Source organism: Amblyomma americanum, chromosome 3 (assembly GCF_052857255.1).
Source record: "Amblyomma americanum isolate KBUSLIRL-KWMA chromosome 3, ASM5285725v1, whole genome shotgun sequence".
NCBI classification, from domain to species: Eukaryota; Metazoa; Arthropoda; class Arachnida; order Ixodida; family Ixodidae; genus Amblyomma; species Amblyomma americanum.
The window spans coordinates 66,713,386-66,857,564 of record NC_135499.1 but is presented as its reverse complement, the minus strand read 5'-3'; the positions used below and the strand labels follow the sequence as shown (position 1 = coordinate 66,857,564).

The 144,179-nt window shown below is 48.1% G+C and overlaps 1 protein-coding gene and 4 non-coding genes across 5 annotated transcripts; 1 reads left to right on the top strand and 4 right to left on the bottom strand.

Annotated features, from left to right (window-relative positions):
- Positions 1-32,314: 32,314 nt before the first annotated feature.
- On the top strand, positions 32,315-119,527 carry LOC144124641 (gastric triacylglycerol lipase-like). Its single transcript, XM_077657440.1, has 9 exons — positions 32,315-32,580; positions 71,821-72,043; positions 74,959-75,073; positions 79,741-79,891; positions 81,541-81,636; positions 104,922-105,074; positions 109,250-109,321; positions 114,249-114,317; positions 117,707-119,527. Exons 1-9 carry the CDS (start codon positions 32,461-32,463, stop codon positions 117,974-117,976), a joined length of 1,269 nt encoding a protein of 422 aa, XP_077513566.1. The 5' UTR covers positions 32,315-32,460; the 3' UTR covers positions 117,977-119,527.
- Positions 119,528-142,795: 23,268 nt separating this feature from the next.
- TRNAS-CGA (transfer RNA serine (anticodon CGA)) lies at positions 142,796-142,877 on the bottom strand. The gene has a single exon. It is a non-coding gene; the product is annotated as a tRNA-Ser (tRNA).
- An 83-nt stretch (positions 142,878-142,960) lies between these two features.
- Positions 142,961-143,042, bottom strand: TRNAS-CGA (transfer RNA serine (anticodon CGA)). The gene has a single exon. It is a non-coding gene; the product is annotated as a tRNA-Ser (tRNA).
- An 89-nt stretch (positions 143,043-143,131) lies between these two features.
- TRNAS-CGA (transfer RNA serine (anticodon CGA)) lies at positions 143,132-143,213 on the bottom strand. The gene has a single exon. It is a non-coding gene; the product is annotated as a tRNA-Ser (tRNA).
- An 89-nt stretch (positions 143,214-143,302) lies between these two features.
- Positions 143,303-143,384, bottom strand: TRNAS-CGA (transfer RNA serine (anticodon CGA)). Its single transcript has one exon. It is a non-coding gene; the product is annotated as a tRNA-Ser (tRNA).
- Positions 143,385-144,179: the final 795 nt, after the last annotated feature.

Here is a 144,179-nt window from a genome sequence, read left to right as displayed (position 1 = left end):
GACCCGTGTTGTTCCTGAGGAATCTTGCGCGACTAATCATTAATTGAACTGCTATGGTGGGCAGTTTGCTCACAATACGGTGGGCGGCTTGTGATGACGTCAAAACGTCACGTGACAAAGGTGGCCTACGTGCTAGAAGCAGGCTTCGTGCAGGCAGACAGTCACTTTCCGGCGGACTGGAAGCAATAGAGCACTAAAATGGCAACCACAGGAATAATTTGCACCAGACTTGGGGAGTTAGTGATTACTATCATTCAGCCCAAATGCTGTATTTTAGTGACCCATTTGATTTTCAAATGGCCTGGATAATGTTTTATTTTAAGCGACAGCATAAGAGCCTCACTGTATCGGAAAGCCGGCATCGCACCGGGGGAAGACACTAAAGAAATGAAAAATTCATAGCTTGTGGAGCGGGATTTGAACTCGCGGCGGCACTAAAAAATCAGTTCCGCTGGACGCTGCTCAGGCCACTACGCCATCACCACAGCTTTTTTTAAGCATGGTATTTATTACATTGAAAATATATTCTATTTAAATTAACTAAAGTATTTACAAAGCATTTAGGAAACGCCACGAAACAAGCTGCAGAAAGACAGAGCAACAGAGCACTAGACGCGAAGTATAGGCTGAGCGCATCACCAAGAAGGATTGCCACTCCGGTTAAAATCGGTTGGTTCAAACACTTCCTTCAGATGAACAATCGGTTGGGAGAAATCTTAACATCCTGCCTGTACGGACTAGCAAGCTCTTGAGCTGTGCTTGCAACGTCGACATCTTCGTTACGTACCCGCGTTCACGCGTGTTAAACTGCCGGTCTCTCACGCTGTATTTTTAGAGCGTGGTCTTCATCATCTTCTGTCCGTGCGCATGAAAGCTTCATTAGACGAACATGCAGCAAACCGCACGAAATGGCGGGAGATTAGAAGCAGTGAAATTCGGAAGACCCAGTGCTATCGCAATGTCATCGCGTAATGGCTTCTGCGCTTAGCACTTATTGTAATTGTCGTGGTAAACGCTATGCATTGTTTTCCAAATATTCTTGGCGTTCATTAGTTTTTATGCACAGACACAACAATGCGCTGACTCATTCGAGCAGTGCATATAGATTACAAAGAAATGTTCTAAAAAATGAAATGGGCACATGCATGCATTCAGTGCGCGCCTGAAGTAAAGGCAGAGTGATATTTCGGGGCTCAACTCATAACTGACTCGGTTTTGTACACATACTAGCTCAAACAACACACATACACGCACAATAATGTAAGCATCTAGCCTCTCGGCCAATAGTGCCTAAAGGGCTTGTCTTATATGTTTATTACTCAGTATTGTCGTCAGAAGTTGCCAACTGCAATAAATAACTCGCGTTTTGAATCGACTATTAGTGGCTGCGAGGGGGAGGGAGGGCCGACGATATGAAGGCGAGGGGGAGGGAGGGCCAGCAAATTTTTCGAACTTAGGATGAGGTTGAGGGAGGGCCATAGATTCAAAATTGAGGGTGAGGGATAATAATAATAATAATTGGTTTTAGGGGAAAGGAAATGGCGCAGTATCTGTCTCATATATCGTTGGACACCTGAACCGCGCCGTAAGGGAAGGGATAAGGGAGGGAGTGAAAGAAGAAAGGAAGAGAGAGGTGCCGTAGTGGAGGGCTCCGGAATAATTTCGACCACCTGGGGATCTTTAACGTGCACTGACATCGCACAGCACACGGGCGCCTTAGCGTTTTTCCTCCATAAAAACGCAGCCGCCGCTGTCGGGTTCGAACCCGGGAACTCCGGATCAGTAGTCGAGCGCCCTAACCACTGAGCCACCGCGGCGGGGGAGGGTGAGAGAGGAAAACTAAAAATGAGGGCACTCGCCCGCCTCTGGTCCCGAGCAAATGATGTCAGAGCCGGCTTCGACAACTGAAAGGGGATTGCCGGGTGGTATGCTGCTTCTGATACCTACAAATGTCCTCCGCCTCGCCGTTACGTGTGCGTTCACGTAATAGGCGCGATTTTGCCGTGCCAGCCCACTTGGAGCGTGGCCTCCTGACTGCACGCACCCATTGGTACTGTGTTTGACGTAGCAATTTTCAAGGCCATTGTGGGTGCGCTTTCTGAAATAGCTTTTCGCTGTAATAGCAGATTCTTAACCTGCATAGAAAATAGGAAAGACAGGCCGTCATGGTTGAGCTCCCTGAAACATCTTGTCACTGTAGAAGCATACTCTCGAGTGTATAGAAAATAGGAAAGACAAATCAGGTCGCAGTTGTTGTACGGATCAATAATAAAACCACATTTCAGATTCATCCAGCTTGTGGGACCCCACCGGAGACGCCTCATCGATAAAATTTCTGGTATGCTGAACTGTGCGCAGATATTTAAATTAACATAATATTCCCGGGCAGCTAGTCTCACAAAAATTAAGACAAGTATTGAAATCAAACCATTTGACAGAAGGCGGAAGGAAAAGCGGCGAAACTAATGCATGCAATTCACAAAATAACTCAACCCGTGTAGCCAACTCTGTATATATCAGGACTCCCTACTACTCAAGTAGGAGGGATCACAGCAGTAAAATTGCAGAAATAAATGTCGTATAAATTGCATGAAATCCCCTTCCTCTGAAAAAAAAAATGGCTGTGGTTTAGCTCTGGATAACCCTAGTTGAATTGCGAAAGCTTCGTTTCCTCGGCACGTCGTCTACGCAGCGTCTCATTCCGACGCTCTCGAGAACTCAAAGCGATCTCTTCCGTGCTTGAAGAGTCACTCCGGGGCGTGGCACGACTTCTTCTAGCCGCATCTTCGTTGCGACGCCTCTCGAGTCGTGCGGCGCGTTCTTCTGGCGTCTGTTGAGCGCGTTCTCTCTTCATCGCTTCGTTCTGTCGTTGTTGTGTATCTTTAGCGCTCTCCATAACGACTACAATACACTGAGGCGAAGCGCATATATATATACCCCCGTGAGGCGACACCTCCTCTCCCTCTACACCAGCGGAGCCGGAGCACATCTGGTGGAGCGAGCGGCGACAGCAGCGGCGTCGACGGCGGCGCCATCTGTTGGAGCGCGGCTGCGGTGTTGCTAGGCAACGGCGGCTCAGTGTCGTTCGTCGGCCACGGGCATACGGCATACGTCTGAAGTGCGCGACGAGCCGAAATGGCTCGCTGGCTGGCGTAGTAAAGCTTTCGCTTAAAAAAAATCCTAATGGAATGCTTTACCAGAGGGTGAAGTCACAGCTGTGTGTGTGTCTGTTTCGCCCAACTGATCACTTATTGTTAATAATAGAGTTACTCTGCTTTGTGCTCTTGTTATTGCTTGTATAACACGTTCCGAACTTGTGACTGCTTCGTTTCATAGTCATCATTAATCGATTTTTGTCTGCCTTTTTATTTGTTATTATTGTTATCTTTACGCACTCTCCAGCTGTAATGCTACGGCCCTGCGGGATATGGTGCAAATAAATAAAATAAACAGTACAGCTAGCTCTCAAAAAAATGTTGCGCCTGGTGGCGTTCGTCACCGTCCCATTTAAAAAAAAAACGCTCTCTCGATTCAGCCATCTGTCCTTTCGTTCCTTCTCTCCATCTGACCATCCAATGCGGACTGGGTAGATGGTCCAGCACTGTCTCCTAAGACGCGCGCAGAATTTGCTCAAAACTTTATACGTACAGCGAGGTGCCTAACTAGTCATTTGAGGATGCTTTTCGCACATCATCCAGCGCTGTTGAGCATGTCGACATCAGTGTATCGAAAGTTAATCGGGAAATGCAACGTTTGTCTTACATCAGAAAGAGACGCCCGTGGAATCAGAAAAGCTCACAAGTTGCGTTCCTGCGTGGGGAGTGACTTTCGCTTCAATAAAGAAGGCGGTTTCACAGCCAGCACTGTTTATTGCTCCTCTCCGAGCAAGGCGGAGTGAGTCTAGGCCTCGCCAACGTCCGCGTGGTTGTCGACGCTGCGCTTTCCGTGCTTCCGGCACTGGCAGTAGTGGCCGACGCACCGGCCCGACGAGGCGCCATCGCGGAGGCACCTGCTGTGGCACTCGAACGAATTGCAGCCTTGGGCCTCGAGCGCGCAGAGCAGCGCTAGCGTCAGGAAGGCCAGAACGGCGACGCCGCAAGAGCTCGTCTTGCGAACCATGGCGGCGGCTGCGGAGGGCCCAGTTACTTGTTGGTACTGGTTGTGCATGCTAAGGAAGGGACCACGGAGTCCAAGCAGCAGATGAGATACGTTCAAGCATGTGCGCATGAATGTTATAAGCGAAGTTCCATACAGGACAAGCGGCATTCCAAAATGGGCCTCACGTATGTTTTATGCGCCGCCTCCCTAACATCTTTTTGCACATGCTTTAAATTACGCCCAAGAAAACTTAGCGATCTGCCTGATTATTAACATGCGCGACCAGGTACCATCCTCAGAAAAAAATTGCATCTGAATGGCGATATGAAGTTTGTGATTTAATTATTTGTCCGTTGAGGGAGTACTGGCACTGAACCTCGTGTTTACTTTTTCTGGTGAAGAATACGTGAACACATTTTTTTACTGTTTAGGAACATTCCATTGATGCACCACCAGTTCTCAATACGACAGATTTTAAACGAAGAAACAGCGCGATGAAACACGACACACGAGGAAACGACACAGACGAGCGCCGACTCCAACTGAAATTTTATTCTGATGAAAAGGCGCTTAAATAGAAGAAATGAGAGGGTGGGTAACAGGGCTGCTGCAGCGATAACCGGCAATCAGTGTGGTCGCGTCACAAGATGGCAAAAGACAGGAACAAAAGAAAAATAAGCGATGAAAAGACGTTGTAAAGAGCCGCGAAAAGGTGGTCAGGTAACAATAAAGAAAACAAAAACAGTGAAGAATTACCTGGATGCAGTGTTTGTCGTGCCAGTACAGAAAGATATACTTGAATTAATTTCAAGCTGAATCATATCTTAATTTTGGAAAATCGTCTCATTTTCGCTCGCGCACTGTCGTACTCTGCACCAGTGGGTCGGAAGAAATTCCCGGGTTCGAACCCGACCGAGGCGAAACGCTAAGGCGCCCGTGTGCTGTGCGATGTCAGTGCACGTTAAAGATCCCCAGGTGGCTGAAATTATTCCAGAGGCACCTCTTTCTTCCTTTCTTCTTTCACTCCCTCCCTTATCCCTGCCCTTACGGCGCGCTTCAAATTTCCGCCGATATACGAGACCGATACTGCGCCATTTCCTTTCCCCCCAAAACCAATTATTATTATTATTATTATTATTATTATTATTATTATTATTATTATTATTATTATTATTATCGTAGTGAAGTTTTCGCTTCAAAAACTGAGGCAGTTACGAAGGGTGTAATAATAATAATTAGTTTTATGGGGAAAATAAATGGCGCAGTATCTGTCTCATATATCATTGGACACCGGAACCGCGCCGTAAGGGAAGGGATAAAGGAAGGGAGTGAAAGAAGAATGGAAAAGAGGTGTGCCGTAGTGGAGGGCTCCGGAATAATTTCGACCACCTGGGGATCTTTAACGTGCACTGACATCGCACAGCACACGGGCGCCTTAGCGTTTTGCCTCCTTAAAAACGCAGCCGCCGCGGTCGGGTTCCAACCCGGGAACTCCGGATCGATAGCCGAGTGCCCTAGCCACTGAGTCACCGCGGCGGGGATTACGAAGGGTGTAGATTGTTGATTCTGAGGAATGGAAAGTCGGAGAACTTGCTCCCCGGGTTAGTGGACACCTCAACCGCGCTTTGAGGTAGGTGGTGGTGGTGGCGACCAAATGCGTTAAGCGTTTCAGATTCAAGCGAAAACGCTAGCATATCCTGCCGCCGCGGCGAAATGGAAGCCGAGTGTTCTAACCACTGAGCCACCGCGGAGGGTGAATTTGTGCACGCCAAATTTTTGGGTACTGTTCAGTTGAACCTATCAGGCGTCCTTAACTGACATGTTTATTTATTACAACTTGTTGTCGGGGTTATTTTATGCGAAGTTCAATAAAGTTTACGCATCATGTTCTCCATCATCATCATCATCATCATCATCATCATCATCATCATCATCATCATCATCAGCCTGACTACGCCCACTGCAGGGCAAATGCCTTTCCCATATCTCTCCAATTAACTCTGTCCTTTGTCAGCTGCGGCCACCGTATCCGCGCAATCTTTTTGATCTCCTCTGCCCACCTAGAACTTTTGGCCACCCCCTCCTACGCACGCCTTCTCTTGGAATCCACTCCGTTACCCTTAAGCACCAGCGGTTATCTTGCATTCACACTGCATGCCCTGCCCAAGCCCATTTCTTCCTCTTGATTTTGACTAGGATGTCATGCACCTGCATGTGTTCTCTTGACCACTCCACCGGCGGACTCACGTTACCATGGTGCTCTAGACGACATTTAGTACATAATGACTTTATTGCTTGCGCCAAAGCTATGCTCTTGCTTTGTCGGCCCCTGGATTACTCCGAACATACAAAGGAAAACACTAGCGCGCAGAAGACGCGAAGAAAATGTGGAGGCAGCAATTCGAGACGCTGCTGTCAAGCGTTTTGGTGTCCCCGAAGAGGCCTATACCTCATAGTAATAAGGAAAATGGGAGAATATGAGAGGCGGGAACTGCATTGAATTTCTTTGAAGGCGTACTCTTTCTGACGGGCGAGAATAGCTATACCTGCACAGGGCTCTCTGAGAGTGGAGCAAACTCCGTTTTGTCTGGCCTAAAATCACATACGACAGGGTTAGGGGAAACAGCTTTAGTGCTTAAAGACAGAAAAGTTTCAGAGGAGGCAGAAAAATAAAAAAATAATGGTGTAGCGACGGCCCACCAGAGCCCTGTTATAGAACTGCCCTGTCTCTACAGCGGGTCATGAAACTGTACTACAGTGCGGGGTTGTGTCTGTATATAGCGGTCATCGTACAGGTAGGCTTACAGCGGTTGTGTTGGGACCCATATAGCCAGCGTCGCGTCAGTTCATTGCAAGGATGACTAATACTTTACAGCGCGGCTCTTAGGTGCCCGTTCGTGGATTCCGCGTCGTCGTCGTGGTCGGCGTAGTCAGTGTAACACGCCGCCTGCCAGCCGTGGCAGGTGGCGTGTGATGAGTTGTGCTCGAACTTCGCATTACCGACTAATGTAATCGTCTGTCAATTTTTTTTCGCATTTCAAAATGCGACATTTTGAAACTTTTATCACAAAAATTTGTGTGCATCGATATTTATGCGGATGTGATTAAGACGTTTGCGGGGACGGTGTGTCTGGGACTGGAGCAGGGCAGGGTTAATTGTAGAGAGATGGGAGAGGACTTTGCCCTGATGGGGGCGTAGTCAGGCTGCTTTTGCTGCTGCTGATGACTAAAATGACCGTCTCTTATTTACTGGGCGTGTTGGCAGGACTGTAGTAAGCAACTCGGCAAAACTTTGTTGATATTTGTCAATAATGAAAATAAACTAATGAAGTGAAAATCTGCGTCGCACTTTGCCCCACTGTGGCGCAGGCCGGCGCGACGGATAAATTGTTGCGAAGTAAGCGTTCCTAAACCTACCCGCCCACCACATGCAGTTGCCCTTGAACAAAGCCGAAGCGCATATTTTCCGTGCTGACAGCTACGAATGAAAAAAAAAAAAGCTTCTAAGAATAGCATGAAAACATGGAATAGCACTTGAAATGGCTCGTTCGCATAAGAGTAAACATGGATTCTTTTTCTTTTGCGTGAAATATATTAATGTATTGGGGCTGTATTCACGAAGTTTTGTTAATAACTCAAAATTGCAGGTAATAAGCGGAGACCGTTGTGACAGAAGTGATTTTTGTGAACTCAATAGCCCACCACATTCTGCAGCTGCCTCTAATCAAAATGAAAGCTCACCATTTCTTCGCTAGCGGCCAACGAGGACCGCCTGGCTCGAGGACTAATTTTCCGAGCCGCGGACACATCGACCCGGGAGGAATACCTCACACCTACGCTGCCGCAAGATATCCTCGACAGCCAAAGACGCGCCAGGCAGACAATGGCGCCACCCCACCCTAAACTCACACGCTGGCAATCCAGGGACTGGAGACGCCGTAAGGGAAGGGATTTATTTGCTCCACCGAAAAATCAGAACTGCTCAGAGTCTGGAGAGGGAAACAAAACCGCACAGTCCCGAACAGCGACGAGCTTAGGCTCAACGTCTACCTAGAGGGAAAACCCATACCAGAGAAAACACTCATAAGAATCTTGGGCATGTGGATACAATCAAACCAACGGTGTACACATGCACTTGCTCTACTCAAAGCTTCCACCCTACAAGTTGCCTGCATGACAACGCACGTCTCCAATAAACGCTCGGGCATGCGAGAAGAAGACACGCTAAAGCTGGTCAGGAGCCTGGTGATCAGTCGAGTCACCTACAGTCTTCCATACTACAACCCAATCAAAAGCGAAATCAAACAGATTGATGCGATTATACGCAAAGCATACAAAACAGCACTCCATCTACCGCAATGCACATCCACAGAGAAGCTTTTAGCACTAGGACTTCATAACAACTTTGAAGAACTGAGAGAGGCACAACACGTCGCCTAGTTGCAGAGACTACAGCAGACTCCGTCTGGAAGGGAGCTTCTGCAGAAGTTGGGATGCAACGAGCAAATACAAGAAATCCCGCGCACCGCGACTATCCCGGACGGCATACGGGGCACAATTAGAGTGACCCCCATCCCCAACAACATGGACCCCAACCTACACGAAGAACGCAGAAAGGCGAGAGCCGAGTACATCCAAAAATCACTAGCCCGCCAGCCAACAACGGTGTATGTGGACGCAGCCACATACCCCAGAAGGACGGGACAAAACAACCCCAACGCGGTAGCGGCTGTGATAAACTCGGACATGCGGGAAATCATCAGCGCGTCGCTACGGGACTGCACGGTAGTCGAAGCTGCAGAAGTGGCCGTCGCTCTAGCGACAGCGGAGGGCTACCGGACTAAGCGATCGTTAACAATACTAAGCGACTCTCAAACGACATGCCGAAACTTCATGTTAGGCAGAATAGGTCACAGAGCGCTCCGTATACTCCGCTATGGGGACCGGCCCAAACAAAGCACAGAAGAAGAACCAATAAAACATACGATAGTATGGACTCCGGGACACGCTGGAGTGGAAGGCAACCAAGCGGTCGACAGGGTAGCTCGAGGGTACACTTTTTACCGAGCTCCCCCCACAAGCGACCTCGGGGAAGCCGAGCCTGTCCCTAGAGATTACTCGGCAATCTTAAACCACTACAAAGGCTGCAGGAAACGGTACCCCGCACCACATAAATCTCTCTCCAGGGAAGACGCCGTCGCCTGGAGGCTGCTACAGACGGGCTCATACCCGAATCTAAATACACTCAACAAAATACGACCCACACAATACACAGACAAATGCCCATGGTGCCATGAAACACCCACGCTCTATCACATAACGTGGGCCTGCCAGAAAATAGAGGTTGCACCAAAAATACCAAACCCGAGTGTGGAGCAATTGGAAGGAATGCTCTCCAGCGACCGTCAGGACGTCCATCTTGGGCTAATCCGGCGAGAACAGCTGGCAGCGGCATGCAGCGGAGCCCTTGACTAGGGGCAGACGACCATTGCTAAGACGGACGACACACCTGACTCCGCCAAATTGCTCATCTACTCTCTAGAGCTCAATAAACGTTTTCCTTCCTTCCTTAACGCGACAGTTAAGGATTGATTGACTGATGGATTGATGGATGGATTTATGGATTGATTGATTCATTGATGGATGGATGGATGGATGAATTTGATTGATCGATCGATTGATTGATCATTAATTGATTTATAGGTTGATCGCCGATCGATCGATCGATAGATAGATTGATTGCTTAATTGATTATTGATTGATCGATTGATTGTTTGATTGATTGATCTATCGATCGATCCATCGATCGAGGTTTTCTTCCCTTACGGCGCGATCCGGAAAAGCGAAAAAGGACGGGAGTATTCACGAGAAAACTTGTTACATAAAGAGGAGGTGTAGGGCGGGCCTGGAAAGGAAAGACATGGGTCACGGACACTGTACCTGTTTTGTGCAGATGTGGTTTGTAATGCCACACCTGGCTATTTATAAAAAGGGCTGATGCGTTGATATTAAAATGGAGTACCAAAAGCGTCATCAACGCGGCCGAATGACAGGAACTATAAGCCACAACACTCAAAGCAATGAGAATTTAGAGTTTGTCGTTTTATGGCGGGAACTCCATCTACTCTGACCGAGCATTCTTAGAAACTGCGAATTGTTAAGGCGAAAGCCCTATATGGCTCATCAGCCACGAAACCCGGTGTCCGGCGTCCACGAGAAGCGGACCGAGAACCCACGTGATCTCGTGACGTCATCGCCAGCGCTTACATTATCCGGAAAGAAAGAAAAAATTTCTCCCGAAGTGGATTTCGAACACAGGCCGGCGCGAACAGGTCAGCTTCGCTGGCGACTTCATTATATATAGCACTGCGCCATCACCGCAGAACAACACTCGACACCCTATACCGCCAGACTCACAGAAACGAAACCCGGAATTTGTGCTCAAAGGATGGCGCCAAAACCTCAGATTGGTTTAGGAGGACTGTGACATCGCCACCCGTCAAATTCAAGAGGGCTTCTGATGAAAGGTTTATTTCGTTTAATTACGGTGGATTAAGAGTGAATTGCTTTGGATTAATTTAGATTAGGGTAAATTATGATGTATTGAGGTGACTTAAAAGTAAATTAAGTTGGATTATGGTAGATAAAAGTGGATTCATTGGTGGATTAAACAGAATACTCAATGCTTTTTTAAAAGCCTTCACAGCAGGTAAGTGGTCCGAAGTGCTGTATTATTTGTCCTTTGTCACCGGTTTTCCTACTACAGCGGAATAAACGTCTCAGCTCTAGCCTTTCTTTTTTTCAACTCACCGAGTAGTTGGAGACAACCAGGGCGCGGAGTGTCCTTGAGCCAATCGCGTGACGGCTGCCGCTCTGACGTCGGAGGAGTAATACGCGGTGTGTGATCATGGAAAAAGTGAGTGTTGCGGTTCGGACTATGCTCAACCATTACTTTTAAGACGGAAGCATTTGATGGGTCATCGGTGTCCGTCCGTCCGTCCGCTAAATCTGTCACACCATAGCTGTCAATAAAATGTCAACACGATAGGCAAATAAATCCTTGTCCACGGCGGGATTCGAACCATCATCCTTCCATTCCGCAGCCGAGCGTGCTAACGACTATATGCTACTTACTGCTGACGCATATGTAGTTCTCCTCGTTGTGCCTTAGGCGGTGCGGGCTAGGCAACATTATTTTTCTTTATTTTCTTCTGCCCACATTAATATATGTCTAGCGTAAGGACGCTGGAGAGTGCGCAAAAACGTCCAATCAGACGGATGCCTCCTGAACGCCCTCCAGTGTTTACAGCGTCTACAATTCGCAAGAAATTGTGCACTTAACATATTAACCACACATCAGTGACACAAGCACTACCACCGCGCTAAAGGTTTTCGCCTGACCGCACTTTAGGTCAACAAAGTGCCCCACCCCCCTGAATTTTTTACAGCGAAAGCTGTAATAGCTTTGCATAAACCATTTAGAGAAGCTGTTCAGGGGGCACAACGGCAACCATGTAACGCGTTACACCTAACTTGTTACGCGTAACAGAATGCGTTAAGCAAAAAAGCATTGCGCGTAAAGGCTGGTTCACATGCAAGCGAATGAGCGATTGAACAGTGCGTCGCAGCGAAAAGTTCCAACTTGTTGGAACCTCGCCGCTCGCCGCCGTGACGACTAAATGATAATTGTTTTTTTTTTTGGGGGGGGAGGAAATGGCGCAGTTTCTGTCTCACATATCGGCGGACACCTAAACCGCGCCGTAAGGGGACTTAAAAGAAATGAAGAAGGAGGTGCCGCAGTGGAGGACTCCGGAATAGTTTCGACCACCTGGGGATCTTTAACGTGCACTGACATCGCACAGCACACGGGCGCCTCAGCGTTTCGCCTGCAACGAAACGCGACCGCCGCGGTCGGGTTCGACTCAAAAGCATGTTTTTGCGCCGCGGCGTCAGGATTCGGTAGCGTTTTCGCTTGTTCACTTAAGTGAAACAGGCTTAACACAATTATTTGGTTGCCACCACCGCCACGTACCTCAAAGCGCGATGGAGGTGTCTGCTGACCCAGGGCGCTAGTTACACGCGTTTCCATTCCTCAAAACCAACTACGCCAGACTTGTCGCCAGACTACGTCAGACTTGTCGTGGTTATCGGGCGCGCTAGACGTCTCCTGGAAAAGTGAAGAAGTGGACCTCGGGTCTGACCACAGCGTGATCGGCATCACGATCCGAGGCTCTCGATATCGGGCTGTGCTGGGGACGGCGCGGATCGCGGATTAGGACAAGATGAGAAAGTTTACCCAGAACAAGAAGAGGCGTCCGAGGAAGAATCGGATTAAGCTGAAACACAACAGACCTACACCGAATGGGCGAGGGACCACAAGAAGGCCCTCCAAAAATTTACCCAAGAAATCGCAACGACGTCGCAGACACCGTACGTGGACGCCAGACTGACCCACATGTGGGCGGCCCGGCACTCGTTAACGCGGCGGCGGAAACGAGAGGCACAACTGAAAGCTGGCCAAGCGTATAGCAGTCTTGAACAAACAGATCGGCGAGTATGCGGCTAAACTATGTAGGGAAAATTGGCTGAAGACCTGCGACTGCCTGCAAGGCAAGCTCTCGACGGGAAAGACGTGGTGTCTCTTGAGGCATCTGATCGACCCGCTGAGTTGCAAAACTGCGACCACTCGCAACCTCACCAAAGTATTGAACACGTACAAGGTAGACGGCCGCAGGCTCCTGGAGGACCTGAAGGTGAAGTACCTAAAGACAGAGAAAGGCCAGTACCGGGGTGCCCGAGAGGTGCGAAGGACCCGACAGCGAAGAGCTGGACCGGCCGTTTACCATGACGGAACTGTGGAAAGCGATAGATGACAGTAAAAAGAGAAGTGCACCCGGCAGGGACGCCATGACTTACAAACTACTCGGTAACATGAGTGGTACAGCGGCCCGCGGCCTCCTAGAGCACATCAACGAAACCTGGGAGAGCTCACGGTTGCCGAAGGAATGGAAGGACGTCGAGGCCCGCTTCATTCCAAAGCCCGGCAAGGCCCTCACGATAGACAACATGCGGCGCATCTCCATCACGTACTGCGTAGGGAAGGTGATGGAGCGCATGGTCCTTCGCCGGCTGCAGAAGCACCTCGAAGAAACGGATCAGATGCCGGAGACGATGTACGGCTTCAGGCAACATCTCAGCACCCAAGACGTATTGATCCAACTCCACGAACTGGTCAACAAGCCCGCAACGAGGCACGCGCCGCGCGGGATACTCACCCTCGACCTGAAGGGAGCGTTTGACAACGTGTCCCACGCGAGCCTGTTGCAGATTCTGAACAAGACCAGGTGTGGCCGAAAGACATTCGGCTACATAAAAGATTTTCTGTCAAACCGAACGGCGACCATCAGGATAGGGGAGAAGTCGGACCCTGTCGAGCTCGGCGATAGGGGCACCCCTCAGGGATCGGTCTTGTCGTCCCTGCTCTTCAATCTGGCCCTCCTGCCCCTGCCCGATCTACTTAAGCAAATAGAAGGCGTGGACCACGCGTTCTACGCCGACGATGTTACGGTGTGGATGACTCGAGCCGGGTCCGGTGCCTGGACAGAGGAAGCCTTGCAGCGGGCGGCAACGACCGTGCACGAGTGCGCAAAGTCGTGCGGACTGAGCTGCACTCCACAGAAATCAGAGCTGCTCATGTTCCAACCGGGATAATCCAAGAAGGAGCTGCCGCCGAACGTGATCATCACCGTCGACGGAACGGTCATCAAGCCAACACAGCAGATTAGGTTTCACGGCCTACTACTTCAGAGCGACGGTAAGGCATACGCCGCCGTCACAAAGATCAAGACTACAACTGAACACATACTTACCATGCTTCGAAGAGTATCTAACAGAAACCGAGGCCTTTAGAGGGCGCCTGGTACGCGCGTTCGTCGTGTCGCGGGTTACCTACTCCGCCCCGTATCTCCAGCTGGCGAAAGTGAATAGGGACACCCTAAACACGATGCTTTGTAAGGCAACGAAGCAAGCACTGGGCATGCCCATATACTCGTCCACGCAAAGACTGCTAGACATGGGCGCCCACAACACGGTGGAGGAGCTCATCGAAGCCCACCTCTCTAATCAGAGAATCCGGCACAGTCACACAGAACACGGACGAGCCGTCCTACGCAAGATATGATGGCAGATCGAGCCAGTACCCAGCAAGGCGGCCCTTCCGGAGGACTGGAAGACGACCATTCAGACCAAACCTTTTCCCAGGAACATGACGCCGGGCAAGGACGACGAGAGACGCACCGCCCGGGCTAAAGCCAGCCATAGCCCGGAAGCTGGAAGACAACCCCAGGGTCCCCTACGTGGCCGCCTTGCTTCGAAAACACAGTGAGCGTGCAGCGGTGGTGGTTACGTCAAATGGCAGGCTGATCGTCAGCGCGTCCCTGAAGACAACAGACCCCGCAGTTGACACCCCGCAGCACAGCCGAGCGTGGACACCGTGGTCACCGACTCAAAGACAGCCTACGGAAGCTTCCGCGGGGGGAAGGGGGGTAATCTCCTCCGCGGCCCGAGCCATTCTATCCAAGTGCAAGCCTCCGGGAAGAGTCATAGAGCTCATGTGGGTCCCGGCTCACTCGCAGGTAGCAGGCAACATCATCGCAGACTATCATGCCCGAGAAATATCAATCCGGGCCGAGCAAGAGCCGGAAGAGCTACCGCACCCGGTTACCAGCTTTCGGGACATTACACGGATGTACCGCGAGGAGAAGTGCGGACTGTTAGAACCGCACCCCAAATTCACCAGACAACAACAGACGATCCTGCGTCGAGCGCAGGCGGGATCGCTTGCGCATCCCGTACTAATGAACCGCGTCTACCCTGCGGAACACGATATGCTCTGTGCTTTTTGCAAACGAGAAAAGGGCACCCTGCCGCACGTCTTGGCAGAGTGCACAAACCTCAAGAGCCCCCTCCCACCATTCCCACCGACACCCCCAATCCCCAACTCCTTGAGCGATGGGAGACGTTGTTATCCAGCACCGCCCTGCCGATTCAGCTCGAATTGACGGACAGGAGCCAGGAGCTGCTGGAAACATATGGGTCCCGTAACTAGGGAACCACCCCGTCTGGTGCCTGCGTGAACCACCGATTTATTGCGGGCTTAATAAATGTTGATTCATCAAAACCAACGGTCTACACCCTCCGTTGGTTTTGAGAAAAGGAATGGCGCGAAACTGCCTCAGTTTGTAGAAGGTGTGCTCGCGTCCCTTCCTGCTGTTGAGTTCGGCGAATTTGGACATGAGGAGTATTCCCTGAAAACCACCGCGAAGGTTAATGAGCCCTCTGGAAGAAACGTGGCTGCAGGAAGGTCAAAAGCAGCGACTACAATGGCGTCCCCACGTGTTCGAACATGTCATCGGGTCGACGAACGGAGTGTTCTCTTCAGTCACGCTGGGGTTGAACAATTGCCCGAGAGCTGCGCCTTCAACAGAGGCTCCACATTCCGGTCATCAGACGACGAAGTACAAGATCTTTCAACCCCTGCTGGGAGACAGCCCGCATTCCTGTGTCACGCAGGCGCCTCCCTGTTTCACATGGGCGCAGTCCGGACCCACATGCGCGCCCACCTGGAGGCCGTGTGGACGACAACGTGACCGGGTCCTGTTTCCTTTCCATCGACCGAGCTGCGAGGAAACATCAGGATCGCCCTGCCGTGGATGGTACCATCAGTGCCATCGTTTGTTTGGACATCATTCTTCGAACTGTATTCCCCAGCTAGGGATCTGGGGAATACGAAGAGTGTTTAACGAGCTGCTGGTTTGGTACCAGAGGAGAGCCCCCTTTGCTGGGAGAGACTCCCGACCGCTAAGAAGCTCCCTTTACTGAGGAGCACTCTCAGTGGTCCTTACATTATGTAAATAGTCTTTGTATAAAGTTTTCCAAGTTTTCTTCCTCGTCACTTCTACGGCCCAGTCACGCTACCAGGATCCCAACAGTGGACAACCCGCCACCTCGCAGCTCGATTGAGGTGTCCATTAAGTCCAATAAGCCAGTTATGCGCCTCACCGTTCCTCGCTGCGTTGGCTCAGTGGTTATGGCGCTCGGCTACTGATCCGGAGTTCCCGGGTTCGAACCCGACCAAGCGGCTGCGTTTTTATGGAGGTAAAACGCTAAGGCGCCCGTGTGCTGTGCGATGTCAGTTCACGTTAAGGATCCCCAGATGGTCGAAATTATTCCGGAGCCCTCCACTACGGCACCTCTTTCTTTCTTCTTTCACTCCCTCCTTTAACCCTTCCCTTACGGCGCGGTTCAGGTGTCCGCCGATATATGAGACAGTTACTGCGCCATTTCCTTTCCTCAAAAAACCAATTATTATTATTATTACCGTTCCTTAAAACCAATGGAGGGTTTCTAGCGCGAATTGGAGAACACTAGAAAGTGGACAATATGCTTCTTACAAGTATATATCGTATCTGTCAACTCTCCTGCTTTCAGCTCGTGGCAGCGATTGTGGCTCAGCTTGAGTCATTGGGCAGGCCCGTGCACTTTTCTTTTCATTCTTCCTCACAGCAACAGCAACACGCGGGCCTCGGAATCCGTGAAGTGTGCCATGGGAACGCGATGGAACTGAAGACCGGAAGGCCGAGTATACACGTGAGCGTACAGACGCCAGAACAGGCCTGCTAAACCCCAAAATGGGCCTACCATTCCAGACCTCTCGGCCTCTAATGCCGATCAGCTTTTGCTGATTAATGCGCAAAGCCAGTAAGCTTAGATCTGATAATTGTTTTGCCTGCTATGCGATATTGATCTCGAAAACTTAAGTGCTATCGAACTCGAAATACTTCGGCGGCGGACAGCCAATCTTTGTGAAACATCATGACACCATACGGCCGACGGCAGTGACATTTAAAGAAGTTTCTCTGCTCAGCCCGTCCGCCCGCGAGTGCTAGCGTAGCGACGACAGCGCCATGTCCTTCGACTCCAAGAACACAACTGGCGGCAGACAACGGCTGGGCATCGTCGACTGGTGAATGATAGGAGCCATGTTATGTCGGTAGCACGCATCGCTGACGTCCGTTTTTCTGTGAAGGCGCCATTGCGGTGGCTGCGCCGTCAATCCGCCGTACCGCCGTGGAATGCGCTTCCTGTCATAACTATATGGCTGCATTGCAAAAGCAGCTGGGTTGCGTAACAGCGCACCGGGACTTGGAGACCCTGTAGCTGAACCCGGGGGCGCTTGAGCTCGCCTATTCAAACATGCGCTATTTCCGGCAGCCAGGCACAGGCGACTCCACCAGCGAGTATGTATAAAACAGGAAGCTTCACCGATCGTGTGAGTTCGTTTAGAAATGACGCTACCGGTGATATCCTTTGCTACTGCGTTTATCGTCCACAGTATAATCTATGCCCACAGTATGATGTTGCCATGTCGGCTACGTCAAGATGCAGTTGACCAACCGTTTCTTGTTCCTCGTTCAGGTACGGCTCGGGTTGTTGCTGGCAATGACATGATTGGCGCTGGCTCCTGACGCACCAACGGACCGGCTTCAACTTCTCTGCGGCGTCCACGGAAATCTGATGCCGCATCTAGCGTCACAGAATCAACGCTGCTACGGTGCCGTGGCGTCGCCGGTTCGCCGTCGGAGCCAGAAAATGCATCGCCAGCGGCACGGATATTTGGCCGTGTAAATCGAGGCACTGACCGTCTACTCGGCAGTGAGCAGGGCGGCTACGTCAATATGCGGCTTTTGTTTATTTTATTTATTTATTCTGATTCCTATAGTGCCCGTTTGGGGCATTACTGTAGGGGCTATACAGGGGATCAAATATTTTCTTACAGATAACACACTAAATAGAAAAGAAAAACAAACAAGTAAAAATAACAAAACAAACAAAAATACAATACAACGCATTCTAACACGAAAACAAGGGAGTACAAAGGAAGAGTAATAAACATAGGAAAGCATGGTAAAATAAGACGCTCTTACAGCCAGCACACTGTACTAAAACTCAAACACTGTGCATCCTCACCCGAAAACAGTCAAGCACTAACGGGAACACACAATGTCACTCGTAAGCCCAAACTGGGCTTAGGAATTTGACAGCAAGACAAAACGCACAGCGGGGACAGATATATTATTGCAATAAAAGACACGCCAAAGCATTTTCTCGAGAAGATGCCGGGGCTCAAACAAACTCCTCCAGCAATTTATTACAGCCATAGACAGTTTTGAGAAAGAATGAGTTTTTAAATATATTTTTATCGTACATAAATTCTTGAACTTTCTTAGTATGGTCTATACGGGAGGATACACAGCTGGGATCTTTATTGTGCGCCTCTTTTGTCAAACCTGTTGCACCTATAAAGATATTGTTGAACAGCTTTAATCGTCGATATTTACGCCTCTGTTATAAGAGAGGCCACCCAAGATTTCTGCATATCAGAGAGCTTTTGGTAAACACATAGTTTGCGAATACAGAACGCGCCGCACGTTTCTGAATCCGTTCAAGTTATCTGATCATTGCTTCTGTTTCAGGATCCTAAATCGCACAACCGTACTCTCAGATGGGACGCACATTTTTCAGAAATAGTGTCGGTTTCAATTTAGCGGGTGCCTGCAAAAAATTAATACACTTCTGTAGCTAGCGATATGGTTATCGTGGTCGTTGCAGGAAAAATTGTTAGTGAGGACTACACCTAAGTATTTGTAATTTTTAACAAATGAGATGTTTCTGCTATCTAGAAAGTATTGGGTAACCATAGGTTGCCTTTTACTTTGCAAATTGAAGTACATTGCATTTTGAAAAATTTACTGTCATGTGCCATTCATTTCACCATTCCAAAGCAGAGTTGAGGTCACATTGCAATTGACAAGAGTCGTTCACAAAAGTGGCACTACGGTAGATGCAACAGTCGTCAGCATACAGTCTCACACGGCTAGAAACCTGGTCAGTTATATTATTCAGAAATATTTAAAAAAGGAAGAGGGCCCAAAACTGATCCTGGGGGGCACCCGATAACACTGTGACGTCCGATGAATTCACACCCTCGATACTGACGCGTTGCTTGTTCTTTTCTTGTTCCTCGTTCAGGTGATGATGCTGCAACAGATCATTTCATGGTAACGTTTGCGTCATGTTGCTGCCGTGCCCACGGTCACTCATAGATGGGAGGTGATGTTGATTCAGACCCCGGCCCTAGGGACTCGGCGCTTACCGATCAGCTGAGCGCTATTGCGGATGATATTCGAGAAATCAAGATGAAAAAATAGGTAACTAGCAAGAAATTAGGTGCAATTGACAAGAAACTTCAAAAGTTAACTAGGTTCGAAACGCAAGTCGCGGCTTGCACAAAGTGAGCTCGATAAGAAGGTTGTAGCTATGACAAAAAACACTTTCGAACTTGAATACAGAAGACGCCGATGCAACGTCATTGTGTGTGGTATGCAAGAGGAAGCGAGCGAAACTGCGGCAAATTAAGTTTCTCCAATGTACTAAAGATAACGTCTTTGATTGAGGGCTTGCTATGGCTTAACATTTGAAGAATCGAGAGGATTGACCGGCTTTCAAAACGAGACAGAGATGATCCAACAACAAGCATACCTGCAATCGTGAAACTTTTCAATTACCGCGATAAGGTCATTATCTTCAAGCAGTGCTTCAAATTAAAAGGCTCTGGCTTTTCCATCAGCGAAGATTTTTCACCTGCTACTCGTCATATCAGAAAAATGTTCTGAAATCGAACAAATAAAAATTGCGACCGAAGAAAAAAGTATTCGTAACCTACAAAAAGCAGGGAAGAAATGGATAACTGTTTGCTTTGGCCGGCGACCGAAAGGACATTGTCGAAATAAAAACAAAAAATGCAGGGTTTCAACTAGGGTTGAACCGTGTTAGACATGCGAAAGCACGGTTTGGCGTGGCTGACCAAACTGCGAGGCACAGCCTTCAGCATCTCGCCAGTGTCCAAAGGAACGTTGACGATCAGTCCCTTTATTCCGAACTGTCCGTGGCTCGAGTACAGCAATCGACGTATCTGCATAGAAAGTATACAAGGGGATATCTTGCGTTCTGTAACGTCATTTAGCGGAGGCAAATCGGAAGACATCGGCAGATACTTGAAGCCATTGCTCACGCTATACAGCGGTATCTTCTGTTTACGTAGCGAAGCTTTAGGCGTTTTTCACGCCTTCAAATTGGCTATGTATACGTCTATCTTGGGGAAAGTAAGCAGCAATGCCGGATGCACGGCTTCGCTTACCGAGTCCAGATCTTTGAGGCGCCACAATCGATCACATACGTGGCAACTCTCGCTGCAGCTTGGTGGTAGCAACCGCATTTCACACTTAACCTGGCTTTCGTTCAGTTCCGCGGTGAGATGATGGTGGTATACTGTGGACGCAGTAACTCTTGTCCTGCCCGTTTTCGATTTCGCTGCTTCGGTGTTTCGGCCGCTTACACGGCCTGACGCTTCCGTTGCTTATATTTGCAAGCTTTTCACTGTTTTTAGCCTCGTCGTTGTTGTCGTTGCTCTCCTCAGTAAGTTAACGCCACGTACCCTCTGGGGATTGCTCAAGACAGAGGCGGCTACTGACAGATGCTAAAAAACGTTTTTCAAATAAAAAAAGAAATGCAGTTTCGATGGTTGAAATTGAGAGCAATTCAGAGACTGAGATTGGTGACTGAAAAGGAGGACGGGCCTATACGCGCAGTGTCTAGGATGTTTTGATTACAGACTAAATCTGAACATGAGTAGCCAGAAGACGGAATTCATAAAGATTTCAGGATGACAGCTGTTTCCTGTCTAAAAGGAAACTTTCATTGGCGGAGAGCACATTACGGTTGCTGTGCCGAAGCACCAAGAGACAGAACAACCCCAGCAGACGAACTTAGACCCAGCTGTCGTAGAGGGTCTTCTAGCAGGCACCTTCTTAAAGGGGAGAAGTGGCGGCTAGACAAGAAACGATTCGGGCTGAGCGCAAAGCGCGCGCACAATGGGGAGACCAAATATGTGGAGGCAGAAGTTTAACTGAGGCACGCGTCAACCTAGACGCATGAAAGAAACCTCAAGTTTGTGCGATCGCCATTCTTTACTGCACCACGGGAAGGGAACATAGCCGAGAGAGGAAGTAAGGGCTAGGCTGCAAATTCTTTCAATATATAGCAGATGCCCGAGAAACTTGGCCGCTGTAATAAGTGCACAGGGCGGAAGGAGAGCCGTGACTAAGCCTTGAAGAGATGCCTTCGCCAAGGTATCAGCAACCTCATTTAAATGAATTTCTCTCTGTGCCCAGGCACCAAAACTAACCGTAATGAACACACTTTAGGTGGTACCAAAAATTTGAGCAGGCGGAGTACGTGCGACTCCGTAGATGCGGTTAGAGAGTAAGTAGAGAGGAAGGCGGGGATGAACCCGTCATAATTACGGCAAAACAAAAATAGCTGTTCAACTTGCGCAAAGCTAGGACTACTGCTAAAAATTATCCCAAATGAATGGGGGTGAAGTCAGGAAGGCGGAGTGAGAATGACCAATTGAGGGAGAGAGAGAAAGTGCCGACACCTGCTTTTTCATCACACTGTGAGCTGTCTGTCGCAATAAGAACATGAGAGTGAAGGGGCATCAGGTAATCTTGCATTAAACTGTTGAGTAAACATAAAGGCAATAACTTTGTATTGCTTCGAAAGACATCATAAAAAACAATCTGAATAGATGTAGAGGGTGTGCACACCGGAAGGATGTCCGAAATCCGGCCAAGGAGAGGCATGCACAAGACAAATCTGTGGAGTATAGAGACGGGGCAAGCTTTCATTGAAAAATGTCCTAGGCTGACGAAGAAAGATGACGTTGGAGGCATGAACCGACGAATTGCACATTATTACAAAGGTTTGGCCAGTTAAGAACCTAAACCTTTAGGACAATGATGGGATCCGCGCCTCTAGGTGCAAAACGGAGTTAGCTACAAACTTTGGAAGACACACACAGAGGCGCAACGCTTCAACCTCCAAGAGAAGAAGGGGCCTAAGTTTATACGCAGGTGCTCCAGAGAACGCGGGACAGCCGAACTCTAATACTGGATGGGATACATTCTACAAATCGCCAAAAGCGAGTACCTTTCATGCCGGAACAGATGTTGCTCAGCCTGTGCCGCAAGTCTACCGCTCGCACTCCTTTCGCAGTGATATATGGGCCCGCCAGGAAAGAGAAGCGTCACAAATTACTCCCAAGTCTTTGAGTCTTTGATAGTCTGCTCTTGAGGAATTTCACGGTGTAGATGAACAAAAGCAATATAAACTGCTTTAGGGAGCGGGAAAACCAACAAAGCACGTTTTTTTACTTTAAGGGATAGGTTAATTTCGCCTAACGAATATTTATGTTGCCTTTATGTTTGCTCAACAGTTAAACACAAGATTACCTGATGTCCCTTCACTATCATTGTAAAGACTGTGCTCACATTGTAAAGACTAATGACTTGTACAGAGATTACATGTCATTCTCGGAAGCAAAAGAGGCGATGCCATCTGCACACACATAGGCTTTCACCTTATGACTTGCATGGAATAGCGCTGAATAAGATTTTGAAGAGAACAGGGGAGAGGATCGCACCTTGAGGCACCTCTCTCGCTTGTCGAAATTTTCCAGAAGAAACACCGTTTTGGAAACAATAAAATTCTCTGTCAGCCAGAAATTCGGAAATCCATGCCGCAATGTAGCTGGAAAGGCCTATAGGCAGTTGCCTTTTGAACAGCGTCCAGTGCTCAACGCTGTCATAAGCCTTATGCACATGTATAGGAACAAACGCGGTATATTGCCTTTGGCGATAAGATAATTTTATGCGGCTCTCGAGGTGGGTACGGGCGCACCGTACAGAGCACCTTGGCCTAAAACCCATTTGGCAAGGATTCAACAACCCATTGCCTGAAATGATTGACAAGATTCGGCCATGCAGCATTCTTTCAATCAACTTTTAGACAATCTAAGTTGGAGAAATCGGCCTTAAATTGTTTAACACGTAACCTTCACCCTGGTTTTTAAGCAGAGGGACAACCTTCGCTAGACACCATTTATTTGGAATTCGTTGGCCGTTAAGAGAGCGATTTATAAGCGCCAGTAAGTCATCGTGAGATTCCTCCAACGAAAGTTTAATCATGGAAGAAGTGACACCATCCGGGCCAGGGGCCACGGGGGGAAGGCAGGCCACGTTTTGGGAGAGCTCAGTGATGGCGACCTCCTCGAAATCGTCCAATGTGCTGACAGTTCTCGGACGAGAAGGAAGAAGAGCCGCAAAAGCGACGCTCAATACCTCTGCCTGCGATTCTTGGCCGATCCCCCAGTGTGGGTATGTGTCATCTCTTGATAGGCTAACAACAACAACAACCTCTGCCTGTCTCTTCTAAAGACTTAGCAGTTTCATCCGGTGTCTGAATTAGAGGCTGGGTTTATTCCGGTAGGGGTCGTTTTCCTTGTCTTTAGGTAATTAAATTAAGCTCACCGATTCCTGATTTAGAAAGAAATTCGCAGTGCTGAGTATCGTACACCTCCTTCGCACGAGATACGGCGCGCAAATGTAGCAGCAATGAACTTATAACCAAACCAGTTTTTTGGGCACCGATTAAGTAGAAGTTTGTTCCGCACAGCCTTCCGGCGCCTGTAATTCCTTGTGCACTCCGCATTCCCCCAATGACATGGCGTTGTGCCTTTATTTGCGTGCACCAAAAACTCAGATTTCTTTCGAGCTCCGCCCAAATTGAACAAATACAGAAGGCCTTGTCCCAGCTGCCTGAATTATACAATGCTTGAAGATCTTATTTTAGGGTGTTTCTAAACCTCTTGAAATTTATGAAGGTGCGCGCGGTGGCTGCTAGGAGTGATCAACTGGCACGCAACCTGCAAACTTATCGGAAGGTGATCATTATTGGAGGAAGCCAACTAGCGCCCAAGAGGATACATTTATTCCAGTGGAAGAAAATGTTAGGTCTAATGCAGAGCCAGACCGGCCTCGAAAAACTGTGGGTAGACCTGAATTTAGACAAGTTATTATCACAAGCCAAATCTCATGTACATCTTTGAGAAAATATACATTAGCTAGAGTGAGTGGTTGGTATCCAGGAAGATTGAATTTACAGACTGAATTTACAGTTTATGGTATTTAGTGCAGCGATGGCGTAGAGGTAGAGCGTCCGCCTCACGTGCAAGAGGACCGGGGCTCGAATCCCGGTGGCGCGCAATTCTTCACCGCGGGTTTGAAAAAAAAAATCCGCGTGTCGATGGAATTGCTTAACCAGGCCTGGGGTGCGGCCTGATTTCGGTAACCAGAACCGACAACGCACTTCCTCACCAGAACAGGATTTGGCCACCCTGGTGTAGTACTTGACCACAAACCTCTATGAACAAACCAAAAATTTGGCTACTTCTGCTGCTGCTCCGTTCGGTAGGGCTTTCGCCTCGGCGTAGCGGGTCAGATAGTCGGTCGCTATGATTATCCACTTATTTCCAGATTTTGAGGTTCAATGGGGCTCAGAAATCCTGCTGGTCGTGTGGGAGGGGTCTTTCGTCGCTGACAATCTCGGCAGGTTTTCACATCGGCAGACAGTCGGGACCAGTAATACTTGTACTCAACGCGGCCAAGGGTGCGAGTAAACCCGAGATGTCCAGCTGTCGGCTCGTCGTGTGAAGCCTGTAGAACTTCTTCGCGGAGACAAGCAGGTACAACAATGAGGTAGGCTGTTTTGCTCGCTGTAAAGTTCTCCACAGGGACGTCATTCTGCACACAGAAGGAAGACAGTCCTCGCTTGAATGAAGCGGGGGGTGAAGAAACCTTGCCTTCCAGGTACTCGGTGAGGCTTTTTAGGTCGGGGTCCGAGCGTTGCTGCTGAGCAAAAGGGCTGGGGCTGATGTGTCCCAGGAAGGCGTCCTCATCGTCGTCCGGCAGCGGTGTATATACAGTGGCTCGTGAGAGGCAATCGGCGCCACAGTGCTTGCGTCCGGACTTCTAAACGATGGTGACGTCAAACTCCTGGAGACGCCGACTCCATCGAGCGAGTCGACCAGAGGGGTCCTTCAAATTTGCAAGCCAGCATAGCGCGTGGTGGTCGCTGACCACCTTGAACAGTCGTCCGTAGAGGTAGGGGCGGAATTTCGACGTAGCCCAGATGATGGCAAGGCACTCCTTCTCATTTGTCGAATAGTTAGCCTCGGCCTTGGAAAGGGAACGGCTAGTGTATGCGATGACTTTCTCCAGCCTGTCGCTTTTTTGAACGAGGACGGTGCCTAGGCCCACGCTGCTTGCGTCGGTATGAACTTCAGTATCGGCGTTTTCCTCAAAATGCGCAAGGATCGATGGGGACTGTAAATGACGCTGAAGTTCCTTGAAGGCTTCTGCTTGCGGCGCTTCCCATCTAAACGGCACGTCTGCCTTCGTCAGTTGGGCCAGGGGCTGGGCGATGCGGGAAAAAGTTTTCACAAATCGTCGGTAATATGCGCACAGTCCGAGAAACCTGCGCGCTGCTTTCTTATCGGCCGGCGGTGGAAACTGTTCAATAGCAGCTGTTTTCTGCGGGTCTGGGCGTACTCCCTCCCTGCTAACGATGTGGCCAAGAAACAGCAGCTCTTCGTAGGCAAAGTGGCACTTCTCTGCTTTCAAGGTTAGACCAGACGACTTGATGGCGTCTAGTACTGTTCGAAGTCTTTTGAGGTGCTCTTCAAAGTTCGAGGCGAATACAACGACGTCGTCTGAATATACCAGAATAATTTGCCACTTCAGGCTTGCAAGCACTGTATCCATTTCTCGCTGAAACGTCGCTGGTGCGGAACAGGGACCAAATGGCATCACCTCGAACTCAAAGAGCCCATCCGGAGGGATGAATGCGGTCTTCTCGCGATCTCTTTCGTCGAGCTCAATTTGCCAGTAGCCGCTTTTGAGGTCCATCGATGAGAAATATTTGGCGTTGCAGAGGCGGTCCAGTGTGTCGTCGATGCGGGGGAGGGGGTAGACGTCCTTCTTTGTTATGTTGTTCAAGCGGCGGCAATCCACGCAGAATCGAAGTGCGCCGTCTTTTTTTCTCACTAGAACAACTGGTGCCGCCCATGGGCTGTTTGAAGGCTGGATGACGTCGGCAAAGCATTTCTTCGACTTGGTCCCGGATGGCTTGTCGTTCTCGCGGTGACTCACGGTAGGGGCTTTGACGGAGAGGTCGGACGTGTTGGTCCGTTATAATGCGATGCTTGGCAATTTGGCGTTTGTCGCACCTTCGGCGATGTCGAAAAACACTCACTGTATCTTAGAAGCAGATTCCGGATCTGGTCTTGTCTGTTCCGGGGCAGGGCTGAATTGATGTCGAAAGTGGGCGAGTTCTCTTGGCCAGGCGAATTTTCTGCGGAGGTGCCGGAGAGGGCGAAGGAGTCTCGTACGTCGGATATTTCGTCGAAGAAAGCAATCGTCGTTCCTCTGTTAATGCGCCGGTATTCTTCGCTTAAGTTAGTCAGCTGTACTTCGGCCTGGCCATTGCGGAAATGTGCGATGCCTCTTGCGGTGCTGAATCCTCGGTCTAAAAGCAACTGCATGTTCCCCTCGATGATGGCTTCAGCGTTAATGGCTTTCGTCGCGCCTACAGTTACGATAACGCTTGATCGGGGTGGGAAGCTCACTTCTTCCTGCAGGACACTCAGGGCAACGTGATTTTCCCGAGTTTTCATCGAAGCGATGGCTTCGTCCGTCGAAAGCGTGATCAGCTTGGATCGCAGGTCGATGATCTCCTGATGCTCATTAAGGAAATCCATACCCAAGATCACTTCGCGGGAGCATTGCGTAGCACAACAAAGGTCGCAGGATAGGTATGTCCCTTGACAGTCACTCGCGCTGTGCATCGTCCTGATGGCGTAATGAGGTGGCCCCCTGCGGTGCGAATTTGTGGGTCGTCCCAAGCTGTTGTGACATTTCTCAGCTGCGCAGCGAATGTTCCATTCATCACCGAGTAATCGGCTTCTGTGTCGACTAGAGCAGTAACTTTCCGGCCGTCGATAGTCACTTCTAAGTCAGAGGTCCTGGTTCTTGCATTGCATGTCGCTCTCGGCGTCGGGTCACGGCTTCGTCACGTATGCGAGTCGAGGGTGTGGCTTGTGGTCGAAGCTTTTCTGGGTGGCGTCGTCGTTTTGAAGGCAGTTTGCGTCGTGGTCAGGGTTGTCATTTTGTGCGGTGTCGGTGCAGCGAGTGTTGGTTCTTCATGCGGCGTCGCGGGTGCAGCCTCTTCATGAGGCGTGGTTGGTGGAGGATCTTCGGCGTTTCGCTCGTCAGCAACCTCACCTCCAGAGGTTGCTGCCTTTAGTTTCCCCTACGGGGGCTGGGAGACCTTCCTCGTACCGCGGCTGCGTAGCTGCGGCGTGGCGACGCAAAGCGCGAAATTGACGGCGATGGTGAGCGCGAAAAGCGGTTCGGCGTGTACCCCTCTCGACGCAGGTACTCGTCGATTTCCTGCGGACGTTGTCCGAAGCGTGGTCGTGGGGCGTTAACGGCAAATCCTTGAAGACCGATACGTCGGTACGGGCAGTGACGAAGAATATGGCCGGCCTCACCGCAATGAAAGCACAACGGCCGGTTGTCGGTAGTCCTCCAGGCGTCGCATTTCCTGGGACTTGAGCGTCGGTCATAGGCTGGGCGGGCAGGGGCATGGAGGCGGCGTTGTGGAACAAGTGGCTCATCTCGGGGAGGACGTAGGAGTTGTCGTTGGGGCTGAGGAGTGCGTACTTCAGCGGCGTAGGTCATGGCCTGGGGTTCTGTGGCCATCGGGGTGCCAAGTGCCTGTTGCACTTCTTCCCGTACCACATCCATCAGAGTCGCTGCTTGTGGCTGTGGGGAGGATGGCAGTAATCGGCGTGGCTCCTCTTGGACGATTTCGCGGATAACTTCCCGCAAGCTGTCGCTGGTGGTGGCCGGCGGGTCCGAAAGGATTGTACAGGCAGAGGAAAGGCGGTTGTACTGCCGAGCTTGGACGTCGAGGGTATTCTCAATCGTGCAGGCTTCTTGCATGAATTCCTCGACTGTTTTTGGTGGCTGTCAGACGAGGCTGCCAAAGAGTTGTTCTTTTATGCCGCGCATTAAAAACTGAACTTTCTTTTCCTCGGTCATCTCGGGGTCGGCGCGGCGAAATAGGCGCTTCATCTCCTCGACGTAACCGCGGACGGGCTCATTCGGAAGCTGGATCCTGGACTCGGGGAGTCGTTCGGCTCTTTCTTTTCTCACGACACTGGTGAATAGCTTCAATAGTTCTCTCTTGAATAGCTCCCATGTCGTAAGGGACGACTCGTAGTTTTCGTACCACGTGCGTTTGGAGCCCCCCAATGAGAAAAACACGTGTCCAATTTTTGCGGCATCATTCCACTTGTTGATGACGCCACGCGCTCAAATTGATCCAACCATTCTTCAGGGTCTTCGCCTAGCGATCCATTGAATGTTGGCGGCACCCGCGGTTGCTGCAGTATGATCGGTGTCGACATTTTCGGCGAGGTTGCGTTGCTCGTAGCAGCGTCTTTTCGCGTTCTGGTGCGGTCCGGCAGGGTCCCGAACTCAGGCTCCTCTTTCTGGAGACGTCGGCTGGCTCGCTCTCGGGGGCGAAGTGCTGAGGGCAAGCTTCACAACTTGAAGGGGGCGTCCGGAACATGAAAGGCTACCCCGCACCTCCAACAGATGTCACGTAGTGGTGACGGCAGTCGAAGCAGCGATGAAGACGGACAAAAGGTCTTCTAAAAGAAAACGGTTCATTGGGCTGACTTGCATCCAAAATAGACTGAATCACTCGGCGGCAGCGAAGTGAAAGCCTGCTCGGCGGTCGTCGAACAGAATGCCCGCCGTTGTCAGCCGTGCTCAATTTAAAGGTGATAGCGAACTTTCGAGATAAAGCGTGCGAAGTTACTAGAATATTCCGGAACAACGTAGAATCAGCTCTGCCTGGCTGCGATCAATCGAGATAAATCTAGTCGCGTCTTGCGCCGCAAACAAAGCGATAAAGTGGTGTGGCGGCAGGTTTGAAAAACGAACAAATACTGCAAATATTCGCGGCAATACTGAGCTAAGCCCGAGCGCGTGATGAGAAAGCAGAGAGGAATTTGGGAGAGAAAACGAAAGGGAGAAAAGCAGAAAAAATTTTTAGCACAAAAAGCCTTGAAAGAAGAAAAATAATAACAAACATACAAAAAAATTATTTATAGAATGTGGCGCCAAAAAATACGAAATTGTTTAATGTAAAAGGGGCAGAGGACATAATATAGAATACAAAAAATTATAACACAAAACTTAAAAAATAAAAAATAATAATAACACACATACAAAAAAATTATTTATAGAATGTGGCGCCAAAAAATACGAAATTGTTTAATGTAAAAGGGGCAGAAGACATAATATAGAATACAAAAAATTATAACACAAAACCTAAAAAATAGAAAATAATAATTATACATGTGTGCGGAAACCGCGACAGGTCTGCGGCCCGAGGGGCTGCCGCGTGGTCCCAGTGGGCTAGTTGATAGAGTTAGAATATAGCTGTTTATTCCAGAAAGAAGATGGATGCTGGCAGTAGGTTGGACAAAGAAGATTGCTGAGTAAATAAACAGCTAGATTTCCTGCCATTTCAGAGCATGGTTGATGTTGTCAAGAACAACATCCGGCGTATTCTGATTTATAATGCTGTCCAAAGCCTATGACGGGTGAAATTTCCTACGTTGTCTCCTTCAAGCAGGAGAGCCTACCGGGAGTAGCGTTTATGCCGTGGGAGAACGTGCCAGACTTGTGAATGAAGTATGACTCCCTTTGTTCCCTGTAATAGGTGCTAGGGAACATGGACTGGAGAAGGATGACGCGGATGTTTTCGAAACTGTGGAGTGGCAAACGCAGGTGCTTGGAAAGGGGTAAGCTGGGTAAGGATGACACGTGGGCTTTGCGGTTGTTAAAGCGGAAGTGAAATGATGTCTTGGTCTGACCAATATACTCTTGCTCACAAGGGCGTAGCAAGGGGGGCCTTATGGAGTTTCAGCAATTACCGGCAATTACGGGCATAAACGAGAATTACGAAAATGTATGACTGTTCATACCGCAGAAATTTGTGCCGTTCATTGGAACAGTTAGCATCATGATCAAAATTACCATGCGAATACGAAAATTTTAAGGACATCAATAACCGATTTTGATTGATCTTGCCCATTGAAAGCCCTGCCCACGCAGTGTCTCCCAACCTACCCACTCGCATATTGGTTATTTCAACTTGCGGCATCATTCGTGGCTTTAAGCCGCCGCGGTGGCTGAGTGGTTATGGCGCTCGGCTGCCGGCCCGAAAGACGCGGGTTCGATCCCGGCCGCGGCGGTCGAATTTCGATGGAGGCGAAATTCTAGAGGCCCGTGTGCTGTGCGATGTCAGTGCACGTAAAAGAACCGCAGGTGGTCGAAATTTCCGGAGCCCTTCACTACGGCGTCCCTCATAGCTTGAGTCGCTTTGGGACGTTAAATACTCCATAAACCATTCGTGGCTTTCGCTTATCGTTTTCTTTCCTTTTTATCTACCTGCTTTAACTTTTTCCTTGAATCACAGGAATACCCTTCTGTAATAATGGGTGCAATAATAATAATTGTCGCCGTGCATGCAGTTAAAATATACATACTTTCGTATTGATTTCTGCATTGTTCCTCTATTATTCTGACCATATGGTGCTGTATCGACTGCAGCATGGCCCAAATACATATCGCGACTTTGCTATCATAGTTTTGTTCTTGCCTGGAACGTCTGTCTTTCCGTGTGCAAAGTTTATTATCTGCGATAGTGCAAGATTTTTATTTGCCCTATTTGACGCATTGTATGCAGTGACTTTTGCTTAGATACGTAGATTTATTGGAGACATACGTGTATTTAAATATCTTGTTGCGAGGTTTTGTGCATACATACAGTGACTTTGTTTCTAGGGACACTTTCTTGTCCTTTATCAAGTTGTATCTTCGCATTTTTAATACTCCATTTTCACTTCGCACTTCTAATGTATAATTTTCAGAACTCCTCCTTTATACATGTGCTTGCTGTTGCGAATCAAATTTCGATGCAATTAGTCGCAATACATGACCGGAGACAGCTGCTGCTGCGCAGTACACAGGAACGAAGGACAGCGTAGTAAGGTGTGGGTGCGGGCTAGTTGGTAATGCATTGTAAGACAAAAAGCGCGAAAAAAAAAAAGCACACGGACGCAAGAAAGACGATGGATAAGCCCAGGGATGAGGCCCAGGTTGGCTTCTCGTCACCTTAGGGTGGCGGGCCCGTGACTACGGTGAAAAAGGCCAGGGCAGGAACCCGGCAAGTTCGGGTGCAAGATCCATAGTGGATGCGGCTGCGGGGGTGGGTCTGACCCATTGCGCCTGACAGGGTGACGCTTTAGTGGAAAGATATATAGGCACATGAAAGGGGAAGACAAAAACTAACAATGACAGCAGCGTACAACACAAAGTCATGTCACTCGATACCGGCTCAGATACATCATCTCCAGAATAACGGCCTGGGGGGCGAGTTGGTGCATGGTGCATTTGAAAGGCCGATTGATGGCGTGCTTACGCCGCCACTGCCCGTCCTATCAATCTCTACCGCCTCCAATATCTCAATTGTGATTTTCGAAGGATGCCGGACGACAAGGATGCGACGTTAATAGTAAAAGCGCGCTTGTCTTTCACTTTGACGGGATTTGTAAGACCGGTGATGCAGTTATCAGTACGCACTTTTAAATGCTCATATAAAACTCGTTTTTCTGGCTAATTCGCCCTGCACAGTAAATTTCTACCTTGTCAACCTAGTCATAAATCGATGCCGAAAAACCTTTCCGGTGTCTATTGGTTCTATATTTAGTTTCCTGAAGCCGAGCGTACTACGGAATTCCGCCTGGCCTGGGGGGCGCAAAAGAAAAAAATACGGAATCCGACTGGCTGAGTTAAAAAAAATGGAGCTGCAGATCCCTATAAAGGGATCTAAATCCATCATTTGCAAATTATGTTTCTAGTCCTCGGCGGTGCTAATTAACTCGTTGGCCCTTGCTATATAGGGTCAACTGATGCACTTCCAATTCGCAGTCCAGCTTTGAGGCTGATTTCTCGGCGCGCATCAGGTTTCTCGCACGCTGGCTACTGTATACCTCACGTACACACTTCTGGTGACAGTGGCTCCCAGCCGCAGTGAGGGAACGGTGAGCAGCCAGCAACGCGTAGTATAAACAGCTCCGCGCGCATAGCGGGTTCAGCGGAGCCTCTCGCGTGCAAGGACACTGCTTGCTGCGTCGCCCGTGCGACTCCGTGCATCAGTGCGAGCTGGAGGAGTCTGCCGGGCTGGAAAGCTAACTGCGGCAGCGAGATGGTGTCCGCGGCGCAGATTGTGCCTGGACTCATCGTCAGCAGCATTGGACTGGTCCTGAACATCACCTCGAAGCTTATCCAGAACAACGCCAACGACCCAGACGTGTGCACAACCATTGTGAGTGCCAAGGCGCCTTTGTTCCATCCTAAATGAAGCTGGGTAAAACCGAGGGCAGTGGCTGTAAGGCAGAGGCTGCACAAGCTGCGAGGCTATACTTATGAGGTACGTGTAGCGATCAACGACACTTTCGCACCACGAAATAGCCATTTCTAAACGGGGTTCGTCTGATAAAGACAGAAAAATTCTTGCATTAGAAGCCCTGTGTAGATGTCCAAATAGTCCGAGCAAGGTGGGGGCAGACGTCCGCTTTCTTTTTATACAGCCACATGGTCTGAAAAGCGGAATTTCTTTCAGTAATTGTCAACATAACCGATTGCTGCGCATAAACATTGGTTATAACATTTCGCATTTGTAATCCTTGCCCGTCAATGCATTTAACTATACAGTGACATTATTCTCATTTTACCCGTCTTGGCGGCCTACCGGCAATCGCATTCGGTTGCTCAGCCCTTCCTCAAAAGATTTCTTTAGGCAGTCTGTGTAGTGTCCATATGTTTTTGTTTCTAAATCTACTCTAGAGACTTTTTATAGACTAATCCCATAGACTAGCCTACACAGAATAGAAGTCATACGCCCAGTCTATAGACAACCTATACTTTTACGTCCATAGACTTTTAGTAGACTTTGGTCTAACGACTATGAACAGACGAAGGGGAATGTATGTAGGAAGGCAATATAGAGCCTATAAGAAGGCTATAGAAAGTCGATGGACCAATTTTACCTCATTTCCAAGCAGGCGAAGCAAGCAAGCATCGTTTTCGAGCAAGTGTTGTACGATGTCTGCGCGCATTCAGGAAACCTAGGTAGTCTAAACTTATCTGGAGTGCTTCTCTACAGTGTCTCTCAAAGCTCATGTGGTGCTTTGAGACGTGAAACCCTACATTGCACATGATTCTCATTTTGGCGAAACCGCCGGAAGCAGCGCTATGGCGCCCGTTTCAGAATACAGCGGCTGCGCAGGAACATTGTGATTTTCTTTTTCACCTCCTTCTTATCTAGAATAAAGAGACAGCGTTGCTTTGTTCGAAAGCAGTATTGAAAGAGCGGTTACAGAATCTGCGCCACCGCACGCTGTCTTTACTGCTTGTGCTATTTGTGGTGTAATTTTCCATTTGCTCTGGAAAAGCAGTTCACATTTGTGAAACTCAGGAAGCAGGCGCTCTACACTTAAGACAATGACAACTTATATGCCCTTCCCTGTTTCATTTTATTTCATTTCATTACCTTAAAGGCCCCAATAAAGGGTTTACATAAGCGTTTTATACACTCCCTTCGTGTACATCTTGCAAATGGTTTCTGATGCCTGATGTAGCAACCGACCTTCCTCTCGCTTCCTGAGATGCTTCGTCTACCTAGCGCGCTCAATTTAGTCACGGCAGTTAAGCTTTCCTGTTGCCAGTTTTCCTAATGTTGCGAATTCTTGCGCTTATGAGTATGACTATACAATTTTCCTTTTATCTGTGGTCTTTTCGGGCTTTTTCTGAGGCAACAGAGCTTAAGAAGTCTCCGGCTACTGCTGCCAGCTTGTGCAGCGCACAACCAGCGTCCTGCAAACATTTAGCGTGACAGCTGTTAAGCGTCCTTTCCTGGGGTTCGCGTCGTCGCCATAGTAGTAGTAGTAGTATTAGTAGTAGAAGCAGTATGTCGAGGTCGGCGGCGTAGCCGGTCGGTGCGTTAAATTGGGAACCACTTGGTCGAAGGTTACCGTGGAACGAGGAGGGTATGACGCGAGTGCAGGAATCCGTAACCGGAGGGTGCTTACTCTCTGGAACCATCCGGAGGTTTGTTATCATTAGCTGAGGAGGATTTGGCGAGAGCGGAGGGACAGCCAAACCGGAGGATGGTAAACTTTTTATTTATTTTTATTTGTTACTTCAAAGTCCCTTGGTATGGGGTTTTACATGAGCGATGGGCGTGACTGTCAAATAAGAATGGTCTTGATAGCATTCTTAAAAGGGATGGCGTTGATATGATGTGAGGCGTCCTGTGGTAGATCCTTCCTGTGCTGGGATAACAGGAGGAAACAAGATCGTGATTCGCCGGTAGTTCTTACGGCGGGGGCGTAGATGGCGTTATGGTGACTAATACGGCTGGAGAGGCGATGAGCTGGTGATATCACGAATGCTCCTAAAGATTAATTATGAAACATATGAAAGAGGCACAACAGAGAAATTTTTTCTTCGCTTGACAAGGTTGAGTAGTTTGATCTGGATTTTAAAGCAGACACACTAGCGTTATCATGAATAGTCAGAATAAATAAAGCGGATAGTAGGATCTTGTTTTGTTTCTAAGGCTGGGGAGAAGTTAAACTAGTGACGATTCCATATTGCTGAAGTGTATTCTTGTTCAGGACGGACAAAAGTTACGTATGCTAATGTTTGGATGGATGGGTTATCAAATCGCTGATTGCGACATATAAAACCAAGAGTACGGTTTGCCTCGTTAGTGATGTTCAGGGTATACGATTTTGCGTTCTACTAATACGCAAGTACTTACAGGAAGAAACGGACGACACTTCCGTACCAAAGCTAACGTATTTAGAAAAAAGTATGCATCTGCCTGCGACGGAACAAAATACAACGTGTTTTAGCAATACTGACACATGGCTGACACGTGGAAGAAGCAGAAGGGGATTCAGGGGACGCTTCACGGATGATGCTTTGGCCGCTACGCCGGTGGACTGGCGTGAGATACGTGCTGGTCCGTAGCCTATAGACGCAGGTCTGGAAGCACGCCCCGCACCTCCACCAGATTTTGCACGTATATTCCATGACACGCAATCGAGAACAGAGCTACTCTAGCCTGCCGAGCCGGCTTAAGCAATATGGCGAACCACTTCCGCATCCTCAAGTTCTCAGCTGCGTGTCAATATTGAGATACATTAGCCATTGTTTGCACTATGTTTGCATCATGGATTCGGTTAAGACCTTGTTGAACAATTTCAACGTCAGTACTGTTAGATTTTGGCGGTAAATTACGCAATCGTCGGCGAATAGCCAGATCGTAGATGAAATATTGGAAGGGAGCTCTTTAATGCATATTAAGAAAAGCAAGAGCCCGAGAAATGTAGGTTGCGGAACGCCTGAAATGACCGGGCTACAAGGGGAAAAATACTTGTTAGTATAGACAAATTGCTCTCTGTTAGTCAAGAAGTTCCCAATCCATTTCATTGTTAAAGGATAAAGTAGTCTTTAATGCGGTGCTTTATCGAAAGCTTTTTCGAAATCAAGGAAGAGAGTGTCAGCGGGAACATATCGGTCAAGGTTGAAGCTTAGGTCGTTGAAAAGGAGGGGTAATTGGGAGTCACATGAATGTCCCTTCAAGAAGTCGTGTTGGGTAGGATTGAAAAATTTGCGGAGACAAGGAATTTGACGAAGTGGTTATAAATAATGTGCTTCCAATGAGGGGGCTGAGTCGGGCTGGTTGGTTCATGTTGAACGGTACGACGAAACAGCGCTGACGGACGGGACGGAAGAAGAGACAGACACACGCGCTTGCAGCGCACGTGTCTGCCTCTTCGTCCGTCCCGTCCGTCAGCGCTGTTTCGTCGTACCATTCAAATAATATGTTCCACTAGTTTCAAACACGCTTGCGAGGGAAATGGGGCGGTAGTTTTCGCATGAATGAGGGGAACCTTTTTTTGTCGAATGGAATGATCTTACAAACTTTCCAATCTTTTGGAAAGACGCCTGCTGATATGGACTGCTGAAAGAGTGGCACAGTATTAGGCTTAAAATGTTTTAAATATTTTTTTAAGGATTTTCAAATTTATGCGGTCAATACGAGATGACTAAGTCTTAATTATTCAACGATCTTCACGAAGCCATTCGCATCAAATATAATCTGTGGCATAACTGGGTGGCCGAGAGCAGAGAATTCCGGTAATTCACCGTCGGGTGCTTCTGCACAAACCGTGGCTAGAATCGTGTTCCTGAATAGGTTGTGGTCGTCGTTATGTAATGTTATAAGCGTAAAACATAGGGGTTAATAGTGTTTCAGAACTTCCGAGGATTGGCGCATAACATTGAAGGTAGGAAGAACGTATAAAATGAATGTTTTATTATGCCTGATAAATATCAAAACGTTTTTTTTTTTTGCGGTATAATACCTTCCTGATGCGCATGCGGCGCTAACGCGTTTCGCAGATCGAAAGTCTTCTTTTTGTTTCTGAGGTGTTTCAACTTCTTGTTGAACTATGGTAACGATGGTTTTGGCGGTGACGGTGACAGCACGAAGGTGTTTGTCTACTTGTTGGTGGTTCGTGTTCTTGAAAAGAGACCAGTTAGCTTTGCTAGATGATTCTGAAAATCTCGATGAAACTGCATGCAGAAATCAGCCAGTTCCGAAATTATGGCTGTAGAGTTCCCTTGTCGTGCAGTGTGATCATTTTTCGTAATTTTGTGTGCGACAACTGGCATTAGTATGCGTATTTAATTATATATTGATCGCTGGTGGAGGGTGTGAGGAGAGCGTAAAAAGGTTCAACCGTTAAGTGGTTGCCGCGGGAGCCAGCAGGAGGGTAGTTACCCTGGAAGCAGGATGAGGCTGTGGCGTAGAAAGCCGTAACCGGAGGGCAGTTACCACGGGAACCGTCGGGAAGGTGGTCACCGTGGAAAGAGTAAGGTATAGTGAGAGCGTAGGAGAGCTTAACCGGCGGGTTGTTAGCCTGGGAAGAGGAAGGTATGGGGAAAGTGTAATGCGCAAGGGAGCCACCCAGAGGGTAGTTGCTCTGAAAGGAGGAGCAGGGTTGCAGTGTCTGCAGTGGGGTATGGCTAGACCGTAGGAATGCGTAAGCAGAGGCTGGAAGGAGGAGGGAGAGCACTGCGACAACAGGTGACTGTAGCGTGGTCGATCTCCTGCAGCTGCTTCGAAACGCGCCGCCGAAGGAGAGGGGGCCGTTGGTGGCGCCACGTGCCTTTAGAGGGGGACTGGGTGAAGAGCTAGTCGGCAATTGGAGTATGAGTGGAAAACTAAAAAAAAAGCGCTTTAAAGCTACTATGTTGTGAAATATAAACACGTTTCCAGTTCTCGCTGAATGTTGCTTTACAAAGTGGTAACCGTCCTGTCAATTTTTTTTATTGCAATGACAGGCTTTCTTTAGTAGCATGGGAGCATGTATCATCTTTATAGCATTTGTCATCAAATATGTTTCCTTTGATAAGCGTGGGATGCTCAGAAGTGAAGATTAAGCGCATTCTTTAATCCCTGGGATGGTAGATACAGCTCTAGTGATATTTTATGAATTTTCGCAACGATGACAATCGCGAACGTAGCGTGCTAGATGCCCCACGAAAGGGACGACAATAAAGCAATACAGTGAACACTAGCGGCGAAATTGAAGCTAACACCACCTGCGCCCTGACCGCGTTCAGTGTGGAGGACTGCGGGCGCCTTGCTTCGCTGTAGCCATATGCAGGCCAAAACAGAAAACTGCTTTCGTAGTCGTCTGGGCCGGCACTTTCGTCTGTCGAGCCGAGAAAAATCAGTTTCAGGAACAAACCAAAGCGTTGAAACGCAAATACTTCAGGCGCGAAACGTAAGGTGCAAGGTACTTTCAATTTTGACGCAAGCGCCCATGCGCGGCACCATCTAGCGTTGCTACGTTCGACTGCGAGCGACCTTTTAGAGCACTCCTGTCAGGGTGCACGACCGCGCGGTCACGTGAGACTTTCCCATATTTCACGGAATATCTTTTAAAAGTGAGAAAAACTAATCTATGGTAAAGAATAAAATGAAAACTCCTCAATTGGATCTCTTCTGGGACGCTCTACAATTTAGTAGAGTGGAGAGCTGGGCGAGTCGGTACATGATTGAAGAAGGAAACCAGCGCAAAAGACGAAGACACAGGAACAACCAGCGTTGTCCTGTGTTCCTTGTTCCTGTGTCTTCATCTTTTGCGCTGGTTTCCTTCTTCGCTCTACAATTTGTAACTAATTTTCGTTCCAACCGCAGTAGCTGAAACGTCAGCTTCGTCAAATTATTAATGCGATAGTGTTAAAGGTCCCGTTGTCCGAAAAATCCATTGTCGACGTTGTCGGCGTTGTGAGCGAAAAATCACGAGCATGAATCTGGCAGGCGGGGCCCAGAGAGCAACCTAGGAAGCAGGTGGGCCACCTAGGTCACGTGACCTTGCGACGCCATCACAACCTGCCCACCGGATAGGGAGAAAACTGCCCACCGTGGCAGGTGGCATATAAATTAATGATTGGTCGCTCGGGAAGAGCAACCTGGGTCGCACAAGCCCCACCAGTGGCAGCACCTGCTATAGCAGGGCAGTGGCACATCGCTTAACCACTCCACCACTGCGCCCGGTACGATGACTCCCAGAGATCTATTAATGTATATTAGAGAAGGACCTGCATAAATGGGTATATATGGGGCAGAAATGTTTTAAAAACAAAAATGTTGCGCATAATTTATCGAAAGGAGGATAGACCGGTTACTGCAATTGTCTCGCTTCGACGAAGAGGGCGGGAAATGGCAGAGAATAAGGTTCCTAGCAGCACGTCCACAGCACCGGATGGTATTGCAATTATGTTAATAAAGAAATTGTTGCCGAAATATAAGCAAACATTAAAAGAGGTAGTGAGCAAAACATAATGCATTGGAAAGCCCCTGATTGGTGGCGACTGAGCAGGATTTTGATTTATTTTTATTCAACATCAGGTGGCGTTGGGTGCAAAAGCAAAAAACCAGAAAGGCTTGACTAGGCAAATGCACCCACTCTTTCACAGCAGGGGTGGCAAATATTACGCTACAAAACATGAATACATACAGCGATAAAAATATAGACAGACAGAGGGCAATGGAAGATTACACAGTATATATAAGCCACTCGTAGACACAATTTATACATGAGCAAAAAAAATCAAAACATAAAACGCTTAATGTCGCACTTGCAAAAAAAGAAAAAAGATACAGAACAAGCATGACTAGTTAGTAAAATAAGTACAAGTGGAAAACACATGCGTTATCTAAGAAAAGATATCGCGCAACTTTTTCAAAGACAATCTCCTAACATCTATGTCATTTTGTAGTAGCTGATTTATGGTAGTGGGCAATGTGAACTTCAGCATCGGTTTTCCACATTTGGGCCTTTGCTTCTCGAAAAATAATTGCGTTATCGTCTGCATATAATATGTTTTTGTCATGTTCACCTATGCGCACCTATGTCGTTAATATATAACATAAAAAGAAACGGACCAAGAATGCTGCCTTGGAGAACGCCTGTAGTCACCGTTTTAGCATCTGAGAAGTGTCCATTTGTACCAACAAAATGTGTGGGATGCTGTAGATACGATGTTAATGGTGATAAAGCTTTACCACGAATCCCATAATAGTAAAGGTTCCGGAGCAATATTTGCTGGTTAACGAAATCAAAAGCTTTGCTGAAGTCAAGAAAAATACCTAATACAATACGTCGGTTCTCCAAGTTTTTCAATATGAATTCTTTTTGAGAGAGAAGGGCCAATTCTGTTGATCTGCTTTTTCGAAAGCCATATTGCAATGGGCTTATGATACTGTAACGGTCGGTGAAGGATGTGGGACGCTCAAGAATCGGTTTCTCAAAACCGTTTGAAAAGAATGGCAAAATTGAAATGGGACGATAATTTTATAAGTCGTTTCGGTCACCTTTCTTATGTACTACTGTCAATCTGGCAGATTTCATACTCCGAGAAAAAGTTCGTGGGATACAGATGTTGAAAACATAAGCTAAGCAATGGGCGATGACATCTAGAACATATTTAACGGGATTGATCTGATATCCAGATACGTCGGTAGATTTGCTATTTTTTAAGGATATAAATGTAGCTATCACTTCATTATGGGAGATTGGATTCAAGAAAATTGTGATTTACGGTGTCCATATCACAGCTTAGACCATTGTTGATATTTGATGTGGAGCCGATGGAGAGAAAGTAATTATAAAAGGTGTTAGCTAAAACTTTTCCTTTCAGTTCACTGCCATCTCTTGTGAGGGTTGTAATTGGTCGAGGGGCACAGTCAAACTCAAATTTCAATTTTTTTCCAGACAGATTCCGACCGATATTCAGTTCAACTGAATAGATTGACATAGTAATTGTTTTTAGCTACTCGCAGCTCTTTGGTGACGTAATTTCTGTAAATTTGAATGCACTCAGTGCGTCGGGACTTCTCGTTTCTAGAAATCGTTTGCACAGTGCATCTGGATTTTGTATGAGCTTTAAGAGTTCACGGTCTACCCACGGCTTCCGCGCCTCACGCTGGGAGACAAACTTTCTTTCTGGGAAGCAGCAAATATATATATTGATCAACTCTGCAAGAAACAGGTCATATGCAATATTGGGGTCAGACGCAGTTATCACCAGTTATGGGTTCACGAAATACCGATAACGTGCGCGAATTCACATTCCGATACGAGTGCTGTTGCAGACGTTTTTTGCTCGTGACTGTGAGAGCAACGGACATGAAGATGGGCAGGTGGTCACTAGGCGGAAAGTTAATTACACCAGTCCGCTGGCGGCTTGCTTCGACATCTGAAATGAAAAGATTCAAGAGCGTCTGGGAACATACTGAATGTCTTGTTGGCGATTTGATGAGATTATTACACAAATGCATATTGAGTAGGTTTTCAAATTCTGTTTTCGTGTTCGATGTAGCAAGCATATCAATATTAAAATCACCTCCAATGATTACACCCATCTATGATCATGGACGAATTCTAAGAACACATCCAAAAAAAGAAAAAAAAACTGGGTAACATCAGCACACGGGGGCGGTAGAAAACATTGAACACGCGGAATTCTGTGCGAGGCGTAAGTATTTCGGAATGTGGCGTCACAGAACAATATTCAGGCTGTAATTCGTATTCCAAGTTGTTAGATACGACTATAGAGAACCCTTCTCACCTCTCTTTTTTGCCGATTTTAATAGTACGACTTGCACCCCGGTAGTGTAAATACGTCTGCCTCGGTGACAAACCAGGTTTCGGTGAAAATGATGACGTCAAAATGAGTGTTCGGCGCACTGAAGAAGCATTCGAGCTGGTCATACTTATTTCAACCGGATCTTAGATTAAAGTGCACAAAGTTGCAGCGCTTCCCATTGTCGCAAGAAATGTATTTTCCATGATCTGGGAGGTCAACCATTTCATTAGAAAAACAAGTCATAAGGCAAGCGATAAAAGCGATGAAAAAGTGCCCGCAGAAGAACAAGTGGCAGTGCAGAAAGACACTGCGCACAACACCAAGGAACAGCACTTCAACATTGTCACGCCTGCGGGGATAAGGAGCAAAAGTTCTTGGCTATTCAGCATTTCACGCAAGCATCTAAAAACTACTTGCGTTTCAGGGCAAGCGCTGATTCTGTGCTCACAATATCCACTGGTGAAGCGCATGGCGAAAATTCCCATGTTATTATGATTTTTGAGAATGAGAAACAGCTTTCGTAGCGATAGCTACATTACGGTAGCATTTCGAGCCTTCAGCGTGGCGGCGCAGCCACCTGTGGCTGCGCCGCCTCTCTGTCACGTGGTTGGTCACGTGGTGCGGAGCAGCTGCCGGCGGCGCGGCGCCGTGGCTGATCACGTGGTTCGTCCCGTGGTTGGTTACATGACCAAGTTCCACTCGGCCAGCTGTAGCAGTCGCGTCACTCCAGATTTAACCAGAGCTAAACAACCGCTAACTTTTGTGCATCTGCTACCTTCACTAACTTGTCAAAGTTTTGGAAAATTTCGGGTAAGATGTTACGTGGGAATGGAAAAATCATAGCATTAGCACGCGTTTATGGAACAATTTTTATGCTAATTTCAAGTGCACAATATTGATGTCGCTGAACAATGCGTGCTCCTTTGTTTCCTACGCACGCTTGAAGATTCTGAAAGTTCCTAAGATCCCAGATGGTCTTAAAGGGAGCTTAGCTGACTGTTCTTTGAATTCGTTCGATGTCTCGTTTTTGCGTGATGACAATAACTTCAGAGTTATCTGAGTCCTTGGCATATACCATGCCATTTCGAGTCCAGGCGTGCTTCCAGCTATTGGATTTCTGGCTCACAACAGCGATTCCAAGAAGTCGCTTAAGAAAGGGGCATAGATGTCCATCCACAAACAGTGGGTTGCTCGAAGTTCGGTCAAAGTAAGTTATCGAGTCGCAGCTTTTTCGCCTTTTCAAGTAGTGCATCCCTCTTCTGGCGCCTGTCAAACTGTACAACTATGTTGCTAGGCTGGCTCTTACCTGCCGCTCGATGGCAAGCTCCTATATCACCAGGAGTAACATCCACGGCAGCAAGAGTGCCAAGTTTGCACACAATTTCTACTGCATCGTAATTAGGTACCTCGTCGAGCACTTTAATTTCTATATTCCTGTTTCGAGAATATTGCTCAGTGCTGTCGTGGATCGGGTAGCATGCCGTCGCTCAGCAGGTGTTGTCGGGCAGAACAGGAACGAAGCGGTCCGGAGACGGATTTAAGGTGACCAAAAGGGAGAACTTTATGTACACTATTTACATTGTCATGGTAGCGTAAAAACTTGGTCGGAGAGAGACCGACCGGCGGAGCGGCCACTCTACTCGAGAGTCAGAACACACACACTGCACTCCCCTCTTCTCGGAGTTTCTGTCGACGAGCCGGGTATCCTCCTCGCAGCCGGGACACCTAGGTCCTCTCCCATTCCGCTGCTCGGTAGCAGCATGTGCCAGCGCGCCCCGCAGCAATTCTGGGAAGGCGGGTTTGGCCTGGAAGTGTCCCCAAAGTGTTCCCGCACCGCAGGCCCGCAGGAAGGCCGAACGAGGCAATCACGACAACAAAGGGAAGATCCGGCGTATTGACTTCCGCGAACGACGGCGCCTCCCAGTCTCCGCCGGTGGGTCCGTCACGGCCACATCTGCCGTTGATTAGGTCGTCCCAGCCCAAGGATCACAACAGTGCTGAGCAAACGAGACTCGGCGTCAACAAGGCGCCTGACGATAGCGTCAAACTCGATTCGAAGAACACTGTTCTTCTCTTTCAAAGCAGCATTCTCACAATTGAGATCGTCGTAGTTCTGTTTCATTTCTTCGAAAACTGAATACATGTGCTCCATACTTCGATTCGCCTCGGCAGCATCTGTTCTCAGCGACCGTATCTCAGCACGTAAATCCTGCTCAACAGCTTCTCGTGTATTCTTCATTTCAAAGCGGACCTCTTCTCTCAGATCGGCAATTTGTTTGTGTACATTGGGAGTCGTGGTAAATCACAGGAAAAAGAGCAACGAAAGAAAACTCTTGCGGCAGCAGTGACGAGAAAAGGGGTAAAAAGTGTGAAAACGGCGAAAGCCTTCAGAAAGAAACAATAAATCAACCTGGAAGATACGAAGGTACGATGTAAGCTTCTGTTCACAATGCCATCACTGCTGCCGGAAGACGGCTGTGTCTGCAGTGATAGGTCCTTTTAAGGGGCTGGCGGCTGAGGTGGTGCGGCAGTCAGTCATGCGTGAATCCTGTGCGCAGAGTCGACGATGATAGTTTGTTACGCAGTCACGAGGCAGCCACGACCCCAGTTGGAGGCCGCAAGCGTCAGATACCAGGGCAGTATTCAAAGTAGCTGCCGTCTATGATGCAGAAAAAGCCTGGAAGATACGAAGGTACGATGTAAGCTTCTATTCACAATGCCGTCACTGCTGCCAAGAAAGGATGGGCATGATATATAAGGAAATGGGGGATAAAGCTGACATTAGCAACTACCGTCTCATAAAAGTGACGTCAGTGGTTTACAGGGCGGTGATGCTGCCACCTCTTCGCGCACTTTTGCGTGCACTCCCAGACACCTTAGAGCGTGTGGGGGTAGCGATATCGGTCACAGAGGAGATGCCCTCGACTCAGCGTGGCAAGCTCAGCCGGAGACCAGCTACCAAGTGAAAAGGGGGTTGGTCGTTTGGTGCCCAGCTTTCGCCGGTCGCACGCCAGAGAATGGGTCGGAGCCAAAGGTTCACAAAACAAAACAAAGTTTATGCAGCGAAGAGAATATACAGCGGATTTCACAATCACGCGTACGAGCACATACAAAGTGATTTACAAAACAATGCAACTCGTGCAAAGTAACACTTGAGAGAGATAACAATACAACAAAACCTTTGCACCTAAAGTGTACTAACACATAGAGAGGGAAACAAACAAAACACAATTTGTTCACCGGGCTCTGCGACAGTCGGACGACCTGAGGAGCACAACGGGACCGATCCGCAGACTGGCGCACGTTGCCTCGCTGGTCTGTGGCTGGTCGAGTGGTGTTCTCCCGGGAGTCGAGCGGGCGCGCTTCTCAGAAGCTTTAACGGCGGCTCGGGCTGACAGACAGCGGTCAACGCCCTTCATTTATAGGCGCGGTACGCGTCTGTTCGTTCTTCGCACCAAGGCAGGCGCGCACATACACGCAGTATCAACTGCACAAATTCCTTCTCCTTCTTGCGCCGGGCGCGCGATCCCATTGGTCGAGCGCGGAAACTGCCTTCCAGAAGATTCTCGGTCCTTCTCGCGATGCGAAGCCGCCGGCGCAAGAGCGAAGGGGAGAGGTCACCGCTTAGCACGGTGAACGCTACATCGGTCGACAATCAGTAGAAACTACTCCGACGTTCTCGAAAAATCGACGGCTCGCGCGGCCTTGTTTCCCTTGCCACCGCGCCGGCGAGAGAGTGAAAAGGGCAGCAGCACACACAAGGTTACGCTCTCCGGGGTTCCTTTTCTACTGTTTTAGTGCTCTCTACGGTGCGGGCGGGCGCGATTGCTTCTGCGCAGCGCGGGAGTTTTGCCTTTCGAATGAGCGCCGAATTTTGTGACAGATGCAGGTTATAAAGGACAGGCTGCAGGCGTGAGTGGAGGACGAGCGGGGCTAGGAAAGCTACAAAATGGTTTCCAAAAAAAAAAAACGAGTTTAGAGGACAATCTGTTTTGACCGACGCAGAGTATCGAGGTTGCTGAATAAAAAACGCAAGCCCCTATGGCTATCATGTCTGGATATCAAGGGAGCCTACGACAGTGTTATTCAAGAGGATTTGTGGCGCATACTGAGTACATTGGATATGGAAGACTGTGTAACTAATTCTCAACAGTAGCGCAACAAGACAAGGAACCGGTAAACGAGTAGACACACACAGTGCTGTCTGTGTCTACTCGTTCACCGGTCCCTTGTCTTTTTGCGGTACCGGTAAGAAGTATGAACCAACAAGTCCAAGTTTCAACGTTACTCGAGTAACTAATCTTTTAAAATATATCTATCAAAGTAACAATGCTTATTTAATGGGGAGAACGTATCAGAGCATATAGAGATGCTGCGGGGGCTTAGGAAAGGGTGTCCTCTGTCACCTTTTTTGCTCATGTTGTTCGTGATGCTTTTCTGTAAGAGCTTCACCCTTCAGTTGAAAGCAACGGGGCTGATTTATTCGAAGCATTGTGGTAAAAGGTCAGTGGAGGAAAAATAGGTTTAAAATGGGTAGAAATAACCAAGCGAAGGTTATCTGAATATGTGCATAGATGGTGACTTCTGGAGTGGACTGTGATGTGAACTGTGTGGATTGATTGTGTGCATAGATGGTGACTGCGGGAGAGAATGTGTGCTATTATAAGAGACTGTGCGCTTAGCGGGGTAGATGCGGCATTGTTAATATCGAAGGGACGCTGCGGTGGAGCAATTGCCGGCAGATAAAGCAAGGCTAACCCCACCTGTAGCATTCAACACCTCAACCTCAACCTCAACCTCTGATTGGCGTCTAAATTCCAGACAATGGTGAAATTTTTGGAGTCACGGCTAGGCGGCGTGAGCCGCCGCCCAATTTAAAGGGTTCATACTTATCCATCCTTCCTTCGCTGAAGCTATTTAACCTTCCCCATCGCTCGCCAGCCGTGGATCCCGTATGCATAGAAGTGAGTCAAATCGCAGGGTGCGTTTTTGTGCGCTCCACACTTGCGCTAACAACGAGAAGACAAGGGGCGGGCATAGAAAAATAGAGTGAAGGCGGCGGTTACGGCGTGTTCCAGATGCGCGCTCTCTCGTGTCCTTTCTGACCTGCCGCAGGAGCTGTCGCAACCTCCTCCTCGCAACCTATTCGCAAGCGGATAGCAAACTTACAATGTAAGAACGGCTGGCGTTTTGGTCACAGTGGGAACTCTTGCGAGTCGGAAACGCGCTGCCGTGTTTGCGGCGGTGATCATGCTTCAGACGTCTGCACTTGTGAGTCGTTTAGCTGTAGCCTTTGCCACTCTGATCACACATCTGACGATCCCACCTGCCCGAAGCGTGCCGTTGAACAGTCTGTCTTGGACATTATTCAGCGCGAAAGGTGTTCACCCGCGAATGCTTATGCCCTTCTTGACAGACGAAAGAGCTCGTACGCAAATGTGGTCCACACGACCGCTGCCGATGTGGAGACAAGCTTAACTAAGTCGGTCGTCGCTGCGGTGTAGAACGCTGTTGCTGGTGTTCTTGACCGCATGATCAGTGTGGGGGCTTGGTAACATTGATTTCAACAAACCTGTTCCATCGTGCTAAAGTGTCTCATAAATTAATGCAACCTTATTGTGAGATTATTGCAGTTGACATCCTTGTGCCGCAGTCTGCCTCTGTTACAGTAGCGAATATCTACTGCCCCGCCAGTGTCCGTAGGACGGATGGGCTAGATGCTTTACTGCGCAACCGCAAAAATGTAGTTCTGGCTGGGGACTTCAATTCGCATCATGTTGTATGGGGTGTCAGGACAGACTGCAGCGGGCAGTTACTTTGGTACTTTGGCCTTGGATGTCAGCAAATGGTGTATGTTGTTACAACAGTCGCGCCATAACTTACATGAGGGCAAATTCTCGGTCAGCTATTGATTTAACGTTAGCTGCCAATGGTATGGGTATCTTCGTGGTTTACAATTGACCACGGTACGTCAAGTGACCACATCCCAATCACTTTCACTATTGCATGCATCACCTTAGGGCGACTGGTTAAGCACAAAAATTAGTCAGTAATACACTCTTCAAGAGACTTCTAGATCAGGCATTCTCGTCGGTTGTTCCCTCCAATAAATCTGACCAGGGTCTTCAAATTTTAACTTCCGTGTTAGACGCCACTCGACGATCAGTCTTTACGGTTCAGTCAACCGTTAAAAATAAGATTCCTTTGAGCTGGTGGAATGAAGCCTGCGAAAAAGCCTATCGTCAGAGGAAAGCCGCACGGAAGAGCCTAGCGCATAACCAGTACCCTAAGAACTGGATAAATTACAATTTCTTTGCAAAATATTTTAAAAGAACCATATCTAAGGGTAAGGATGAATACAATGCAAATCTGAAAACATATTTGTTCAACACAGTCAACCGAAAATCTCTCTATACATACATGGAGCATACTAACGTGCTGTCCTCTTCTCATATCATTCAGTCCACAGTGCTGACGCCACGGGAAGAAAAAGATCAATTGGAGTCCATAGCTCAAGGCCTTGCTGCGCGTTTTCGTGCTCGCACTGCCTTTCCTTCGAGCCCATTTCATTTGAGTGCAGACTTCACTGAGGTCTCTGTATCTGATATAGCGTATGTAGTAAATTGTCTGCAGTCTGCTGCCTCTGGGGTTGACGGAGCAACTGTTGGCTTGCTGAAGATACTAATGCAAGACTTTGCACCGGACCTCTTGCAGATTGTCAAATTTTCTTTGGAAAAAGCCTGGATTCCACAAAATTGGAAAACAGGGAAAATACTTTTATTGCTAAAAGACCAGAAACAGGATTTTGATCTCGACAATATTCGGCCGATTGCTCTCACATCGAATTTGGTTAAGCTTGTAGAACGGGTAGTCTTCAGCCGCCTCACGAATCATGTTCTGTCTGTTCAAGGCTTCATCGAGGCTCAGATTTGTTTCCGCAGTGGGTGTTCAATTTGGACTGCGCACATGGACTTGGAGAGGCGTATTAGGGTTGCTATGAAGCAAAAATTAAGAAGTATCTGCTCTTTTTACCTTAGATATTGCTAAGGCGTATGACAGCGTTGAACAGAGCATTTTGCTTCAAAAGCTACCTGGTGTACAACCTCCTTCGTACCTCTTCGTGTGGATAAGGAAGTTCTTAAGGACCAGGTCTTTCTTTGGCACTAAGGGTGCGTTAAATTCTAACACATATGCGCAGTCTAGAGGTGTCCCACAAGGCTCCGTTCTTTCGCCGTTGTTGTTTAATGTACTAATGCGTGATATCCCTCTTCACCCGGTCGTCAAAGTTTATGTGTGTGCGGACGATATTGCTTTTTTCCCTTTTGCCAAAAATATTCATTACCTGCAGAAATTATTGCAGGAGTATTTAAATGCTCTAGAAGTTTGGCTCGACAGCCTGATGTTAACTTCAAATGTCAACAAGTGCGCCGTCCTTCTTAATCCACAGTCATCCCTTATTTACATTTCTTTGTCCTATCACTCTATCCTAATCCCGGAAGTTGATTCGGTTAAATACTTGGGTATGCTATATGACCCGCAGTTAGACTGGCGGCCCCATATTAAAAACACAGTGCTTAAAGGTGAGCGTGCCCTTGGCCGGTTGGTTAGGATCAGCAACAAAAAATTTTGTTTGCGTCGGGACACTTTGCTCTTTCTTTATAAGGCCTATGTGCGGCCAATACTTCAATTCGGCTCTATTCTATTTTCTGGGTGCCCAAGGCACAAGCTTGAACCCCTGTTTGTTATGAAGCGACGCGCTCTGTCCTTTTGCTTTGGTCTGCCTAAATCAGTGGCGAAAGCTCTGCTGTACTTGGAGGCGCGGATACCTGATCTAAAATTGCGGTTTCAGCTTCTTACTGTGCGGCCGTTTTTAGGTTCTTTGGAGCGTGTTCCTGGATTGGCTAACCCCATATTTACAACGAACCTATCGCTATTCTTTTGTACTTTTCAGTCTAGGTATAAGATTCGTCTGGTTGTGTTCACTAATTCTCTGCTGTCAAAAATTTCTGTACAAATAAATTCGGTACTACCAGTTATCCACCGCCGCGCTGATACTGTAGTCTCCTTTGATGACACTCTCCCTGGGAATGCTAAAATCTGCCTCTCAGTGTATTAAGTGGGCTTATTGAGGAGTATCTGAAGAATATTCCTTACCATATTGCCATTTTTACAGACGCCTCCCAGCAAAATGAAAAGGCAGCCATTGGCATTTACTCAATGGCTCTTGATTGGAGTTATTTATTTCGGGCCCCAGACTATACCCCTATTTTTTTCGCCGAGTTTCTGGCCATTGAGTTGGCCTTAATAAGGAATCCCTGCAGTATCTCTCAGGCTATTATACTTTCAGACAGCCTTTCCGTCTTGACAGCGCTCGAAAAATCGAGGGATACCCCTACGAGCCGTTCCTTTCGATTTTACCTTCCACCACATAATACAGAAGTACGTTTTCACTCGGTCTCTGGGCACTCTGGCATGTTTCTAATGAGAGGGCTGATTTCTCCGCCCTTAGGGGACCTATTGTTCCGTTCGTCCCTAATGCTGTCTTCTTGACTGCAGCACGCTTCCAACGGTTCCAGTGCCTCCACCACTTGAGCCATGAGCCTCTCGTTGCTGTAGCGGATTTTCAACACCTGGCATTTCCTTGGAGTGTGCGGATGTGCAGTTCAAGGAAATGTGAGGTGTCCATGACCCTCCTGCGCTGCAGAATACCGCGACTGAATCTCTATTTATATCGATCAGGTTTATCGCTTACCCACCTTTGCGAGTCTTGTGGCGGAATTGAGTTAATAGATAACTTTTTCCTCTTTTGCCGGTGGTTCGGTTCTCTCCGTAGAACGTAATTAGAGTTCCCTTTCTCGCGACTGGGGCTACCTCTTTCTATTCCGATCCTACTTCCTTTGGGGCAAGCGCCAAGGGATATGCCTTTAAACCGGTGTGCGATTTTATTCACGGATATATAATTGCATCAGGTAGATTCTAATGCTAGAATGTGAATTCACAGCTTTCATTTCCGTTATTTTATCACCTTTTTAATCCGAATTCGAGTCTTCTTCACAAAATTATCCAATTACTCCATTCCTTACCCTTGTGTGCGTTTGTATCAGCAATGCACCGTGTCCAATCCCCCGCCATGGGTACCTGTCATTCAGCCTGAGGACATCATCATCATCATGTTTCCATCGATCTCTCGTGCGCAAACGGCGCTGCGGATGGTGTTACGTTTCAGGCCTTACGGCAGTGACTCGTGATTGCGTGCGTGTCTGGTTCGTTCTGCGCTTCAGTGATGTTGGCAGCAGAAGTGCTTCGTAGTGGGGTGTGGTGAGCCATGGCATGGACGCCACTCATCTCAAGAATGCGGCTAGTATCATTTACAACCCGTCCTAGGCAGTTCTGCGCTGGTACTGCAAAGCATTTTACGCTTACATCTGCTCTCGACGATAAAATATATTATATTTTTTGTTCATCACTCTACTGCGCAAAGAATCTTCTATTAATGATTTAATGACAATATATTTGTCTGCCTAAACGAGCAGGAGTGTGTGCATCATTGTTCGAACTCCTTAAGAAACCATATTCTCTCAATTTATTGTGCCTTATTTGTCTTGAATAGGACCGGTAAGTGTTTCCCGCAGGTTGTACTGCCGTAAGGCAGCAGGCTTTGAACAAGTAAAACAATTCTTTTTTTTTTATTTACGAATTCTCAGCCTTTTGTGGGCTTTTACATGATGGGGAAGAAAATAAACAGAAAGTTGCCTTAAACAGAATGAAGACACATGGTACAGAAGAAATGCACGTTAGGACAAGGACAATTCCAGTTTTTCTCGAAATTCTCGGCTGTATTGATATATCGGGCAGAAAGGGCCGATCCAGCCTTTTGAATTCTACAAGGGTTTCGGAGAGGAACGAGCACTTGAAGATGTAAATTCTAGATGTGTACGGCAAAATGGCGAATGCGTGGTTAGTATGAGGGGATATTCTGCATGGTGGTCGGACATACATATTCGTGTCTAAATTAGATTTATTTCCACAAAGCATGTCAAGAAACTTTAGGCGGGCTAGTTTTGTACGTGTGGCTATTTCGGGAAGTTGAGCTTGTATGCGTAGACCTGGTGGTGGTGGTAGTGTTTTTATTAAAAATAATAGTAAAAAGGAAGGAAAAGATTTTTGCTAGCCCCGGCATCTGCCATCGATACTGAAGCACCTGAGCTGGGGCAGCGAAAATAAACCACTGACTGCGTTTTGCGGAAATATTGAAGCTAACCTTTCCACTTTTTCAAGTTTATTGACCTGGTATTGGCAACGATTGTTCCATATTAAGCTTGCATTCTATAACTTTAATCTCACTATATTCTTTATATAAGCTTCAAGCTTGAAGCTTTACATGTGGTGTTGCATTTTTAAGTTGCGTTTTAGAAAGAAAGCCGAGTTTTCGTTATGCTAAACCATATATATGATCGATGCGTTCACCCCAGTGTAAAAGTTTTGTATTTGTGGCGCCTAACTATTTTAGTTTACTACACTCTTGGATCGGAACGCTGTTAATATTGCATGGAAAGTCTATCGGAAATTTTTTATTAGTTACAGACAGATTTACTTGGATTAATTTGCATGTCCCATTTCATACACCAGTTGAAGACATTTTTCAAACTCTGATTTAGCAACACTTGATCGTCAACGTTTCTTACATGGCAGTGCAAGAGACAATCGTCTGCAATCTGCAAACAATCGCACTTCCGCTGCCCCAGCTCAGGTGCTTCAGTACCGATGGCAGATGCCGGGGCTAGCAAAAATCTTTTCCTTCCTTTTTACTATTATTTTTATTAAAACCACTACCACCACCACAACTTCCACAAGGTTCTCTATATCTTCTGAAATACAATTAATATACAGCAAGAATAGTACCGCACTCAGAGCAGAACCCTGGGGAACTCCGGGCGGGACATGCGATCTGGATGAGCATTCACGGACTATTTGAAAAAATTGTTCCCTATTAGAAAGGTAATTGCGAACCCAGCCAATTATCTACAAGCCGATATTTTACGTAAAATTTTTTTCAGAAGTTTATCATGAGACACTTTGTTGAAAACAGAATGCAATTGCATCAAGTGTATTACTGGAATAACGTAGAACATGCGTATTATTAGAACAGTAACATGATTTCTTCAACAAAAAGCAAGCTCTCCTTCACTTTTACAAAGAAAGGCAATGTACGGCTTCTAGTAGTAGGCATTACACGATATTTCTCTATGATAACGGACGTTTCAAAAGCTTTTATAGAATCGCCTCAAAACCTGAAGTGCCAGCTGGACAAATAGAAAATTTTTTTGAGCTTTTAAACGTAGTATATTAGGTCCACTTTTGTCCAAAATGAGCATCAACCGTCATCTGTTGGCCAAGAAGTACTTTGGTTTGGGATAGTTGGTGCATAGCTTTTTTGAAGATGTCAGGACGGCGCGAAAACAACAAGGACCAGAGAGGCACATGTTGTGTTCGTGTGCCTCTTTGGTCCTTGTTGTTTTCGCGCCGTCCTGACATCTTCAAAAAAATCTGTTGGCCGCCAGCAGCAAGCACCACGTAACCCAATGCAGATAGAATGAACTTGTAATTTGTAGAAACCTATAAAAGCCCCTTATAATTTACGCTAGAACGGTGAATAGCACCAACGATGCTAGCTGCAAAATCTGAGCTATAAATTGCTTGCTTCGCTCAAATCAACAATTTTTGACGGCCATAGAAAGTGAGGTGTACCGAACATTCCAAATTTCAGCGGGGATTATTAGTGCTCAGCGCCCCGTGGCACGTTGTGGCAGATTTACAAATTAGAAGCTTTTTTCCAGATTTTCTGTACATGTTTTGTCGGCGTCAGTTACATGTTTGCTGCAAAAAGCTGGTTTATAAACGCCTCTTTCTCCAGATAGTGTATGTAAACTGTTGGGAATAATTTAGTAGTGTCAGCTTTGCGCAGAGAAACAAAAAGTGCATGATTAATTAGAGGTAATTTATTACGTACAGAAAGAAATGAGAACAAAGGCTTCACCACTGTTTTTTTCTTGAAATAAACTGGTTTGTTGCAGTGCATTTTGTGCTCGAAACCTTGCTATACATTGCCCCGATCGGAACTGCCTTCACAAATTAGAGAGCAAAAAAGAAAAAAAAAGATTCTAGCCATAGCAAAAATAAAAAAATTGTTTTAGGAAAGCAAATGGCGCAATATTGGTCTCACATCTCGGCGGACACCTGAACCGCGCCGTAAGGGAAGGGATGAAGTAGGGAATGAAAGAAGAAAGGAAGAAAGTGGTGCCGTAGTGGAGGGCGCCGGAATAATTTCGACCACTTGGGGATCTTTAACGTGCACTGACATCGCACAGCACACGGGCACCTTTGCGTTTCGCCTCCATCGAAACGCTGCCGCCGCGGTCAGGTTCGAACCCGGCTATTCCGGATCAGAAGCCACTGAGCCACCACGGCGAATAAATAGGCAGGTTAGAAAAATTGGCGCTTTCATAAAATAACAACAAAATAGAAAGAAGACGTGCTAGCATGACTTCGGCTGTCACGAAAAGAACTTGCCCTTTCTGAATTAAATGAAAATTGTTTTTGAGGAAAGAAAATGGAGCAGTAATTGTCTCGGATATCTCAGTGGACACCCGAACCGCGCTGTAAGGAAAGGGAGGAAGGTGGGAGTGAAAGAAGAAAGGGAGAAAGAGGTGCCGTAGTGCAGGGCTCCGAAATAATTTTCGACCACTTGGAGATATTTAACATGCACTGGCATCGCACTGCTGAATAGTCAGATCTCGAATCTCATCCATGCATTTCTTATTGTGTAAATAGTTTGTGTATATTACCTCTCCCTCTATCCTCTCTTCCTGTCCCCTCATCTTTTTCATTTCATTCCTGCATTCTGCTTGCTGTCCTTTATTTCCGCTGCCCCAGCTCAGGTGCTTCATTATCGATGGCAGATGCCAGCGCTAGCAAAAATCTTATCCTTCCTTTTGTGTTGCCCCGCCGTGGTGGCTCAGTGATTAGGGCGCTCGACTACTGATCCGGTGTTCCAGGGTTCGAACCCGACCGCGGCGGCTGTGTTTTTATGGAGGAAAAACGCTAAGGCGCCCGTGTGCTGTGTGATGTCAGTGCACGTTAAAGATCCCCAGGTGGTCGAAATTATTCCGGAGCCCTCCACTACGGCACCTCTCTCTTCCTTTCTTCTTTCGCTTCCTCCTTTACCCTTCCCTTACGGCGCGGTTCAGGTGCCCAACGATATATGAGACAGATACTGCGCCATTTCCTTTCCCCCAAAACCAATTATTATTATAATTATTTTTGTTGCTGTTTTAATAAACTACTACTACTAATCTTATCCTTCCTATTAGTTAATGTTTTAATAAACTACTACTACTACTAATCTTATCCTTCTTCGCGATGAATGGATGGAAACAACTTTATTAGACGAAAAACAAAGAAATCTTCCAGGGCTGTCCTCTACTGGTCCAGCAGTCTACGAGCTTGAGCTTCAAATGAAGCCCGATCCACCAGCCATTTCTGGCCGGCGGGCTGAACGGCCAGTAAAGCAGCCTCCCATGAAGAATGAGTCGGATTGGGGATGGAGGGGCACTGCCTGTGGGCCCGAGCTGCCCGAGCTTTGTGCCCGAACTGCCACAAAAGCCACAGGGGTCCCGGATTAGGGACCTCTCTTAGAATTTGTAAGAGGCTGGCTCTTAAGGCCAGTCCCCACTCTCTACTGTAAATAAACTTGAAGAAATGTCTTCCACCACCACCACGATTCCCACAGGTAGTGAAAAAGTGTGGATTTGGGCACGCCACAGGTGTTTCAATGAGGGGAGAAATTGGGGTGAAAGCATGAGAGAAGATAGGGCGAAATAAAGCAACCTGTCTGTTGTTGTCGCTGTGTTGCGCTCGATATTGGCGACAATGTACTGTGGGGTGGTGGTAATGTTATGCGGCTTAGTTTGTAGAATGTGGTGATTTGATGACGTGTATAAAGGGCCGATGGGGCCACTTGCGCAGGGTTGGGTGCCTGATCGAACGGGGTCCTGGATGAGAGTTCTCGTGACAGCGCATGAACGTACTCATTACCGGGGATTGAAGCATGCCCAGGAATCCACGACAGAGTAACCGTTCGGTTGAGAGAGGTGGCTGTGGCAAGATAATGATGTGTGGCCGGCGTCGCCATGCTCTTTAGGTAGTGGAGGCATGCGGCCTGGGAATCTTTGCAATTTTCTGTTATGTTTTATTCAATGGTGGAGTGGGCCAGCGCAAGTGCGATGACGGCTCCTTCCGCCTCTGCAGGTGAAATAGTTCGGATAGTGGCGGCGGCCCCCACTGTGCCGTCTTCATAGGCAGCGACTGCCGTAAAAAATCCTACTTTAAAATTTTCTGTCGCATCGAAATAAAGGATATCGGAGTGGTTGCTGTATGTTTTGACGTAATAGCTCGCTCGAGCCTGCCGCCTATACTGATGGAGGCTAGCGCTCATATTGCGCGGTAGGGGCTTCTGGTATATCTGATCCTGCGTGCGCAGAGAAATCATGAAAGGTGCAGGATTTTTTGGGGTATGAATGGGTGGACTGAGACAGAGCTGTCGAAGTAAGCGTTGTCCTCTTTCCGCGCGAGTCAGTGGGACTAATTGGCGGCTGCGTTGAGCCTCTATTAATTCGATCACGGTATTGTGGGTACCAGTGGTCAGGAGGCGTTTCGTGCTAACCGTCCGTGGAAGACGTAGGGTGGAGGTGACAGCCGGGCGTATTAGGATGTCCGCCTGCTGCATTTGGAGCTGAGTGAGTACGTGAAGTACGTGGTACGGAGGTGGTATGTAATGCGGCTAATGATTAATGCATTGGTCATATTGATCGCCTCGCGTTCAAACGACGTGATTGCGTGCTACCACGCGCCTGATTAGTGCAGCGACCTGTTTGGTCTGTGTCTGGAACAGCTAAAGGGTGGCGGTTGCATCGAGTGTGTTGTTAAAGAGAAGGCCGAGAATCTTCACCTGAGACACAATGGCACTGGATTCTCTTCTTCGCGAGATTGCTCTACAGGGAAATATAGCTCCTTCGAACGTTGTCAATGCCAACGCCAATGAACAGTTCATTGGCGTTGGCGTTGACGTTCCAGACGGCATACATGGCAAAATTACTTTCGAAAAGTAATTGCATTACTAATTACTTCTCTAAAAGGCGCGTTATTGTAATACAATCACATTACCAACTGCTGTTCGCAAAAAGTAATGTCATTGCATTACAATTACTTCCGAACAGTAATGCAATTATTTTTAAATTCTTTGGTTTTCATGCATAAAAAATGTGAATGAGCTCAGCTAACCGAGGATATACAAAGCGAAAGCTATCGGCCTTTATTGCAAGACACGGCGATGATTTTGAGGAATGGAAGGGCGATTAACTGGCTCCCTGGGTCAGTGGACGCCTCCTTCGCGTTTTGATCGACGTGGCGATGGTCAGAGAGAGAGATGTGGGCTGCATGCATTAGCGCTGACAACGTGGATCTAGGGACTTTCGCACATGCGGCGAGGGCTCCTTGTCACCAGGGGTATCTGTTGCCAGACCGTCGTCATCGCTTCAGATGGCGCGGTTGTTGCGATGCGCGTCATTTCTTTTAATCTTTCCTCTCACATATCTTTGAAGTCTCCTACTGTCTGAACGTGGCAGCGATTGTGACTCAGCTTGAGACAATGGTCAGGCCCGTGTACTTTCCTTTTCATTCTTATTTCAGTCGCAACAACAACAACGTTGTGGCTGACACGCGGCACTCAGCAACACAAATGTATATATATTATAAATCCACTTTTACGGAACTGGGGATCTTTAACGTGCACTGACATCGCACAGCACACGGGCGCCTTAGCGTTTAAAACGCTAAGGCGCCCGTGTGCTGTGCGATGTCAGTGCACGTTAAAGATCCCCAGGTGGTCGAAATTATTCCGGAGCCCTCCACTACGGCACCTCTTCTTCCTTTCTTCTTTCACTCCCTCCTTTATCCCTTCCCTTACGGCGCGGTTCAGGTGTCCAACGATATATGAGACAGATACTGCGCCATTTCCTTTCCCCCAAAACCAATTATTATTATTACGGAAAGCAAATGGCGCAGTATCTGTCTCATACCTCGGCGGACACCTGAACTGTGCCGTAAGGGAAGGGATAAAGGAGGGATTGAGAGAAGAAGGAAAGAAAGAGATGCCGTTGTGATCGTCTCCAGAATAATTTCGACCACCTGGAGATCTTTAACGTGTACTGACATTGCACAGCACACAGGCGACTATGCGCTTCACCTACATTGAAACGCGGCGGTCGCGGTAGCCGCAGCGTTGTTTTGATGACCAACCTCTGGCGATTAACCAGTAACTGGCACCTGGCAGGGTGGACGCGCTGCCTATCTAGTGTGCGGAACGCTATCAACGTTACAGACGCCAAGCAAGCCGCGTCTGCAATTGCCCGATACACCCCAGCTTTCGCTCCCTATCGAGGTTCAGCAGTAGTTAAGCCGCCGCTCATTTTAAGAGCGTTAGCTCTTATTCATCGCGTGTCTGGATTTCTTGGGGTGTGCTACCACCTCCCTTTAATTGGTTTTTGGTTTTTGGGGAAAGGAAATGGCACAGTTTCTGTCTCACATATTGGCGGACACCGGAACCGCGTCGTAAGGAAGGCATAAAGGAGGGATTAAGAGCAGAAAGGAAGAAAGAGGTGCCGTAGTGGAGGGCTCCGGAATAATTTCGACCACCTGGGGATCGTTAACGTGCTCTGACATCGCACAGCACACGGGCGCCTTAACGTTTCATCTCCGTCTAAGCGCAGCCGGCGTGGTCGGTTTCGAACCCGACCGCGGCGGCCGGGTTTCGATGGAGGCGAAGCGCTAAGGCGCCCGTGTCGACGTGAGATTTTGTCCAAGGAAACCAAGATGGCGGCCCCCATAATAAATCGTTAGCAACCCAATTGGTGATTGAGTGGTGATGTCATTAGTATATCAAAACAGGGATTGATCGGTGATGTCACTAATTTTTTGACGTCATAGTTAACTAGTCACGTGGCTATATTTAATCGCCTATTGCTCAGCAATTAATGAGGTCATCATAAAACGAATTAGATATTTGGAAGCTTCAAATATTTACTTTTCAGCATGCCTGCCGAGCTGTTTCAGCTTCGAGTGCGATCTAAACAGGGGTGTATTTTTTCTCGCCTTTCTTAATGCGACAGCGTTAAGCGCACCGCTGAGCGAAGAAAGCGCTGTAGTTGCTAGCGTCACGTGTCGAGAAAATCGGGATAAGGTCGTGACGTCCTAACCGCATGACCTCGCATGGGAAATCTAAACAACCCACAAAGATCACACAGTAAACAGTGATGACATTACTGCACAATTTCACATCGGACTACAGAGTCCTGCCGTAATTCAACCACCATTACGTGGTGAACCTGAAGGAAGAGAAGCAATTACACTCAAAAGAAATGAAACAACTTCAGCAGAGACACGTAAGATTTCTTACGTGTGCGAATGCGAATGCATTACTGCGCCTGGGCGCATTGACACGCTACGAAACACACACACGCTGAACACATATACGCGCGCGTATGATGATACCACCGGGAAATCTGTACGACGACCGCTTACATAGGTTTGGTACGGGAGTCCGGGAACATATACAATTGAAGGTGCACATTTCATCTGCTCGAATCCCTATCGAAGCTAGTATTTAGCTTAACTGGCACATATAAGTTATATCATCATCGTCGTCATCATCATCATCATTATCATCATCCTTTGTTGTTGACAGTGCTTAAAAAACACAGACAGAAGACAGAAATCATGGAAGACGACGTCACAGGCGCTGATCAGCGCCTCTGACGTCTTCGTTTATTCGCTCACACACTTTTTCCGCTTCCTGTCTCTAAACGTTAAACCTATAATTTTTCTTTCCGTAGCTCGCTGCGTGGTCCTTAACTTATGCTGAACCCTTTTCGTTAGTCTCCACGTTTCTGCCCCATGGTTTGGTACCAGTAAGATACAGCTATTATATACTGTTCTATGGAGGGGCATTGGTAAACTGCCATTCACGATCGGCAATAACCACCCAACTGCGCTCCACTGGGTTCTTATTTTTATAGTTATTTCGCACTCATGATCCGGATCTTCGGTCACTGCCTGCCGTAAGTAGACGTATCCCCTTATCCCGTAATGAAGTTTCCACCACCACCACCACCTTATCCCGTCCAGCAACTCGCTACCAATTGTGAACTTCTGTTCCCTTGCGAGACTGTCGAACATTAAATTTTTTTTCGGCATGTTAATTTTTAGATCCATCGTTCTTCTTTGCCTGTCTGATTCACTCATTATGCTGCGTAGTTCATCTCCTGAGTGACTTAGCAAGTCAATGTCATCAGCGAATCGCAGGCTACTTAGATACTCTCCATTAACACTTATCCCCAACTTTTCCCACTCCAGACCTCCCGACACCTCCTGCAAACAGGCGGTGAATAGCATTGGCGAGATCGTGTCCCCTTGCTTGACACCCTTCCTTATTGAAATTTTATTGCTGACTTTACGGAGGACTATGGTAGCTGTGCAGTCGTGGGTGTCTTCCAGTATTTTTCACACAAGACTCTTCTACACCCTGATTTCGCATTGCGTGCAGGACTGTTGAGGTTTCCACTGAGTCAAATGCTTTCTCGTAATTAATGAAAGCTATATGCAGAGGTTGGTTATATTCTCCGCATTTCTCTACCCCCTGATTGACAGTGTGAATATGGTCTATTGTCGAGTACCCTTTACGAAAGCTTGCCCGATCATTTGGTTGATTGAAGTCTAAGGTTGTCCTGATTCTATTTGCTATTACCTTAGTAAATACCTTGTAGGCAACGGACTGTAAGCTGATTGGTCTGTAATTTCCCGAGTCCTTGACGTCTTCTTTGTTACGAATTAAAATAATGTTAGCGTTATTCCAAGCTTCTGGTACGCTCAAGGTCATAAGCCATTGCGTGGCTACATTTTCTAACACAAAAGGCCGTAAGGCATTGCGTGGCTACTTTTTCTAGTACAGTCTCCCCTTCATCCTTCATCAGATCTGCTGTTACCTGATCCTCATCTGCTTTCCCCCTTTCCATTGCTACCGACGCTAAATATGTAAGCTACATGTTATTTGGTTGTGTAGACGGAAATGATAGATCATAATTTGCAATGTCGCCGTCTTGTCAGATAAGGAAGAATTTAATCTTGTTGACACGGTCAGAGTTCGTCTGGGTTTCCATCTTAAAATATACGAGTTTCGTTTCTTTCTTCTGTTTTTGCGCCTCTCATAGCCCAAGTCGCTTTGGGACGTTAAACTCCATTAACCATAAATCAAACTTACTTCCCTTCTTTATTTCTTTATTCCTTTCTTTCACCATTTCCAGTTAATGTTTCTTGCTTCCCTTTCACCTTGCTCTATGTCTCTTTCTCTCTTCCTAAACCTAAACGTCTTCCTTGCTTCATTTATATGCGTATGTTTCTCGTTCTGAAGTTTTTCGTTTCTCCTTTTCTCCGTTTTGTTTTCTCTTTTCTTTACATTCTTTTATGTTTTGCAGACGGTCGCTTATGAAATAACTTACATGGAGACGTCTATATTAACTATTACCATCGCGCTTGCTCTGCCATCTGTGCACTATGTTAGCAAGTGTTCACATATCGCGTCCAACTTGGTATGTTGACAAAACTTTAGTATCAATTTTGCTGGCAAAGCATTCCCATCGTCGACTAGCGGTGCCTTTTGTTGAATAACTCCACTGAGAGTAGAATATCAACGCTGCGTCAACACAAAAACGACGTTATATGAAGACTCGAAAATGTAGACGCCGCGGTGGCTCAGTGGTTAGGGCGCTCGACTACTGAGCCGGAGTTCCCGGGTTCGAACCCGACCGATGCGGCTGCGTTTTTATGGAGGAAAAACGTTAAGGCGCCCGTGTGCTCTGCGATGTCAGTGCACGTTAAAGATCCCCAGGTGGTCGAAATTATTCCAGAGCCCTCCACTACGGCACCTCTTCTTCCTTTCTTCTTTCACTCCCTCCTTTATCCCTTCCCTTACGGCGCGGTTCAGGTATCCAATAATATATGAGACATACTGCGCCATTTCCTTTCCCCAAAAACCAATTATTATTATTATTATTAGACGCCCACCGTAAGTGATAGGAAACAAAGCCAAGAGATTTCAGTTCCCATGCGGGAACCTTGTTCACAATTCGTGAATAAGGCTTCGCACAGAGAGGCGTTCCACTTTTCTTGCACAGTACTACTTAAGGTAAGTAAAACGTCTTTCAAGCGCACGCATGCAGTGCGTAAGTTCAAAACAATAATGACAGAAATAAAAGAGCCGCAAAAAATACTGATGATTGGTGTATTGCACTGGGGCGAGAATGGCCTATAACTGTCATGAACTCCTGCATTATCCGTCTGCTTTCCTATGTTTAATAACATGACGTATTTGAAGAATCCGTGATTTCACTGCGAACTCGATGAATGTGCCTGCGGAACTGACGGAATGACATAAAATACCTATATTTAAAGTTTGACTTCTAGATTCTGCGGAACTGAACCAGCTTTCGGTCGAACAGGCTTAAATTTATGGGGCTTTCTTCAGGAACTTCTACACGTGTTACCTTTCGATGCCTTGCAGCCTCAAAGTACACCGTGAACGCGTCAAAGCGGGTCAGAGAGGTGCTGAGCTTAAATCGCAGTTTCGAACGAAAAATGATGGCAGGAAATTACTGGCTTCAGTCCACGAAAACGTGCATGCCGCGTAGTGTGCTCCCAGCGCTGGAGTACACTGCGTTCACTAAGCGTGACTACGTAAACAAACCCTTAGTTCGGCCTGGTGCAAAATGTTAATAAGTTGCTCGCACGAAGAGGAGCGTGCAGGCGTGCGCTGGATGACTTTCGCTACGCCGGGAGGGAACTGCTGCCCCATTGTGTGTCCCTCCTCCTCCGCTGGCTGCGGCTGAGTGCTTGGTGAGCGCCAGCGAGCCGAGCGGGGAGGTTGCGCATGAGCGGCGCCTCACATGCGCATGCAAATGGCAGGGACTGCGTCAAGTCGGAGGAAGCCTGGATTCCGTTCCGTCATCGTTGGCCTTACTAGTCAGCTGGGAGGCTCCAATAATGTACCGAAGAAATATTTGCAACGCATCACTTAATCAAAGTTCAGTACCTGCCGACTGGCGAACTGGTCGAATAATTCCAATATTCAAATCAGGACATAAATGCCTCTAATTACAGACCCGTCCCTTTGACCTGGACTGTAAGTTACTGTAACACATACTAGCGTATTACGTGAGGCATCACCTTAAAATAAAGGCTTTTTAGTCGCTTATCAGCATGGCTTTTGCAAAAAGTTTGAACCGTTACACAGCTTTTATCTGTATCCTCTGCAAACTGTATCTGTAAACTAGCTGCATCCTCTATTTTTGTTTTATTTGTTTATATTTTTGTTTCCTCAGCGCTAATGTATGAAGAATACTGCGGTACACCCCCTACTGTAATGCCCCTGCGGGCGAATGTAGGTACATGTGTAAATAAATAAAAATAAAAAAGTCCTCCATGAATTTGATTCGGCCGTTTATAGTGCTGCGTTTTTATGTAGGAAAAACGCTAAGGCGCCCGTGTGCTCTGCGATGTCAGTGCACGTTAAAGATCCCCAGGTGCTCGAAATTATTCCGGAGCCCTCCACTACGGCACCTCTTCTTTCTTTCTTCTTTCACTCCCTCCCTTATCCCTTCCCTTACGGCGCGGTTCAGGTGACCAAAGATATATGAGACAGATACTGCGCCATTTCCTTTCCCCAAAAACCAATTATTATTATTATTATTATTATTATTATTATTATTATTATTATTATTATTTATACTGACGTACAAAATGTAACAATATCGCGTGATCTATCTGAGCTGTCTGACACGTCTAGTCGGTCGTTCATTATCACATAGGTAACTGCGTGGACACAAACGAGCTCGTGAAGGGCATACAATGACAAAGTAGTCTGCTGGGCTAGTTAGTATATAGCACACCGAGCTTTGAAAGCGCGGCTAAAGGAAAAGTCGCAAGTCCTCGAGAAGAAAGTTTTTCGCGTCATATTCAATACGCCTCGTGACATTCGTTTTGTTCCCCTGTTCCGTGAGCTTAGAGCCTTAAAATTCCCTGCTTGAATGAGCCGCGGCCTGGTTTCAACTTGCCGCAAAGATGAAAAAAATAACCTTCGATTTCTTTGCTGTATCGCTAATCCCACAAATCGTGCAGTCCCTATGCATCTCGAGCTTCACAGACTTGCTGCGTTTCCTCACCTACGACCTAATTATGCTCAACAAATGCTATGCCACCGGCTCCCAAAGTTACTGAATGATCCTAGCCAATGTAGTATCGATGAGGTCGGTTGTTCTGCTAGAAATTTGTGTTAAGTGTATTTGCGCTTATGACTGTGCGCTGTTGAACTTTTTTTCATGCATTCCGCACTAAGTTTCTATACCTGGGAATATGCGCAGCCCTATAACTGTCGCTGTGCTTCATGGCTGATGTGCACTTGGGAGAGAATTCATAATCAATGACATCGACGTTGGAGACTTGCACAGATGGCGAATCACAGAGTTAGATGCTCAACTTTTTTTGGATTTGGCCGTAGAGGCAAGAAGGACTCAGGGACTGTCATGCGGCTTGCACAGAAAGTTTTCACTGTCTCATGACTTTTAACTGCTTGCCTCCGTTTCGAGTTTTGAAGCGAAAAGCTTCACTACGCTAGTCAACACCGCGCTTCGCGCCTGCTGGCGTATGTCGGAGCACGAGTGACGTCACGCGCTGCGCAGGTGGCCACTGCCGCGCGCTATGCGTCATCGTTTGACGCTCGCCGCAAACGCGCATTTATCGCGGAGTCCGACTATATAACCGCTTGCCGGAGAATAGGCGTGCGCATTCAACATGAAGGAGAAGAGAGTGGTACTACCGATACAGAAGTGCTACCACGGGAGTTGGCTGAAAAGGAGCGAAGAGATGAAAGGCTTAAAGCTCAACGAGCGTCCGAGACACCCGAACAACGAGAAGAACGTCTCGCAAAACGACGCAGCAAAGCTGAGTCTGAAACGCCAGAAGTACGACAGGCACGTCTCGCTATACGGCGTGAAAAGAAAGCTGAACAGCGACGTTCGGCCATGTCAGCTGAGAGTAGCCAGGATGGTGAAAGCTAAACCGTAAGCTTATCCATAAGTTAAACCATAAGCATATCCATAAGTGAAACCGTAAGCATAACCATAGGTTAAATCATAAAGCATAAACATAAGCTTAACCGTAAGCATATCCATAAGTTAAACCATAAGCATATCCATAAGTTAAACCGTAAGCATATCCATAGGCTAAGTCATAAAGCATAAGCATAAGCTAAACCGTAAGCATAACCATAGGCTAAATCATAAAGCACAATCATAAGTTAAACCATAAGCATCACCGAACCTTTTCGCTTCGAGATATCCACACTTAACCTTAGCTAAGCCCCAGCCATTTTTTTCATAGGCATGAATTTTGATGACCTCGTGTTACATACGTTTATATATTTTTAATCGTACATACAGGTGGAAAGAGAGAGAGAGAGAGAAACAGAAGAACGGAAAGGCAGGGAGGTTAACCAGGTGGTGCCCAGTAGGCTACCCTACACGTGAGGAGGGGAACACAGGGATAAAAATGAGATAGTCTTCCCCGCGAAGTATTTCTCGAATCAACCACACCTTCTACTCTGTTCGTAAGCAGTAGATGAAAGGCACTTAATGAATGAAAGGCCATTATGATACAGTTTTTTCCACAAAATCTGTTTGGTTCTCACCATCCGCCTGTCGGGGTGCATGTTTTCAGCCACACTGAAGGCATGGGGCAATACGGGGCAGCCATTATCATCATCAGCCTGATTATGCCCAGTGCAGGTGAAATGCCTCTCACATGCTCAGCCAATTAACCCTGTCTTCTGCTAGCTGCGGCCACCATATTGGTGCAAACTTCCTAATCTCATCCGCCCACCTAACTTTCTGCCGCCCTCTGCTAAAATGACTTTCTCTTGGAATCCACTCCCTTACCCTTAAGGACCAGCGGTCATCTTGCTTCCGCATCACATGCCCTGCCCAAGCCCACTTCTTCCTCTTGATTTCGACAAGGGTGTCATTAACAAGCGTTTGTTCCCTCAACCACTCTGCCCGCTTCCGGTCTCTTAACGTTACATCTATCATTCTTCTTTCCACAGCTCGCTGCATTGTCGTTCACTTAAGCTGAACCTTTTTCGTTAGCCTCTACGTTTCTGCCGCATAGGTGACTACCGGTAAGATACAGCTGTTGTACGCTTTTATCTTAAGAGATATTGGTAAACTGCCATTCATCATTTGAGAGAGCCTTGCCATATGCGCTCCACCCCATTCTTATTATTCTAGTTATTTCCCGCTCGTGATCCGGATCTGCTGTCACTGCCTGCCCTAAGTAGACGTACTCCCTACCACTTCCAGCAACTCGCTACCAATTGTGAACTGCTGTTTCATTGCGAGGCTGATGAACATTACTTTGGTTTCCTGCATGTTAACTTTAGACCCACCGATCGGCTCTGCCTGTCTTATTGATCACGCTTTGCAGTTCATCTCCAGAGTGACTTAGCAAGACAATGTCATTAGCGAATGGCAGAATACTTAGGCATTCTCCATTAAATTTTGTCTCGAACTGATTGAATTCAAGCCTCGGAATACCTCCTGCAAACACGCTGTGAATAGCTTTGGCGAGATCATATCTCCATGCGTGATACCCTTCCTTACTGGAATTTCATTGCTGACTTCATGGGGGACTATGGTAGCTTTGTAGTTGTTATAGATATCTTCCAGTATTTTCACTTAAGTATGTTCTACACCCTGACACCGCAATGCCTGCCTGACTGCTGAGGTTTACACTATGCCTCTATAGTATATACAGGGAGGGTGTTTCACTTAAGTTTTTACACAATTGTTAAAAATAGGCTTTTTTGAGATAGAGGAGCCATTTTTCGGCAGAGCACTGTAAGCAGTGAAGAACATCAGAATACAGCTAAAACGCGCTAACTAGCAGGCTGGTTAACTAATATTGAATAGTTAACTTTTTAACTATTACTGTTAGGTTGCCATATTATTGAGAGGCGCATAGCCCACCGTAAGTAATATCCATATCAGTTTTTAGAATGTGGAAAATGTGGTGACCCTCGGCTGTGTGGTCCAACAAATTAAGGCGATTTCGATTTTCTTCATCCACTGGAGTGGTTGCTTTGCCTGCAAGCTTGTCGAAAGGGCATGTATTCTGTATTCTGATGTTATGTAGCTAAAATTTGTTTGGCCACAGCGCAGATGGTAACTGCATATTCACGATATTAAAAATTGATGTGGGTATTACTTACGGCGGGCTACACGCCTATATATATATATATATATATACACGCCGTTATATGTACACGAAACATAAACGTATTTGGTTGCTAGAGGTAAAATGCAAAATTGAGAAAGCTTCATTTAGCCATAGATTTATTTTGAGTCGACGTTTCAGACCGAGCCTGTCCTTTCTCAAGACTGAAGTTACAGCGATCTTCCTCCAGTTCTTAGGGAGTTGGTATTGGCACACATGTGCGACACATGAACGAAACAACAAGCAAACGGATGCTGGGAAGGAGATGGGCACAAAAGAAAAAATACTAGAAAAGAGAGAAACAGAGGGAAAAAACAGGGGAAAAAAACGCGCTGTCCCCCGCCGCCCACCAAGCATCCGCGGGGATCCAGCCCGGGAAAAAAAAAGAAAAACGAGGAGCGGGAGGGGATAATCGCCACCCCTCAAGGCAACAGCAGAGCGGGGACCCGTAAGGTGCACGGAAATAGACAGTGGCGGAATCGTCCAACAGATAAAAATTAGTGGCGTGCACTCGCATGCCCCGGCTTAAAGAGTAAACAAATAAACAGGATAAAATGCCGATAGGGCCGGAGACTTCCCTCACCTCGAACCTCTTCGGCACCCAGAGCCAAGGCCGAATCAGCGGCGCCGTGAGCTTAACTAGACACACGTGCACTGTGCATGAAAACACCCAGACATGCACAAAAGACAACGAAAAAAGGCGGCAAAACATCCGAGTTTGTTAAAGTGTCGTGTGGGGGGTAAATGTGAATGGCGGGAGCATTTAAGCGAGGGTTCTTCAATTGCACCCCGCTCAGCAAGGTGGTTCAACTGTGAAGATAGGGGTTGGATGGGGTGAGGGATGAAGAAATTTGTGTAAGCTGATGGACGAAGCTTGAAAACGATGCGCTGGCAAGAATCGACCGAGGTATGTCAAGCTGGCATTCGTAATTTCAACACTGGATCTGCAAGGGGCGGATGGAGGACAACACACCTGGACTTTCATTAATGCCGTGAGGAATTGTTCCAAATTTGTAAATAAAGTACGACTCGCGTTGCTCTCTTTTCCGGGGTGTTGTGGAACCCACCCTGTAGGACTGTTAACTTAATTGCATCAAATGGGTGGTTTTCCTCATTAATGTGTTTGGACAAGAGGAGGTAGGGTAGGGATAACTATTCGCGCGGTTTTTATTAAAGCCATTTCGTAGACGTTTGACGGTCTAACCAATTTACTGCATACTGCACACACTGCATTCTAGGAGGTATATTTCGTTTCAGGAGTCACAATCAAAGTTGCTCTTAATTTTCCATTTGAAGCCTGAAGCTGTGCTTACTGCACAGTTTGATGTTTGTATGTGTTTGCAGACCTGTCATCTACTTTTTCCACAGTGCCGGCACCCCAAAACCGGCTGGTAATTTGTTATTGAGTGTATTGGTATGTTTTGAATGTTTTTCGGTCGTCTGTAGACTGCGTGAGGGGGAGCAGTGAAAATTTTGGCGAGGCGCTTGATTTGTTCGAGGATTATGAAATGTTTTTTGAGGATTTTGTTTACTTTAGGCAGGTTACTAGTGAAGGTAAGTACGAGATTTGCGCAGTGATCTGTTTGCTCGCTGTATCGACGTCCATCCAGTATTTTCTCTCGGTTGAGTTTAGATGCCCTTTCAATGGCATCGTCGACAATGGCGGGGGGGAGGGAGGGGGAGGTATCGTTGCGTAATGAGGACTCCTCACATGCGTTTGGAGTTTTTTACGAAGTCTTGATCCTGGGAACATATTCTTTTAAATCGATGTGCCCGAGGGTATGGTATGCTTGTTTTAGAGTGACGAGGATGCCAGCTTTGGAAGTGTAGGTATTGTTGACGGTCCGTCGGTTTTCTACATACACCGGTGGTAAGTGAGCCTTCGTTTACTGAAATTTCAACATCTAGGAAGTTAATTGTGGTGTTGTAGCACGTGTAAGTGAAATATATGTTGGGGTGGACGAGGTTGAAGTTTTCAATAAAACGTATGAGTTCTTGCTCTTCGTCTGTTCATATTAAAATGATGTCATCCAAGTAGCGTTTGTTTACGGTGGGCTTAATGGGGCAATCTTTCAAAAATTTAGATTCAGTACTATGCATAAATATGTTGGCGTAGGTGGGGGCCATCTCTGTAGCCATGGCTGTGCCGTTAATTTGCAAATAGTGTTGATTGTTGAATTCCAAGCTGTTATATTCGAGTACGGTTCTCGCCAGTATTTATAAAACACGTGGAGCAGGGTATTACTCCTTTCCGTTTTGTTCATACGCTTCGACCAGAGATCTGATTGCATCGGAGTGAGGAATCTTTGTGTAGAGAGAGACTACATCTAATGTGGCCGGGAAGGCTCCTTCCGGGAGTTTGAGACCTGCTATTGAGCGAAGGAAATGGTTTGTGTCACGTATGTAGGATGAGTGTGTTGTTGGAATATGTCTAATTAGTGTGTCAATGTAACCAGAAATTGGTTCCCTAATCGTGCCAATGCCGGATACTATAGGGCGGCCAGGATTATTCTCTTTGTGGATTTTCGGTAACATATAGACTCGGCCTGGCGACGAGTGTGGTGCGGTGAGGGCTTTAGATAACCGTAGGCATATGTCCCCCTCCTTCGCCAGTTGATCCAGAGTCTCTGCTATAAAATGTTGGTATTGTGGAGTTGGGTCTGCTTCAAGACATTGATAGAAACAAATGTTAGAGAGTTGACTCAAGCCTTCTTCAATGTATTTTTCGCTGTCCATGACAACTATACCACCTCCCTTATCCGCTGGCTTTATGATTATATCGGTCCTTCTGCTCAGAGCCTCCAATGCACCCCGTTCGCTTTTTGACAAGTTCTGCCTCCCTGGAGTGTGGTTCTTGTAGGCGTAAATTATGTCCTTCTGGACGGCGTTAATGTACATGCCGAAATGTTTGTCCCTTCCTATATTAGGAGGCTAGTGGTGGTTAGTAACAAAGAATTCTCTGCTATCCGCGACAGCCTGTGCCCGATCAAAAAAGTATTCCCGGAGTCGCAACATTCGTGCAAAGTTGTCCAAATCTTTAATACCGAGAATTCGTTGTATTTACCGGTGGTAGGGCAAAATGTAAGGCCTCGAGAGAAGACGGATCTTTCCTGCGTCGTTAGGACTCTTGTTAATAATGTTTTTCTTGAGAGTAAAGTCGGTGCGTGTAACCGCAAGATTATTATTAGAAGCTGCTTCCGTTCCAGATCGTTCTACGCGTGTTTTTTGGACTGTTGATGTTTGTGCCGTTCTATTAGATTTGTTGTAGGAGCTTACTTTAATATCGGGGTTATTATTAGTAGCTGCCACCGTTCTTGATTTTTTTTCGCTTGTTATTGAATTTGACCACGCGAGGTGCGGAACCCCGTCTCGAATGAATTTTTTTGCGTTTGGTCTCGCGTACCTCAAACGCTCTTTTTTCTTCAAAGAGCATAAGCTCGGTGGCCTCCGGCGCGGTAAGGAGGATTTGTTGACGAACACGACTCTCTTCCATTCTCAGAGCCACCGACGCCTTCTCAAAGTGGGCAGTGGTAACTAAAAGCAAATCTAAAGAGGCAGATTGCAGTATACGATTCAAATTGTCCTTCTCCTCTTCACACAGGTCACCCATTGATAGTGTTAACGACACTTGTAAACCTTTTGGTACGATTTTTTTTTTAAGATAGGCATTTAGGATATGAATATGGAGTTCATGCCTAATTCGTTTATCCACAATTTTTCTTAATTTTAAAAATTTGGTGTTATTTGAGGAACGCTGTCGGTAGGATTAGCAAGAGAGAGTTGGCGTACTCACGCGGCCTGAATGTCATTGTTGACGAACCCGTTGTGCCGAACTGCAGCGCTTGCGGAGATCGTAGCGTGACAGAGGTGTGCTGGGAAGTTCTGCTTTCCGGCTGGATATCGTATCAACGTGGTCCTCCACAGTGGCAGGCAGCTGACGCTGTGCTGCACTAGAAGGGCCTGATGCTCCCTGAGCCGGGGCTTGCTAGAGTGCTGGCGCCGCTCGCTTCGGATTTCGGTGTTGTGCTGGGAGTGGTGGGGGTACACACATGGTTGGCCTTAGATGGAGGTTGCTGCCGGTCGGTTCCAGCGGATAAGCCTGTTGCTGAAGTGGGTGTCTCGGCGGCGCTGTCTCGTGCGGCGTTCCTGGGCGACTTCGGGCCATGTTGAAAATTTGCATAATTCATCTTAGTTACTTAAGTAATTAAGAGGAAGATAAAAATATTCTGAGGAGCGCCACATGATGACAAACAAAGTATCGTTGGTTTCAGGGGGTGGTGGTTTACCGTTTTTTTAACACACACACACACACACACACACACACACACACACACACACACACACACACACACACACACACACACACACACACACACACACACACACACACACACACACACACACACACACACACACACACACACACACACACACACACACACACACACACACACACACACACACACACACACACACACACACACACACACACACACACACACACACACACACACACACACACACACACACACACACACACACACACACACACACACACACACACACACACACACACACACTCTAGTTGGGAAAAGTCCTAGTCGAAAGAGCACCAAAAACCTAATGACAGTGCAAATGACTTTTACTGTGACAAGTAATTATGACTTCTGTCTCTCTGGTTCCATTTCAGCACCGTCCTAAGATCCTCCCCGTTCTGACGCAGAAAAGGCCGTGCTTTGTAACTGCACGCCGTGGTGACAGCCGCCATGCGACAGATATCGCCTGTGAATCTTTGGCTCATTGCAAATTAATTGCACAAGTTTGATCACTTCAAGTACTTCGTTCAAATGGGTCTTCGAGTGCAGAGAAGTCATGTTAGTGGCTACTGCCTCTCATGCAGGAGATTCTGGTGCGCAGCAAGGGATACCCGTTCGAGATGCACGAAGTGGAGACGGAGGACGGCTACCTCCTGCAGATGCACCGAATCCCTCACGGCAGGGCGGGCCACTGCGGTGCCGACGAAGTGAGCAGCGCCTGCTGCCAGCGTGGACCCATCTTCCTGATGTCGGGCTTACTGGCAGACTCGGCCTCCATGGTACTCGACTTCCCAAAGCAGTCGCTGGGTGAGTATTCTTCTCAGAAGGCGCTCTTAGCTTTCAATCTTTCGGGTACAGGAATTCAAGGGATATAGTTTCGTTTTTCCTTTCGAGGCTGGCTTTGCAGAAAGTAGACATACTGGTAGTCGTTCTTTGCACTTGGTCATACCATTTGCTTACCTGCACACTCTAAATTCATACGCTCAAGGGTGAACTCTAATAAGCACGGGTCAGTTCAAGATCGTTGGCTATTCCTTAAGTTAGGAAAGGCGCTGTGAGGAGATAGCTTGACGCGCGGTGATGATATTCAACGTGCCGTCGACATTCGGAGGCCTGCTAGCACGCGCAGTGGTAGGTGCGCTTCCCAGCTAGCCGTAAAACTACCACTGCACATGCGGAGCATGCGCGCGGTAAACCGGGAGACAGTTGCGGTAGCATGTCTCCGCTACAGTACAACTCTAATACCATCCGACCTGCTTGCGAGGCAGCGATACAGTGATCTTTTGGAGCGCAGCTCATCAGCGCCTTCTGCGGGACGAGCCGCGTCGCGCCCTCTGTGTAACCGAGAGAAACCATAAATAAATAAAAGTAAACATTGCCGGGATTGGGATTCCATCCCGCGGCGCCGCAAATAGATCAGCTTCGCTGCCCCCTGCACGAGAACACTACGCTATCACCTCAGCCATTCACACCTCGTGTTAAACTGCGACAGGCTCTCGCGCTGTGTAGTGTACATCTTCGTATTCTACTAATTAATACTGCTGGCGAATTAATATACAGATTCTCGGGCGCTCTGCATTGCACATCGTCGTATTCATCAACTAATACTACTAGGAACTAATATCGTCACCAGACGTGCCGACGACCAATTAAAGCAAAACAATTAGCCTACAGAGCCTGAGACACCTATATAGCTGTGCTTAAACTTCGCAATAGCGATTATGATGGTGATGATGATGATGATGATCATACATTTTTATGGCGCAAGGGCATCAGTGGCCAAAGAACGCCATGGCACAACGTATTTTCTTCTACTGTAGGTGTGGTGAAAGACCCATTTCCCAAGCATTTCACCATATATCAGCCAAGCACCAGGCCAGGGGAAAGCTTGTACCCACTGGTGATACAACGGGCACGATATTTCCCCTGGCCTGATGCTCGGCGTATTTAGGGTGAAATGTGATCGTCCTTGGAATTTTTCTTTTCTGGAAGCACACATCTCGTATTGTTTTGCGCCAAATCCAACATGAAAGAATGTAGTCCGGTTATGGATCAACGCAAGTTCGCCAAAACAAAGTGTGAAACACTTTTAATGCGGTAGGATTTAGGTTGTTGCCATCCAAGATATTTCCGGTTTCTCCGTAACGAAATTTCCTGATTGGTCGAGAAGGTCGCGACGTGATCAGCACCGCCAAACTTCAAAATCTTAGGACTAGAACTTTCTATTACCTTCCATTAGATTATCATATGGGTGTACAGGAATTAGACCCTCTAATCCTCCTTGATCCCTTTATAGGGAAGGTCTACATTCAAAATTTCTGGGGCCCTTTCGGATTTCGGGGTGGCCAACCTTCAACTGCTATCGCGTTTGCTTCTTTAAGAATGTATTTAAGAAGGCCCCCAGCTTTTTAAGAAAAGTACATGAATAAGTTTGCAGCATTTGCTTTAACATTGGAACGCGAAAGCAAAGACAACTTGAGAGAAAAGTTATCAACTTCATGTCTTTTATCATTAAGAGGTTCTTAAAATTCAAATGCGAAAACGGTCATTTATTTCTAAGATTATCTTTTCTGAACAATTGAAATTCACATCATTTTTTTATGCGCAATATTACTCTGCACAAATATTCAGGCGCATACAATATTTTACCAGTAACCAAGCAAAATTCTTGCATCACGCGCAAACAGAGTAGTACGCCACCTGCAAAATTACTGGGCTCTCTTTTCCTGCCCTTAGGGCTAGCTTTTGCGGTGACTGATCTTGCAGCAGGCCTCCGGTCTCTGGCGGCTTGCACTTGAACCTTGCTGTGAAAAATACGCCAGAAAAGGCTATTTCTGCAAAGTTTTGGGGAATCGAAATATCGTGTTTACCGAATTCTAAAGGAAATAAACCTTTTCCCATCAAAATAGCCTCTCGAAACCCCATGCGCCTTAACGTCGAATGCGAAACCTGCATCAAGCTATGAACAGCATATCCTCTTGATACGCTGGTTAACCATCTTTACGCTCGTAGTTGGCATAGCTAGAATCTGGGCGACGTCTGACCTAAGTATGTATATTGGAGCGTATACGCGTACCTGTTTTCTACAAAAATTACCCGGAAATTGCGGAGCCGAGCCGCTGCTTTTACGCACTCCGTGTTGGTGCCTTTCAGCAAACAGCTCTAGTTAAAAAAATAACAATAAACTTTTCGGCAGATTCGTTCCTCTTATAATAATTGAAATTGCGCGTTCAGATCTCTAAAAACTGTTGCGCTTATAAGTTACTCTTCTGTTTGGCGTTTCGTTTAGTTAACAAGGAAAGCTTCGACTACGGGGAATTTGCTTGTCCCGGAAGAATAGGTTGTGACGGTCATGAATGTAGGCGTAGCTTCACCTGAGCCTTAAACTGTATTCGCCCACATTGTCATCATCTCGAATCCAGTGGTAAACGCTCTATGACACTCTAGTTAGTACACGCGCCACGTTCGGGTATTCGTGCTAATATCGCGTACTGTAGTATATACTTCGCCATTAGCAATGACACACCATACTTTCTCCATGGCCTTATATTTCTGCCGATGATTGGAAGCTGCTTACGACGAAGCAACCAAACTAGCGTATTTTGCGCATATTCCAGTAGCTGGCAGGGTTCATTACCAGCCGACAACGATGCGGAGGTTCCTGCCTATGAAAACGCAATGAGAAATATGTCCAGAATGTAATTTCTGACTCTACACCGCAGGTTACGTGCTTGCAGACAACGGTTACGATGTGTGGCTCGGAAACGTCCGCGGTAACACCTACGGAAAGAAGCACAAGACTTTGGATGTCAAGTCCAAGGCGTTCTGGAATTTTTCGTAAGCACCAACATTCCTAACAAAACAAAGCACAGTTTGAGAATCTGTATCCACGCGCACAAAGCCTTCCTCAGCGAAGAGGGTTCTCCGGGTTGCTGACCAGTACGCCAGGAAACAGGAAGCGTGGTTCTGTTGCAAAATGTTGGCGAAGCTTTTTCCCCATGTGGTTGCCACACCGTCATCGAACTCCACCACAGGAGTTGCAGGTGCAGCATTGAGTACGACGTAATCAATGACATGACATGATCCGGCTGCGCCAGGTGAATTGCCGCAGTCCCATCTTTTCTCTATTTGCTTCTGCTATTTACTATGATAACATGCATATAGTATGCAGTAAAGTTCTCTTTACTGTCCGCATTCTGAGCGGGACAAGACTGGTTGTTTGGTTGATCCTGCTGTTGGCTCTAATGTAGGCGTCCAGTAAATTACATGAAAATGAGCAGCCTAGCTTGGTAACACAGGAGGCTTCGCCGTGTGCGCAAGGTCACATAGAAGGTCGTAAGTGAATGCTCCGCAGGCAGCGAGAACTGGAGGTGCACATTTCACATCGGCAACGCTGTGACAAACAACGTGACAAAGACACACACTTTGTCACGCAAGTGCGCATTTATAAGAAATCTCTCATGCTCACTTGACTTGCGGACGAACGGGAGAGCCTTCAGATTCGCGGCTGTAGCTTCCATTTAAGTGGCAGCAAATTGTGTGTTGCAGCAGGCTTAGTATAGCAACCTAACGCCGGGACTGCTTAAGAGATGTTAACGCCCGCAGCAGATGTCCTTGGCCTATTATTTGCAGGTGTTAGAGAGGGACAGCTTGCCTTTCTGGACTCAATTTTAAACATGAAAAGCTTTTAGCTGGCATTCTCGGCGAACTCAGTCGAATATCATACAGAAAGCACGGCCGTACAAACGTCCGTGAGAGCTCTGCTTTGCTCCCGCCTAGCGGGGGGGAGGGGGAGGGGGGGATACCCCAGCACACCAAGCGCTATTACAGTCAACGCCGGCACAAATAGCATATCTTTGTTGTCAGACACCTAAGGCGCCTGCGGCAACTCACGCTGTGTTGCGACTGATAGAGTACATTACATAATGCACTATAGGCCATTTATAGCGCGCGGGTCTTCCGTTTGAAATATCGCGGAAACTTTCGAAACACACGTAGCTCGTGAAGACTACTTTTTGCATGGTACTGCTACCATGATAGTTAACATTTGTGTGTCTATTTTGGTCGCCTATCTGTGTTTAACAAACCAGCAGAAAATATTCTAGGTTTCCTAAGCACCGTCAACATGTTTAAACAAATGCGTACGACGTGCATGTGAGCGCTTTAGAGCGGTGTCTGCTTGCATGTACACAGCACGACAACGACCTGCGGTGCCGCAGGAGCATTAAACCTAGCCGTTTTAGATATAAGCAATAAAAAAATACAGCAGAGCCTTCAGTGGATGCAAGGACATGAATCCAGGCGATCCATCCCTTGGCTCGAAGAGGGAGAGCAAGGTGCTGCGTCAAAACCAGAATTGTACAAGACGCCCAGAAAAAATACTCAAGAACAGCAATAGTTAAACAAAACTTGTAGTGGTGCCTTGCTTTGTTTGGAAGAAATAGTAGCGCAGAAAGAAACACTCTTGAAAACGCCGAGAAAGACAATCGACGCGCGCTAAGTCTAATCTGTCTTTATTTGCAGCTAGGCCAGCAAATACATACGGAAAAACAAGAAAGCCAACACATGCACAGTGCTCAATAACGTACAATGACAAGCCAAGTAAACATAAAAAAGCACAAAAGGAACGTTCAAAATACTTCATTTCTGCCTTCAAGAGTTTGGCAAACGTATCGGTGACCTTCTTCCTAATGTGAAAAGCTTCAAACAGTACACGTGCCGTCTTATCGTGACCTCTGCCCAGGACCCTTACCTCTTTCAGACGCGGCTCACACACACTGCAGTTAGCACAATGTTCTGTCAAATTTGTGACTCCACCCCTTAACGCCCGTTAAGGATCCCCTACATGGTGATTTACACAGCGCCCAGTCTGACCTATGCTGGCCTTCCCGCCGGTCAACGGAATCTGGTAAACGACCCCGGTACAGCTGTTGGAAAACCGCGTAGTATGCTTCGTCATGCATGCGTTATTTCTTTTTCCAGCTTAAGAAACGCGCGGGCAAAGTTGGGCGAGTTTCTTCGGAGCGGAAAACACAACTTGAGTTTTATCTTAGTGTTACTTTTATCGCTTTTGAGAACAAACTTTATCGTCAGAAAGAAAGGATGCCTCCTCCTTGTTTCTAGTGCCGTACTCAAGGTAGGCGCATAGCCCCTGCGCTGCAAAACCTTCAACTTTATGCGTATGTGACTTCTCAAAGGAAAAAAATGAATGAGGATTAGCTCAGCTAATTCAGGATATACAAAGCGAAAGATGTCGGCGGTCATGTGCTCATTGGCGCTTCCGTTGACCACGTTCTAGACGCTGATGATTTTGAGGAAACGAAGGGCGCATAACTGGCTCCCTGGGTCAGCGGGCGCCTCAATCGCGCTTTTGGGTACGTGGCGGTGGTGAGCGAGAGGTGTGGGCTGCATGCATTAGGACTAGCAGTAGGCCGCAGCGTTCATTGGGTGACGAACATCTCGCGATCAACCATTAACTACCACCTGGCAGGGTGGGCGCTTTGCCTATCCAGTGTGCGGAACGCACTCAACGTTACAGACACCAAGCCGCGTCTGCTCGGATAGATCACGTGGCCAGGCAGCAGCCGCCCCGCGGCTGTGGAGCCCTGGCGCCGCGACGGCGAAGACTTGGCTCAGCGGCGCGGCGAAGTCAAGTGATGCGTTGCTATGGCAGCGGCGTAGCAAGGACTTTTAAGGTCAAACTGCAGCCTCGGTGAAATCGGCGCCGCTGAGACGGTAGAGCTTTTACTTTAAAAGAAATGCTCATTTTATGACGGCTTCAAGACTATGAAAGAAGAAATGACAAATGCTATCCTGTGTACTCCTGGCGATCCCGTCGGTTCGCAGGTACAAATATGTTCGATTCGCACCAACTGGCCTGCTGGTCACCTTGTTAAAGTATGTTATCACAGACGAGTGGCAAACGACTCCCAATTGACAGAAATACTGGCTTGTTGGTGCTGCAAGCAGCGCGCATACCTCTGCAGTATGTTAAAAGCTTTTCACATGTTCGCATTAAGGCTCCCGCTCTGCAGAACATCTGGCATAGTCGGTGTCTTCGACAGCGGTACTGGTAGCTATAAAGCAGGTTTCTGCCATCAAGGTTACGTGTCATGGTGACGTCGTCACAACCTGCCTATTACATTGTGAGCAAACTGGCCACCCCTGGTAGGTGGGAGTTAAATTAATGACTGATCGCGAAAGGTTGCTCGGTAAGAGCGGCCTGGCTCTCAAGCCTAATCGGTGGCTGCGTCTGAAGCCGCCATCTGCCGTAGCAGAGACGGATCACTTAACCGCCGCACCACTGCGCCAGGAGTGGCATGACGACTGCCACCGATCTATGAATGCATAGTAGTGAGTGTCCAATTCCATATATATGGGCATTCACACATTAACACTATCGCATCGTTCTCCTAAGGCGGATCCTAAGTGCGCCCTCCAGTTTTTTCTTCGTCTCAAGTGAAAAACGCTTCTTCACCAAAATCAAACAAGAAAGGGACGTTCCTCGAACGGCAACCAGAGTCTTCAGCCAACTTTACCATACACGCTAAACCGACATTGTATAAACAACCCAGTCATGCTTAAGGCACACATGAATTACTTTAAACTGCTTTTCTTTCATGCAGCTCCGTTGTTATATCCTTAGGGGAGCCTTACCTTGAGCACTTAATTTCTTAAGGTTTAAGCCAAGGAGAGTAGCATACTGGTCGGCGGTGTTTGGTAATTTACTGGTTTACTTTTTATTTTGATTTCCCTGATTGATGAGGAAAACTTTTCTGTTCTGTGCTAATTCAGGGCATGCTTCATGTGTATGTTGTCTGTGAGTATGCACATTCTCCGTGGCTCTGCCTTTTTATTTTTAACTTGCACATCTGGGCGTCGGGCCCCTCTTCAGCTAAACTCGTAGCTTTTGGTCCTAGACACATTCCGTGTATTTCAGTACAAAAAATAAACATCCAATTAAAAAACAAGAGCTAGATATGACTGCTCATGATGATCTACCTTACTTTCTGCAAAGGGGACGGCATCCCTTTTTTAGTGTGAGAGCACCACTTCACATGGTCTAACCGGCTCACAGAGTTTGTGTGAAGCTTGACCTTGAGGGTGGTCTTCACGAAACCTAGCATAGCAACAGCCAATGCAGAAATAAATTAAATATTGCCGCGACAGGGTTTAGAACCCACGGCGGCACGAAGAAATAAGCATCGCTGGGCATGCACTGTACGTGAGCACTATGCTATCGTCGCAGCAAAGCACGCCTTGTGTTAAACTGCAATACACGGTCGCTCTGTGCATTGCACGTCGTCGTCTTCATCAATTTCCATCTGAGGCGCGAAAAAATCAGATCAGCTTAATCTCGATTAGACCTTAACCAGAGTCTAATATCGTCACCAGGCGTGCCGACGATCTAGCAAAACCATGTGCCAACCAGGCTGAACACATCCTTCCGCACGTGTAATCGGTTTACTACGTTAAAACCCTACCACTTTTTTTCTTTGTCACAGCTTCCACGAGCATGCTGTGTACGACATCCCCGATGAGATTGACTACATTCTCAAAAAGACCCAAAACGAGGACCTACTGTACATTGGCATGTCCCAAGGTACCCTTACGTTCTTCACGATGCTGGCCGAGAAGCCCTGGTACAACGACAAAGTAAGTCGGCGAGAATCTTTACACACCGCAAGAGTCAGCAATTTCCCAATGCTAGCCGTCTGTGAAATAAGGAGTATCTCAGCGAAGCCCGCCAGATGCTTTCTGGGGTATAAGGATCGCTTTTGTAGCATTGTAATAGCTACCGTGGTGGATGTCAGAAAACAGCTCAATCCTGGTCAGTGTTAAGTTGGTAATCTAAATTCTAATAGATTTTTAAAGCATTTCTAACTGGTTGGAAATATGTTTATAGATTTTGATAACAATTTAATTATGAAAAGTGACTCTAAAGGCTCCCGAAGGAGGATATTACAAACATGAAAAGGGGAAGGGCAGTATATAATACATAAAATACTCTCAAATGCGTTGTGTAGCTGCAGATTTTATGCCAGTATGCTAGCTCCCCCTACCCAGCACTGATTAATCAAATTGTTTGGCGCCACAGGAAGAAATTTGTGTGAAGAAAAAGCATAAAAGAGCATAGCGGGAAACATAGCATAATAATAGCGAGAACAAAAAGATAAAAAATGATTTACTGTCCGTGAGCAGTGAAGACTGCTGAATCAAAACTACGATGGAAGCGGGCAGTTTTCTGTGCAGCATTTATATATTTTTTTTGTGACAAGAATTCATTACATAAGCCATTCGAGCCACTTTGCGTCTGCTATAGAAAAATCATTGAGACTCATTCTAATGGAGAATCGCTTGACTGCGACAATGGTTGTTCAGGCTCACTGCACGTTTTAGAAGCGAATAATTTGCTGAGCACGGCAGTGGTGATGAGAGTGAGGACAGCGACAAAAGGCAATAACAGTCTGAGTTCGATGTTTCCAGCAATATAAAATAATATGCGGAACAAACCAGACTACACACTGCCCCGAAAACAGGCCGTTGCCAGGCAAAATGAATGATGACGATGACGCTTATGAATTGCAAGCAAGCAAGGGGAGGTTGCCAAAGAGTACCATGGCGCAGGGTCCTTCGCTTTACACGAGGCGATGTCAAAGACCTCCTTTAGAAACATTTCATCTCAAAGAAGCCGGACACCACTCCGGTGGAAGCGTTCTGCATTCAGACAAAACTGGTGGGTATACCCTACGGGCGAAGTAACAGAGAAAGCAACTGCACTGCAATTGCCAGATAGATTCCTGTTTACAGAAATGCAGTTTTCACTCCCGTTTGGAAAAAAACTGCTTGTATGGTACTCATTACGAAGACAGATGTCAGAATTGGGCTTCTGCACAACTCGTACTATTTCCACAATACGGCCCAAATTCTAACTGCCACATTTGTGCGATATGGGATTTCTGAAATTTCAGCAGCGATAACAAATTTTAAACTTTGGCTTTTCATGTGAGCACATTAGTTGCCATAATAAGAAGTTTAGATTGTTTGTTTCCTACGTAATTTAGGAGTTAAATGCTTAATATTGTAATTTTATCGAGCGCCTATTTATACCGGTTGCATACTAGTGGCCTTTAGCGGCAACCATAATCGGGTAAAGGGCTTCTTTCGACGCAATGAGGGGAAAGCCCAGAGCAGAACGACGATGTCTTCGCGCCTTCTTGGAGGTCACAGGCGTTGTTCTGTCATGAAAAAGCAGCATCGCGGGGCAGGGCTTTTCGCGCTTTCGCTCACTCCTGCTGTTTCAGATCAAGGCTTTCGCTGGGCTGGCACCGTTCTTTAAGCTGGCGCATCTCAAGGTGCCACCATTGACGGTCTTCGCCCCCTACGCGGAGACGCCTCTGGTGAGTGCAAATCAGAAACAGGCTGTTATGCTTGTTATGATTCATTCTCTCATTAGCAAACTTCGAAACCCTGGCTCATAGTACGCGTGCGATTAGTATTTCTGGATTCTTGCTGCTTTTAACATAAGTGAATATACGAAACTGGCTGACTGCATGCCACGGACCGCAGTTCTGCCAAGTTTATTTGAGACGGCAGAAAGCAGCAGTAGGGTTGCAGCGTGCGAGACGCTTCTCACGTTCACGAGGAAGCTCCTTTATATTGAGGTTAGGAGGCAAAAATGCCTTACGGTCCGGACGCAAGGTATCAAGAGCTTGTGCGCATAGGACAATTAAAGTAATGATGCCTTTGTTGTGAAAAATAAAACTGCAAACATTTCGGGAGCTCAGCATCAGTAAATCCGGTTTATAAGGCGTACATGGTAGCCAGAGAGCACGACGTGTGCTGGGGAAGTACAGAAAACCAAGCCTACAAAGCAGGAGCGCCTGAAAAGTGTTCAATCTCAAGACATAACTTCTCTTAAGCATTATGTCAGTATGATATTATTAAAAATTGCTGAAGCAATGATTTCAAACATAACCGCTTGCTCCAGCAGCTAGGAACCAAATGTCAAGTCTAGTGGAGGAATTCGGCACATGCACATGAAAAAGTGAAAAATCATTTTCCTAAAGATAAGCATGCACAAAAGATTAAAAAGAGTGCCGAAAGACATGACTGTAGAAAGGAAGGTAATACAGCTTCCGGGAAAACGTATCGATCGAGGCTAGTCAAGCTACTTACATGTAGCTTTTTCCCACCTTCCCTTCCTAATCTCATGCATCATTTTGCTTTGTGGTAAAAAATTATCTTCAAACTAAATTATGATCATACGCTACATGTGAAATCATCTGTTTCAGAAATGAGCGTACGTTTGGCTGGCATGTAAAGAAGAAAGAAAAAATACACTGATGGCATATCTAAGCACGCCATGAGAAAGTAAATTTTCGATCAGCCCACGAGTTCAGGAGGGCAATGAAAATGTAGAATTATGCACTATAATGCGCTCTGGGACGAGTGTGTCGATTATCAAAGTTGTTTTTAGCGCAAACAAAGACGATAACAGTAAAGGACGAAGAAGACAGGAAGGAAGGAAGGAAGGAAGGAAGGAAGGAAGGAAGGAAGGAAGGAAGGAAGGAAGGAAGGAAGGAAGGAAGGAAGGAAGGAAAAAAGGAAGGAAGGAAGGAAGGAAGGAAGGAAGGAAGGAAGGAAGGAAGGAAGGAAGGAAGGAAGGAAGGAAGGAAGGAAGGAAGGCCTCAGACGTTGCTGGCACATACCCACTACGGGGGAGTGGCCAAGACACAGGCGGTTAATTACTGGATACAGGAAAGTTTTGACGGGAAAAGGAGTGGAAATAGTATGTAGTCTGATAGATTTGAAGATGGAAGGAAAGGGGGACTGTTAACTTGGACATCGAGGACGAGACAATGGCTTAATGTGCATAATAGTATACAATGCCTGTAATGTTTCAATGTCGTACTCACTGAGAGCGGGAAAAGAAATGAGGATGGGAGTCGCTGCGTTTCTTGAAGAAAATTTTGCACAGCAGAGCGCACACTCCTGTCTCTTCGTCCAAGCAAAGAAGCGCCAATGGAAAGAACAACCGCGGAGGACATAGGCAAGCCCAGTTGATGAAATGGAATTTGCAAAAGACGCTTCCTCAAATGAGAGAAGCGGTGGCAGAACAGCAGGTAGTGATCTATTGTCTCAGGTTCGGCACAAAAAGAGCACAGTGGGGAAGCAGCCAGGCCAGATCTGTGAAGGTAGAAATTTAGAAAGGGAACCCGGCAACGCAAGCGCTTGAAAGAGACCTCTAGTCTGCGTGAGCGCCAGTCTTTGCTACTCCAAGGATGCAGAAGATGGCGATATTCGGGAGATGATGTAAGAGCCGAGGCAGCAAATTCCTGAAGTATTGTGTAGCTGCGAAACTTCAACGCAGCTGTATATGCACACGTTGGCAGGACAGCAACAAGTGGGCCGCAGAGAGAGGCTCTTCCCTCTCTCTGCGGGAGAGGGCAGAATAGCGCCCTGCCCTGCCTTCTTCGTCTTTTATTGTGTCGTCTTTGTGTGCGCTAAAAACAACTCTAGAATTATAAAGGGAAAACGCTAAGGCGCCCGTGTGCTGTGCGATGTCAGTGCACGTTAAAGATCCTCAGGTGGTCAAAATTATTCCGAAGCCCTCCACTACGGTACCTCTTTCTTCCTTTCCTCTATCACTCCCTCGTTTATCCCTTCCCTCACGGCGCGGCTCAGGTGTCCAACGATATACGAGATAGATACTGGGCCATTTCCTTTCCCCAAAACCAACTATTATTATTATTAATTATGCATTAGAAGGAAAAAAAACGTTTATTTATATTAAGCTCTAGTGGTTCTTCTATAGTGCATCATTGTTCATTACCTTAAACCTTCGACATTTTTGGAAAGCAGAATATGAATGCTACAATGCGAATACAGTAAGTATAGTAGCTCCACGGCAGCAAGGCTTTGCGCGGATTATTTCATTTTATTTACTTGAAGACCTTTGGAAGGGGAGGGGTATTTCTCAAGGAATAGAGTCAGAAAAAAATAAAAAATAACAATGCCAGATGAGGAGGAGGAAGGCGAGGTCTGATACGTTGGAGGTCAGTAAAATTTTCAGAGAACGATGACGGGAGTCAAGTCGGCGATATGCTGGGGAAGGCCGTTCCATTCTTCAGCTGCACGTGGAAAGGAGAAGGCTTAAAAAGTTGGGCTGAGGCTTAGCTAAAGTGTTAAGCCTGAATATCTCGTAGCGAAAAGCTTCGTGGCGATGCTCGTGGTTTAGCATAAGGTTTCATACTAAGGTTACAATTTGGGTATACCTCTCCTGATTCTGGCGTTTCAGCCGCTTGTCTAGCCTTGCACTTTTCATATCTTCGCTGCTTTTGAGCCAACTCCCACGCTACTACTTCTGGGTCTTCTCCACCTTCCATGGCGAAAGGTCAGACGACGGAGGCAGCGCGCGGCGGCGACGGCGGCTGCGGTAGCAGCGGCCACCTGCGCTCCGCGTGACGTCACTCGGTTTCGCGCATGCGCAGCTGTGGCAAATCTGTAGTGTGGCTCACGCGAAGCTGGGTGTTGACGAGCCTAATGAAGCTTTTCGCTTCAAAATTAACCGTTTGGACGCGTGGACGGAAAACTTGAAGCGAGTGGCTACTGCGGCGAGATACGTAGGATGCTGGCATAATGTAAGGTAATAGGGTGGCAATGTGGCGACGAAGAGGAAGAGGCGATATTGCGGATTTAGATTTTAGAGTCTAAAAACTCATGAAATATAAATTTGAAGAATGGTTGAATCTTGCAGTGCGATTTTGTACTCCTTCTAGATCGTTGCGGTGACACGAGGGACTTATAAGCGAGCAATTCGACGTGATGTGGGAAGGGTGAAATTGACATCTTATAAATCCCAGTGTTTTATTAGCTGAAGATGTCGCGTTAGCAGCATGCGCATTCCGTGTTGAGTCATTATATAACGTGGTGGCTAAGAATTTGGAAGATGATACGGATTCTACGGACTGATAGCGATTTTTTACTGAAATGCATGACTTTTGTGTCGATGGGAAATGGAAAGAAGCTTGCATTTGCTTAGGTGAAGGGCCATGACCCAACTTTGACACCATTCTTTTATGCGGGTAGTCCTTCGTGGAGGGCTTTTGGGTTAGTTACTGGAAGTTTCATTACGCAGTCATCAGCAAGTATTGGAATTTTGCAAGAGACATGCTGTGGAAGGTCGTTAATATAGATCAAAAACAAGAGAGGGTCAAGAACTGAGCATTGTGAAATGCCTGACTATACAGGAAGAGGGTTGGAAGACCGGTTATTTACAGTGACTTCTGGAGAGCTGTTTGCTTATATCGTTTTGAGCTAAATTAGTGCATTAGATGTCGGTGATGGTGATGACTTTATGGCGCAAAGGCATCTGTGGTGAAAGAGCGCCATGGCACAGGGTGTTTTCTTCTACTCAAGGTGGGGTCAAAGCAACCGATTTCCCAAATAGTACACCCTAAAGAAGCCGAGAACCAGGCCAGGGGAAAGCTTGTACCCATTGTACGTACCACCGTTGGGTACCCGGCGTTGCTGGGGATGGAACCCTGCACCTCCCGCATGCGAGGCGGGTGCTCATACCACTAAACCACCGCTGTGGTACATTGTATGTATGTTTTACCGACATAGTTTTGTAGCGATAGCTACACTACACAAGCCACTTCGCGAAGTCAGCGTGGCTGCGCGCTGAGCCTTGGCACCACCGCTCCGACAGCTGTGCGCATGCGCGGAGTGACGTCATAGCCCGCAGCTGGTGTGCGCGCCGCACCGCTGTGCCGACGGGGCAGACGCCGCCCGCATCGTGAGTTGTGCGCATGCGCGGAGTGATGTCAGAGCGCGCAGCTGGTGCGCTTACGCTAACATTTCGAACCTTCAGCGCGGTGGCGCCGTGGCCACTGTGGCAGCTGCCGGTGCCCCGGCGCGCCGGCGAAACCGAGTGAGGGAGGAGTGGAGAGAAGAGAGTGAATCCACGTCCAGGAACGAAGATGAAGGAACGCCCAGCAAAACGCAGCGGCGAAAGACTGAGTTTGCAATTCGACTGAGCGATCGAGTTCCACTCGGCCAGCTGTAGCTATCGCGTCACTCCAGGTTTAACCAGAGCTACACCACGTGCAGCCATTTTTACTAATAACTATTTGTGAGGTGCTTTGTCAAATGTCTTAGCGTAAACCAGAAAAATAGCGCCAGTCTGAATGATAATCTGCAGGTTAGCATGTAAATCATTGAGGAACATGGCCAACTGTGTTTCGCAAGAGTACAATTTGGGTTAACAGTATCTGATTTATTATCTGAAACGGGTCCCACTTGGACCCAAGATATTAAACTTATTTTTGAGGATATGGCGGAGTGCTTGAAGCACTCTGGCATGGGTTGGCCCGGTTGGCCCGGAAAGTTTCGTTTTTTACATTTAAAGACTAGACACGATTTGAAGGAAAGGTTACCGCGTACATCGGTGGCATGTTATTAATGGGTGGCATCCATGAAGGTGTCACGCTATTGCGTGAAAAGTGAAGAAAATTCGGCATTGAAGATGTTAGCGCTCTCTGTGTCGGGGGCTAGTTCACTTGATGTATGAGCTAGAGCGATTGAGTGCATTCGTGCAGGGTTGGTGACTTGCCTAATTGTCTTTGGGTTACCGCGTAGCATGCGTGGCAGGTTGCTGTTAAAAATGACTTTTTTACATGGGTGATGACAACCAAGTATGCCTTTTCGGTTCTGTAGTATTTTCCCACGCTTCAAAGGTTGCTTCTTGCTTAGCAGCGCGAAAAATTCGTGGCGCTGAACCCCAGCCGCCACTTCACGATCGCAGACGCCCGCCAACTAGGCCGCACCAAGTCCATCTTGGTCACCTTTATTGACACCACGGAAGTTCCAAGACAGCTCGTCTTCTACGGCACCCTCTACTCGTGTTATCCCTTCAAGGCGAAAGTTGAAGCATGCTTCAACTGCCGCAAGCCAGGCCATCGTGCTGACGTGTGTCCGAAAGAGCGCACCGACCTTTGTCCTCGCTGCGGTGCGTTTCATCCCATCAAAGAAACGCCGGATTGCACTCCCAAATGTATCCTGTGTAATGGAACGCACTTCACAGGGACGCGCAAGTGCAAAGTACGCTTCGAACGCTCCGGCAACACCACGCCGGTCTCCACTATACGGACAACGCCCACGGCGAGTCCACCACCGTTTTCGCCACCCAAGAGTCCCAGGGCGTCGCGAAGCCGCCAATGCTCCGCCTCCCGCCCAAGAACTGGTCGCAGTCGCAGCCGTTCCGTGTCCTTCCCACCACTTCCATGCCAAAGGGTCCAGGACTCTTCGAAACAGGTGAGCTGGGGGCCGCAGTCTTCCTCGCTCGAGAAGGAAGACGCGGAACTAAAAGCACAATTGTCCTCCCAGAGTCGCGAAATTGCTGCTCTAAAAGAGCAACTGCACAACCTTTTAAGGCGTGAACACTCTCCACCGACATTGCCTCCAGTGGTGCAAACCCCGACACATCCAAACGTGCCCCGTTCCTCCTCCGTCTCTTCCCTCTCCGCCTCCTCGTGCGCCACGTCACCGGCACGTGGGCTCCCCGCTAAACGCAAGTCCGCCGATGACGCCTATTCTCCCTCCCAACCAGTCACTGACAACCTTGTACACCAGGTGACGTCTTTCATGCAAGATTTTGAGAAACGCATGATGGCGACGCTAAACACGTTCCGCTCCGAAACTCAAACGTGGATGAAGAACATTTCTGACCGCGTGGCGACGCTCGAAACCCGCCAGAGCAATCTGCAGGCCAATGTCGCGCAACTCCAAACTAAGATTCACGAGCCTCTCCCCAGAGGTCATACGCCACCCGCTGCATCTTCCGCTCTCTCCGTCATTGCCCAACATGGCTGCGACACCCCAACGCATTAAGGTGTGGCAGTGGAACTGCAGGGGTTTTCGCTCAAAGCGAGATAACCTGCAGCTTTACTTACAAACCCTCTCTAGCCGCGACTCCCCAGCGGTCATTGCGCTTCAGGAAACTCTGACGTCAGTCAAGCTCCGAAACTACACCGCACACGAACCTTCTACCCAGCCACAGACCAGGGTCGCCACGCTCGTACATCGCAATCTCACTGCGATAGAGCACCCATTAGAGGTAGACGACATAGACGGTCTCCTGTTGGAGCTTCTCCCTCCCACACGCAAGTCACTTAGCCTCTTCATCCTCAATCTCTATAGCCTCCCAAAAGGTCCTCCTGCCCCTCTTCTTGCGGCTTTCCGCTAGACGCTCTCAATCAGTTCGAACAACTCCCATTTGTAGCGGGCGACTTTAACGCCAATTACATCAGTTGGGGGTACCGCAAGAACTGTCGCAAAGGCACCTCGCTGTGGTCATTCATTCAGGACGAAGGCCTCTCCCTTTTGAAAGACACTACGATCCCCACCCGTATTGGTTCCAGTGTTCAGCACAACACCAGCCCAGACCTCACAATTCGCAAACACATTCGCGACATCCGATGGATCTACACGACACACTCCTTTGGCACCGACCACAGAGGTCAATATCTCTTCCATTACCTCGCTAAAACGACGAGGGACACAGGCGGTGGATTGGGACAAATTCCGCCAACTTCGGCGCCTAACCCCGAACACCATCACGGACCTCTCTGAATGGACCGCCAGTCTCAACCGCGATGTCGCCCGCGCTACCTCCACCATTCCCGAACCTGAGGACACGTCGGCTGCTTACAGCCGGCTCCTCCACATGTGGGAAGCACATGCCAGCCTGCAAAGGCGCTGGCTCAATCAAAAGCACAATCGGCCCCTCAAACGCCGTATCGCTCATCTCGTACGCGAGATTGAAACACATGCACGCGACCTGGCCCATCAACAATGGTGACAGGTCTGCGATCGCATGAGTGGCAATTTAGGCCTCAAAGACACCTGGTCCCTCCTCAGATATCTCCTGGACCCGGGTCACACGAAGGCCACCCAACGCAAGCATGTCACACGCATCTTGCACCAGCTCCCCCTCTCAGACGATGCACTTCTCCAAGCCCTCAAAGATCAATATCTCACCACCACCCCTCCCACCCCCCTCCCCCCGTACACGGGAGACCCCAACCCGGAACTCGACGCGGACATCTCTCCGGCGGAGGTTCGGGCGACCATGCACAAACTTCGGACCACGACCGACCCCGGCGCTGACAGAGTCACCAACAAGGCGCTCCGCAATCTCGACGGCCAGTCCGTGGAGGCTGTTGCAGACTTGTTCAATCACTGCTGGCGAACGGGAACACTCCCTTCGCAGTGGACTCATGCCCGCATAACTTTCATCCCCAAGCCAGGAAAGCCTCTTGAGATAAGGAATCTCCGACCCATTTTCCTTACGTCTTGCATCGGCAAGCTCTTTGAGCACGTCGTCCTTGGTCGCCCCCAGGAACACATGGACGACAACCTCCTCTTCCACCCAACGATGGTTGGTTTCCGTCCCCACCTCTCCATCCAAGATATCATGCTTCAGCTCTCAGAAGACGTCCTCCACCCCCGAAACACGAGGCGCACGCGCGCGGTCCTGACCCTGGATCTAAAACAGGCATTCGACAATGTATATCATTCGGCCATCTTGGACGCCCTGTCGTCCCTACACGTCTGCACTCGTACCCATCATTACATCTCAGCCTTCCTCCGCCACCGCACAGCTGAAATCACTTTTGGCTCACTCTCCTCCCCTGTTTTCACCCTCGGTAGCCGAGGTACCCCTCAGGGATCGGTACTCTCCCCGCTTCTATTTAATATAACTATCATCCCCATGGCAAAGGCTCTTTCAGCCATTCCCGCCCTCTCGCACTCTTTATATGCCGACGACATCACCCTGTGGACCTCCACGGGTAATGCCGGCAACATTGAAGAGACACTACAAGCGGGGGCAGATGTGGTGACCTCCTATGCCCATCAGGTCGGCCTTGCATGCTCTCCTACAAAATCGGAACTTCTGGTCCTTCGCCCCCCTCGGGGAAGACTGGACAAAACTCCCCCACCTGGCATCGATGTCACCATTGATGCCACCCGCATACCAGAGGTAGACAAAGTTCGCATCCTGGGGATGGTTCTCCAGAAAAATGGCAAGAACACTGCCACAATCACCAAGCTCACTGCTACCGTTGAACAAACCGTTCGCCTCATCAGACGAATCGCTAACAAACACCGAGGCATGCGGGAACACGACCTCCGCCGCCTGATCCAGGCTTTCGTCCTTAGCCGGGTAGTATACTCCCTGCCCTATCTCTTCCTCTCCCGAGTAGAGAAGAACAAAGTCAACTGCCTCATCCGTCAGGCGTACAAGACGGCCCTCAACCTCCCCCAGCACACGTCGAATGAACGCCTTCTTAAGATGGGCGTACACAACACCCTCGCCGAGCTCACCGAGGCCCATCGATCTGCCCAACTTGATCGGCTCTCCTCCACCCTTGCCGGCCGTCACATTCTTGACGCCATTGGCCTACACCTCCCTGGCTATTATACCCACACCTTCTCCCTCCCACACCGCACACGGGACCTCATCACCATTCACCCCCTCCCCAAGAACATGCATCCCGAGCATCACGCGGCTCGTCGTGCTGCTCGGGCTGCAGCCCTACACAAACACTATGGCGCACAGCCGGAGAGCGTCTACGTCGACGCAGCCTCTTACACCTTCTCTTCCGCCTTTGCACTGGCGGTAGTGTCCAATTCGTACACCCCTATTACGGCAGGCACTGTCATTGCCTCCACTCCTGCGGAAGCGGAGGAGGCAGCCGTAGCCTTAGCCATCGCTACTACATCGGCGACCCACATTTTCAGCGACTCAAAGACCGCGGTCCGTAACTTTGCGAAAGGCCGCATCTCCGAACCCGCTTTCCGGCTTCTAAGCCGGTCTCCCGCCCCTACCCGACCTATTCAGCTTCTCTGGGTACCGGCCCACGCCGGCCACCCAGGTAACGAGGCGGCTCATTCTTTAGCTCGAGGTTTCGTCAGCCGAGCAGGAGCCGCCGACGCCTGGGGAGACGCTCGAGATCGAATGGTCGCGTATCACGAGATCACTCTACACTACCGTGAGCAACGGCTAACGTATCCCCCTCCGCACAAGTCTCTCACTAAATTGCAGCAGGTGACGTGGCGACAGCTACAATCCCGCACCTTCCTCTCCCCTGCCCACTTATCCCTGGTTCACCCGGGACTGTTCACGTCAGTATGCACACTCTGCGGCGCTCCGAAAGCGGGTTTTGCACACATTCTTTATTCTTCCTCTGCGCTCCTTCCACCAGCCGATTGGCAACTCACAGACCTCGAGCGATGGGAGGCTGCGGTGTCCAGTTCTGACCCGGCTGCCCAACGGCAGCTAGTGGACTGGGCTTTGGAAGTCGCTGAGAAGCATCACCTTCCGGCCACGACACGCATCCAAGAGCAATCCCATCACTAGGATGTAACAATTAAGGCTTGCTCTACTTTATAAAGTTTTTCACCACCACCACCCCTATTCATTTTCGAGTCTTTTTGTGTCTTAAAAAACCACATATAGAGCGATTTTCAGGAAATGTTGCTCTGCGTATAAGTCTCTGTTGGTTCTTGTCGTTTATGTTTTAATGCCAACCAGTTCTCGTCAATAGATCTCTGGTTAGAACTAACTTCAGAGAATGAGAAGATGCACACAGTTTGCGATGAATGACACTGTAATTATCTTTCTCATTTAAAGTGATTGTTTTCATTCGTTTTTAATGGCGTTCAGGACAAAATGAAAAATCTGCTTGAATAACTTCATGATCGCTGATCGACTGTACGTATGCAATATTGAACGCCCTGTAAAAATGCGTACTGAGCATTAAATATAGAATGATGCTGGAGCGCTTTGAGTGCATGTTCTCGAGTTCGTCCATTCTATTGTTCAGATCTGAAGCAGTCACTCATTATTTGCTGGTTTTTTAGCTCTCCAACCTCGGTAATGAGCTGACCGTGACCGTTGTAAGTCTTCTGAAGTACGGCGAGATTGGCGTCAGAGTCAGGGCCACGGTTATTCTCGACGTAGCCCAATAACAGCAGCAGAAAGGAGCATATGGTGTGGCACATTAAGTACTGATAGCACTGGGCCAATGTGTTCCTGGGAACTGCACTGAAAAGTAGTCGGTCGTTTTCTTTGAAAAGAGAGTGTACTGTTTACTAATCTGCATTGTCAGGAAAAGTAGATAGTGGCATTTTCCGTCGCACAGCCACCAAGCCCACAAAGTATCGCTGCTGCTGCTGCTGCTGCTGTTGCTGATAGGAAGAAAAGGAAAGTGCACGGGCCTGCCTACTGGCTCAAGCCGAGGCACTCTCGCTGCCGCGTGCTGAATGTAGGAGAGTTAAAGGATATGAGAGTACAGATAGGAAGAAAAGGCGTGCGCTTATATGCCCCGGTCCAATCCCGGAGGCAGTGCAATACCGGGCCGACCCGTCAGGATCCGGTCAAAGTATCGCTGATGGTTCTTGAGATTTTATACTTGATGCCAATGGCTATGTCGACTGCGATGGGGCAGTCTAGGTGGCAGCGAGGGTTGGCGAGGTTTGTGGTGGCCTGTCTAGGGCAGCGCTAACGATGCCGCTGACACAGCGAGTTCCAACCTCACCGCAGACGTGTTCAGTCCGAGGAAGTAAAGGCGAACCGAGCGGCGCAGTCGTCCCGCCAGGCAGAAATGCGACGATGATCGTGACAAGCACCTGCATTGTCAGGAAGAGTGCAGTAGCGGTCTTTGCTGAGGCATAGCCGTAAAATCAGACACGTGACAATTTTTTATTAAGCCATGCAAACGGAGCCGTTCAGTGCATAGCTTGAACTCTGAAAAGCCTCCATAGGTCATAAAAAGGTGCATTAGTAGACATAAGAATGGCTTCATTTGCGTGCTGAAATACAGGTTGATCAGAACTAAGCTTTATAGATTTCTTAAAACTATAGCACTGAGTAGCGCTTGAAATCCACGTCTGCACGCAAGTTATGCGACTAAGATTATAATTGTCCCGGCCAGTGACTTAATAAACAAGGTATTTTAGTAAACTCTTTAGCCACGGCGGATGGCGTGAATGTTATTTTAGAAACCTAGAGGCGGTCGCATTTAGAGTCCACTCGTAGAATTCTTGTAGGATAAGCGTGTTCCGAGATATTCGCCCCCAAAGTTTACACTGATTTCCTGCTAACTGTGCCGGCAAGGCCGTTCCAGACGTCAGAAAATTTCTTCCTGAGGTTACGCAACTGTTACATCGGGTGTTTCTTGCATTTTAGATAGCAGGAAGTGAAAGGGAAACAGCCGACAACATGGTCACTAAACGCAAAGGCGCCCGTGTGCTGTTCAACGACGTTCAACGAACTTACACAGTTTCACCGCCTGGCTCGAAGGACTTTCCCACCCCCGCACCCGGGGCTGAGCCGAGTGGAAGTGGTGCTGTTCAGTTCCTTGGTTCCTTACCGACCCCAGTGTTTATGAATCATCTGTACCTGAAGGTATATGTGAGTGATGTGTGCCGCGTGCGCGAGCGACAGAGGGCCACCGTGACGCGCAACGTAGGGTATTGCACCAAGTTCCCCGACGAAGTTTCGACAAGTACAACGATTCCACCGTGACTTGCGGCTGCGGCGCAATGCTCTTACCTCGAAATCCAAACCTGGGCCGTCCAGCAGGTCTCGGCGGCTCTTAAAAGACAAAGGCCGAGCGAAACCGACGGAACGTTGTCCCTCAGGGCGACCGACCGCGGGAGTAACACGCGCTGGAGTTGAGTAGAGACCACCCGCTGAGAAGACTTCAGGACCCGCGTTGCGGCGCCATTTAGTCATGGTGTCGTTGTGCAGGCGACTAAACAAAGCTGTTTCCTCCTCCTCCTCCTCCTCCTCAGACCTCCACCATGGCACCTCTTTCTTCCTTTCTTCTTTCGCTCCCTCCTTTATCTCTTCCCTTACGGGGCGGTTCAGATGTCCACCGAGATATGTGAGACAGATACTGCACCATTTCCTTTCAAAAAAACAAAAATAAAATTGAAAATTGGTTTTTGTGGAAACGAAATGGTGCAGTATCTGTCTCGCATATCAGCCGACACCTGAACCGCGCCGTAAGAGAAGGGATAAAGGAGGGACTGAGAGAAGAAAGGAAGAAAGAAGTGCCGTAGTGGAGGGCTCCGGAATAATTCCGACCACCTGGGGATCGTTAACGTGCACTGACATCGCACAACACACGTGCGCCTTTGTGTTTCGCCTTCATCGAAACGCGGCCGCCGCGGTCGAGTTCGATAGATAGATAGATAGATTAAACTTCATTTTCCAACGGATAAGGCGATCTACCCACCCCTGACACGCAGGTCAGGAGGCGGGCGCCGCCGCCTCAGATGCAGACTGTGAGGTCTTGGGTCCCAGCAGCCTCTTGAGCTAGTTGGACGAGCAGGAGCTGGAGCTCAGGGCCCGAGCTGCGCAGCAGGGTCTCCCAGGTGTCTCTACTGTCTATATTGTGCGTCCCCTCGGGAGAGTACGGGCGTTCCCTTATTATGTGTTCAAGGGTCCCTCTCGCGCCACAAAGATTACATCTATCGCTACTGGCTTCGGGGAACATGTTGTTTGCCATAATCGGGTGCGGGTACTTTGCAGTCACCTCCACGCGACTGCCTGTCTGTTGTATAATTTGGGATCTGGCGAGGGCACAAGTCTACGCTCCAATCTATAATGCTGCGTGATCTCCTCATATTTTAGCATGTCCTCTCCGCTCCCTCGGTCATCTAGGGGCCCTGTAGCGGCTCGGCAGTAGAGATCTCGAGCCAGCTCGTGGGCCGCCTCGTTGCCGGAGACGGCTTCATGGGCCGGAGTCGAAATTATTTGAAATTTCCTATCCAACTTTCACTGGCCGAGAATTCTGGCCGCTAAGGGTAAGATCCTTCTCTTGCTAAAATTTTGTATGGCAGTTTTGCTGTCACTAATGACGAACTTCGCTTCAATTCCAACTCAAGCTAGCGCGATCGCAGTTTCCTCGGCAACTTCTATGTTCCGCCCGCGGAAAGTGGGAGCTGTCACGGGGTTGCCTTAGCCGCTGACGACCGTTGCCACCGTAAAACCGTCACCACCTCCAGCCGCGTCTACATAGGCGACCTCATGTTCCGAAATTTTAATAATTAATAATTGGTTTTTTGGGGAAAGGAAATGGCGCAGTATCTGTCTCATATATATTGTTGGACACCTGAACTGCGCCGTAAAAGAAGGGATAAAGGAGGGAGTGAAAGAAGAAAGGAAGAAGGGGGCGCAGTAGTGGAGGGCTCCGGAATAATTTCGACCACCTGTGGTGGGACCCCTAGCCGGTTTTATTCTAACTTTGATCAGAATGGCTCTCCCTGTCCTCGTGCTGCTAAGTCTCTCAATTTGAGGAAGAAGACGACGAAGTGCATCCTTGTGGAACGCTTTCAGTCAGTCTCCAGCTTTTTTCTGTGTTTTTGCGTGTATACTGCGGGGACGCCGTCCCCCATCATACAGCGATAGATCTGAACCCTCCGGGGCATCCGACTGGCCTGGCGGCCTCCTCTTCGAGCTCGTCGAGGAAGCGGTGCAACCGTCCGAGCGACCCCGACAGCGATGACACCATCGAGTACCTCAGCGAGGCCAGCAGTGAGGACGGCTTTGAGACTTACCACAAGCGGAGGACCAAGAGAAGACTGCTAAGAGCCGGATCGTCATCCAGTGAGTCCACTACAAAAATAAGTGGAAACACACCGGCACACACCATCCTCGTCCTTCCTGTGCAGCCAACCGACAACATGAGGTGGCTTAACAGGCAAGTCATCTCTGTAGAACTCGAGGCCCTCGTGCCTAACGAAATCAAAGACGTTCGAGTGAATGTGCGGAAGAACATTGTAGCCGTTGATGTCCACCATGCGGCTGCGCTGGAACCACTGCGGGCCATAACTCAGCTCGGCGGGTTATCAGTCTCTGCAGCCGGTGTGACGTCATCACGTGACGTCACATCATGTGATCTCACTTCAGGGTCAATGGTGGCCACCGCCGGGAGGCGACCGACGGCGCGATATGAGGCCCCATCTGCAGCCGGTGTGACGTCATTACGTGACGTCATGTCACGTGACCTACTTGAAGGTCACTTGAAGGTCAATGGTGGCCACCGCCGGGAGGCGACCGACGGCGCGATATGAGGCCCCATTTGCAGCCTGTGTGACGTCATCACGTGACGTCATGTCACGTGACCGTACTTCGGGGTCAATGGTGGCCACCGCCGGGCGTCGCGCGAAGGCCCGATACCTACGTTAATATGCTTCGCATAATAACTTGACATATGAGGTAAACCTTGATGCGCTAGAGGCTGTTGGAATCGGTGGATGGATGTATAGGTGGATTCAAAGCTATGTGACCAAAAGGACATTTTTTATTATGTGTGAAGATGGCTCCACACCCGTGCATTACACCTACCGGGGCGTTCCCCAGGGCGGAGTGCTCGATCCTACTTTGTTTAATCTAACACTTATAAGTCTGCAGGGGTACCTACCAAATACCGTCCATATCTCTGTGTATTCCGATGACATCTGTATCTGGGCCTCCTCTGTGACGTGTCTCCAGGTGCGAGCAAGACTTCAGAGGACAGCAACCATAACTTCCTCCTATCTCCGAGAACAATGTCTGAGCGTGTCAGCCGAGAAGTGCACTATAGTGGCATTGACGCGCAAAAGTATGACTCGTTATCCGCTAACTATTGACGGCCATGTCGTTGCCTATCGTGCATCTCATCGTTTTTTAGGAATTGTTATAGATCGGAATTTATCATGGAGCCCGCATTGCAGCATTGTAAAGAAAAAACTAATCTCTATCACGCACATGCTCAATTTATTGGCGGAAAATCATGGGGATTGTCGATTCTACCAATGCTGCACCTCTACAGAGCACTCTTCTTGGGATTTTTTCGGTATAGTACACCAGTGCTTTCAAGCACATGCAAGACGAATTTGTGTGCCCTCCAAACTATACAAGGTCAGGCACTTCGCACATGCCTGGGTCTCCCTCGCAGCGCATCAACAGTTGCTACCATTGATATCGCCCAGGACTGCCCACTCTCGACGTATATAACCATTGAAACCCTGCGGATCCACATACGGCATCTAGCAAGGATCCCCCAGCACCACCTTGTGTCAGTGATAAATCAAAGACCCCACGCAACGTTTTAAAAGCTTATAGCAGCCCACCAGTCGTCCATCCTATCACAGTTCACCCCGGCAGCCCTGCCTTCCTCTGCGCTGTGGTGTCTGCGGGAGCCAAGCGTGCGCCTTACAATTCCGGACATAACAAAAAAAATCGAACCTATCGACACCGGCCATTAAACTGTTGACACTCTACCTACTCCACGCCGCATATAGAGACCGCACTCATGTGTATACAGATGGTTCGGTCTCAGGTGCAAGTTCAACCTACGCCGTGGTCATTCCTGCGAGACAGACCAGTATTATCCAGCAAACTTCGCGTCGGACAACCTCCACCGGGTCAGAATTGGCCGCTCTTCGTGCGGCTGTGCAGTACATCGGTGCACAAACAACCCACAAATGGGCTCTATTCTGTGACTCAAAAGCAGCCTTACAGTGACTTAATTCTGCTTTACGCCATGGCGATCACGATCAACTCGTAGCTGAATTAAGACATCTCCAACACCAGGCTCAGGAAGACTGTCACGACATCGTCTTTCAGTGGGTACCGGGACACTCTGGCATTGTTGGAAACGACGCAGCTGAAGCTGCAGCTGGAGCGGCTCACGGCAGTGCCAACATTGTCCAGATACCGGTAACAAGAGCCGACGCAGCAAGACATCAGCGAATGCTTTTCAGAAGAGAGCTTTTAGCGTCATGGTCCTCTACTAGCAACTCCACATGCCATCTGCACCGCCTAGACCCCTTACTCCAACTCAGTCCTCCGCCCGGCCTCTCCCGCTGCGATGCTACGCTGTTGTGTCGCCTGTGGCTGGGAGAGGCGTTCACAAATGTCTACTCCCACTTAATCGCAATAACAGACTCTCCTGCATGTGAGATCTGTGGGTGCGACGGAACTATAGAACACCTTCTTTGTAACTGCCCTCGGTTTCAGCGTGAGCGCGCACTCTTGGCTGCAACACTCCGCCGTTTAGATCCTCGGCCCCTTACTGAAGCCAAGATTCTGGGTCCTTGGAGTAAGCCTTCATCGCAGAGGACAGCTTTGAAGGCACTTTTCAAGTTCTTGAAGGACTCAAGAATGCGTGCGAGATTGTGAACTATAAGTGTGTGCCCTGAGTACCCTGCAAGTAACGGCCAACGGACATGTGGAAAAGTGACCATATCCCTTTGTTCTCTCCCCTTTCTGTCTTTCCCTCCGTTCCCCTTCCCACGTGTAGGGTAGCATACCGGGCGCTGCCTAGTTAACCTCCCTGCCTTTCTGTCTTTCTCTCTCTCTCTCTCAATTTGAGAGGTTCGCACCGCCTCCGCCAATTCTACCCATGTGTTGTGTACCCCTAGAGCCATTAGGCTCTCTGTGGGTGTACACATGGGCAGACCCAGCGCTTTCTTTACGTATTTTTTCAGTAGAGACTAAATCTTCTCTTTTTCCACCGTTTTCAAATATAGATACGGCGTTGCGTAGCTCACCCGGCTGAAGATGTACACCTGTACCAGTTTAATCAATTTTTTTTCATTTCACCCTCGGCCCCTGCTGGCCACCCGCCTAATTAGGCTCAGGGTCTGCATCGCGTGATTTTGCAGCCTTCTGATAGTCTCGCCATTACGTTCGTGTGACTGAAGAATCAAGCCCAAGATTCTGATTTGCTCGACATTTGGTACCTCCTTTCCCGCCACTTTAATTTCGATCTCTGATGGTGGCTTGCACCGTAAGTGCTTCGGATTATATATAAATCTGATTTCTGAGGCGAGCACGCTAGGCCTCTCTTGGCCACGTACTCGACTATGATGTCGGTGGCGGCCTGGAGCAGGTTTTCGGCGGCCGAATCACTTCCTCGGTCGACCCAAAGGGTGATATCATCCGCATATATACTAAATTTTAATCCCTCGAGCTTAGCCAATTGCTCGGGGAGCTCTCTCATAGCCACGTTAAGAGTAGGGGAGACAGCACAGATCCCTGGGGCGTACCCGACTCCCTAGCTCATGCGAGGGGGATTCCAGCGTTTGGAACTTCATGCAGGCAGTTCAGCCCGTCAGGAAGTTCCTGATGTACCGATATGTCCTGGTACCTACATTAACCTTGTTCAGCCCTTCCAGGACCGCCTCATGCTTCACGTTGTCGAAAGCCTTCGTGAGGTCCAGCCCCAAATTGGCTTTCGCATCTTTAGACCTTCAGTCTATTATGTCATGTTTGATTTGGATCATGACGTCCTGCGTACGCATGTGAAGTCGGAACCCGACCATCTCATGTGGCCACAGATCACCCTGCTCCATGAAGCTCATCAGTCTGGTCTGGACGACGTGCTCCATCAATTTCCCAACGCATGAAGTTAAGGAAATTGGTCGCAAATTTGCCAATTGAGGCGGCTTCCAAGGTTTCGGTATTAAAATAATGCTTGTCGTCTTCCACTGTTGTGGGAGCTCGCCTTTTTCCCAACGTTTCTGCATGTACTCCGTTAAATACCTAATGGAGTCATCGTTTATAGGTTTCTGAGCATTTTGTTCGTTCCCCCTCAGGACCAGGAGCCGACCTCATTCTAATTCTTACAATACCTGCCCTTACTTCCGCTTCTGTGATGGGGGCGTCCAGCGCCTCATTAGGCGCTCCACCATAGTCAGGAAGTAGAGTTCGCGAAGTTTCCCCCACGTACGTCTCGGTCGGGTTCGAACCCAGGTACTTCAGATCAGTAGCCGAACGCCCGAATCACTGAGCCACGGCGGTGGGTCCTAACAGCTAATTTTCAATTTTTCTTACTCGGTGCCAGCTTTTCGCTATATTCTTCGTTTTTTTAACCTCACATGCATCTAAATGTGGCCGCCGCGGCCGGGATCGAGACTGCAACAGTGGAATAATCAGCCTGAGCCGCCGCGGCGGATGCCTTACTCCACTCTTTCCAGCAGTGAATAGGCACATAGTGCGCTAAATTAGCGCATGCCTAATTTTGAAGCGAAAAGTTTCACTACGCTAGGTAAAGCAGTCGTCACGTAGGCAGTAGAATGATGTTGAACGACCGTCAGCCCAACAATAGATCCCATTACAGCGCGGTTCAGGTGTCCACCGAGATGTGAGCAGATACTGCTCCATTTCCTTTTCTCAAATCATTATGCCGCCATCGTCTGGAAGACGTTGAAGTAACCAGCGTTAGCTGTTTGGTAGCGGAATCTATCGTCCAAGCGATATATTACCACGTGATTATGCTACTTTTCCAAACCTCACGGCGAGCGGCGGCCTACCGCCATGTGAGCTGCCGAGTGTTGACGTCACGGCCCCATGTTAAGCCTAACCATAACTAAATATTAACCTAATTACGTGACATTGGAGTCTAACATGTTCTACTCATCGAGGATGTTACGAATATACCATTTGTTAGAGCATGACGTCATCCGTAATTAATTATAAGGAATTAAAATAAATCCTAAGAATAACTAAATATTAACTTCATTAGTTAATATTGATGTCTAACATCTACTCATGTAGAGGATTCGAAATATCTAATTTGTTTTATGATGACCTTTTTAATTACTGAGGTATAAGTGCTTAAACATAGTTACGTGATTAGTTAATTATGACGTCACAGAAGCAGCGACCTTCCCAATCAATCACCAATTTGATGTGCTAATGACGTCCCAAATCAATCACCAATTGGGTTGGTATATCAATTTACTATGGGGCCGCCATCTTGAATTCCTTGGACTTGGAAAATTTCACACCGAAGGGAGGTAGCAGACACCAAGAAATCGAGAAACGTGAATAAGAGCTAACGCTCTTAAAACGAATATTCAGTTTCCTCTTTTTTTCCTTTCTTCTTTCCGTCGCTGTTTTATCCCTTCCCTTACGGCGCGGTTCGGGTGTCTACCTAGAAGTGACAGTCACTGCGTCTTTGTATTTCCTCAAAAACAAAACAAAAACAAGTGAGCCGCCGGTGTTCATTGGTGTTGAAAAAGTTGTAAAGGCCGTTGATTTTCACGGAAGGAAAGGCGCACAACTGGCTCCCTGGGTCAGTGGACGCCTCAATCGCGCTTTGAGGTACGTAGCGGTACCCGCCGCGGTGGCTCAGTGGTTAGGGTGCTAGGCTACTGACAGGAGTTCCCGGGTTCGAACCCGACCGTGGCGGCAGCGTTTCGATGGAGGCGAAACGGAAAGGCGTCCGTGTGCTGTGCGATGTCAGTGCACGTTAAAGATGATCAGGTGGCCGAAATTATTCCCGAGCCCTCCACTGTGACACTTATTTCCTCCTTCCTTCTTTCACTCCCTCCCTTATTCCTTGCGGCGCGGTTCAGGTGTCCGCTGATGAGACAGATACTGTGCCATTTCCTTTCCCCCAAACCAATTTTCATTTCATTTTACGTGGCAGTGGTGAGAGAGTGAGATGTGGGCTGCGTGCATTGGCGCTGACAACGTTGTGGCAGAAGCGCGGCACTGCAGCAATAGGCCACAGCGTTTATTCGGCGACCAACCTCTTGCGATCAACCATTAAGTACCACCTGCCAGGGTGGCAGGGTGGGCGTGCTGCCTATCCAGTGTGAGCAACGCAATCAAATCAGGTTTTTGCAGTAGTTGGACACCAACGCCATGCACGTGCATGAAAGCGAGATTTCCACTGAGCAGGGAACCAGTTGTGCGCCTATCCTTTCGTGAAAATCAATGGCCTCTACAACGTTGTCAGCGCCACTTGTCAGTTATGGGCCCTTCCTTTCCTCAAAATCATCGGAGTCTAGAACGTTGTCAGCGCCAACACCTATGAACACAATGAACCCCGAAAGCTTTCACTTTGTAAAGCGAAAGCTTTACTGGCCGCGAACTTGCGATTTCGCCGTGACGGTGCTCCGTGGAGGCCCATGAGGTCACAACGCGCGCCTCGCCGCGGAGCCGATCCGGTCTGGCCGTGCCGGCGGCGGCTGGCGCACTCGGCGCGAAATAGGGACGTGCTCCAAGTCTCCGCCAGTGCGGTCAGAGTGCGCCGAAGCCGCCGAACGCGTCGGCGGTCAAGCGCAGTTGGAGTATAGAGGGTCTCGCTTTGCCCGACGTGACGTCGCTGTGCAGCACGCGCGCGCGTTACGCCGGAGTATAAACGCACCTTAACAGAGCCTGCGCTTAACTGCTAACCAACGTATTCGGTGGCGGCATCTATGGGAGCCACTCAAACGCCCCCCACACTCAATGAAAAAAAATCCTGTGCCGAGGGTCGGAATCGAGCCAGGAACTGTGGCGTTTGAGGCGGAGACGTTACCACTCCGCCACGACGGCTCAGCTTTATCCGTGAATAAATGCGCATCTAGTGAATGAACTCTTCCAATGCAGAAATCTCCGCTCCTTCGCTGCGTATATCCTGGCCTAACAGAGCTCGGCCATCAGCAATTTTTTATATCCTGGATTAGCTGAGCTAATCCACATTTATAGAATGGCTGTCGCGAGCGTGTAGCGAAGCAGCCATGGACGATCCTCAGACGCTTAGCATGCGTCCTTGGTTTTCGGTGCATTCCAGGGTTAGCGAAGTTAAGCCACTGCCAATTTTTTTTTCACAGCTAGCTGTTAACGGTTCGTTTGCCAGTAGAGCGTCGGTGCTGTAACTAGATCACGTGAAAGCTTGCAAATTATGTGACTCAACAACGCTTCCGATTGGTTTCCAGAATCAGGTCATCGTCACTCACGTGGTCTCAGGCGCCTCTGATTGGTTCTGAGATTGGCAGCGGCATCACTCACATGTTTCCTGTGACGCATCTGGATGGTTGTCAGAATTCGTGACGTCATCCCCAAGGGTATATAAGCCAGCCTTTACCTTCACGGCCTTTGCCTTCGCGTCATCACTTCATCACGAGGAGGGTGGAGGGAGGTGGTTTCCTTGCCCTTCGGGGCTGGGATCTGGGGGCTTTCGCAGATGTGGCGGGGGCTCCTTGCCACACGGGGTATCTGTTGCTAAACCGTCATCGTCGCTTCAGATCACGTGGTAATGTTGCGGCGTGCGTCCTTTCTTTCAATCTTTCCTCTCCTATCTCTTTCAGCTCTCCTACTGTCTGCACGTGGCAGCGATTGTGGCTCAGCTTGAGTCAGTGGGCAGGCCAGTGCACTTTTATGTTCATTCTTCCTTCTGTCGCAACAAAAAAAAACAACATCACTTCCCTCCTTTCAATCTCGCGGAGCCGCGCAGCGCTAGTCTGGATGAAGCTGCAGCCAAACGTGCCTCATGTAATTCTTGGTTACCTGAGGAGGCTTCTAGCTGTTATCCAAAGCTATGCGAAAGCAATCAACGAGGTTACTCCTCAGCCTCCTGCTACATCAGGAAGTGCTGCAGCAAGCACTCGGCTCCCACTATAGTGTCCAAATTAATGAATATCTCCAGTCCGTTTGGAAGAGGTGGCAGCCGTATAGGTAAACCCTCCCTGACGCCCCCGACGTTCTTCTCGATCGAATTAACCGCGGGCTACTTGCCTAGCGCTGCCATAGATGTGCAGTGGCAGCGCGCGTGATGAATTTTGACCCGCCAAAGAGAGAGTTTTAATGTCGGGCATGGCTAATAACGCCAGGGGCTCCAATTTCGGGAAAACTGAAACCGCGGCTCCCGCGGTGGCCAAGTCCTTCCGGAGCCTTATTTCCAGGCCTTAACATCAGATACAGTACACCTTAAATCGCTGCCCCATAGATGCCTCAGGAGTTTTTTGTTCTTCGATGGGACTGATACTGTGGGAAAACAGGTGTAGAGCTGACGCTCAGCATCACCACCTCAAGCTGCCGCTCATGTCCCAAGGACGCCGACGCGTGATGATACGCTCGGAGGCAGAGCTTGTCGCTTTTGACGGTTGAACTCTGCGGTCCTCAAGTTGAACCAGAGCACTGCTTTTTAACGATGAGACAGATTAACGACTGGCTTGAGCGTTCCATAATTATGTTAAGATACGTCTCTTAAGCGTTGTTCAAACGCGAAGGAATTTTGCAGTGTACAGGGTTGTATTAACTGGAAGACTCGACATTTTTCTTTTTGCTCCTACTGCAAATGTCCGTTGATCTCGATAAGCGAATTAGTGTATTGCACAACCAGTACAGCATGAGAAGAGCTTCTAGGTTTTGCATAAAGAGAATGGATCCTTTCGATTTGTAATGGACACGTCCAGTGACTTTCCGTGCTAAGGGAGAAAAATCATATGCGATGCTCCACTGTATTAAAAAATATTTCGAAGCTCAAAGAGGTCTGCACTTCTCGCTCCCTACAAAAAGAAAAACAAAACCAATCTTATTAATTTATTCGCGGAAATTGCCCACAACAGATGCTCTCTATAACGAATTACCTAGTATCGTATTCGTCGTCCAGGTTTTTTTTACAGCTTCCTCACGTGTACTTGCTACGAATTTTTTCTCGTAATGATTCATCTCCAGCTCACTTTTGCCTATGGTTGGTTCAGTAGTGTGATAGCCCTGAAGCGAGATGCGACGCCAGTCGCGTAAATAAGAACACGCTGCCTACGAAGCAGATGCTAGCACTCAAAGCGGCATCGACGCGGCCCGAGCGCAACTTCAGCTCGTGTGGGACACTCTCTCCCGTGGCAGCGCCTCGTCCACTGGGCCGGCGCGTACGAGCTGATGCCCCACGGCATGCGGGTGGCGGGACTCGTGCGGCAGTTCTGCGGCTACGCGACGCGAGGCATCTGCTCTCTCCTGGGCGACACCTTCTCCAACTTCGGCAGCAGGTACATCAACGAGGTACGTCTCCACCGCCCACAAGAGGGCAGCACTGAACACAGAATTAACACCGAATACAGGACGTGCGCTGTCTTCAGTGTCACTTACTGTCTTCTGGCACGAGTCTACTATGACGCTGGTAAAGTTATAACCATTTGTTAGTCGAGGGTGTTGTCATTCTATAAAAAGAGAGCCCCTCCTGCATTCTGGGTTACTTCTCTGTTCCGTGTCATATTTGCACTGCCCTCTTATAATTGAAGTGTAAACCAGCTATCTCAAACAAAAATTTTAATCAATAACTATCTCTGAGAGTTAGAAAATGATAAGCGGTGTAGCCTCAACAAGAACACTGAGGGATCGTTGCGGATGTCGGAAAAGAAAACTATACTGAGAACTTCGTGTTCAGTATCGGAGTGCTGAACATAATGTCGTGCATTGCAAATACAATTATAAGTATATTTATTTCGACATGTGTGATGTTAGGAATGAATTCAAAAAGCCTATGACTGGCTTCTGAGAGAATTACACCCCATACCCATAGAAAAACGGCAGCAATAAAGAACAGACAGACCGAGAGACAAGCAAACAAAAAAGCCAAAAAAGATTGTTATACACAGCCAAGCATTCCTGAAAAAAAAGTATTAAAAGCAGAAAGAACATAAAACCACTGCTGATGTGGTCAACAAAGCAATCGCGCATTCATCGGTCTCTTATTGCGGCAGAAAATATTTTAAGTACTTATCTTTCGTCCGACAAAAACAAGAATGTAATCAGCCACCACTGCATTTTCAAGGAGCACTCACACCATTAGCAGTTTTTTATGATTGTTTTGAATCTTAAACAAAAAAGTGAGGTGCGGAGCTTCCGCCGGATTCGGTTTGCCTGGGTGTGTTAGAATCCATGCACACGTAGCACTCTGTTTCTGTTTCTTTTTAGTTTCTGAGGGCTAAATATGTTTACGGCTTACTTCAGCTTGTCCTCCATCTGTCGCGGCCAACAAAAACTGGCAGTATTGAACAAAAATGTTTAACGTAAACAATACACGCAGAAGAAGCATCCAGAAACACACATTGCAGTAAAAAGGTTCTCAAAAGGTATATAACAAACCAAAGTGCATCGCCGAGCTCTCGGAAATATACCTTGAGTTTGTTGTTCCAAATCTGTGCTTTACGCAATTAGAACAAGCAAAAAACAAGTGCTTGTTTTGCCCTTGTAGGACCTTGACGAGGCGCGCAGCCCGAAGCTGATTTCAAGTACTGTATGCAAAGGGTGGCTGTCGAACCTGCTCAGTGCGCGTGCAATTTTTATGTCATTTCCAATGGCCGAGGATTACTTATCCCTAATAATTTTGATCCAGGAAAAAATCTCGGAAGTGCAAAAAGATTGTCACTGAGATATGGACTGCTGGGCTTACGCGCACTACTCTTTCTGTGAACTGTGGATATGAATAATTTAAAAGATATCGCGAGGAGCTGCCGGAAATCATTAAGAGCAAATTTATGGCTACTGCGTTGCTTTTCCAGTCATTATTGTGTATTTAAGAAGTTCTAAATGATTAGCATAACAAATAGGAAAGGGAAAAACAAAGGCAAGACATCTGTCCCGTTCGTACCATACTTCTACAAGCTTTCAGATAATTTTGAAAAGAATGCGGCGATGTTTGCCGTAAAAGTTGTGTTCTCTACCCCAAATAAACTTCCTAAAATCAGCACTATAAAAATAAAACAAGCGAGGTGCTGGAAGCGGAAAAAGAATACGTCGGCTTAGGGCAGGTAGTAACAGCTTATCGGGATCATGTGAGGGAAATGACTAGAAGGATAAGAATGGAGTGGAGCGCATATGGCAGGTTCTCTCAGGTCATGAACGGCAGTTTATCAATATCCCTCACGGGAAAAGTGTACAACAGCTTTATCATACCGGTACTCACCTACGAAACGTGGAGGCTAACGAAAAGGGTTCAGCTTATAAGTTAAGACAACGCAGAGAGGTAAGGGAAGAAAAATGATAGCTGTAACGTTAAGAGACCGGAAGCGGGCAGAGTGGGTGAGGGAACAAACACGGGTTAATGACATCCTAGTCAAAACAAAGAGGAAGAAATGGGCTTGGGCAGGGCCTGTAATGCGAAGTCAAGATAACCGCTGGTCCTTAAGGGTAACGGAGTGGATTACAAGAGAAGGCAAGCGTAGCAGGGAGCGGCAGAAGGTTAAGTGGGCGGATGAGATTAAGAAGTTCGTAGGCATAGGTTGGGCGCAGCTGGCAAAGGACCGGGTTAATTGGAGATACATGGGAGAGGTCTAGGCCCTGCAGTGGGCGCAGTCATGCTGATGATGATGATGAGATTGCATGAATACACATGAAACGAAGTTCAGGGGATGCACAGCGAACGTAGTGAGCCCGATTTCTATCAGCTGCGGTCTTCACTGCACGGGGCAGACAGGAGGTTGTCTCAACGAGAAGAGGAGGGAGCATAGACTTTGCGCGAAAAACAAACCAGGGAGCAACTTTGCCGACCATTGCAATGCATGTGAGACGAAGAGAAAAAGGAGGGGCTGTACAAGGATACAGAATAAGGAATTCACAGGAGCAGCTAAAGATAATACGCAGTGCGAAGTCACTGAGGCATATTTTATTAGAAGGACCACGCAGAAGTGTGGCAGTGCACATTCCGTTGAATTACACGACAGCGAGTTTCACTTTCGGTGTGGTTGCCTGCTTAACGTCGCAGCAAGCTTTGCTCGCCTTACGTCGTTCAGTTCTGCTGTGAGTGAATTTTTAAATGTTTTTACTTTTTGTTTTCCTCACGTTTAGCGTTGCGTATTGAACCATTGCCTTAATTTATGTTGGCTTTTAGACCCCTTGTTATTCACAAGCATTGCAATTTAAAATCAATTACAATTTTAATTTTCACTCTATTTTAAGGCACGAGCTTATTTAGTGTGGGAGCCTTGTAGTATGCTCCTCTGTTATACAGAGCATTTTATTGGTTGCAGCTCGTAATTTGTTTTGACTCTTTCACTCCCTTACAGCCGTGACGATTGCTGATCTTTAGGTTTTTCAGCTCAGTCATTTTGTGGACACCTTTCAACGCTGCAATGCAACAGTAACTCATTTTGAATATTTTTGTGGTGTTGTTTTTCCTTAAATGTTTCTCCGGCACATGTTTTATCCTTTTTCACATGTTGTTCACCTAGATTGTCCGTTTAATGCTATGCCCCAATGCTTACCGACTGATTCTAGTTTCTGGGTTTCGATATAATTCGCGTGGTGATTTTAGCTTATAGGTGCGCAAACTATACTACAGAAGGGACGACACACTACAATAAGCGAAAATTTTCAACTAAAATTTTCAAACTATGCTAACATGTACGACCAACCAGCCCCGTTTAATGCCTTGCTAAAGTGAGAATTTCTGCCGATATAATGTTGAAAGTTAGCGCGAGCCTAGTGCAGATCTGTGTCGTGCTTGTCTCTTTCGTGCGCTATGTCAATAATTGTACTGTGGTAAACTCGACTTGTGATAATGCCAGAAGTCTGCAGTGATTTTTGCACCTGTAGCTTGTCATCAGAGGTTAAAAGAAAGATGAGGCACAATGTGTGAATGTGCACTTTTTCTTTGGTACACTAGGAACTTCCGAGAAAAAAGTCCTTTTGGCTCACATGCTTTCATCTGCGAATACGTGAACTTAGGAGGTGATACTTTTGTGCAGGGTATGTTGCGGGGCTTGTTGGTTTGACATTGCGAACTCTGAAGCGCTGGCAGACGACGGACGAAAGGTGGACGTGGCACACAGTGCGCTGAACTAACAACTTTAACATCAAAGGAAGGCGATCCGCACGTTTTTGTACAGTGACCCAAGGTTAGCAGTGATTACAGGGCGCATGCGCAATTCAAAGCCACAAAACATAAGCAAAAAGGCAGGGGCAGTGCGCAGGCGCATTTTTTGAACCCCTGCCCCTGCTTCTTCGCTTGTGTTCTTTTGCTTTGAATTGAGCATGCGCCCTGTAATCACTGCCAACCTTGGGTCACTGTACAAAAACGTGCGGATCGCCTTCCTTTGATGTTAAAGTTGTTAGTTCAGCGCACTGTGTGCCACGTCCACCTTTCGTCCGTCGTCTGCCAGCGCTTCAGAGTTCACGATACTTTTGTATAGGCCCAGCCCACATGTGCTTAACTGAGTGCCTTTTTTTAACAACAGTCAAGAATACCAGTATACTTATGTCACCTGCCTGCTGGAACGTCTATGAAGAATCTCATTCACTTCGATCAGGTGAGCCTTTATTTTTGAAGGCAGGTTTCTTTCAATACTTGAGGGCAGAAAGGCGTGGTAGACCTTACTAGACCAATTCCCCCTGGTGAAGATCGCGTTTGAGACAGCTAGACAGCGTACATACAAAATGCTGCGACATGCGTAATATCGCACATACACTGCAGGTTTCTACGGCGCATTAGAACAATTAATTTATAATGTACACCTCTCATTAAATATTGAAATAAAAAGGAAACAAAATAGCGGCAATGAAGTTTCTCAGGGTCAATCATTCAGGGTTCTGCAAACAGCAATTCTATTTTGTTTTTTCAAGGAAACGTAAGTTTGTATATTTATGAACGAGATCTTTTATTTGTGAGGTATCATTTAGAAGAACAAGCACAATAAGGCAAATCGTAGTTTTTGAGCTAAAATTTGTTCTTACCCGTGGTACCCTAGGAGAAGGTTTTCTTAATTCGATTATTTTAACGCAATGCCGTTAAATGCCCCGTTCTTCAGAATATCCGGTGTCGATGGTGTCGACGTCGGCACTTTGAACGAAAAATACCTGGCGTGGCTCTGGAGAGAGCAACCTAGGAGAAAGGCGGGCCACCTAGGTCACGTGACCTTGCGGCGGATAGTGAGAAACCCGGATAGTGCTCAAACTGGTCAAACTGGCCAAAATTCTGCATTGATCTTTCTCTGCACCGTCATTCGTGTGCTTGCACCCCCGTTTTTTTTTCTAGTACAGCCGTTCTTGTTAGGCATAAGAATCAACTGGCAAGGAAAATAATGGAAGCGTTTTTCATACATGTAGTAATTCTGAAGTCATTGGTGTTAGTCACCCATCAGTTGTGGTTTCACAAAAGGAATTAGATTTCATAAAGAGTGCTTATCTCGGTTGATAGCAGAAATAAAGACGCGTCCAGAGATATCTTCCTCTTGCCGGATTGTTTTATTGTTGTTGGACACGTGCGTAGCTATTTCGCACCTTGTATGCTGGGTTTTTTATTTGTTTGTTTTTTTGTACGATTCGTGCTCAATAAATTCTTGCCTCGCTGTAATAAAATTCAGTTAAAGTCAGCGCCTGTCTCGTATAAGTGTCCCTTCTGTCCCTGTTTGCTGCGCAGTTGCAAATCATAGTAGAATAGACGTAAATTTATTGATGATGCTAGTGGAGTGTTATACTCTTAATCGCACAGGGCTTAGGTGGTCATTCCACAACTACTTTCCGCAAATATAGACCATGAAAAATGAATCGACTCAGCGTGTTGGATGACAATATTTCAAAAGCTGCCGCTGCGATTCCTAAAACAATGTTTTTAGGCCAAACATTAGGCACTTTTCGCTTATTGACAATTAATTCTAACGCTTCAGCGTTTAACCAAAGAGATAACTCATTCAACGACAACCTGCAACTGATAATTATGGCTGAAATATGTTCGTCACTAAGAGGTACATTAGAGTTGTCTGCGTACAATATTTCAGGGCCTTTGGGAATGTTAACGACATGGTAAAGATCGGCTCCTCTTTCCCCGTTGCCTTCTTACTTCCAGGATTTCAAGAAAACTTGAGAGAGATCAAAGACAAACGATTTATAAACAGGAAATATGTACATGCTCTGTACATATATGCTCTGTAACAGGGACTTGCAGTTGATAACTTTCTGGCCACCCCGCGGACCCTCTCCGCGGCTACGCGAGCATGGGGTCCGCCCACCTAGCTGCAGACAACATACGCACGAGAAACCGTGTGGCGGCAAATAAACAGAAAATATCCCCCATCCCCGCACTCTCCGCACTAAAAAAGTAGAAAGATAAATTACAGCTGCCGATGACGTCAGTTTGTTGCTTTTCAGTTAGTCGAAAGTGGCGTCAGGGTTTCTCGCGCTCCCTGCAGCTACCCGCACGTGATTGCGCAAAACAGCGTAGCACGTGCGAAACGTGCACAACTGCTCACGTGCAATGCCGGAAGGAACGCTGTGCATCCGCGAAGAGCGAAAAATAACTTTGGGTTTCTGTCCAACTTGCGGACAACTCCACGGTAACCAATAAGACACACACACACACATAAAAAGAAAACGACGAGTCGAGCCTTACACACAATATGTAACAAGAAAAGAAGCGGCCGCAAAGGAATACCAGTAGCAACGCTGCCCTGCGGTCTGATACTAGATAACTACCGATTATTTGAAGTTTAATGCCGCGTGCTTCGCATTACCGGAGTTTACAAGCCACATGCTATTAACAGACTCGAGTGCCTTTACATGCTTACGAAGATGCCGAGCATTACCAATTACTTTTCACTAATGTTGCTTTGCTTGTCTTTCATATTTAATAAAACAGATTCTGTCGATGTTTTGTTTTTAAGTCTCTCTGAGAGTTAAAAGCGACTGAAGTTTCGCTTCGAAAATTTACCAAGCGGCTGGAACTTCGGGAATTTTTGAAACTACGTGTAGGACGGTTTATGGCTGTTTAACGTCCCAATGCGACTCAGGCTATGAGAGACACCGTATCGAAGGGATCCGGGAAGTTCGACCACCTGGTGCTCTTTACAGTGCACTGACATCGCACGGTACACGGGCCTCTACAATTTCGCCTCCATCTAAAATACGTGTAGGACAGATTGCACGGTAGTTTTTAAACTCACCATGACAACCACCTTTGCTCAACAAATTTTCTTGGAATTTTGAGCTTTTCTAAGGAATTAGCATCTTTCTGCATTGTGATGAAAAATTTTCTAGAAAACGGGTGTTATGATTCTACATACTGCTTTCACAGTTAGTGCTTTGATGCTGTCTACTCCTGCAGCAGAGTTATCTATTAGATGCACTACTGTATAAAATGTGTAATTTCTGCAACAGTGATGGGAGTTTAAAAAATTCGGCAGACTTGCGATTGCTTACGAGTGGGAATAAAAAGCGCTACTGTCGCTGGGTGCATTGTTTATGCGTAATATTTGTACATTCCTTTCTTGGACTCTGGCAGTGGCGATCCAGACTTTCCTGCGGTTCTTAAAGAGTGTCCCGCCAGCACGACAGGCTGTGACTTTGCCGAGCCTTCTGCTTTTTCTTATCACTCGCTTTTCTCCCTCACCTTTATATCCCTTCATTCCTTTCCCCCAGCGCAGGGTAGCAAACTGATTTCCTCTACCTGTTAACCTCCCCGCCTTTCCTCCTCCTCCTCCTCCTCCTCCTCCTCCTCCTCCTCCTCCTGTGTTTGCCTATTAGTTTCGCACCAGACCGCACACGCTCGGACCCTCTCGCTGCACGTCGAGGAGATCGGTCGAGTGTGCATATCGTGGACGCAAGACGTAGACATTTGGCGCCACCGGGAACGCTGTACGACGAACCATTTGATCACAGTTTTGATACGGAATTCTGGGAAGGCGTACAATTCGTGCATATGTAGTGGACCTGTCCGAATGCCTGTCGCAAGCTAGCCTCCAACTTGACAAGCAGATGTAAGCTCTATGTCACCATAGCGTTTAAAGTGTTACCTATAGAGGGAATGCTGGCGCCACCATCTATTCGAGTTTCTTAAAGGGCCCTTTACCCACCGCAGGAATGCCGTGAAGACAGCGTATCGTACACGGCTTGGCCCTAAAACTTAACTACAGCTAAAGAAATACAAATTTTCGCAAATTGCATATTGCAAGGAAGCGTTGTCTTACAATCAATATATCCTGTAATAAACTATGCTTATTGTACAGTGCAATAAATGCGCAGAAAAACAGACAGGCACTGAATTTACCCATGGCGAGAAAGGGTTTTCTCTCCATGCCGTGAAATACAGCTAACCGTAGAAAACAATTTTTTGCGTTTAGCAGACACACTTTTATGAGCAAATATTCTTTCAAACAAATTGTTAGCGCTTAAAGTATTGCACTATTGAAGATTCCGATTTCGCACTGTGACAAACAGAAACTTCCTATTGGGGTAGTCTGCTACTGCGGGTTCGCGCCCCATGTCTATGTATGGGCTATGGTTCGTGCAATGAGAAACTTCACCGAACCCTCGCTTCTCTGTGAGAAACTAGCTTGCACACACTAAGTGCTGGCTTTCGCCCAGTCCTGGCGCTGCGCTTACAGATTTTTCCAATGAAAAGCGTGAATTAGGACGCGGAAACCCGCCCTACACGTCAGGGACTGCAGGTGTTCATGGTGGCAAGTGCGGCATGCGGGTATTTGCGTGAATTAACCAATGAAGTGGAAGTCGTTCCATCACGCAATGCGCGGTCACCGCCAGTCTTCGAAATGAACCAAACGCAATCCTCGGCGACTACGGTGAACTTAAATTACGCCTTTTGAAGTACTTTGCTCGTTTAAAAGATGAAATTATCCAAGAGCCCTGCGAGAAATGTACAGAGTGGTCACAGCAGCAGGCTGTTGGGTTCCCAATTCACAACAAAACTATGTCCCGTTCTTTCACCTTTCAGTGCACAGGTAGCACAGGTTCCCGCAGAGCAAAACCCAGCTTGCTGCATAAATGGCCCCTAGTGATGAAGAAAACAAGCTTCAGGGCTATCAGGCACCGGACACTGTGCCCAGCTCACTTCGAGCGCCTTCGGATGCTTCGGATCTCAAATGAATTGCGGGCGTAGCTGGATAACTGCACCCCCTGAACACACACAAAACAATAGTAAAAACTACACTAGTGAAAGCGAAGCTGAACAACCAAAAAATACAATACGCAGCACAGTCCGCAAGCCACCAGATATCAATCCGAAGCGCTGTCTTCCCGGCATGCCTCGGTCGTCCATGGTGGATTGAGTGCAGAGCCGTCAGCTTTCCCCCATAGTGAATAGTAAGAAACTGATATGCCACGATAAATGACATGGCACCACCCAGAACGCTGTACGACAAACGGTTGAGTCATAACTTTGAAACGAATTAAAATGTTGAAAGTGCTTTGCATCTCCTGTAATTATTCTTTTTGTTTCGTTTACAGCTTGTGAAATCGAAAAAGTTTCAAAAATTTGACTACGGTCCATTCTACAACAAGGATTACTATCGAAAGGTAAGTATTAACGACTGCCAACTGAATATAGTAACGCACTCTTAACAGCGTGCGATTTATAATTGAGAATGGTTCAGCAGCTGCGCAACAACGCAACTCGCAGTTCTCTGTTTATAGCTGCAGGATGGTTAAGCGCACCCCGTCCTGCATGCGCAGGCTAGGTCAGAAATAAACGATGGATTCGACTGGAGCTTAGACCAAACTCGAGTTGCTGTATACGCTCATTCCGTGACCAGTTTTGAGCGCGGATACTCGATTTTGCTCCTCAAAGTGTCGAAGGAAGTTACGATGCAAAGCCGCTCTTTCCGGCAGAAGCCATTCCTTCGCAGGACTATTGCAACTAGACCGGTAGGTTCCGAATTCTCTTAGCTGCACACAGAAGCGTAGTGGAACTAATTAGCGAGGTCACAAAGGCTGAATCAAGGTGGACCTAGCAAACGCGTTGTGGTCGTTTACTTAGGGAAGTTTCTTAGAGGAATGCACTGATGCGTAAATGAAGCTTAAGCGTTCCCCAATTTTTTTACCATGCGTACACAATGCCTCGCGACCTCAATTGTGCTGGAAGGTCGGAAGATTCTAGAAAAAAAAATAACAGGGCTAACACATGCAACCACAGAAGGAGAGACGAAACACGAGACACAATCACTGATTGCCAACTGAATTTTATCGATGGAAGGTGAACACCTTATAAAGGCGACGAACGGATGGGAAAAGGATGGGAGCGACACAGTCGGGGATGACAACTACTGCATCGAAGAACGCACGCCCGAGCACGCAGCAGAAAAAAGTCAAAACGTACCAGGAAACCAAACAGAAAAAAACTCAATTATTGGCCGCCTCTAAAAAGATCTCTGCGGCAAAGAGCAATAATGACGGAATGCTGCCAGTAGGTGCGTCTTTTTATTTGCATACACGTAATTACGCGCCGAGACAGACTACCCGTTCCAGCCTGCTTGTTTCTTGAAGGTAACAGCGCAAAAGACGCGGACGAAAGAGGTTTTGGTTTGGTTTAGGGGGGTTTAAAGTCCCAAAGCGACTCAGGCAATGAGGGACGCCGTAGTGAAGGGCTCCAAAAATTTCGGCCACCTGGGGTTCTTTAACGTGCACTGACATCGCACAGTACACGGGCCTCTAGAATTTTACCTCCATCGAAATTCTACCGCCGCAGCCGGGATCGAACCCGCGTCTTTCGGGTCAGCAGCCGAGCACCATAACCACTGAGTCACTGCGGCGGCAGGACGAGTGAGGTAGAAAAACAAGACTCGCGCTTAATTACAACTGGAGTTTATTCACGGGAATATAGGCGAGAATTAAGGTAGCACAGGTAAATAACCGGGCAACAAAACATAACGCAAGTGCTCCTACGTGGGATCAAGGAACATGAATTCCTTATCATATAGACAGATAGAGGGCTTGCTGAGGCACAAGCTTGGTTTTTCCTTCGTGGGGTAAGCTTCGCTAATCATTATCTCGTCTCAATATCACAGGGCGTTGTAACAAGAATCACTTTGATGTAATGAAGACAAAAATACTTGCAATCTCGGCAATGGTCGCCTAAATTAGTGAACTTAGTTTAATGTAAAAAAGCAAGGCGCTCTTTCGGACTGTGTATTAATGCACCGGCCTGTCAGCCAATGTATATTTGTGCACTGCCTGTTTCGCCCTTTCCCGGTTGCGAGCTGCCTCCCTTCTTTTCAGTTTTGGATTTTCGCTCTGCTGTCACGTCACATGGTGAGCTAGTCACCATCCCGACCATCAGCGTTTTTTGTGACTAACTCAGGACGCGCAACCGCAAGGTCCGGAGTTCCATGACGGGCACGTGGCTATTTAATTGAATGTAATTCAAATATATTTATTTTCACATGGCAAGGAGGACAGTTTGACCTGGGCAAGTGGGCAGGGAAAATTTCGTGATGCCCTTAGGTGATATGAGCTATTGACGTGATCGCCGTTTCGATGCCATCAATCAGGCCGCGAAATCGCATGATGTGAAGTCTAAACGCCCATTCTCATTTGCGAGTCGCGAACAGCTGAATGAATCAGCGGGCGGATCGAGCTTTCGGCAACGAAGACGCCCGCTGGCGCGCCGAGTGCCTAACTGCGCTGCTCCCTCGCTGCCCTAGTCTTCGGTAAGCCTAGCCTGTTTCCGCTACCGAGGGCACTTTGGAGCTGGCCAGCGCTGTAATAGAGGCACTACTCTCATCACCCCTTTAATTTGAGGCCCGTCTTATGATAAAATAAGGATATGCCCGATTTCCGCGATGCCTTCAGCAGCGGAGCTAGCAGACCAGGCGAGCCGCACTGGGCATTAGCAGAAAAGCCAATTAGCTTCTATCGCGGTTGTCGCTATTACTAACAGCTCAGTATCGGGCAACGATCCTCTTAAATGACTCATTTTTCTGACGCCGGCGGCCGCCATCCTGGCTAGCAGGCCGAAACCCAGAGCGCGCGTTATCATGACCCTTGTACCTCCGCAGTGCACATCAACACCGCCGTGACTTCCTGCTTTTCGCTAAGGTCGTCGTAGTACATTGTGAATAGCGATAGACCAGAAAATTTTGTGCGAATGACGTCATTCCCCGCAGTTTTCGTTTCAAACGAGAATCGAACGAGAAGGGGACCCACAGGTCTCCCTTAGAAGTGTGAACAACGGCGTTGTCGAGGTGTTGCCTGGTCGCATGCCCTTTGCGATTCGCTAGTGTAAATGGGCCTTAAAGCTGTCACATCAAAAACACCGGGATATATAATGTAGCGTGGATAACACCATTAACAATTTGTACGTGTGTATTACGATAACAGAGCGACTGGGCAACGGCAGGAGATAGCTAGCTGCGGGCGTCTGTCTGTAAAACTGATAGATCAGAATATCTATTAGAGATTAACTACAGAGGTCTCTAATATAAGAACGATGGGAGAGGCCTTCTTACTTCCGTGGATGTACCTTAGCTGCTACGGCGATCATTCAGTGATGGTGATTGCGGTAAAGACTGTGAGGGACTTGTTTAATGGGCAGCAACTACTGGCTACATTACGGAAGGTGACATGTCTACAGCAGGAAATTATAATGATCACGCCATTTAGCATGAATTTGATAGCGCGCAATAGAATAGCGAGACGGTAAAAGTTTGAAAGATGCGTTCTTAGTACTCTCTGAGAGGGAGAGAGAGAATAAACATTTATTGTGCAAGAGGAGACCGCAGCGGATTGTGGCTGGGGTCCTCAGTCCAGGACTCCAGTAGCTTCCGCCGACGCTTTGGCAATGGCGACTAGCGCCCTCTAAGTCCCACGGTCACGGTGTAGAAAGACTTGTGCGGCAAGATATACTGTAATATATAGACGTCCACATCACTATCTTGTTTGCTGTGGTCTTCCTCTTTGTCCCACGGCAGCGGACTGTTCCGGAATACGAGCTGTCGAACGTGCAGACCGACCTGGGGATCTTCTGGAGCGCGGGCGACGAATTCGTGTCCCCGGATGACGTGCGAGAGCTGCTCAAGTCTCTGGAGCGACACGTGAAAAAGAGTTACTTTATCGACGATCCGTTCTACACGCACGTTCACTTCCTTGTGTCGACGATCAATGGAAAGTACCTGCACAAGGAATTGCTAGCCTTCCTCGCACGCTACGACGACAAGGGGCCCACCTGCTTCGGGACGTGAGAAGCAGAGATCAAAAAGACATGTGTAACTACCTCTGCTGTGGTCGTTTAGTAATATTGCACGCAATAGCGGCTGCTTCCATGCAATGTGGCTCGCATTTAAGAAAACAAATTTCTTCGTATAAGTGAAGCGCCAGTATGCATTGAACTATGCCGACTAGTTGCATACATCTTTCACATGCTGCCTGACCCCTACTGCCACAAGTGGCCCTCACCCTATGCTAATCTGGAGCACTGTCTCTGTCAGTGCCCAGTAGCCCTCCATATTCCTTTCCTCTCAACTCACTCCGCCCCCCCCCCCCCCCACCTCCCACCTGGAGTACCTGGCTGGCGTCGTACCCAGGGGAGCCAGGAGGATGGCTTTTGGGGCTTCAGCCCCTCCCCCGAATTTTTTTCGAACTGTCACGCACCGCTGACAAAACCACCGGCGCCGGAAGTCATTCTGGATTTTGTCACCTACACTATCTTTTCCAGACTATAAAATAGATTTGGCGCGAACATTGCTAACTCGGGTTGGATTTCTTGGCAACGCCCCTGCACCTGGAGTCATGTAACACACGGGGCCCTATCCTAGCACCAATTGTCAAGGGCCCATCGATGGCTCGCTGTTGCGACTAAAATTTCGGTGCAATTCCTCGCAATACATGACCGGTGACAGCTGCTGCTCCGCAGTACACTGGAACGAAGGACAACGTCATTGAGATTTTTCCCTGCCCGTTGCATATGTACAAAAATGCAAAGGTTCTTTAACGACAAACATTCATCACAATATTTGTTGTCTACTTGCTAATTTCATGACCTTTACGGTTTTCATATCAGTGGCATGCACTGCTTTGCTGGGTCCGGACCGATATAGTTCTAGACTTCGTATGATAGTTTGTTTACTTCTTAAATACGCAAGAACATGGAAGCATTGGTATCAGTTATGTCTCCCACGAGTGCACGATAAAGGGACAGTTGGTATGACATGATAACAAAATATAAAACTGAGCAGGGGACAATACACAAGAGAGAAGCAAACAGGACGAGCTCGTCCTGTTTGCTTCTCTCCTGTGTCTTGTCCCCTACTCAGTTTTATGTTTTGTTATCATGTCTGGGATTTCTAAGACATATGAATACATTCTTTTATTTAAAAAATTCATATTTGACTTATCTAGACAGTGCGTAGCGTTATGTAATACAAAATGGCATTGTCAATGGCAATGTAGTTATTATTGCTACGTTTTATCCTTCCACAAATTCTGAGGAGGCCGCGCTGCAACATGAGCCCCCCGAACAAAATATCTGGCTATACGCCACTGGTCGTACCAACTGGACGTGCAGCGTGCCGCACGTGCTCCACATCCAGGATCTTTTGAGCGCATCATACGCCTCTCTTTAATAAAGTGCTTTCCTGTCTAACTCTTTATTCCTAAATATTTTTTTTCCGACATTTGAAGCGACGTTGTGAGATGTATTTTTGCTTTGCCTGTATAACCTTTCACGCGAACATTTTTTTTTTTTTGCAAAACAAGATACTTGTTCCGAATAAAATCTACACTGATGTTGTGGTAACACTTGTGGCAGTATTTTATTGTGCACGCACAGTTGACACCAAGAGTTGCGACGCAATGGCAAATAGTATTTGTCTTCCTATTTTAAGGAAATTTGAAATCTTGTGGGCGAACATCGCGTAAGTGGATGTCACAGAGGCATCGTGCTCTACTATGGACCGAAAAAACATGCCAACGCAATGTTCACTTCCGTGCCAGAAGTCATGCCGGCCGCGCACGTAGCTCTACGGTAGGAAATAACTAGCACTCGGTGAACCGCTTATAACAGGAATCTGTTTCTTCTCCAACACAATGCGTGAGTTGAAATCTTTCAAATGAAGCTTTTAATTGGGCGAACCTATGTCCTCAAAGAGAGTTGAACTCGACGGCAGCGGCAGCAGCGAGTTCTCTGGACGCCCTTTGAAATCCAGATTGGCCGTCGAATTCGGCCTTGCTGAATTTAAAGTTTGAGAGAAACCTTCGAAATGACGCGTCTACAACGTCCACAGTAATTACGAACATCGCAGAAAGAGTTGCGCGCGTTTACAATCATTCCAGAAGAATATGTTCGCCCCCGGCCAGACAAAGTAAGTAATGAGGTAAGTGCGTGCCGGTAACTTACAAACATTAGAAACGGTCGCGGCATTGCCCGCGTTTATGTAAGCATGGGCCTCGTGCCACGAACAGGAAGAGCCAAGATAGGCATTGAAAATGCATTACTTGAGTCCATCAGCGCTCGGTCTCTAGGTGTCTAACATTCACACCTTTCTGGCGGGCCCGGCGTCGCTGAGATGCTGTCGGTCCTTCGGGTATGATTTCGTAGCACCACCGGCCTCGACTTCCTGAGTGCTGTCAACTGTTCCTGGCAAAAGTTTTTCTGCGTGAATACTAATATATTAAATAAATAACTAATGCAGTTTCATAATATATTAGCCTCTTGAGACGCGGATTGTATTATACTATCAAGGAATATCTAAAATTAGTGTTCATATTCACCAAACCCCTATTAAAAAAGCACGAATGGCTCAAAAAACTTAGGTATTTACGCATGCCGCAAACTTTGATGCTCGCGGAATGTCGGCCCAGTTCTTTAAATAATACACATTTATGCCAAATTAATTATGTTTTTCGACATCCGAAGTCGATTCCTGAACGAAAAATCACAGTGTTCTTCAGTAAAAGAGTTCACCGCGTTCGAAGAAAAATTTTACTGCACCAGACAGACTTTAACCTTACTAGGCACATCGTAGAACTTCGCGAAGTCTATCTTTATTTGTTGATATTGCAACGCCGTTGTTATTTCCAGCGCACAAAATGACCCTGGAATTTTGTCCAGCATGGATCTGAAATCTTGACAGCGTCACTGCCGTCGTTAAAACAGCCCTAGACGGTTCGAAAAAAAAAGGTTGGAAAGTCACGTCCACAATCGTAGACGACGTGCCGCAAATGGTTATGATACTAATATAGCATAACATATGAAAGGTTGCAATAAAAACTCAGTGAAAAAATACACTCGGAGCAAAGGGCTGCTTTTGAGCCGCATAGTGGCACCCTTGAAGATCAAAGGGCATTGAAAAGCTAGGACAAGAGTTCAGCTGGCCCTACAGAATTATGCAGCTTGATGAGTGCCTTGCAAATCTCACCATGCGACTGAAAATAAACTGTATAAGGGTATACGTCTTATATACGTTATATATCATCATCATCATCAGCAGCAGCAGTGGCAAAGGCCTCTCCCATGTCTCTCCAGTTAACCCTGTCGATAACCAACCGTTCTATTGGTTGGCTCTCAAAACTCTTCAGGCATAGCAGTGGGGAGCTTACATGAACTACTCACAGTGCATTTGCACTCGAAGATAGCGCATTGGCAAGGAAACTTGTATGTACAAAAGAGCGGGATCTGCATCGGCTCTTGCATGGCCCCGGTTTTCAGCGACTTGCTTCTAGCACGGAAGGAGAGACGCCTGTCTTCTCTTTGTCAGGTTTCCGTTTTGTCAAGGTATTTCGTTTTGTCGACGATTACCTAGTTATGTTTGAGCGCAGAACAGGAACAGAAGTGAAGTCTTTGGTCATGGAGATTGTAGAGACCTTCAAGAACTGCCGCAAGCCACTGCAAGTAACCCATGAGGTTTCCGTAGAAGGCTCCTTCCGGTTTCTAGACCTCCGGCTGGTGTTCTCATAGAGCCACACATGCGGGAAATATGAACCGCGGAGCTGCAAGAAGATGCTGCCATTCCGGTTGGCTCATTCTAAACTGACGAAGAGAGCAATCGCTAACCTGTGCCTGAAGAAGGCGATATACAAGTCGTGCGCCCACAGCACACAAGAAAGTTTTCTGGAGCAGGTGGCTCGCCTTCATGCCGCTGGGTACAAACTGCTGCTACCTTTTCGCGCACTTTAAGGCGTGCACTCCCAGACACTCTTAGAGCGTGTGGGGGTAGCGGTATCGGTCACAAAGGAGATGCCCTCGACTCGGCGTGGCAAGCTCAGCCTAAGACCAGCTACCAAGTGACAAGGGGGTTGGTCGTTTGGCGCCCAGCTTTCGCAGGTCGCAAGCGAGACAATGGGTCGGAGCCAAAGGCTCACAAACAACACAAAGTTTGTGCAGAAAATAGACGATACAGAGGATTTCACAATCACTCGTACGAGCACATACAAAGTAATTTACAAATATAATGCAACTCGTGCAAAGTAACAATTGAGAGATATTGCAATTCAACAGAATCTTTGCACCTAAAGTGCACTAACACAGAGAGAGCAAACAAACAAAGCACAATTTGTTCACCGGGCACTGTGACAGTCCTACGACCGGAGGAACACGATGTTGCCGTCCCGCAGGTTGGCATACGCTGCCTCGCTGGTCCGTGGCTGGTCGAGTGGTATTCTCCCGGGAGTCGAGCGGGTGCGCTTCTCCGAAGCTGAAACGGCGCCTCGGGCTGTCAGACAGCGGTCAACGCCCTTCATATAGAGACGGGCTCCGCGTCTGTTCTTCGCGCCAAGGCAGGCGCGCACATACACGCAGTATGAACTGCACAATTTCTTTCTCTTTCTCCCGCCGGGCTCGCGACCCCATTGGTCAAGCGCAATAACCGGGTTGCAGAAGTGTCGAGGGCCTTCTCGTCTTGCGCCTTCGTTACGCGAGGGAAAAAAGGAGAGGGCATCATTTAGTGGAGTCAATGCTACGCCCTCGCCGTCGATAATGCGTAAAAACTACTCGGACATTCTGGAACAATCGACGGCGCGCGCGGCCACGTTTCCTTAGGCGTCGCGTCGGCGAGCAAAGTGGAAAGGGCAGCAGCACACGCAAGCTTACGCGCTCTCTGGAGTTCCTTTGCCACTGTTTGTTTTATTTACTCTGTGTGCGGGCGCGATTTCTTCCGCGCAGCGCCGTTTCTTTTTTCGAATATGCGCCTCATTTTGAGACACTGCCCCTTCATTTATATTGTGCAACGATATCGTCACCGAGGAAAGGTTGACGTACGCAGGGCTGGTTTACTTATACGCGCAAGACGCTGTTGGAACGCGCAAGGCAGCAGGCAGCTCGAGGGATGAAGACGAGGAAACATCTAGCCCCGAGATGGCTCAAGGCTTGCCAACTGCCAGGTAATACAGTTTAGCCGCGATACGGCGCCACTATAGGAGTTAGTAGTGTGGCATTACTCCCGCTCTCTGAAAGACACCGACTCGGTGCGGCAGCAATGGGAGGCAGGGCAACAAGGGTAGTTGCATGTGTCTGGCGTACGGTGTAGACACGCGCGAGGGGCTAGCGGGCGTGGTACGGCTTCATCCGGGCGACGTGGACAAATTCGGAGGTCGGCTGTCTAGAAGGGCGAACGTTTCCCTGGGGAAGAACTTCGTAGGTGACTTCATTGAGCTGGAGGAGCACCTCGTAGGGGCGCAGAAGCTTCTGAGAGCGCCCTCGCATGCGGATTGGGCTCCACACCCAGACTTGCTCGCCGGGCTGGTAACGCACATTTCGGTGGCGGAGGTTATACGCCGAACGTCCAGAACTTGCTGGTGCCGGATGCGCTCTCGAGCGTGTTGGCGGGCGGCCTCAGCATAACGAACGAGTTGGGCAGCACCCATAACAGAGGGGGTAGCGCTAGCTGGAAGCAACACTGCATCCAGCATGGTTGTAGCTTCGCGACCACGTGCTAAATGAAAAGGAGTGAAGCGTGTCGTTTCCTGGACTGCAGTATTATAGGCAAATGTGACGTAAGGGAGTATGGCGTCCCAGCTCCGATGGTCCGCGTCGACATACATGGAAATCATGTCGGCGATCGTCTTGTTGAGCCGTTCGGTGAGGCCGTTCATTTGAGGGTGGTCAGCGGTAGTCTTGCGGTGACTGGTGCCGCTCAGGCGCATAACCTCCTGCGTAAGGGCCGTGGTGAACGCTGTTCCCCTGACAGTTAAAACGATGGTGGGTGCACCGTGACGAAGCACAATGTTTTGGATAAAAAGTTCACAATTTCGTCAGCGGTACCACGGGGAAGAGGTTTAGTCCCGCAGTATCCGCTGAGGTAGTCGGTGGCGACCACAATGTAGCGGATGAATAGGCTGCAGTAGGCCGGCTGGCTTAGTAGGCGGCGTCTTGCGACGCTGGCACTCGCGGTAAGTTCTTACGCAATGCTTCACAACTGCAGCAACCCTGGGCCAGTAGTAATTTTGCCGTATTCGTGCCAAATTTCGACAAAAACCCAGGTGACCAGAAAATAGGTCATCATGGCACGCCTGCAGGACTTCGTCGCGAAGAGCCGTAGGCATGACGAGTAGATAAACAGCTTCTGTCGGGCTGTGGTTTTTCTTATACAGGATGCCGTCGCGTAAACAGAACGACAACAGTCCGCGTGAGGAGATTCGTGCGGGAGACTGAGCGCTTCCTTCGAGATACTCAATGAGAGGCCGTAGCTCACTGTCGTCTCTTTGGTGTTGAATGAGAATGGACGTGGAGATGGTGCCAAGAAAAACTGAATCGTCGTCGGGGTCAGCTTGAGGATCCTCGATAAGAGCACGAGACAAACAGTCGGCATCACTGTGCTTCCTACCAGACTAATAGACGATGGTGACATCGAATTCCTGAAGTCTAAGGCTCCAGCGGGCAAGCCGTCCCGAGGGATCTTTGAGGTTCGCCAGCCAACACAGTGAGTGGTGGTCACTGACGACCCTGAAAGGGCGGCATATAAGTACGGGCGAAATTTCGTCACTGCCCACACAATGGCCAGGCATTCTTTTTCGGTGGTGGAACAGTTTGCCTCAGATCGTGACGTATGCGATTACGTATGCGTATGCATTACGCGATACGTATGCGATTACGCGTTCGAAACCATCCTGCCGCTGCACAAGGACCGCACCGAGGCCGATGTTGCTGGCGTCTGTGTGCAGTTCAGTGGCGGCTGACTTCTCGAATTGTCCAAGGATGGACGCACTTTGGAGACGAGTTCGGAGGTCTTCAAAGGCCTTCTGTTGCTCCAGGCCCCAGAAGAACGGTTCGGAATCTTTCGTGAGGCGGATGAGGGGCTCAGCGATCTGGGAGAAGTTCTGCACAAAACGCCGATAACAGGCGCAGAGACCCAGACAGCGGCGCTCGCTCGCTTATCGGTGTACACAGGAAAAGCAGCCACGGCGGCTGTCTTACCGGGGTCAGGGCTAACCCCTTTAGCACTCACGATGTGGCCCAGAAACTTCAACTCTTCGAAAGGGAAGTGAAATTTTCGGACTTCAGGGAAGGACCGGCCGACCGAATTGGTTCGAGCACAGCGTGCAGGCGTCTCAGGTGCTCTTCGAATGTATCAGAGATGATGACAACGTCATCCAAGTGCACGAGCCAGAACTGCCATTTAAGATCGGTAAGAACGGTGTCGATCATCCGCTGGAAGGTTGCAGGAGCCGAGCACAGGCCGAAAGGGAGCACCCGGAATTTGTACAGTCCGTCCGGTGTAATAAAGGCGCTCTTTTCCCGGTCGCGTTCATCCATCTCGATTTGCCAATAGCCGCTGCGTAAATCTAGCTATGAGAAGCACTTCGCGTGGCACCGCCGATCCAGGGAGTCATCAATGAGCGGCAGAGGATAAACATCCTTTTTTGTGACTTTGTTTAAACGTCGGTAATGAACGCAGAACCATAGGGTTCCATCTTGCTTTGCTACTAGAACAACAGGCGAAGCCCACGGGCTCGTCGACGGCTGCATCACGTTGTCCTGGAGCATTTCTTGAACTTGGCGGCGAATGGCATCACGCTCCTTCGAAGAAATCCGGTAAGGCGGCTGACATGACGGCCGCTGGTTGGCGTCGACTATAATTCGGTGCTTTGTGAGCGGTGTCTGCCTAACCTTAGCGGTCGAGGCAAAGCATTCACAGAAAGACTGGATAACGCTCTCTAGGCAGCGTTTCTGATTAGACGGGAGGTTCGGGTTCACGTCAGGTTTTATGGGAGTGGTCGGTGCCTCCACTGATGCCGAGGCTTCGGACAAAGTGTGCTGTCCCGCGAATTCTCCGAATTCTTCGAAATACGCAATAACTGTTCTGCCAGGCAAACGCTGAGGTTCACAGCCAGAATTGGTCACCAAGAGTTCGGTTCAGCTCTTGTTCAGCTCAACAATTCCGGAGAAACACAGACTTACCGACCAAGGAGCAGTGACATGTTGGTTTCCTGTGATGTCACAATCTGCGGTAACAAACATGCTAGCTCTTGACGGGATTAATACGTGTGCGGTCGCCAAAGACGCGTAACTTAGTCCCGCGTGGCTCGTGATCGCCGTAAACAGGGGGTTAAGTGGAAAATGACACGACCAGCTCCTGAAGGTTGACGACAGCACCATACTCCCGAAGGAAATCCAAACCCAGTATCAGGTCTTTGGAGCACTCGGGCAGCACAGCAAAGCAGCCAGGGAAAGTAGCACCGCGGATCTGTATTCGTGACGTGCAGACGTCAATTGGCGTAACCACATGGCCGCCGGCGGCGCGGATCTGTGGTCCAGGCCAACGGGTCGGAACCTTTCTGAGGGCCATGGCTAACCGACTGCTCATTACAGAAAAATCAGCGCCGGTATCCACAAGTGCGGCAAAATCGCGTTTGTCAGCGACTACTGGGATTTCGGCAGACACCAGTCGGCCACAGCACGTCGTTGTCGTTGAAGTCGTCGGGTGAGGTCGTCGTCGGTCGGATCGTAGCCACAGATCGTCGGGTGGAAGCTCTTGACTTGATCCAATAGCGGCGGCCCTATCCCCGGGGGACGCCGTCTTCAGTTTTTCCGATGTGGGGACGTGCCTCTGAACTCACTAGAGGAAGACTGGCGGTCTGGCGAAGAAAACCGCCTTGGGGATGGCGACCGGGACTGGCGTCGCCGCGAGGTCGCTAGCTGCACGTTTCCTGACAGATACTGCTCGATGTCCCGCGGCAGTTCTCCGTAGTGTGGTCGAGGTGCGTCAGGTGAAAACCTGTTTAAGCCCATTCTGCAGTAGGGGCAGTGGCAGAGGATGTGACCGGGCTCCCCGCAGTGGTAGCAGAGCGGTCTATTGTTTGGCGTACGCCAAACGCGCGCTTTGCTCATGGTGGACCGGGGATCCTGCGGTACGACGGGTAAACTTGCAGTTGGGCACGGCAGTGAAGGCACAGGAGTGACGGGGGAAAAGGCTTGTCTCACTGGCCCAGGACGGCTTTGTAGTGCTTGACTGTATGTCATCACATAGGGCGCCGGCTGTGGAGCTGGTGGTGACTGAACTGCTCGCCGGACTTCATATCGGACCACGTCCGGTATGGCAGCGACGCTGGCCTGTGGAGCTTCGAAGCGAAGTTTCTCGAGTTTTTCGCGCACCAGGCTCCTCACAAGCTCTCGAAGCTCCTCAGTGGGTAACGACGTTGCTACTCAAGCCTGACGGCTTTAGTGTGCGCCCCGTTCTCGCAGAGAACGCTCCATGCTTGTTGCCTCCTTGGCAAAGTCGGCCACCGTTCTTGGCGGGTCACGTACCAGTCCGGCAAACAATTGCTCTTTTACGCCGCGCATTAAGTAGCGTACCTTATTGGCCTCGGGAATAGCAGCGTCGGCGCGATTGAAGAGTTGCGTCATGTTCTCGATGAACATGGCGACGCTCTCATTCGGTTGCTGCGACTTCGATTGCAAGGCAATTTCAGCCTTCTCCTTTCGTTCGCTGGTGTTGAACGTGGCCAAAAGCTCTCGGCGAAAGATCTCCCAGTTAGTGAAGGAATCTTCGTGGTTCTCATACCACGTCTTGACCGAGTCCAGTAGTGCGAAGTACACGTTCCGTAATTTGCGCTCGCCGTCCCACTCGTTGAAGCCCGCTACACGGTCAAAGCTTGCCAACCAGTCTTCGACGTTCTCAAACCTCTCACCGTTGAATGATGGGGGCGACCTAGGCGCGTGGAGGACGAACGGCGGGGCATTCCCGGAATGCTGACTTGTCTGGCTAGCCGTAGCGGACTTCATGGCCCTTGCTGGTCTTGCGAGTTGGCCGAACTCTGGTCTTAGGCCTCGCAGGCGGTGGCTCGCCTTGTGGACTGGTGTTGTAGCCACGCGTTGAGAACTGACGTCAAGAGTGTCCTCGAGGTCAGCGTACATGGACCGCACCCAGCACCTCCACCAAATATGTCGCCGAGGAGCGGTCGACGTACGCAGGGCTGGTTTACTTATACGCGTAAGACGCTGTTGGAACGCGTAAGGCAGCAGGCAGCTCGAGTGGTGAAGACGAGCAAACATCTAGACCCGAGATGGCTCAAGGCTTGCCAACTGCCAGGTAACCCAGTTTAGCCGCGAAACGGCGCCACTAGAGGAGTTAGTAGTGTGGGAATATTCACAAAGCACAAAATTCTCGCGCACATGCTTGCGCTCGCAATCTGCACGGCAAGTGCCAAGATACATACATCAGTACAATGATGTCTCCACTTACATAACACTTGACAATGGTGATAATAATAATTGGCTTTTGGGGAAATTAAATGGCGCAGTATCTGTCTCATATATCGTTGGACACCTGAACCGCGCCGTTAGGGAAGGGATAAAGGAGGGAGTGAAAGAAGAAAGGAAGAAGGAGGTGCCGTAGTGGAGGGGTCCGGAATAATTTCGACCACCTGGGGATCTTTAACGTGCACTGACATCGCACAGCACACGGGCGCCTTAGCGTTTCTCCTCCATAAAAACGCAGCCGCCGCGGTCGGGTTCGAACCCCGGAACTCCGGATCAGTAGTCGAGCGCCCTAACGAAAAATCACTTAAATACACGCCGCCACTCGGCAACACATGAATGCAATTGTGAACAGGGAGCACACAAATTCAGGGCATGTTTGCACACATATTTCCTTCTTGTGCTTCCGTAAGGGGAGCACACAAATTCAAGGCATGTTTGCACATATATTTCTTGTGCTTCCGTAATGAGCGCGTGAGGCTCTTCACACTTGCTTTTTGTCTCAACAACGGTCTCTTTGACTAGCAACTCTTTTGATCAGTAAACTTGGGCTTCTGCGTTTTCTCCTTTGGAAAATTCTGGCATAACCCATAGATACAACAAGGATTCGGGCCGGCATGCACCTGCGAAAAGGCAATGGACATTTTTCAGGGCACACGCAACAAAACACACAGGCGTACACACAGCTAACGGAAAACCCCCAGATAGGAGTAAATGGCTCGTCGCCTAGCGTACTCCCGAAAAGGTCTATCATTTACTCCTCAAGGTAGGAGCATTTTCTATACTCTCACGTACAGAGTAGTAGTTTTGGTGTTCCCTGAGGAGTAAAAATTTTACTCCTCTCAGGACGTGGGTTCTCTTTGGAGTAAATGTTCTGATCATCAAGGAGTATAAGTGCTCCTTTTAGTACCTGCTTTACTCTCACATACAGAGAGGTATCTTTGGTGTTGAAACGAGTACAAATTTTACTCCTCTTACGACAGGGGTTCTTTTTGGAATAAATATTTGACAATCAAGGAGTATTAAAGGCGCACAAAAGAGGAATCTGAACTCGTCTTTTTACCGCGGGAACTCTATCTACACGTTCCGGGCATTTTTAGAAACTTCAAATTATTGTCCCGTGCGGCCGTTTCTTTCATTAATTCGGATTAAACGTCAGGGCTCCCGCCTTTTTCTTTAACTCAACGCTGTGGGTAGGAGTTGTCAACCAACGCGTCAGCCAGTCCCGTGGCGCATTGCCGCTCTGCCCTCGGCGGAGTGACACACAAATCAAAGAATCCACGTGTATTTTTCTTTATTTCCGTGGACATGATTTGCGGCTATATTGTCTATGACTGAAACTGTTTATTCACAGAAACGTAAAAAAGAAAACAAAATCGAAAGCGAAGCCGCCACTGGACTGGCTGAAAGGCATTCCACGCATTGGTTGACTGCGCCTACCTACCGCGTTTTGCTAAAAAAAGGGGCGATACTACATTTTGGAACTGGATGTCTCAAGGCCCCATGTCCACTGCCCAAAATCACTGCTACGTTAAGACGTCACCAATCCGAAAACTGTAACAATTTAGGCAAACTCCTTGGGTGCTAAGGCACGGCCATATCATGTGCTATGATAACAAAGAATAAAATCGCTTGCTTTGTTTGCATCATATAAAGGCGCCTCTTAAAAAAGGAAACGAAGCGTCCGATCAGGGCACGGGAGGTTTTATTTTCATTGCTGTAATAACGTGAGAAAATTCACGGACCCCAACGGCCTGGCATTTCCACCCTGCTCATTGCCTGTAAAGCTTTTCCATATTCATGTAGCGTAAATACATGGAGAAAATTTGGTCCCTAAAAAAAACTTACCGTACTTCAATTTGTACGTATTAACGTAAAGAGCCACAACTGTACTGCCGAACTTTCACTTTAAGCCACACTTTTTTTTTCCACCCGCATACAACAACAAATTCCTCAGAGACTTAATTAGTGACCGGTGTGTGAGTTGGCTCCTCGGGGCGACGATGAAGCGTTTCGTCTCTGTGCACCCGGCGTTCACAACAAGTCTTCGCACACTGAAGATGGAGTGGCGTTAAGTGCATGCGCGTCTGTGGCATCAAAGAAGAGTTTGATGCTCCTTACCCCGATACACGACGATGGTAATCCGGTCTATTGTATCCCTGTAAGATACAGCGAACGAACGAACGAACACACACACCGCCATGTCGACGTGGCGAAACGGCAGCCGCCAACATTTGTATGCTCCGTAGACAAGGAATGACCAGTAGTTGCTTCTGCACGTATATCCGGCTTCAATGCAGCATGTTGGTGAGTGAGGCGTTCAATGCAGCATGTTGCTGCCAAGGTCGATGATGTCCAGTCTCTTGTCACGCAAGCGAGAACAAAGGAGCAAGCGGTAGGCTGCCGGCTGTGGGGAGGGAGGGAGGTCGACGCGTCACACGCCCCCATGTTGGCTGGACTGAGATAGGCTGGCTACGCCTCTAGGGCGGTTCACATGCAAGCGATTGAGCGAACTGAGCGACCAGCGGCTCGGCGCAGCTATGCTTTTCGCAAGGTTCCGTTTCACATGCGTCGCTCCAGAGCGTTTACTGCCGCGGCGAATCCCAGTGTTGCTGGCAAAGAATACGAGCTCGCGGTTGGTTCCGGTGATTTGCAAACATCAACATGGGCAATGTTCATGGATTATTTCTCCAAGATTGCTCAAATTTTGTTAAGAAATAACGCACTCTTGATTGTTAAATATCAACTACTTCTTATTTTAATCCAATAATATTTTTTTAAGTTCGTACGTGCGTGTGGGAAGCCCGTGTAGTAAGCAAACATTTTCTTTCCCGCACGAATCCTCTTCTTGTCACGTGACTTTTCCGCCGTGCAGTCATCGGTCAGAGGGCGGAGCTATCGCGCTGTCACTGCGAAAACATCCAACTTGTTGGAACCCCCTTCGCTCTGGCCGGCCGAGCCGCTGCGACGGGTCGAAACAGGTTTTTACATCGCGGCGACAATATTCGCTGGCATTTTCGCTTGCATGAGAAAACACGCTATCGCGGGACTGCCATCGCAGACGATGCAAAAACCAAGCATTCCGCGAACACGCTGGTGGCTTCAGAGGCAGACTCTGCGCAGCACATTGCTGCGCAGGGCGGCAGCGGTCAGGTGTCTAGTAGCGTGATAAACGTGCACGAAGCAGCAAGAGCACAGGCGAGAAGCAAGCAAACAGCGACGGGCGAGCCGTCGTAGTCACCTGCAACTGCAGCGAACAAGAAGCTGCCACTAGGGGGCGGGCAGACGCTAAGGAGTGTCTAAAGGGGCCCCAAGGAGTATCCAAGCCGACGTATTCCTGTTTGGAAAAGTAGTAAAATCATGTGAATGCCTTATTTTACTCCTTGATTTCGTGACAGCAGTAAAAAAGGGGAATTTCCTATTTTTCACCACTTACAGCCGGTCTCGCAATTTTTGATAAGGAGTTTTAAAGCGGACAGTAGGCATTTATACGCCTAAAAAGGGCTCATTTATGTTTACAGTGCAATAAGGACCGGCGTGAACATTCTCTTGGTCCCGTTCCAGAATTTGCCTGTGCTATCGAAAGACAGTTGAAGCAATGTGCCCAACAGCGTCCACGAGGAACATGTTTACAACCTGTCTTAAGCTGAGCTTAGCAGAAATCCCGGACACCTTGTCCTCTCGCGCATGTCTTTCACGTTTCGCTGCTTCCTTGTGACCATTCCTTAGCCTTTCTTTCGGCTTCGCACGGCTTTCTACTGCAGTGCCTACTCCCCCCCCCCCCCCCCCCCCCCACCGCGACCTTCCCTGCGAAAAGGTTTTCCCTTCCGCGGAGCGTTCATCCGCGGGACTCTCGTTCTTGATGGTGATGATGATGTCCTCAGGCTCAATTATTTTTCGTTCTTCGTTCTTAGCTGTCTTCTGCACTGCTCCGCTGCTTGAGTTAGCACGCTCGCGCTTCCTTCGCCACTTCTTTTTCCCTTGGTGATCACTGCGCAGTTCCGACGGGCAGGATTCAGATTTCTCATTCTCGTCGCTACTTCCTGGGCCCTTTGGAAATTTTGCCCCCTTTATTGTTGCCCAATACGAGGTCGTATATGGGGCGATCCATGCACAGTGCAGTCAGTTTCCCGCTGTATTACGGAGTCTGCACATGAACTTTAGCTGCAGGCAAGCCTTGAAACACACCGTCCACTAGCCGCACAAAGCTCTTCTTTCCATTGAGATCCTTATTGTCATTAAGCTTCGTTTTTACGATTGCAGCGCTGCTTCCTGTGTCTCGCAACATTGCAATTGTTTTTTTTTATACCTTCGCTTTCAGGACAGGCAACGTGTTCATTACGGCCTCGGGCAGCGCGTTCACTACGGCGTTCACAACTGGTACCTTATTGCCGTTATTCAGTTCTACGAAGCCATTTTCATCTTCTTCCTCCAGGTGATCACCTGATGATGCAAGAACGCATGATACCTGAGGAATGGACTTGCCTCGGTCCGGACAAGCCGCGGCTCTGTGCTCCTTCTGGCCGCACTTTAATTAAAACACGCTTTTGGGCTACTGTTTGCAGCGCGGTTACAGCAATTAGATGCGTAGCGGCCTGACTTGTTGCACAGGTACCACTTCGGTGGATGCTTTGTACCGGGTCGCGCGTCACGGCCTTCAGAATTCCCGCCGTTCTTCGAATTTGTATTCTTAAGTTTGCTCTTCCCTGAGCTTCCATAAATTGGTCTGCCAGTTCCAGCATTTCGGAAAGGGTCTTGGCCTTTCTCTCTTTCAGGTACAGCAACCAGCTCGGTGACAGCTAGTCAGGAATTGCTCCTTGATGTGCAGCTCGTGAAGTGCACTGTACTCATGTGCGATTTACGAAAGTTCCGTCCACCGATCAAAACTGTGCCAATCGCGCCACATACTGCGTTGCCCTTTCGCCATCTGTGGGCTTCCTGGTCCTCAGTTTATCTCGAAATCTCTGAGTGGTGAGTCTGAACCACTTAAGCAAGGCGGCATTTACTTTACTGCCGCTTGCTGCATCTGCAGGAGGCAGTCGGTCGAATACACGTAGAGCTTCGCCACTCAGGCATGTGCTGAGAACGGTAGCGCATTCACCGTCTGACCAATTCTGACTTCCCGCGATCCCTTCAGGTGTGCGTCGAGATCATCCCTTTTATCATCAAACCTGGGAAGTAATCTGCTAGCATCTATCCGCAGCCTGCTACCTTCTTTCCTAGTGCTATGAACTTCCGCTGAGAGGTTCGCAGCACGTTGGAGTTCAAGCTTCATGGCAAGCAGTTGCTTTCCGCGTTCAAATTCGCTCTTTTCTTCTTTCTCGGCTTCTTCTCTAGCCTTCTGTCTCTCGTTTTCAGCTTCTCGAGCCTTTTGTCTTACTTTTTCAGCTCTCTCTCTTTCTCTCTGCTGGTTCACCCTTTTTCGCAGTTCGGTTCCAGTCATCCCCGTCTTAATGCAAATCTCAAGTAGCTTCTTCAAGCTCATATTTGGGCACCGAACTCTATATTCTAGGCAACAAATACTTACACACGGTGAACCTCTCCAACTGCTTCAGCGCGGCATCTCACAATGTCGCTCTGCTGCTAAACACGTTTTCGGTCTCTTCGTAAACTCCTTCCGACTCTTTCTCTGTTCTCCGCGCTTACAAAGCACCAACCGTCTTGTTGCGGACGCCAGAATATGTCACCTTTCGCGCACATGAAGGCGTACACTCCCAGACACCCTTAGAGCGTGTGGGGGGGGGGGGGGGGGGGGGGGGGGGGGGAGGGGGGAGGGGTAGCGGTCTCGGTCACAAAGGAGATGCCCTCGACTCGGCGTGGCAAGCTCAGCCGGAGACCAGCTACCAAGTGACAAGAGGGATGGTAGTTTGGTGCCCAGCTTTTGCCGGTCGCAAAGCAGAGAATGGGTCGGAGCCAAAGATTCACAAACAACACAAAATTTGTACAGCGAAGAGACGATATAGAGGATTTCACAATCACTCGTGCGAGCACGTACAAAGTGATTTACAACTACAATGCAACTCGTGCACAGTAACAACCGAGAGAGATTACGTTCATGGTTTATGGTTTATAGGCGTTCAACATCCCAAAGTGACTCAGGCTATAAGGGACGCCGCAGCGAAGGGCTCCGGCAATTTCGACCACCTGGGGTTCTTTAACGTGCACTGACATAGCACAGTACACTAGAGAAAGGCTACAATTCAACAAAATCTACAATTGTGTCTGTGGTTGAACGGGTTTTGAAGGAAAAAAAAAGTAAGAGGCTTCTGCGAGCAACCCAGATGAACACCAGCCGGCGCGGGAAAGAAGGAAGGTAGTCGTCGTCCCTTGTATTCACAACGTGGCGCATCAACTCAAAAATATTGGATGCTGTAGCGACGTGAACGTCGTCTTCTCCGCCCCTATAAAGCTACAGAAGCTGGTAGCGCGTGTGAACAGGGGGAATGAGGAACATAGGAGGTGTACCATAGCGCATCAGGAGCCATTAGTTGCATGTGTTGAAGGCGTGGTGTACTCAATTCCTCTTTCGTGGAGAAAAGTTTACGGCGGTCAGACGGAAAGGTGTTGGAACAAGCGGTTGAAAGAACACAATTATAGAACCCACGAAACGGACACCGGAAATCTGGCGCTGCATCGTCGTCGATGCAAAAAAGAAGACGAAGATAGTGGCATCGAAAGGGCGTGCGAACCAGATCTTACCAGCTGTTCTGTGGTGTATAGTCACTGTGACCAGATTGTGCGAGAGATAGTAGAGGCTGTTGAGATAGCCATGCTGCAAGATTCCTGTATTAGTGCGCCCTCGGTAGCCCTGACAAAAGCTGAATTCCATTTTTTGAAGAGTTCAGGCCCGTATGTCTCATACCATTTGGTGTTTTTGGTTTTAGCATATAAGTACCGGTTCCTCTCAATAAGCGTCAGTTGGAAGTAAGCGCTCGTGTGTCTGATCTAGTCTTTGTGCAAGTCTATTTTTAAGTTGCGCTCTACATATTTTTCAAAAATTCAGCTGCCTTATTCACAACTTCACGAAGGAAGCCTGTAATACGGCTGCACATGTAATTGTTCGAGGGCACCGAAAAATTTGGCACTTATTTGCACAAACATAGCGGGATGACAGTCCGCAAAAAAAGTTGTTCTGGTTGCGAATAAGCAGAAAAGGGGACACAGTTGTCTTAGAAACAATTGCAAGTAGTTTACCCCGTCGGGTCGAACAGAACGGAATAAATTCGTGCGGCTACTTCGTTGCCACGCTGACTTCCATACAAGCACTGCGGACACTGTGAAGCTTCTGTACATTGACACGCGCCACACAGAGCACTTGCAACACGTACCATACTTTGGACACCAAGAACAGATTACACACTGTCGCCCGCGCGAACACTGATTCGTCACGACCGCCCCATGCGGTCGTTTTTGAAGCGAAAAGCTTCACTACGCTAGTCAACACCGCGCACGCACGAGCCGCCGTATGTCGGAGTAGGAGTGACGTCATCCACGGCGCAGGTGGCCACCGCCGACTCCATCGCCTTTTCTCTCTCTCTAGCTCCCTAGTCACACCGAGCCACAAGTGTGACTAGGGAGCCACTGCGCAGCCCCGCGCCTTTACTCTAATAATAAATAACTGGTTTTGGGGGAAAGGATATGGCGCAGTATCTGTCTCATATATCGTTGGACACCTGAACCGCGCCGTAAGGGAAGGGTGAAGGAGGGAGTGAAAGGAGAAAGGAAGAGAGAGGTGCCGTAGTGGAGGGCTCCGGAATAATTTCGACCACCTGGGGATCTCTAACGTGCACTGACATCGCACAGCACACGGGCGCCTTAGCGTTTTTCCTCCATAAAAACGCAGCCGCCGCGGTAGGGTTCGAACCCGGGAACTCCGGATCAGTACTCAAAATTCAAATTTCAATTTTCAGTTTTCTCTTTCTTCTTTCACTCCTTCCTTTATCCCTTCCCTTACGGCATGGTTCGGGTGTCCACCGAGATATGTGAGACGGTTACTGTGCCATTTCCTTTCCTCAAAAACCAAACAAGTGAACCGACGGCGTTCATAGAATTCATTTGCGTTGACGCCTTTGCAAAGGCTGTTCATTTTCATGAAACGAAAGGCGCACAACCGGCTCCGTAGGTCAGTGCAGACCTCAATCTCGCTTTCATGTACGTGGCGTTAGTGTCAAAAGCCTGCTTTGATTGCGTTCCGCACACTGGATAGGCAGCGCGCCCTCCCTGCTACCCTGGTGGGTTGCATGCAGTTAATAGTTGATCGCGAGAGATTTATCACCAAAGAACGCTGCGGCCTAGGTATTGCTGCAGTGCCGCATGTCAGCCACAACGCTGTCAGCGCTAATTCATTCATTCCACATCTCTCTCTCACCACGAATCAAAGCACGAATATATCCACATATCCTGGGAGCCAGTTATGCGCCCCTCCTTTGCTCAAAGCCATCGCCGTCTAGAACATTGTCAACGTCAACGCCTATGAACACAGTAAACGCCGATATATTTCATTTTGTATATCCTGGATTAGCTGAGCTAATCTACATTAATTTTTATTATTCTTTTCTGTTTCCATGTGCGTGCGAGTATTCTTTTGTCTCTTTGTAGATTTCCAGTTACAGTCCCAGATATTTTGTCGGCAAGGGTGACCCCTGCACGCCGTCACACATTTCTGGCATTCCGTCGAAGTGCTCGTGCCAAAATCCGGCGCTCTCTTTTGCCAGTTAATAACACTACCCGTTTGGGTTCCAAAGGACTTAGCCTGCTTGATAACTGCACTAAGACTTTCACGGTCGTTACAGAGCACTGCCACATAATCAGCATAGGCAAGCACACCCACTTCACTGATTACGAGTCGAAAACCGTGTATTTTTGGGTTTGCAATAACAGCTAAGCAAAAGAGCTCCAAATATTTGTCAGAAAGCATTGGCGATAATGGACAGCCTGACGCACAGAGCTCCGGACCAGAACCATAGCGCTAAAAGCCTTGTTGACAATTATTTGCGTAACGCCGCCAGAATATGCCATTCTCAGACTATCCAAATATACACAAGGCAATTTTCACGTGTTCCAAAATGCAAAACAAGACTTCATGTGACACGCTATCGAAAGCCTTCTGCAAGTCAAGTTGCAGCATTGCGACTCATCCTGAGAAGGCGTCACAGGTTTCTAATACACTTCTGGTCACGTGTATATTCGTCATAATTGTACAGCCCTTTATGCCGCAGGTCTGATTACGCCCTATTTATTTATTACAATACCCTCAGGACCCGTAGGGCGTTATGGAGGGGGTGGTTGAAAAAAGAAGTAAAATACATATAAAAAGTGCAGGCAAAAGGCAAAAAAGCCAAAAATCATGATGCTGATGCTTGTTCGATGACATACTTGGTAATAAGTGGCTTGAAGGATGACGCGTCTTCAATGGGGTGGAAGGTGGTTCCGCTGATTGATAGTCTTCGGTAAGAAAGAATTAAAAAGCACATTCGTTTTACAGGTTGGGATGGCAATTTATGCGGATGATCAGAACGTGATAATACGTATGATGATATCGAAGATAAAAAATTACTGTTTTAGTGTCTCGTTATGAAAGAAAATGCTGTAGAAAAGACTGAGGCGTTAAATATTTCTACGAACTGCGAGATTAGTCAGACCAAGTTTATATTTCATTAAAGAAACACTAGCCGTGGGAGAATAATTGGAAAGGATGAAGCGAGCTGACCGATTCTGAACAGATTCTATAGCACCGATTAAGGTGAGTTGTGCAGGGTCCCATATTGATGATGCGCATTCTAGCTCGGGCCGTATTAGTGTTTTATATAAAAGTAACTTCAAATGGCATGGAGCCTGAGAGAAGTTTCTGCGTATGTAACCAAGGGCACGGTTTGCATTGTTAATAACGTATTCTATGTACATTCGCCAGGATAAGAGTGACATAAACACACAGGTATTTATGCGATGAAACGTTCTCCAATGAAACTCCACTAATCCTGTAATCGAACGTTTTAGAAGGATTAGATTGGCGGGAGATGAACATAATTTTGCATTTTGATGGATTGAGAACCATTGACCGTCTCTGACACCAAATTAAGACGTTATCAAGATCGGACTGAAGGAGAGAACTGTCGTAAACGTTATATAGCGCACGAAAAAGAACACAGTCATCAGCAAAAAGCCTAATGGAAGAGTTAATGCCAATCGGAAGGCCATTAATATATACCAAAAAGAGTAAAGAACCCAGAACAGAAATTTGGGGAACAACACATGTTACGGCACAAGTAGATGATAGAGAGTAGTTAGCTGATACAAAGTGGGTGCGGTTATTCAAGAAACATTCAATCCATTTAAGAAGCTTATGGTCAATATTCAGGGAACTTATTTCAAGAAGGAGTAAGTGATGCGATACCTTATCGAAGTCAAGAAAGATGCAGTCGGTTAGTAAACCACTATCTAAAGACGACGCTAAGATATTAGTGAAAGATGAGAGTTGAGTCACGCAAGAAATTTTTTTCCGGAACCCGTGCTGACAGGAGCTTAAGAAAGAGTTACTTTCCAAAAAAGAGGCGAGGTTAGAATATATAATGTGCTGTAGAAGTTTACAAGTAATGCTCGTTAATGAAATAGGTCTGTAGTTAAGGGGAGAACTCGGATTACCTTGCTTGAAGAGTGGAACCACCCTCGCTACCTTCCAGTCGGCTGGCATTGTGGCGTGTTCGACAGACTGTGTGAAAAGGTCCGCGAAATATATGCTGGAATATACAGGAGTGTTCTTCAAAAACTTCGAATTAATGTCGCCACCGCAACTGGATGACAACTTGAGGCTCGGGGTTAACGTCACAATGTCAGCAAAATCGATGACAATGGGGGCCATCAGAAAGAAATCGTACTTACGCACTTCTGGAGTGACATCCCCTCAGCTTTTATCCCACTATTGCGGCACACCCCCTGCATGCTCCCTATGTGGTGACCCCCACGCCACACTCTCCCATATCCTTTTCGGCTGCCCTGCTGACCCTCCCCCGCGGGGACAGCACGCCATCTCGAGCTGGGAGGACTGGGAGGTCCTGCTTATGTCTGCAGACCCGACATCGCAGCTTGCTGCGGTGACTCGGGCTGCCGACGTCATGTCCCGGCATGCCCTACTTGATGCAGTGCGGGACCGCGCAGTGCCCCAGGGACCCAGCTGGGTCTACAACTCACTTGCTGAATAAAGTTTTTCTGTCTGTCTGTCTGGAGTGACATCGAAGGAACAACCAGAACACGATTTTGAAAAGGCAAGGTACAGTACAACACTCTTAACCAGTCATTGTATTCCCAGCACTATCATAAAGTTGAATAACTGTTCGTTCTTCGGGCCTGATAAAGTTCCAGAACTTAAATGGATTAGTAGAAAGGAGTGATGGCAGTGTGTTATTTAGGAACACGCGCTTGGTTTCTTTGATAGCTAGTCGGTAAGTACGGAGAACTTCACCGTTTGCGGACCAACATTCCGCAGTTTTTGCACTTTTTTAAAAGCGGAAGATGCGCTTCTTGTTATTGAAAAGTCGTTTCATGGCGACGATGAGCCACGGTGATAGGGATTTTTTTTAATTCGGCGCATCGAGACGTACTTATCGACTAGCGACAAGACTATTCTTAAACAATCCCAATTTCGGTCAACGATTCTCTCGGAGAAGGTAGGCATGCAGTTATCTATGAAGAGTGCTAGTTCGCTGTCATTTGATGTGTAGTCATCCTTGGAATAGTCCCTAATTGTGTTGATTCTACTAACCTTTTTAGTAGTAAGCGCCGTTATTTCGATGTGAATAAGACAATGATCACTCAAACCGGGCATCTAGGTTACACGATGTAGAAGATCAGGTGCAGTGGTAATAACTAAGTCTAACAGGTTAGATGTACCAGAACCAAACCTAGTAAGACATGAAACAAGCTGTGTAAGGTTAAACAGCATGCATATGTTCAAAAAGGATTGGTTGACTGCTGAAGTACCTCTGAGAGTTGGAAAGAGACCGAACCAATCTATTTGGGGAAAATTAAAATCTCCTGACAGAAATAAAGGCAGTCAAGGGAATTGTGTGGCCAAAATATTGCTGCGAATCTTTGCAGTGTTTCTTTCACCTTCAAATCTGCCGCCACGCCACTTTATCACTTTGTTTGCGACACAAGACGCGATTAGATTTATATCGATTGATCGAAGCCAGGCAGAGCGGATTCTACGTTTATCCGGAATGTTCTAGTAACTTTGCATGCTTTATCTCGAAAATTCGCTATCAGCTTTAAGTCGAGCACGGCCGACAGCGTCGGGAATTCTGTTCGACGACCGCCGAGCACGCTTGTTGCTACGCCGCCGCCGAGTGATTCAGTCCATTGTGGGCGCAAGTCAGCCAAATAAAGAGTTTTCTTTTAGAAGAACTTTCTCCCGTCTTCAGTGCTCCTTCGACTGCCGTCACCACTACTACGTGAAGATATTCAATGCATCATGTAAGTCATCACAAAAAGATTGTGCCGCGTTCGGCGGCCTATAGCACACTCAGAATAATACACTCTGGTAGTGAAGGTTTATGCGGACACAAAGCCTTTCGAATGCAGTCAGGACAATGACTGTCTGATAGTAGGCAGCCGGCAACGGCACTTGGTACACTATCTCCGTGTTTTGCAGCATGTCCTGACAGTAGATGCTGTAATTGTTTTCATAGTCAAGCAATTGTGGATTACTTATAGAGTTAGAAAGCCAAGTTTTCGTTAACACCACCACATCGGCAGCACATGCATCAATTACAGACGATAGATCACGGCGTTTGTTCGCAATACTCCGGATGTCCTACAGCAGTTTTTGAATGACAGCTTGCATCCTATTTGCCAAAATCTTCATAAATGTCTGATAGTCGTTATTGATTCAGCTAATTGATCCATAAGATGGCACCAAAAGGAACTTATTAGGGTAGTCAGGCTTTCGCACAAGGACAGTGTGCGCCTCTGTGAGCGTGCGTGGGAGCCTTGCTGCTTGAAGTCGATTACCATGCATTTTGTTTTCTTGACGGACAACTCCGGCTTGGTAAGAAGCTCCTCAACGCCCTCAGCACTTTTGCAGGTCCCTGCCCACTAGTTATTCATTCAATATGCGCCTAGCGCAAGAATGTCGGTCGGTGATACGCATTCAAAAAGCTACTCTCGAAAGCCTTCAACGCGATATGGCCTCATTATCATGTCAGCGTGCAGGGAAGCAGTATTTTCAACGACATACCCAGTTGGCAGTGGGGGAAAATTGAACGACGTAATCCTCGATCAATTCATTCCTAGCACCGCGACCCATCGAGGCCGTGGAATCCGCCCCAACGGAGCCCATGATACACACTTCCGTCACACGCGGTGGAGTTGGATGTGAGCCGCTGGTTTGCCTAGGCCGTCTCTCGTCGGGCCGAGGTCCACGGGTTCCGGATCGGGAGTCTCCTGCTACGGGGTGAGAAAGAGACAAGATGGGCGTCGAGGTGGAGAAGAGACTGAGAGGGTTTATTTACACAGCTCAAATGAGTGAAGCGGCAGCTGATTAATCACGTGCCGAACTGCACCTTCAATAGGATCCCCTGTCCCCATGTCCCTAGTTGGGGAATTTAGTTCATTCAAAATGCGTACAATCACTGAATCACTGTGAAGTCGATCACGTGTCCAGCCTTTAGGATCCGCCTACCAGGACGTCCCCGACAACATACTCTCGCCACTTCTTGTCAGTTATGGTCCGTGCTGTCCCTGCAGCAGTGATGAAAAGCCCCAATGAAGGCCCAATCGGCGTCGAAGGTCAGACACCTGCACTGCACATCGCTCCGCGGGAACGAAAGGCCGCCGCTGCACTTGCGCCGATGGTTCCACTTAGGGGAAGACGAGGTCTTTTTCGAAGCCCGAGCATTCCGGTGTCCTTGCTCGCCTTAATCACACACAGCCGCGCCTGCCGTGACTCACTTGCAGCACCGCGCTGGCCGCCGCCTCCGCCGATACTAGGGGAAAACAAGGTGTTTGCGTCCCGGGTAGGCTCGCGGCGCCGTGAACTAATGAGAACCATCGTCCCGAGAAATGTTCCCAGGCAGCGGATGTCCATTTCACCCCGTAAACAACAGGGGGGGAGGGGGGGGTCCCTCTTTGACACCGCCACCTGCATTCATGGCGCCGCAGCCACGCCGAAGGCTCCTTGAAGCATATGTCGATTGATGACTCCCAGTCGCTTGAACATTGTTGGCATGTTGGTGTTCTCCGTCCTTAACAGTGGACCGGCTGAAGTAGAGCCCCTCGGCCGCGACTGCGGATGTGCTCATAACAATGCACTTGTTATATCCTTTTCTACGTATGACCTGCACGCGAATAAAAAGAGAAAGTCCCGGTAGCCAGTACACGCAGCCGACAGGATTCGCGCCTGTGCGGGGAGACCCCAATGGATTTCGAGTCCATCGCCTTAACCACTCGGCCACGACTGCGGATGTGAAAGTCACAGTGCATTTGTTCCATCCTTTTCTACGTATGACCTGCACGCGAATAAAAGGTACCGGTAACCAGTACACGCAGTCGACAGGACTCGAACTTGTGCAGGGAGACCCCAATGGATTTCGAGTCTATCGCCTTAACCACTCGGCCACGACTGCGAATGTGAAAGTAACAGTGCATTTGTTCTCTCCTTTTGTACGCATGACCTGCACGCGAATAAAAAGAGAGAGTCCCGGTAACCAGTACACGCACTCGACAGGATTCAAACCTGTGCGGGGAGACCCCAATGGATTTCGAGTCCATCGCCTTAACCACTCGGCCACGACTGCGGATGTGAAAGTAGCAGTGCATTTGTTCTCTCCTTTGGTACGTATGACCTGCACGCGAATAAAAAGAGAGAGTCCCGGTAACCAGTACACGCAGTCGACAGGATTCGAACCTGTGCGGGGAGACCCCAATGGATTTCGAGTCCATCGCCTTAACCACTCGGCCACGACTGCGGATGTGAAAGTAACAGTGCATTTGTTCTATCCTTTTCTACGTATGACCTGCACGCGAATAAAAAGAGAAAGTCCCGGTAGCCAGTACACGCAGCCAACAGGATTCGCGCCTGTGCGGGGAGACCCCAATGGATTTCGAGACCATCGCCTTAACCACTCGGCCACGACTGCTTTTTTTTTTCTTTATTGCCGGTATTTTGACCCACATGAAAAGAAAACACATATTCATACATAAGCACTAAAACACAATCAACATCTTTGTTAAAACAACGGCCGCCCAGCTTGTGCGGTCACGCTCATGCTAAAATTCAATAACAACACGTGATAGCCACTCTGGACTACATTCCAGCATCTTTTTCTCCTGAACAAAGTTTCTTATGCTTTCTTTGAAATATTGACGTGCCGGTCTTGCATCGACATCGGCGTGCCTTACTGTCATTCTGCATTTGCAAATACTGTGTAGGGCTATTAGCATGATCAAATCAAATGGGGTACCGTCATCACTTTCAAATGGCAAGTAGCGAATTCCGTACCCATCAAGCGGAAATTCTTTTTTGATTGTGCGCTGAAGCACATCCCAAAGGAACACAGCATCCCAGCATTCAAGGAACACATGCTCAATTGTCTCCTCCTTTCTGCATATTATACAGTGAGTACCCCAGGGAACAAAAAAACCTTTTTCAGCCATCCACGGCTTGACAGTCAGAGTTCCAGTGTGTAATTTAAAAAAGAAAGTCTTAACACCAGGCGGGACTAACATTGCCTTAACACGCTTTAGTACCTTGTTACCTATAC

What these genes read in the sequence shown, in the direction of transcription:
- LOC144124641 (XM_077657440.1), top strand. Translation starts at nt 32,461, where the DNA reads ATGGTGTCCGCGGCGCAGATTGTGCCTGGACTCATCGTCAGCAGCATT. An exon ending in ATCTCATTCACTTCGATCAG is followed by an intron (nt 109,322 to 114,248) that starts GTGAGCCTTTAT and finishes TTTCGTTTACAG; the next exon opens with CTTGTGAAATCGAAAAAGTT. An exon ending in ACAAGGATTACTATCGAAAG is followed by an intron (nt 114,318 to 117,706) that starts GTAAGTATTAAC and finishes GTCCCACGGCAG; the next exon opens with CGGACTGTTCCGGAATACGA.